The 135,704-nt window shown below is 43.6% G+C and overlaps 6 protein-coding genes across 12 annotated transcripts in view; 2 read left to right on the top strand and 4 right to left on the bottom strand.

Annotated features, from left to right (window-relative positions):
- The first annotated feature begins 15,025 nt into the window (after positions 1-15,025).
- lrrc71 (leucine rich repeat containing 71) lies at positions 15,026-36,915 on the top strand. Its single transcript, XM_055894788.1, has 17 exons — positions 15,026-15,460; positions 15,632-15,670; positions 15,948-16,082; positions 16,806-16,925; positions 17,245-17,320; positions 17,543-17,617; positions 19,398-19,466; positions 19,555-19,714; positions 19,872-19,955; positions 20,175-20,249; positions 20,619-20,723; positions 23,564-23,651; positions 23,726-23,805; positions 23,906-23,932; positions 26,310-26,421; positions 34,410-34,501; positions 34,702-36,915. The coding sequence occupies exons 1-17, from the start codon at positions 15,385-15,387 to the stop codon at positions 34,822-34,824; spliced, it is 1,536 nt and encodes a 511-aa protein (XP_055750763.1). The 5' UTR covers positions 15,026-15,384; the 3' UTR covers positions 34,825-36,915.
- A 9,239-nt stretch (positions 36,916-46,154) lies between these two features.
- On the bottom strand, positions 46,155-95,872 carry LOC129831407 (histone-lysine N-methyltransferase ASH1L-like). Of its 4 annotated transcripts, none has more exons than XM_055894784.1 (27): positions 95,703-95,872; positions 94,627-94,721; positions 89,411-90,175; positions 84,154-88,624; positions 81,760-82,438; positions 81,418-81,591; positions 81,190-81,284; positions 80,995-81,068; positions 80,695-80,740; positions 80,453-80,561; positions 80,008-80,214; positions 69,129-69,275; positions 67,534-67,642; positions 66,999-67,202; positions 66,566-66,636; positions 66,286-66,449; positions 63,789-63,941; positions 63,323-63,377; positions 62,959-63,091; positions 61,910-62,185; positions 61,344-61,430; positions 51,099-51,189; positions 50,651-50,789; positions 50,363-50,535; positions 50,094-50,260; positions 49,293-49,728; positions 46,155-49,174 (listed from the first exon to the last, which is right to left on the bottom strand). In XM_055894784.1, exons 3-27 carry the CDS (start codon positions 89,972-89,974, stop codon positions 49,083-49,085), a joined length of 8,916 nt encoding a protein of 2,971 aa, XP_055750759.1. In that variant the 5' UTR covers positions 89,975-90,175; positions 94,627-94,721; positions 95,703-95,872; the 3' UTR covers positions 46,155-49,082. The 4 variants fall into 4 exon arrangements, with proteins under 4 accessions (XP_055750759.1, XP_055750760.1, XP_055750761.1 ...); XM_055894785.1 differs by having other exon boundaries at positions 94,627-94,718; XM_055894786.1 differs by having other exon boundaries at positions 67,047-67,202; positions 94,627-95,872.
- A 903-nt stretch (positions 95,873-96,775) lies between these two features.
- On the bottom strand, positions 96,776-102,270 carry rnf115b (ring finger protein 115b). 3 transcript variants are annotated; one of them, XM_055894781.1, is made up of 10 exons: positions 101,906-102,266; positions 101,211-101,269; positions 100,884-100,944; positions 100,576-100,784; positions 99,213-99,281; positions 99,046-99,118; positions 98,847-98,940; positions 98,436-98,551; positions 97,998-98,121; positions 96,776-97,792 (listed from the first exon to the last, which is right to left on the bottom strand). In XM_055894781.1, the coding sequence occupies exons 1-9, from the start codon at positions 101,978-101,980 to the stop codon at positions 98,005-98,007; spliced, it is 873 nt and encodes a 290-aa protein (XP_055750756.1). In that variant the 5' UTR covers positions 101,981-102,266; the 3' UTR covers positions 96,776-97,792; positions 97,998-98,004. The 3 variants fall into 3 exon arrangements, with proteins under 3 accessions (XP_055750756.1, XP_055750755.1, XP_055750757.1); XM_055894780.1 differs by having other exon boundaries at positions 98,004-98,121; positions 101,906-102,265; XM_055894782.1 differs by having other exon boundaries at positions 96,776-98,121; positions 100,576-100,775; positions 101,906-102,270.
- A 740-nt stretch (positions 102,271-103,010) lies between these two features.
- Positions 103,011-111,012, bottom strand: scamp3 (secretory carrier membrane protein 3). 2 transcript variants are annotated; one of them, XM_055894778.1, is made up of 9 exons: positions 110,405-111,012; positions 109,613-109,693; positions 109,220-109,345; positions 108,827-108,950; positions 108,528-108,656; positions 107,803-107,962; positions 107,586-107,687; positions 107,269-107,386; positions 103,011-105,253 (listed from the first exon to the last, which is right to left on the bottom strand). In XM_055894778.1, the coding sequence occupies exons 1-9, from the start codon at positions 110,456-110,458 to the stop codon at positions 105,101-105,103; spliced, it is 1,047 nt and encodes a 348-aa protein (XP_055750753.1). In that variant the 5' UTR covers positions 110,459-111,012; the 3' UTR covers positions 103,011-105,100. The 2 variants fall into 2 exon arrangements, with proteins under 2 accessions (XP_055750753.1, XP_055750754.1); XM_055894779.1 differs by having other exon boundaries at positions 108,827-108,947.
- Positions 111,013-122,477: 11,465 nt separating this feature from the next.
- On the bottom strand, positions 122,478-126,469 carry crabp2b (cellular retinoic acid binding protein 2, b). The gene is made up of 4 exons (XM_055893139.1): positions 125,864-126,469; positions 124,367-124,545; positions 123,858-123,974; positions 122,478-123,711 (listed from the first exon to the last, which is right to left on the bottom strand). The coding sequence occupies exons 1-4, from the start codon at positions 125,943-125,945 to the stop codon at positions 123,661-123,663; spliced, it is 429 nt and encodes a 142-aa protein (XP_055749114.1). The 5' UTR covers positions 125,946-126,469; the 3' UTR covers positions 122,478-123,660.
- Positions 126,470-131,121: 4,652 nt separating this feature from the next.
- mrps21 (mitochondrial ribosomal protein S21) overlaps positions 131,122-135,704 on the top strand; it is a 6,068-nt gene continuing 1,485 nt past the window's right edge. The window contains exon 1 of the mRNA XM_055894777.1: positions 131,122-131,247. Coding sequence (XP_055750752.1) covers positions 131,165-131,247 — 83 coding nt within the window. The 5' untranslated portion in view covers positions 131,122-131,164. The remainder of the gene's footprint in view (positions 131,248-135,704) is intronic.

Raw genomic sequence — 135,704 nt, 5'->3', positions numbered from 1 at the left:
CCGACGCGTTCACATCACGTTCGTGACACGTACACGTAGTGTTCACGTCATGTAACATGGCACTGACACGTCACTTGTAAGTTTATTATGAACGATCTTAGCACGAACGCCTTCAAAACGAACGCCTTCAAAACGTCTACATGTGTTACGTTTAGTTTATTATTAAAGATCCACCGTGATCGCCTTACAAATGTCTATATGTTCATGATTTAAATAAATGAAAAATTCATTGCCAGAGTAATCTAATCAATTTCATTTGTAGATTTAGCTAAAATAGGGATATCACCTCAATACAAAAATGATTAGGCTAGTTGATATCGCATCCAGCCACCATTACTGTGTAGATATGCCTATTTTTCACTTCAATACAGACACAAAGGCTTCTTTGTTGGAGGCAGCCCTATTCAGAAATAAGTGGTAGCCTAGGTCTCGAGTGGCGCATTCAAAACAACTCGGAACTCTGCAATCTCTGACTTCCGTCTTCTTTCTCTGACCTGAAAATCACTGATGTCATGATTTGACCTCATTTTCCCCCCTGGGTTCCCAGGTTTAACAGACACAATCACTGTCACCATGCAATCCTTAGGCTATACATTTCTGTGGAGATGTCTTATGTTTAACAGCAGCGCTCGAAATGAGGGCGGTATGTGAGGACATAGGCCTAACCTGTGTTATAGAGAGTGGCATAAAGCACATGCTACCCCTTGTTTGCTTAGCCTTCGAAAAAACAACGGTCCAGATTTTATAAAGCGATCTAGGCTACAACAATTACATCTGCATAGCCTACTAGCCTATCGAAGGTCTTGCTCAGCCTCAACATCACAGGAAATTGTGGTTGGTTTATTAAATGCTCTGCAATTTAGAATATGCCCACCACATAATACTAAAAAGATAGAATCGGTAAGAGTCTATGCATAGACCAAACAGCTTAACAGATAAAAACGTATTTATTCAAAAGAGTCCCATCGAGTCAGGCTATTCATTTGCAGTTGCGTTCTTACGCATAACCTTAGCCTAAACGGAACTGAAAACAACCCAGCCTGTTTTGATCACAGATCATGATGAAGCCTGAACACACTGATTTAGCCCACAATCGCCTATAGATTTGATACACATGAAGACCTATATTTATTCTGGATTTGACAAACAATACCCTGACTAGGATTCTGACTTTTCCCCACATCATATTTGTTACCAATTAGGCTAAATGTAATCCTATTAATAAGCTTTTGTTTTCCTATTGATTTGCATAGGCTAGCCATTGCAATTGTTATTTTCCAACTTCTGCTTTTTATGAATAAACAGGCATCGGGTTAAAAAAATATATAATTTTGATACCCCCCCCACACATTAATGCTACTTACCTTTCAGATCACAAAGTCAGCTAATTTCCACTCATTCATATGCAAATACATTTGATTCATACACAGACTTGTCTGGCTGGCATGTTTTCATTTTAAAACAGGCCTTCCCTTATCTACACTGAGATAATATTATTTCAGTAGTCCTCTATGATAAAAAAAAAAATCATAGCTCATTAGTACACCCTTGTGGTTGAATACAACAATGAATAATGTTGAACTTAAAAATACCATCAAGGGATACGTTACAATTTACAAAAATGAACACCTTATGGCATGAAAACCAATCTGGCAATATTTTAGATTTAAATATATAAACGTTGATATTTTTTTGGTACATGTGTGTCAATTTACTTTCTGAATTTTATACACTCACATGGCAATCATAGACTGAAATACTGAATTATTTTGTGTGGAATAGAGAGGCGGGTTTTCGAGGCGACGTTGTGTGAACAGTTTGAATTTGCGGTAAAACAAACAAACCTTACTCGGTGTGGCGGCGGTTCGGCACAGCCGTGCTGTGACTGGGTTAGAGATGGTAGGAGATAGTGATGGAGAAGAAAGTGAAGCAAGTATGGAGCATAGTAGTACAAATAAAGGATGGAGAAAGAAAAAGAAAAAGAAAGTGGAGAGAAAGGGAGTAGGGGTTTGAAGGGGAGCGAGAGGTCTATGGAGGTAGAGAGGAGGCAGAAAAGGAAGTTTGAGGAGAGTGGTAAATGTGCTGCTCACAAATGACAGCAGCCACATGGACCTGTTAAATTGACAATAAGGGTGTTTAGGCATGGCATCCTTGTTTTGAGTCTGTTTCTCATTCATTCAAATTTCAATCAAATGTCAAATTCTCACATCAGCTGATGTCACAAGGTGCTGCACAGAAACCCAGCCTAAAACCCCAAACAGCAAGCAATGCAGGTGTAGAAGCACGGTAGCAAGGAAAAACTCCCTCGAAAGGCCGGAACCTAGGAAGAAACCTAGAGAGGAACCAGGCTATGAGGGGTGACTGTGCCGGATGGAGATTATAACAGAACATGGCCAAGATGTTCAAATGTTCATAGATGACCAGCAGGGTCGAATAATAATAATCACAGTGGTTGTAGAGGGTGCAACAGGTCAGCACCTCAGGAGTAAATGTCAGTTGGCTTTTCATAGTCAATCATTCAGAGTATCTCTACCGCTCCTGTTGTCTCTAGAGAGTTGAAAACAGCAGGTCTGGGACATGGAAGCACGTCTGGTGAACAGGTCAGGGTTCCATAGCCGCAGGCAGAACAGTTGAAACTGGAGAAGCAACACGAGCAGGTGGACTGGGTACAGCAAGGAGTCATCAGGCCAGGTATTCCTGAGTTATGGTCCTAGGGCTCAGGTCCTCAGAGAAAGAAAGAAATAAAGGGAGAAAGAGAGAGAGAGACAGAGAAAGAAAGAAAGAAAGAAAGAAAGAAAGAAAGAGAAAGAAAGAGAGAAAATTAGAGAGAGCATACTTAAAATTCACACAGGACACTGGCTTAGACAGGAGAAATACTCCAGTTATAACAGACTGACCCTAGCTCCCCGACACAAACTATTGCAGCATAAATACTGGAGGCTGATACAGGAGGGGTCGGGAGACACTGTGGCCCCGTCCGACGATACCCCAGGACAGGGCCAAACAGGCAGGATATAACCCCACCCACTTTGTCAAAGCACAGCCCCCAACACCACTAGAGGGATATCTTCAACCACCAACTTACTATCCTGAGACAAGGCCGAGTATAACCCACGAAGATCTCCCCCACGGCACGAACCCAAGGGGTGGCGCCAACCCGGACAGGAAGATCACGTCAGTGACTCAACCCACTCAAGTGACGCACCCCTCATAGGGACGGCATGGAAGAGCACCAGTAAGCCAGTGACTCAGCCCCTGTAATAGGGTTTGAGGCAGAGAATTCCAGTGGAGAGAGGGGAACCGGCCAGGCAGAGACAGCAAGGGTGGTTCGTTGCTCCAGTGCCCTTCCGTTCACCTTCACACTCCTGGGCCAGACTACACTCAATCATAGGACCTACTGAAGAGATGAGTCTTCAATAAAGACTTAAAGGTCGAGACCGAGTCTGCGTCTCTCACATGGATAGGCAGACCATTCCATAAAAATAGAGCTCTATAGGAGAACGCCCTGCCTCCAGTTGTTTGCTTAGAAATTCTAGGGACAGTAAGGAGGCCTGCGTTATGTGACCGTAGCATACATGTAGGTATGTATGGCAGGTTAGCACTAACTGAAGTTTATTTAGTGCTTTATCCGGGTAGCCGGAATGTAGAGCATTGCAGTAGTCTAACCTAGAAGTGACAAACCTAGAAGTCCTTTTTGGACAGAAAGTTTCAGATTTTTGCAATATTAAGTAGATGGAAAGAAGCTGTCCTTGAAACGGTCTTGATATGTTTATCAAAAGAGAGATCCGGGTCCAGAGTAACGCCAAGGTTCTTCACAATTTTATTTGAGACGACTGTGCATCAAGATGAATTGTCAGATTCAACAGAAGATCTCTTTGTTTCTTGGGACCTAGAACTAGCATCTCTGTTTTGTCTGAATTTAAAAGTAGAACATTTTCCGCCATCCACTTACTTATGTCTGAAACACAGGCTTCCAGAGGGTCAATTTTGGGGTTTCACCATGTTTCATCGAAATGTACAGCTGTGTGTCATCCGCATAGCAGTAAAAGTTAACATTATGTTTCCGAATGACATCACCAAAAGGTTAAATATATAGTGAAAACAATAGTGGTCCTAAAATGGAGCCTTGAGGAACACTGACATTTACAGTTGATTTGTCAGAGGACAAACCATCTACAGAGACAAACTGATATACACTGCTCAAAAAAATAAAGGGAACACTTAAACAACACAATGTAACTCCAAGTCAATCATACTTCTGTGAAATCAAACTGTCCACTTAGGAAGCAAAACTGATTGACAATAAATTTCACATGCTGTTGTGCAAATGGAATAGACAAAAGGTGGAAATTAGAGGCAATTAGCAAGACACCCCCAATAAAGGAATGGTTCTGCAGGTGGTGACCACAGACCACTTCTCAGTTCCTATGCTTCCTGGCTGATGTTTTGGTCACTTTTGAATGCTGGTGGTGCTTTCACTCTAGTGGTAGCATGAGATGGAGTCTACAACCCACACAAGTGGCTCAGGTAGTGCAGTTCATCCAGGATGGCACATCAATGCGAGCTGTGGCAAAAAGGTTTGCTGTGTCTGTCAGCGTAGTGTCCAGAGCACGCAGGCGCTACCAGGAGACAGGCCAGTACATCAGGAGACGTGGAGGAGGCCGTAGGAGGGCAACAACCCAGCAGCAGGACCGCTACCTCCGCCTTTGTGCAAGGAGGTGCACTGCCAGAGCCCTGCAAAATGACCTCCAGCAGGCCACAAATGTGCATGTGTCTGCTCAAACGGTCAGAAACAGACTCCATGAGGGTGGTATGAGGGCCCGACGTCCACAGGTGGGGGTTGTGCTTACAGCCCAACCGTGTAGGACGTTTGGCATTTGCCAGAGAACACCAAGATTGGCAAATTCGCCACTGGCGCCCTGTGCTCTTCACAGATGAGAGCAGGTTCACACTGAGCACATGAGCACATGTGACAGACATGACAGAGTCTGGAGACGCCGTGGAGAACGTTCTGCTGCCTGCAACATCCTCCAGCATGACCGGTTTGGCGGTGGGTCAGTCATGGTGTGGGGTGGCATTTCTTTGTGGGGACGCACAGCCCTCCATGTGCTCGCCAGAGGTAGCCTGACTGCCATTAGGTACCGAGATGAGATCCTCAGACCCCTTGTGAGACCATATGCTGACACATGCACATTTGTGGCCTGCTGGAGGTCATTTTGCAGGGCTCTGGCAGTGCACCTCCTTGCACAAAGGCGGAGGTAGCGGTCCTGCTGCTGGGTTGTTGCCCTCCTACGGCCTCCTCCACGTCTCCTGATGTACTGGCCTGTCTCCTGGTAGCGCCTCCATGCTCTGGACACTAAGCTGACAGACACAGCAAACCTTTTTGCCACAGCTCGCATTGATGTGCCATCCTGGATGAACTGCACTACCTGAGCCACTTGTGTGGGTTGTAGACTCCGTCTCATGCTACCACTAGAGTGAAAGCACCGCCAGCATTCAAAAGTGACAAAAACATCAGCCAGGAAGCATAGGAACTGAGAAGTGGTCTGTGGTCACCACCTGCAGAACCATTCCTTTATTGGGGGTGTCTTGCTAATTGCCTCTAATTTCCACCTTTTGTCTATTCCATTTGCACAACAGCATGTGAAATTTATTTTCAATCAGTGTTGCTTCCTAAGTGGACAGTTTGATTTCACAGAAGTGTGATTGACTTGGAGTTACATTGTGTTGTTTAAGTGTTCCCTTTATTTTTTTGAGCAGTGTATTTCCGACAGATAAGATCTAAACCAGGCCAGAAGTTGTCAGTGTAGACCAATTTGGGTTTCCAATCTCTCCAAAAGAATGTGGTGATCGATGGTATCAAAGCAGCACTAAGGTCTAGGAGGACAGATGCAGAGCCTCGGTCTGACGCCATTAAAAGGTCATTAACCACCTTCATAAGTGCAGTCTCAGTGCTATGATGGGGTCGAAAACCAGACTGAAGCGTTTTGTATACATTGTTTTTCTTCAGGAAGGCAGTGAGTTGTTGCGCAACAGCTTTTTCATTTTTTTGGAGAGGAATGGGAGATTCGATATAGGCCAATATTTTTTTATATTTTTGGGGTCAAGGTTTGGCTTTTTCAAGAGAGGCTTTATTATTGCCACTTTTAGTGAGTTTGGTACACATCCGGTGGATAGAGAGACGTTTATTATGTTCAACATAGGAGGCCAAGCACAGGAAGCAGCTCTTTCACTAGTTTAGTTGGAATAGGGTCCAGTATGCAGATTGAAGATTTAGAGGCAATGATTATTTTCATCAATGTGTCAAGAGATATAGTATTAAAAAACTTGAGTATATCTCACTTGATCCTAGGTCCTGGCAGTGTTGTGCAGACTAAGGACAACTGAGCTTTGGAGGATGTAGTATCTGGGATCTACATCTGTTTATATTAGTTACTATGCTGTTACTAAGCAGTGATGTATTACGACAGTGTACGTTACTACACCTAATAGGAAATGCACATGCGCACTAGTGTGCCCGGGAGAATTGTAGAGCACGAGGAGGTTTTGACTAAAGGAAAACTAACTGTACTCCCGTCTCCTGCCTTGTTATTTCTCCACAACACAAATATTACAGTGGCGACGAGGTGGTTAAACTTCTTTAACGGACATTGCTTGAAGGGAAGAATGTTGCGTGAGTAATGAAACTCAAAATAATTACGTAATTCGTCAGTTATTTTTTATTTTCTTTCGCCAGTAAAAAAAGGCTAAGCACTGCTAGCAGGTACAGTGTTCAGGAGCTGCCAAGTAGCAAGACTATTGGAGTCCAGAATAGCGACACTGCCCTCTGGTGGTAAAATAAAAAGAACTGTCATTGAACCCATTGAAATTAGGCGATCTCAGTGGAGAAATATTATCAAGAAAGAAAAAAAAAGGAAGAAGGAACGTAACACGGTGTGTACATTATTACAAATGAGTGCAGTGAACGAAGTAATTGCAGAAACTTCTGAAGTGAAGAATTAGATGAAAATTAAGGAATACAAGGAATAAGGAAACTGAACAATTAACTTTGAAAATGGCAACCATTAGTCGAGTACCGGAGTTTGAGGCTACAAAAGAGGATTTTGATTCCTATTTGGAGCGTTTTGAGCGTTGGCTGTCTACAAATGAAATCAAAGATGAAAAGAAAGCAGACGTATTTCTCAGTGTTTTGGGTCCAACTGCGTATGGATTGCTGAAAGGTCTCATTGAACCAATAAAAGCAGTGGAGTTGAACTATGCAGAACTGACTGAAACTCTTTCAAGGCATTTCAAGCCTAAGCCAATTCTCATTGCAGAACGTTTCAGATTTTACCAACGTCACCAGAGTCAAGGGGAAACCGTGTCAGACTACATCCTTGCTTTGAAAAGGCTGGCAAGTACATGTGAGTTTGCACAATTTCTTGATGATGCTCTTCGAGACAAGTTTGTATGTGGTCTCACAGGTGAAGCATATCACAGAAGGCTTCTGTCAGAGAAGGACCTGACCTTTCGGAAAGCCTGTGATATCGCACTTGGACTCGAGCTTGCCCACAGGGATACTATTGAGCTATCGGGATATGCAGAACGTCAGAAAGGTGTTCACAAGGTCAGTGATGCACGTGGTGAAAAAGGCTCACAAAAGTCACACTTTTCTCAGTCCCGTCCTCAAGGTTACACAAGAACAAAGCAGCCCACATCTCAAAGGTCTAAGCCAAGTTGCTACAGATGTGGGGGAGATAATCATCAGCACAGTGAATGTCGATTCCAAAATGTAAAGTGCCACAATTGTGGAAAGGTTGGACATTTACAGAAAGTGTGTAAAGCCTCAAAACGCACAGCAAGAGCGCACAAAGTACTGTCCACAGTGTACACAGCTCAACAACAAAAAGATGGAATCTATCTCAACATGGAGTTAGCGGGAAAACCGGTAAAAATGCAGCTGGACACCAAAGCGTATGTATCTCTGGTTCCAGAGAGACTCTACAAAGAAAAACTGAAAGAGTGCCCTCTTCAGCCAGCGTCCATCCGCCTTTCTTCATACACTGGTGACACTATTCCTGTGTTAGGGCAGATCCAGGTACCAGTCCGGTATGAGGGGAAGGAGTGGACGCTACCGCTTGTCATTGTTAAAGGAGAAAAATCAGCCTTGCTAGGCAGAAACTGGCTACAAAAGATCAAGTTGAACTGGGGAGAAATCTTCAGTCTGAGAAAGGACAAACCAGTGAGTCAAGCTACACTCACTAACATGCTGGAGAAGCACAAAGAACTTTTCAAAGATGGCTACGGCGAAATACAAGACTTCACAGCAAAAGTCAGAGTGCAAGAAGGAACCCAGCCTATCTTTCACAAACCACGTCCAGTTCCCTATGCTCTTAAGGAAGCAGTAGAGAAGGAACTGGACCGCCTACAGAAGAATAACATAATCACGAAAGTAGCGAGGAGCGACTGGGCCGCTCCGATTGTTGTAGTCCCAAAGAAAGACAAGACCGTCAGAATGTGTGGTGACTACAAGGTCACAGTAAATCGCTGCATACTACCAGAGGAATATCCACTACCAAACGCGGAAGATCTGTTTGCCACTCTAGCTGGTGGGAAGGTTTTCAGTAAGCTGGACCTGGCATTCGCTTATCAGCAACTGAAGCTGGATCCGGAGTCAGAACAGTATCTGACCATCAATACACACAAGGGGCTATTCAGATTCAATCGCTTGGCCTATGGAATCTCGACAGCTCCAGCGATATTCCAACACACAATGGATCAGATCTTGGACGGTATAGACAACGTTGTGTGCTTCATGGACGACATCCTCGTGTCAGCACCAACCATTGGAAAGCACCTTGTAGTGCTGGACAAAGTGATGTCAAGACTGGAGAAATACGGAGTGAGAATGAAACGCAGCAAGTGTGAGTTTCTCCAGGACTCAGTGGAGTATCTCGGATACAAGATTGATGCAAAAGGCCTGCACCCAACCAACAGCAAGGTGGAAGCAATTGTAAACGCACCAGCACCCACAAATATCTCAGAGCTGAGGTCATTTTTGGGGCTCCTGAACTATTACGGAAAGTTTGTGGCAAACTTGTCCACATTGTTGCATCCGCTTCACCAACTGCTGCAGGCCGATACAAAGTGGGATTGGTCCCCACAATGCAAAGAAGCATTCAAGACTTGCAAACAGCGTCTGCTAACGAGCAAGTGGCTTGCCCACTACAACACAGAGATGAAGCTGAGACTCGCGTGTGATGCATCTCCATACGGAGTAGGAGCCGTCATCTCACATGTTCTATCGTCAGGTGAAGAACACCCTATTGCATTTGCATCACGGACTCTGTCACCAAGTGAGAAAAATTATGCTCAAATTGAGAAGGAAGCCCTGAGCATAATATTCGGAGTGAAGAAGTTTCACAAATACCTGTACGGAAGGAAGTTCCAACTGCTGACAGATTACAAGCCTCTGTTGGCCATCCTTGGACCTAAATCAGCTATAACAACCCTTGCTGCACTTCGAATGCAACGTTGGGCTCTGATATTGTTAGCCTACGACTACGAGATTGAGTACAGACGATCCAGTGATCACGCAAATGCAGATGCACTATCAAGACTACCATGCAATAGTGACTCCGACAGTGAAGATGATAGAGCAGTCTTCCAGATCTCTCTCATTGACGAACTGCCCATATCTGCTTCAGACATAGCAGAGGAAACAAGGAAAGATCCAGTGCTTTCCAAAGTCTTGGACTTCAAATTAGGAGGTTGGCCAAACTTCGTAAATGACGATAAACTTCGTCCATTCATCGACAAGAAAGACCAGTTGTCCACTGATCAAGGATGTGTTCTATGGGGATCAAGGGTGGTGGTACCTCAAAAATTCCAGAGGAGACTGCTATCTGACCTGCATGAGGGACATCCAGGGATCACTCGAAGCCTTGTGAAGCTGTTCGTAACAAGCCTGCTGCTGCACCTCTTCATCCATGGTCCTGGGCTGCGACACCTTGGGAACGCATCCATGTGGATTACGCCGAGATTGACAAGCAACATTTCCTTGTTGTCGTCGATGTCCATTCCAAGTGGATGGAAGTGTTCCCTACTCAACTGACCACAGCTGAGAAGACCATCAATCTTCTCAGACACCTGTTCGCATCCTTTGGACTAGTCAAGGAGCTCGTATCGGACAATGGCCCTCCTTTCACGTCAAACGATTTTGAAATGTTTCTCAAGAACAATGGGGTAAGGCACATCCGGTCACCACCTTACCATCCGGCATCAAACGGAGCAGCGGAAAGAGCCGTGCAAACCTTTAAGAAGGCCTGGACTAGACTCGAGGTTCAGTCTGTGCCCACCCACCTAAGGCTTCCCCGGTTCCTGTTTACTTACCGTAACACACCACACACAGTAACGGAATGTACACCAGCTGAACTGTTTCTGAGACGCCAACCACGTACCCGCCTGACATTGTTGAAACCAGACTTGTCAAGCACTGTGGCAAAGCACCAGCTACAGCAGAAGAAAGCTCATGACAGACACTCAAAGACTGTCAGAGAATTCAAAGAGGGAGAGAGGGTGATGGTACGTGATTTCAGACACCCCAAGAGCCTGTGGAACTCAGGTGTGATCTTGCAACGCAAAGGACCTTTGACTTACCAAGTCCAAATTGGTCATCGCCAGGTCAACGTTCATGTGGATCATCTGCTATGGTCCAACGCCCCAGCAGAGACACGCCGAGAGAACAATAACGACCCCCAGGACTATTCTCCTGACTGTGGACGTACGGGAGAGACAGAGCCTGACCTTCCACCCGAACCTGGCCCACCACCGGAAGCCCAGGAGGAGCGGAGATATCCTATTCGACAGCGAAAGGCACCTCAAAAGCTTGACCTGTGAGTTGAGCTGTTTGAGGTAACAGACAGTAAAACAAACAAACACTTTAATATGTCCTAGATAAAAGGAAAGAAAAAGGACATTACCTGGGTTAGTTATTAGGACACAAACTCCATCTTCGGGGCAGAATAATCCCCTGGATTTGTGCTGGGCTCTGAAAAGTCTGCTTCAACCCAGTAGTTGAAAAATGTTAAGAATGCATTGTTCAGATATTGCATTAGTAGTTCCCTAACATATTTACCTTGTTCTCTGGGAGTTAAACACTATGGGGGAGGAGTGTAGTATCTGGGATCTACATCTGTTTATATTAGTTACTATGCTGTTACTAAGCAGTGATGTATTACGACAGTGTACGTTACTACACCTAATAGGAAATGCACATGCGCACTAGTGTGCCCGGGAGAATTGTAGAGCACGAGGAGGTTTTGACTAAAGGAAAACTAACTGTACTCCCGTCTCCTGCCTTGTTATTTCTCCACAACACAAATATTACAGCGGAATACCCAGATTTAAAGAGGAGTCTGTAATTTGCTTTCTAATGATCATGATCTTTTTGTCAAAGAAGTTAAGCATTTATTCCACGGGACAAAACTAGGTCCAGAGTTTGACTGTGGCAGTGAGTAGGTCCGGAGACATGTTGGACAAAATCCACTTTCCCCAGCCTAGATCGAGGCACAGACACGGAGTCCGTCACTCCTCAGCAGGCCAGGCTTGGTCCTGTTTGTGGGTGAGTCCCAGAAAGAGGGCCAATTATCTACAAATTCTATCTTTTGGAAGGGGCAGAACACTTATTTCAACCAGCGATTGAGTTGTGAGACTGCTGTAGAGCTCATCACTCCCCCTAACTGGGGGGGGCCAGAGACAATTATTCGATGCCGACATCTTTCTAGCTGATTTACACGCTGAAGCTATGTTGCGCTTGGTGATCTCTGACTGTGTCATCCTAACATCAGTGGTGGCGACGTGGATAACAATATCCCTATACTCTCTACACTCGCCAGTTTTAGCCTTAGCCAGCACCATCTTCAGATTAGCCTGAACGTTGGTAGCCCTGTCCCCGGGTAAACAGTGTATGATCGCTGGATGATTCGTTTTAAGTCTAATACTGCGCAGTCACCAATGACTAGGGTTTTCAATTTGTCAGAGCTAATGGTGGGAGGCTTCGGCGTCTGACCCCGTAACGGGAGGAGGAGAGACCAGAGAAGACTCGGCCTCTGACTCCGACCCGTTGCTTAATGGGGAGAACCGGTTGAAAGTTTCTGTTGGCTGAATGATCAACACCAGTTGAGCATTCCTACAGCATTTCCTTCCAGAAGCTATGAGAAAATTGTCCGACTGCGGGGACTGTGCGAGGAGATTCATACTACTATCTGTACTTATTGGTGGCACAGACGCTGTTTCATCCTTTCCTACACTTAAATTACCCTTGCCTAACAATTGCGTCTGACGCTGGGCTTGCAGCACAGCTATCCTCGCCATAAGGCGATTGTTCTCCTGTATATTATGAGTACAGCGACTGCAATTAGGCATCATGTTAATGTTACTACTTAGCTTCGGCTGGTGGAGTTCCTGACGAACCACGTCCAGATAAAGCGTCCGGGGTGAAAAAGTGAAATGAAAAAAGTTGAGCAAGGGGAAAAAATAAAAATATAAAACGTAATTAAAAAGTAAAAAAAAGTATTTTATATTAAACCTACATTACGCATCCAATTGTTTCTCCATTTGTAACTTACCCACCAAAATTATAAATATGCTGTTTTACATTTTGTTTTATTTGTGCTGTCTAATTCCTAAAATGGTGTAACTTGTACGCTGGGAGTCATGAAGCAAGTTCAGGGAGTGTATTTAATAAATAAATGAACATAGAACAAAACAAGAAACACAGGTAGCATACAGACATGAACAGAAACATAGTTAATAACACCTAGGGAAAGAACCAAAGGGAGTGACAGATATAGGGAAGATAATCAGGAAGGTGATGGAGTCCAGGTGAGTCTGATGAGGTGCTGGCGCGCGTAATAATGGTGACAGGTGTGTGTAATAATAAGCAGACTGGCGACCTCGAGCGCCGGAAAGGGAGCATACGTGACAAATGGTAAAGAAGAATCTGTGCGCTCTCGGATAGTAATAATAGTTCATATGGTGCTCTTCGGTGTCCCAGGTTTGTGTCATTGATGAATAAATAATGTCATATTTACTTAACGAGTCCACTGTGGGGCTCTATAGATGGGTTAGCTGACAACTTATCGAAAACGATACACGTGCTTCAAAGGGGCAGAATCATTGGCTTAGATTGTTGATAACGTGTGTGTATGTGTATATATAACTGTAATTTTGTCTCCAATGTTTATTGAAAACATAAATAAAGTTGCACAATAAGCACTTGTTGTCTCAAATACATTGTTACAGTTGTTGGTTAGCTAGCTAGAATTTTGCCATATTAGCATAGATGTGACGTCAGTCAAAACACCTCAAAACAAGTCATGGGATCAAGAACAAGATCAAACAATCTGAAACGAGACACTTATGATGGCAGTTTGTTGTCATTGTTGCTAGCTATCTGGCCATCCAGACCACTGAGGTATAGCAAGAAGGTTTTGCCCCATTGTTGAGCCTCGTGGGTCAAGAATCAAAATGCAATTGGCTAACTTATTTCCCAACTTGATTTTAATTAAAACAAACTTTAACTCCCTAGAGTCGATTGACGCAAAAAAAAATCTCCATCAAAATCCGTCAATTTAAGATATATTTTTGCATTGGATGTGTCTCAATCCACCACATTCGCCTATGTCGCACTTCTGCATTTGTGGTGAAAGTTGGAAGAGTAGTGTTTGTCTAACCATGAGACATCCCTCTCACGAAAACTTCTGTAGTGTCCGAACAGTTTGTCCTACAAAACTATTACAACCCCACGTCAGGTGACTTGTCTTAAGTCGATACAGTCCATTTTCCAACTTCTGTTTGTAGCGTCTGAACCGTTTGGGCTACATAAATACGATGGTGTTCTACGTTTTGCCCTGTGACCCACACAAGTGTCACGGGACTCGTCTGAAGGTAACCGGTACTGGTTTACATTTTTTTATGGAAGTGTTAAGGTAGTTTTGTGCCTACCCCAAAAATGGGTTAAATATTTCTTATATCTCATAAAGGACCTTATGATATGATAAATGATTATGATACATTTTTTGACTCTTTTTTTTACCATTTATAAATGTGTTATTCAATGCATTTCTCAGGACTATAGTAGTAAAGGCCAAATTCAATATTTTAACAAATTATTGTTTATTTAATATTTTTTATACCGAAAAAGGCCCTAAATTATTTTGGCAAATAGCTAAATGATCCATAGTATGACCATCTTAAAACAATTCCATATGTCAGACCCCCCCAACGGCTTAGAATGTTTCTTAATAAGATAAAAGATAGGAATGATAAGTAGGCTTGAGGTATTTAAAAAAAAACTTAGATTACCTAAAATAAAATATTAAGTGACATCACGATAACAGAATGACGCAATAAACCCAAATCAAATGAATGACTCAATGAGGCCCGAGTAACAAACAGTAACAAAACCCTCCATTTGATTTCGGCTTATTGCATCATTTTTTATTTCTGTTGGTTGATTTCTGGTATGTAGCTGGATGAACCACTGAACTAGGAGGTAACTGCCAAAATAAAGGAAACATCAACATAAAGTGTTAGCATTAATTATACAACTGGAACTCTATAAAACACCATTCTTCCAAGAGAAATTACATAATTTAGTGTTTTGTTGACGCTGGTGGAAAACGCTGTCTCAGGCGCAGCTCCACACACACACACTTTAAACCCCTTATGCTCCTTTGAGACCCCTCTTTCAAAGTCAGTGAGATCTTTTTTATTCTAGCCATGGTAGCCAAAATAATGGACAACTGGGCACTTTTATGCATGAGCCTAAGCATGATGGGATGTTAATTTCTTAATTAACTTAGGAACCACACATGTGCTTCCAATATACTTGGCATCCCTCGTTTACGCAAGTGTTTCCTGTATTTTGGCAGTTACATGTAGGTTTATCAAAGAACTATATTAACTGTGGTCCAGAGAACATAAACATGACAAGGTAAGTGCCCAAAGCCCATGCATCCATTGCAGGTAAATGCAAGTAAAAATATTTTGTCCTAGTTTCCCTGTGGAAGGCGGGGCGGTTGGCATGGTGATAACGAGTAATGACGCCAGTCTAGCTCGCTCTGGCAGTTTCAAGCAAGTGACAACAACTGAAAGTCGCGTAAATTGGACTGAAAGAAAACACACACAGCTTGCTGAAAGCATATGTCGCTAGATATCAAGCGAAATATTACTTTGACTAACGTAAATGTTAATTTGACTAACGTTAGACTGTAACAACAGTAGCTATAGTATAGTTACAGTCAACATCTGTGAATTTTAGCTTGATATCTAGCTTGCTGACGTTACCTGCCTACTGTACTGTACGTACTTACTAGCTAGCTAAGCTACATCACCTTGAGGATGAAAAAGAGGGTTGAGAAAGTCGTGAAAGAGAAGGCAGCTGGTAACTTTGAGGATGAGTTTTCAAAAACTGCTGGTAAGATGAAGGAATTCAGTCCCAGCCTTGCTTGACAAGTCCAGTCTCTAATGACAAGTGTTATTTACGTAGACCGTGGTGCAGATGCAGAAATGTGGCTTATTTTGTCATATTTCGGTTGTTAAATAGCTGAGCACTTCACTGTTCTTTGTCCTTTTCTCTGGCATTTAGGACTAAATATACAGGAGAAGTGTCCAGTTCAGAGGATAGGTAAGATTTGAACCAGTAACATTATCTGGGCAGAGGAAGAGAAGATAAATATCACGAGTAGGCATATTCATCCTCCTCTGCCCAGATATACCTCAGTTGCCCAGATACTGGTTCAGGTGAGATTTTACTATTTTGGCAAATATATATGCTGCAGATTGAACTTCCAGTTTTTAATAACCTCAGTACAGTGACATACTATTGCAAAACTTAATGGGTAGTCATAATGACAGATGGCATCACTGGATGTCATTCTGTGGTTTGATCCTCTCTCTAAAAGATGATTATCAGTGCTCTGGCAGTCTGGAGATGGACTTCCCTGAGCTGTGTTCTCTTCTGGGCATGAAGGAGATCCCTGCTGTAACCCCACGACCTCCAGCCTCTGTCACTCCTACCACAGAGAAAGGCAACATGGGTAAATGACAGTCCACCAGCCATTCACATCAACCACCAAACTGTGGAGCTAAGCCTCATGTCTTACTTGTTTCTCTATTGCTAGGCCCATGGTTTTTTCTAGATCAAAAAGGGGCTTAGGTATTGGACGTGGCAGGGGGCGTAACAATGGGCGTGGTCGACATGTTGCTTTTTTAAGCCAATTTCCTGCATTTCAAAAAAATTATCCATGAAGTTGGGAGAAATGTTTACAGTTTTAAAGCAAATTTACACATATTCTGCCATGGAGTTGAGATAATGTTTTTGCAGTTTTAAGCAAATTTCCCATCAATTCTATGCATTTTGCCATGGCTAATGCTGTGTACTTTTGCTCAAACATAAGAACAAAATCAATACTGCTAAATTAATTGTTTTTGGAATTTTTAATTATACCTGTCTAGCTTTTATTTTGGTGATTTTGTTCTCAAAGATTATATATAAAAAATATTGGCCCATTTATATTTTCTACATACTTTATATATTTTATTTACGGTATACATTTTGTGTGTGTCTGTGTGTGCACACATTTCAGTACACATTATTCCCAAGCTCTCTCCTTGTCACTCAGGTTGTGTCCCAAATAGCACCCTATTCCCTATCGTGTACTACTTTTGATCAGTGCCCATAAGTGTACTATAAAGGGAATAGGGTGCCATTTGGGACTTTTTATTATTGCTGTTTATCATTTACGTACTTGTGGCCTCAGAGGAGAGCCAGTCCCAGATGGGTGCTGGTATAGCGACTACAACGTGGTGCCCTAAACCACGCCTCCAAGTGGAGCTGGAGAGCGAGGACCCTCGCAGTATTAAGGAGGTCAGGGTGTGTGGTGAGAGCATAACTGAACTAAACATATTCCCTAACTGTCTGAACAACAGTAGAATACTCCTAAAGTAAACAATGTAGTGTAGTTGTGATAGCAAACAACATACAGAAAAAATAATTTAAAGATGTTATGAGTTGTTTTAAAACAATACTGCTTTCTCTCAAGAGACACTGACATTGACATTTTAACTGTACCACTGCTCTTACATATTCACCTCTTACACAGTGAACAATATAAATAGTACCATTTAGTGCCATTGTATGAACATCATTTGTAATGGCAAACAAGCGGTGTCTGAGCCGTTGTTTCTGTCACTTCATAGGGTGGAAGGTGGATGAGCTGATGGCTCGAGTGCTTAACAAGACACTTCCAGCCCTAAGCAACCTACAGAATCTGCAGTGAGTACTGTATTTAGATTGAGATGTAACTTCCTGTACCTCATGATATACAGTATTTGCCCAAGGCAAAGCTAAGTGCTGTTTGGCATGTTTTTCCCCCCAGCTTATGTACTTTTCCTAGGAGAAAATGAGAAAAATATCCCACATTTATTGTTACTTGGTTGTTAGTGTAATGTTTTGGGTATAGGCATTGCTCTTGCAATATTATCTTCTGTGTTGCAGTCTGTGGCGTGCTGGTCTGACGGGGCGAACTCTGACCTCCCTGAAGAATACAATATCTCTCTGCTCAAACCTAAGGTGATTGGATGATTCATCATATACAGTGCCTTCAGAAAGTGTTCATCGTACCCCTTGACTTATTCCACGTGTTACAGCCTGAATTCAAAATGTATTACATTTCTTATTTTCTCACTCGTCTACATACAATACCCCATAATGACAAAGTGAAAACATGTTTTTAGAAATAATAGCACATTTATTGAATATGAAATACAGAAATATCTCATTAACATAAGTATTCACACCCCTGAGCCAATACTTTATAGAAGCATCTTTGGCAGTGATTACAGCTGTGAGTCTTTCTGCGTAAGTCTCTAAGAGGTTTCCATACCTGGATTGTGCAACATTTGCCTATTTCGTCTTTTCAATATTCTTCAAGCTCTGTCAAATTGGTTGTTGATCATTGCTAGACAACCATTTTCAGGCCTTGCCATAGATTTTCAAGTAGATTTAAGTCAAAATTTTAACTCAGCCACTCAGGAACATTCAATGTCGTCTTGGTAAGCAACTCCAGTGTAGATTTGGCCTTGTGTTTTAGGCTATTGTCCTGCTGAAAGGTGAATTATTCTCCCAGTTCTGGTGGAAAGCAGACTGAACCAGGTTTTTTTCTAGGATTTGCCTGTGCTTAGCTCCATTCAGTTTCTTTTTTATCCTGAAAAACTCCCCAGTCCTTACCGATTACAAACGTACCCATAACATGATGCAGCCACCACTATGATTGAAAATATAGAGAGCGGTACTCAGTAATGTGTTGTATTAGATTTGCCCCAACATAATCAGGACAAAAAGTGAATTGCTCTGCCACATTTTTTCGCAGTATTTTAGTGCCTTGTTGCAAACAGGATGCATGTTTTGAAATATTTTTACTCTTTGCAGGCTTCCTTTTCCCTCTATCAATTAGGTTAGTATTGTGGAGTAACTACAATGTTGTTGATCCATCCTCAGTTTCTTTTATCACAGCCATTAAACTTTGTAACTGATTTTTAAAGTCACCATTGGCCTCATGCTGAAATGCCTGAGCAGTTTACTTCCTCTCTGGCAACTAAGTGAGGAAGGATGCTTGTATCTTTGTCGAGACTGGGTGTATTGAAATGGATATTCAATGTCTACTTTAAAATAAAATAAAAATTATCCATCTCCCGAGGCATTGGAAAACCTCTCTGGTCTTTCTGGATGAATCGGTTAGAAATTCACTGCTCAACTGAAGGACCTTACACAAAATTGTATGTGTGGGATACAGAAATGAGGTAGTCATTAAAATACACTATTATTGCACAAAGTCCATGCAACCTATTGTGGGACTTTTTAAGCAATTGTTTTACTACTGAACTTATTTAGGCTTGCCATAACAAAGGGCTTGAATACTTACTGACTCAAGACATTTCAGTTTTAAATGTTTAATTAATTTGTAAAAATTTCAATAAACATAATTCCACTTTGACATTATGCGGTATTGTGTGTAGGCCAGTGACAAAAAAAATCTTTATTTAATCCATAATAAATTCAGGCTGTAAAGTGGAGAAAGTCAAAGGGTGTGAATACTTTCTGAAGGCACTGTACCTATTCTCTACCTGTGTCATGGAGATATGCAGAGTATAATGAAAGAATATCTGGGCCCGTATGAATCAAGTGTCTCGGAGTAGTGCTGATTTAGGATCAGTTTTACCTTTTAGATTACAATGAGAAGATTACATGGACAGTAGGGACCTGATCCTCAGGCAGCGCTCCTACTTTGAGATGCTTGATACAGTCGGCCACTGAACTTCTCTCATGTTCTCTGACCTCTGTCTCCGGTTAGGACTGTGGTTTTGGAGGGAAATCCACTACCAGAGCAGAGTTATCACCTCCTTATATCTGAAGACAGTATGTGAGTCCCTGTTTTTTTTTTTTTTTTTTTTTTTTTTTCAATCATGCTTACACACACATTTCAATAATGATGTATCACTGCAATACAGGCTTACTCATGTATCACTGCGTAATAACCGGATTGGCGAGGAGGGAGCTCGCCTGATTGGCTCAGCCCTCGCTACAGCCCACGCTGCCAACAATAATCTTCTGTCACTCAATCTGGCCTTCAATTCCATTGGTGATGCGGGCGCTGCTTATATAGCACAGGTACTCTGGATGAGAGCATCTGCTAAATTAGTCAAATGTAAAAAATGTACCCCACTATTGTAGAAATGTGTTTTCCACATTTACCAGCCTTGAAGGATGATACGTGGCAGATATTTGTTGTTGTATCAACTTCTTTCTCCCCTATTTTTGCTACCAGGGTTTGCGTCTGAATCGCTCTTTGCTGTGTCTCTCTCTGGCCAATAATCATATTGGAGACACAGGAGCCTCTCGTCTGGCAGAGGTGGGTACTTAACCGCTTACAAATGATTCCACTTTAAAAATAAACTAAGCGTTTTCAAAGAGTGTATAACAAATGGCACTCCATTCCTTAAATAGTGCATTCCCTATGGGCCTGGTTTGAAGTAGTGCACTACATAGGGAATAGGGTGCCATTTGGGTTCAACATCTTTTTTTGTATCTTTACCCTCCCAGTGATCTCTCTCTTGTGTTGGTTCCTTAGGTGCTGGGTCCCTTTTCTCTGACCCATGATGAGGTTGTTGAGAGGAGGAGGCTGCTGCTCAGAAGAGACCAGTCGGTGAGAGGGGAAAGCACACCTTCACTTTTTTTAAATTTTATTATTTTTTTAATTTTTTTTAGGAGTGGGGACCTCCTAAAAACCCTCCTTTTTATATATTTTTGTTTTCGTATTTTTTTATTAGATAGAACAATAACATACTGGTAGGAGGAGAGAGTGTGCTAGAAAAGCAGTGTGCCGGATTTAAACCCACGCTCTCACTGGGATATGTATTCTGGAGGCAGCGGCTTAGACACTAGACCATCCCAAGCCACACACACACCTACACACTTCTATAGAAGAATAACACACCAATAGCTACACACTAACTCAAACTAAACAAAAGCACACTAATCTGATCCTGCTTTATCTCCCTCTCTGTCTTCCCAGCCCTCTCATGCTGACTCTAAGTGTGAACGACCTCTCTCCATCCCCAGCAGCTCCTCACTGGAGCGCAACGTCAGCAAAGGAGCCAAGGTTGCCTCCAAGAAAAAGGTACCTACCAGAACTCGGGGCTAGTTTCCCAGACACTGTCCTAGACTAAGACATGGTCTAAAAAAGGGGTTCCCAAACTTTTTGGTCTCGTGACCCTATTAGAAATCCGTCTGACAGTACTTCAATCTAAAACGATTATGGTTTGAAGTGACTGAATTGCATAAGAAAGGTATTGGGAAGATCAGATCATCAGGCAAAAATTGGATATGATCTTCTATGTAGAAAATAACGCCATCATTGTTTTGAATTTGGTACCTGGTCCTGTTCACTGTTCTAATAAGTCCTGCGTGACTTGTGAGCATTGTAGAGGGAAACAGACGATACAAAGTGTTCCTGAGAGTCTTAGGTCGGATTCCCCTGCGGCGACGATGAATCCATCAAGCAATGGTTGTGTGCCTAAGGGTCTTGCAATGACCGTATTACCGCCACACCGGCAGTCACGAGTCATGAAGGCAGTCAAATTCCACATGACCGTTTAGTCACGGTAATTAGGCTTCTCCAGACACTGATGCTGCTGCTGGTCATTAGTGACCGCCACAGCCCTATGCGTGCCACGTCATCGACTGTGCCGTTGGGCACCAGATTGCTATAACATGGCGTGGTCCACTGATACGTAAAAATAGCTGGCATGCGTCAGAACAGGGGCAGATGACCTTAGTTTTCCGGAATGGGGTCCTAATAGAGGTAACTGCAAAAATAAAGGAAATGCTTTACTAAATGAGGGATACAAAGTATTTTGAAAGCAGGTGCTTCCACATGTGTGGTTCCTGAGTTAATTAAGCAATTAACATCCCATCAACTGGGTATAAAAATACCCAGTTGCCCATTATTTTGGCTACCATGACTAGAAGAAATCTGTGAGTTTTTAAAGAGGGGTCTCAATGGAGCATAGGGCGTAAAAGTGTGTGTGTGTGTGTGTGTGTGTGTGTGTGTGTGTGTGTGTGTGTGTGTGTGTGTGTGTGTGTGTGTGTGTGTGTCAGTCACTAGATCTCAACCCAATTGGGAGATTCTGGAGTGGCGCCTGAGACTGCGTTTTCCACCAAATTATCAAATTTTTCGTAGAAGAATGGATTCGCATCCCTCCAATAGAGTTCCAGACACTTGTGGAATCTATGCCAAGGCACATTGAAACTGTTCTGGTTCATGTTGGCCCCACACATACTGAGACACTTTATGTTGGTGATTCGTTTATTTCGGCAGTCATCTGTAGCGTATAGCTTCAAAAGTTAGAGCCACATTTGAAGGAAGGAAGGAAGGAAGGAAGGAAGGAAGGAAGGAAGGAAGGAAGGAGAGAATTTAAGTGGTGTACAGTGTATTCAGACCCCATCACTTTTTCTATATTTTGTTACGTTACAGCCTTATTCTAAAATGGATTACATTATTTATTTCCCTCAATCTACACACAATACCCCATAATGACAAAGCGAAAACAGGTTTTTAGAAATGTTTGCAAATGTATAAAATATTTAAAAAATACCTTATTTACAAAAGTATTCAGACCCTTTGCTATGAGACTTGAAATTGAGCTCAGGCGCATCCTGTTTCCATTGATTATCCCTGAGCTGTTTCTATAACTTGATTGGAGTCCACCTGTGGTAAAGTCAATTGATTGGACATGTTTTGGAAAGGCATACGCCTGTCTGTCTAAAAAAAGGTCCCACAGTTCACAGTGCATGTCAGTGCAAAAACCAAACCATGAGGTCGAATTGCCCGTAGAGCTCTGAGACAGGATTGTGTCGAGGCACAGATCTGGGGAAGGGTACCAAAAAATATCTGCAGCATTGAAGGTCCATAAGAACATAATTCTTAAATGGAAGAGTCTGGAACCACCAAGACTCTTCCTAGGGCTGGCCGCCCAGCCAAACTGAGCAATCGAGGGAGAAGGACCTTGGTCAGGGAGATGACCAAGATCACAATGGTCACTCTGACAGAGCTCCAGAGTTCCTCTGTGGAGATGGGAGAACCTTCCAGAAGGACAACCATCTCTGCAGCACTCCACCAAATCAGGCCTTTATGGTAGAGTTGCCAGACGGAAGCCACTCCTCAGGATCAACGGAGTGATGAACAGAGCAAAGTACAGAGAGCTCTTGCTTAGGACCTCAGACTGGGGCGAAGGTTCACCTTCCAACAGAACAACGACCCTAAGCACACAGCCAAGACAACGCAGGAGTGGCTTCGGGACAAGTCTCCGAATGTCCTTGAGTGGCCCAGCCAGAGCCCAGACTTAAACCCGATCAAACATCTCTGGAGAGACCTGAAAATAGCTGTGCAGTCACACTCCCCATCCAACCTGACAGAGCTTGAGAGGATCTGCAGAGAAGAATGGAGAAACTCCCCAAATACAGGTGTGCAAAGCTTGTGGTGTCATACCCAAGAAGACTCGAAGGTTGTAATCGCTGCCAAAGGTGCTTCAACAAAGTAATGAGTAATTTCAAGGTTTTTCTTTTTTATACATTTGCAACGATTTCTAAAAACCAGTTTTTGCTTTGTCATTATAGGGTATTGTGTGTAGATTGATGAGCAGAAAAAAAACGATTTAATACATTTTAGAATAAGTCTGTAACGTAACAAAATGTGGAGAAAGTCCAGGGGTCTGAATACTTTCCCGAATCCACAAGGCTCATTTGTAAATGAGACCTAGGTCTCAATTTGTCTTCACTGTTAAAATAAAGGTAACATATATTTTCTTTAATCAGACGACCCAAGTTTGGGAAACGCTGTTCTAGACTAGGCTTAATCTGTCAGGGAAGCCACCCATACAGTATGATCTCTTTCATAAACACACAGAAAAAAAGGTTCCTTCATATTCAGATTAATCCCTTGATTTCTTTTTTTTTTAGGACACAGCCAAAAAGGATGAGAAGCCAGCAGCAAACCAGACAGGAGGGGTAGCAGGAAAGAAAGAGGAACCAAAGTTGGCCAGAAAAGGTAAAGCATTGTCATAAACCCTCATAATATTTCTCTCTCTTCTATACGTTAGTTTTTCTTGTTCTCTCTTTCAGCCTCTGACACCAAGTTGCCCCGGGGTAAAGGGGGAAAGTCAGGGGGTAAAGAGAAGCGCCCATCTGTGTTGGATCAAGAGGTACCAACAGAGACCCTGTTAGACTCAGGTTAAATGCATTGTATCACCTTGGAAATATGTACATTGTGGACAGCTCATGTCCCTCTGTTTCTTTCTGCAGGAGAAGGCCAATGCTACACAGAATAAGGTATGTTTGTTTGGGTGTGTGTGTGCACATTGCAGTTTGTCTCAAAGAGAAAAAGCTTAGACTGTGAAATGCACAATGTGTGGATTTGGTGGATATCCAGTGCATTGGGAAACTATTCAGACCCCTTGACTTTTTCCACATTTTGTTACGTTACAGCTTTACTCTTAAGATTTATTAAATAGTACCCCCCCCCCTCAATCTACACACAATACCCCATAATGACAAAGCAAAAACAGGTTTAAAAAAAACCTGAAATATCACAATTTACATATTTTCAGACCCTTTACTCAGTTGAAGCACCTTTTGCAGAGATTACAGCCTCGAGTCTTCTTGGGTATGACGTTATAAGCTTGGCACACCTGTATTTGGGGAGTTTCTCCCATTCTTTTCTGCAGATCCTCTCAAGCTCTGTCAGGTTGGATGGGGAGCGTCGCTGCACAACTATTTTCAGGTCTCTCCAGAGATGTTCAAGTCTGGGCTCTGGCTGGGCTGCTCAAGGACATTCAGAGACTTGTCCCGAAGCCACTCCTGTGCTGTCTTGGCTGTTTGCTTAAGGTCGTTGTCCTGTTGGAATGTGAACCTTCGCCCAGGTTTGAATTTCATGGCGCTCTGGAGCAGGTTTTCATCAAGGATCTCTCTGTACGTTGCTCCTTTCATCTTTCCCTGGATCCTGACTACTCTCCCAATCCCTGCTGCTGAAAAACATCCCCACAGCATGATGCTGCCACCACCATGCTTCGCCATAGGGATGGTGCCAGGTTTCCTCTAGACGTGACGCTTGGCATTCAGGCCAAAGAGTTAAATCTTGGTTTCATCAGAGCAGAGAATCTTGTTTCTTTACTGACTTTGTCCCCATGGGGAAATTTTGTTGCAGTGTCATGTACACAACAAAACAAATTGACAATAAAACTTTCATAAGTTTACATACCATTAAAAAGAGACTAGCCTGCTGGCCTTACTCGGTGGATAGGAACATTAGCCCGAGCTATTTAGGAGGGATATCACACCTGGCACAAATTATTGTCTAGTTCTGTTTTCCTGCTGAGGGGTGCCCTATACCTGCGCCCAAAGGGGAGTAGTTCAAAGTCCGGGTACAGGGGGTGGCTTCGGTCTAAAATTATTTTGTGAGCCTTGCGGAGGGCCCTGACCTTAAAGTTCTCATCCAGGCCTGTCTGTTGAACTCCAAGTACCTTGCTTGCTGTGGTGATAATCCTTCTCAGCATATTTCTCTGGCTGACAGTAGAATTACCAAACCGACAAACAATACAAAATGTAAAAAAACTCAATGAAAGATTTGTAAAACAGAGTCAGTATAGTTTAATTAACATTAAAAGATCCCAGCTTTTTGAGAAAGTACAGTCTCTGTTGACTCTTTTTGTAGATCAGTTTCTCATGGTCAGAGTCCTTTAGGATCCTTTTGGCAAAATCCAAGCGGGCTGTCATGTTCCTTTTACTGAGGAGTGGCTTCTGTCTGGCCACTCTACCCTAAAGGCCTGATTTGGTTGAGTGATGCAGAGATGGTTGTCCTTCTGGAAGGTTCTCCCATCTCCACAGAGGAACTCTGGAGCTCTGTCAGAGTGAACATCGGGTTCTTGGTCTCCTCCCTAGCCAAGGACCTTCTCCCCCGATTGCTCAGTGTGGCCGGGCGACCAGCTCTAGGAAGAGTTACTGAGGACCTACAATGCTGTAGAAATATATTGGATCCCTTACCCAGATCTGTGCCTCGACTCAATCCTGTCTGAGCTCTACGGACAATTCCTTTGACCTCATGGCTTGGTTTTTACTCTGACATGCACTGTGAACAATGGGACCTTATATAGACAGGTGTGTGCCTTTCCAAATCATGTCCAATCAATTGAATTTACCACAGGTGGACTCCAATCAAGTTGTAGAAACATCTCAAGGATTATCAATGGAAACAGGATGTACCTTAGCTTAATTTTGAGTCTCATAGCAAAGGGTCTGAATACTTATGTAAATAAGGTATTTCTGTTTTTAATAAATTAGCTAAAATGTCTAAACCTGTTTTCGCTTTGTCATTATGGGGTATTGTGTGTAGATTGAGTGGGGGGAATAATAAATAATATTGAATAGATTTTAGAATAAGGCTGTAACGTAACAAAATGTGGAAAAAGTGAAGAGGTCTAAATACTTTCCGAATGCACTGTATGATGTACATAAAACTAACAACTGTTAAAGCATTATTACCACTGTATGTCTAATCAAACTCCATCAATATTTTGATACTGGATTGCATCCCAAATAGCACCCTATTCCTTCATCTACTTTTACCCTGGTTAAAAGTAGCACACTATTAAAGGAATGGGGTGCAATATGGGACACAGATCAGATTTTTCATCCCGTTTCCCTCCACCAGTCAGCAGAGTTGGTTGAGACAGTGAGCCCCCTGCTGGAGCCGGGAGTGCAACACACTGGAGGCCGAGTAATTCTGCCTGGGAACACAGCCCTCACCTCCCTCAACCTATCAGGTCAGACTCCGCACCAATTCCCAGAGACACATTACTTGGACTCGAGTTTGACTTGAGACTCAACTTGATAGAAAATAAATAACTTGCGACTTGATTTGGACTTTGAATTGAGACTTGAACTGATCTGGCCAGGTTTTTGTAATGTTTTGTCACTCTGTGGCACAGTCTCCGTGGATTACTCTCCACGCAGCCAGAGACAGTAGCCGCAGCATTGCCCTTGCAAAAAAAACGTGCAACAGATTGGCTAGAGAAACGCACACTTGTCACTGATTGGACCAGCAAATTATCAACACAGGTCGGGAGAGCTAGTGAACAGATTACTGATTTGATGTACAGCAATAGGATTGGGTGCAGCACAAATGTCAAAATGTAAGAAGACCGGATTGCCATAATAAATAAATATTCAGCTCTAAAAATTGTCTATCCACTTGTTCTCTCCAAACTCCTGCCAGTGGAGAGTGCTTTGTTCTCTTGTTGAAATATTTGCTGTTGCTTTCACATGTTTAAATGCATATGTTGTAAATCTATACTGAACAAAAATATGCAACATGCAACACGCAACATGTAACAATTTTAAACATTTTAGAGTTACAGTTCATATAAGGAAATGAGTCAATTGAAATAAATTCATTAGGCCCTAATCTATGGATTTCGCATGACTGGGAATAGAGATATGGATCTGTTGGTCACAGATACCTTTAAAAAAATGTAGGGCGTGGATCAGAAAACCAGTCAGTATCCGGTGTGAGATGTCGCAGCACGACATCTCCTTCGCATAGAGTTGATTCTGGCCTGTGGAATGATGTCCCACTCTTCAATTGCTGTGAGAAGCATCCCAAACATGCTTAATGGGTGACATGTTTGGTGAGTATGCAGGCCATGGAAGAACTGGGACCTTTTCAGCTTCCAGGAATTGTGTACAGATCTTTGCGACATGGGGATGTGCATTATCATGCAGAAACATGAGGTGATGGCTGCAGATGGCACGACAATAGACTTTAGGATCTCGTCACAGTATCTTTGTGCATTCAAATTGTCATCGATAAAATGCAATTGTGTTTGTTGTCCATAGCTTATGCCTGCCCATACCATAACCCCACCATGGGGCACTCTGTTCACAACGTTGACATCAGCAAACCTCTCGTCCACACGACGCCGTACCTGCTGTCTGCCATCTTCTTGGTACAGTTGAAACCGGGATTCATCCATGAAGAGTACAGTGTGCCAGTGGCCATCGAAAGTGAGCATTTGCCCACTGAAGTCGGTTACGACGCCGAAATGCAGTCAAGTCAAGACCGTGGTGAGGATGACTAGCACGCAGATGAGCTTCCCTGAGATAATTTGACAGTTTGTGCAGAAATCCTTTGGTTGTGCAAACCCACAGTTTCATCAGCTGGATGAGTGGCTGGTCTCAGAAGCCGGTTGTGGAGGTCCTGGGCTGGCATGGTTAAGCGTGGTCTGAGGTTGTGAGGCTGGTTTGACATACTGCCAAATTCTCTAAAACGACAATTGAGGCGGCTTATGGTAGCGAAATTAACATAAATTTCTCTGACAACAGCTCTGTTGGACATACCTGCAGTCAGCATGCCAATTGCACGCTCCCTCAAAACTGGACACATTGTAGCATTGGGTTGTGTGACAACCTGCACATTTTAGGGTGGACTTTTATTGTCCCCAGCACAAGGTACACCTGTGTGATGTTCATGCTGTTTAATCAGCATCAATCAATGTTCCAAGATGGCGTAGCAGTGCAGACGTATTTTGTTCGTCCTCTCGTGTACTTTTGTATTTTTTGTCCTTTTTTGTATATATTTCAGTTTTATTTTCAATCTCTTTTCCATTTGAAATCAATTATACCTTCCGGTAACCTGCCTCACCCAATGTGATACGGAACCGCTATTATTTTTTATTTTTAGACCTTATAGCCAGAACCACCTAGCCATCAGAAGCTAACCAGCTAATTAGCTACAAGCTATTTAGTCATTGTTAGCCACTGCTAGCGGCCTTTACCTTCTGCACAGATAACAGCCCTTTTTTTATCCTGGATAATACTTGCCAGCCTACCAGTATCGGACTGTTTCTCCACTCCACTATCTGGCTTGGATGCTTTGTCGACACGGCGCCCCGCCGCACCACCACGACTGGTCTGCCGATGAATACTCCATCTGCTGTGCCTTCAACCGGCCTCCATCGGAGCAGACGCTTCTACTAGCCCCGGGCTGCTAACTTTAACCGCCGTGTCGCCGACGTGCTAGCGTAGTAGCAACTACTCCGTGGCTTCCCTGTTCCATCTATTGCTGTCCCCTGGACTCTATGATCACTTGGTGGACTGTCCATTAATCACGGTACTCCATTTGGGTTATTTTTGTTTATCTGTCGGCCCCAGCCGCGAACTCAGGCTCTGTGTGTAGTTAACCAACCCTCTCCGCCCATTCATTGCCATTTTATCTGTTGTTGTTTTAGCTGATTAGCTGTTGTTGTCTTACCCGTTGTTGTCTTAACTAGCTCTCCCAATCAACACCTGTGATTACTTTATGCCTCGCTTTATGTCTCTCTCAAATGTCAATATGCCTTGTATACTTTTGTTTAGGTTAGTTATCATTGTTTTAGTTTACAATGGAGCCCCTAGTTCCCCTCATCATACCTCACCCATTATAACCAGCATGTCCAGAGGTGCAACCTCTCTTATCATCACTCAGTGCCTGGGCTTACCTCCGCTGTACCCGCACCCCACCATACCCGTCTGCACATTATGGCCTGAATCTATTCTTCCACGCCCAGAAATCTGCTCCTTTTATTCTTTGTCCCTAACGCTCTAGACGACCAGTTTTGATAGCTTTTAGCCGTACCCTCATCCTACTCATCCTCTGTTCCTCGGGTGATGTGGAGGTAAACCCAGGCCCTGCGTGTCCCCAGGTACCCTCATGTGTGGGCTTCTGTGATCGAAAAAGCCTTGGTTTCATGCATGTTAACATCAGCCTCCTTCCTAAGTTTGTTTTACTCACTGCTTTAGCACACTTCGCCAACCCTGATGTCCTTGCCGTGTCTGAATCCTGGCTTAGGAAGGCCACCAAAAATTCTGAGATTTCCATACCAAACTACAACATTTTCCAACAAGATAGAACTGCCAAAGGGGGAGGAGTTGCAATCTACTGCAGAGAGCCTGCAGAGTTCTGTCATACTTTCCAGGTCTATACCCAAACAGTTCGAACTTCTAATTTTAAAAATTGATCACTCCAGAAATAAGTCTCTCACTGTTGCCGCCTGTTATCGACCCCCCTCCGCTCCCAGCTGTGCCCTGGACACCATATGTGAATTGATCGCCCCCCATCTAGCTTCAGAGTTTGTTCTGTTAGGTGACCTAAACTGGGATATGCTTAACACCCAGGCAGTCCTACAATCTAAGCTAGATGCCCTCAATCTGACACAAATTGTAACGGTCCTGACCTGTTTTATGTTGTTTTTTGTATGTGTTTAGGTCAGGGCATGTGTTTTGGGTGGGCAGTCTATGTTATCTGTTTCTATGTTGGTTTTGGTTGCCTGGTATGGCTCTTAATTAGAGGCAGGTGTTTTGTGTTCTCCTCTAATTAAGAGTCATATTTAGGTAGGGTGTTCTCACTGTTTGTTTGCGGGTGATTGTCTCCTGTGTCGTCAAATGTATGTACCATACGGGACTGTTTGGCTGTTCGTTTATTTTGATGTCGTCTGTTTCCTGTCCGTGAGTTTACGTTTAGTTATGTAAGTTTATGTTCAGGTTTCGTCAACGTCGTTTTCTTGTTTTGTATATTTGAAAGTGTTTTGTTTCGTGTTGCCATCGTCGTGTTAAATAAAAAGATGGCTTATTTCCCGAATGCTGCATTTTGGTCTGATGATCCTTCTCTCCTCGTCCGAGGATGAGGAGAACGACAGCCCTTACACAAATCATCATGGAACCCACCAGGTACAACCCTAAATCCGTAAACATGGGCACCATCGTAGACATTATCCTGACCAACTTGCCATCCAAATACACCTCTGCTGTTTTCAATCAGGATCTAAGCGATCAATGCCTAATTGCCTGTATCCGCTATGGGTCCGCGGTCAAACGACCACCCCTCAACACTGTCAAACGCTCCCTAAAACACTTCTGCGAGCAGGCCTTTCTAATCGACCTGGCCCGGGAATCCTGGAAGTATATTGACCTCATCCCGTCAATCGAGGATGCCTGGTCTTTCTTTAAAAGTAATTTCATCACCATCTTAGATAACCATGCCCCTTTCAAAAAATGCAGAACTAAGAACAGATATAGCCCTTGGTTCACTCCAGACCTGACTGCCCTTGACCAGCACAAAAACATCCTGTGGCGGACTGCAATAGCATCAAATAGTCCCCGCGATATGCAACTGTTCAGGGAAGTCAGGAACCAATACACGCAGTCAGTCAGGAAAGCAAAGGCTAGCTTTTTCAAGCAGAGATTTGCATCCTGTAGCTCTAACTCCAAAAAGTTTTGGGACACTGTAAAGTCCATGGAGAACAAGAGCACCTCCTCCCAGCTGCCCACTGCACTGAGGCTAGGTAACACCACCGATAAATCCATGATAATCGAACATTTCAATAAGCATTTCTCTACAGCTGGCCATGCCTTCCTCCTGGCTACTCCAGCCCCCCCAGCTTCTCCTTCACCCAAATCCAGATAGCAGAATTTCTGAAAGAGCTGCAAAACCTGGACAAATCAGCTGGGCAAGACAATCTGGACCCTCTCGTTCTAAAACTATCCGCCGCCCTTGTTACAACCCCTATTACCAGCCTGTTCAACCTCTCTTTCGTATCGTCCGAGATCCCTAAGGATTGGAAAGCTGCTGCCGTCATCCCCCTCTTCAAAGGGGGTGACACTCTAGACCCAAACTGCTATAGACCTATATCTATCCTGCCCTTCCGAGTCACGGGTGCACCTCAGCCACGCTCAAGGTACTAAACGATATCATAATCGCCATCGATAAGACACACTACTGTGCAGCCGTCTTCATCGACCTGGCCAAGGCTTTTGACTCTGTCAATCACTGTATTCTTATCGGCAGACTCAATAGCCTTGGTTTCTCTAATGACTGCCTCGCCTGGCTCACCAACTACTTTGCAGACAGAGTTCAGTGTGTCAAATCGGAGGGCTTGTTGTCCGGACCTCTGGCAGTCTCTGGGGGTACCACAGGGTTCAATTCTCGGGCCGACTCTTTTCTCTGTATATATCAATGATGTCACTCTTGCTGCGGGTGATTCCCTGATCCACCTCTACGTAGACCCCATTCTGTATACTTCTGGCCCTTCCTTGGACACTGTGCTAACTAACCTCCAAACGAGCTTCAATGCCATACAACACTCCTTCCGTGGCCTCCAACTGCTCTTTAAATGCTAGTAAAACCAAATGCATGCTTTTCAACCGTTCGCTGCCCGCACCCGCCCCTCTGACTAGCATCACCACCCTGGACGGTTCTGACCTAGAATATGTGGACAACTATAAATACCTAGGTGTCTGGCTAGACTGTAAACTCTCCTTCCAGACTCGTATTAAACATCTCCAATCCAAAATCGAATCTAGAATCAGCTTTCGATTTTGGAACAAAGCCTCCTTCACTCACGCCGCCAAACTTACCCTAGTAAAACTGACTATCCTACCGATCCTCGACTTCGGCGATGTCATCTACAAATAGCTTCCAATACTCTACTCAACAAACTGGATGCAGTCTATCAGTGCCATCCGTTTTGTGACCAAATCACCTTATACCACCCACCACTGCGGCCTGTATGTTCTAGTTGGCTGGCCCTCGCTACATATTCGTCGCCAGACCCACTGGCTCCAGGTCATCTATAAGTCTGCTAGGTAAAGCTCCGCCTTATCTCAGTTCACTGGTCACGATAACACCCACCCGTAGCACACGTTCCAGCAGGTATATCTCACTGATCATCCCCAAAGCCAACACCTCATTTGGCTGCCTTTCCTTCCAGTTCTCTGCTGCCAGTGACTGGAATGAATTATATTTCCCTCACGAACTTTAAACATCAGCTATCTGAGCAGCTAACCGCTGCACCTGTACATAGTCCATCTGTAAATAGCCCACCCAATCTACCTACCTCATCCCCATACTGTTTTTATTTACTTTTCTGCTTTTTTGCACACCAGTATCTCTACTTGCACATCATCATCATCTTCTCATTTATCACTCGTGATAATCTGCTAAATTGTAATTCTTCGCTACTATGGCCTATTGCGTTCCTACCTCATGCGTTTTACACACACTGTATCTAGACTTTCTTTTTTTCTACTGTGTCATTGGCTTGTTTATTCAATGTGTAACCCTGTGTTGTTGTCTGTGTCACACTGCTTTGCTTTATCTTGGCCAGGTCGCAGTTGTAAATGAGAACTTGTTCTCAACTAGCATACCTTGGTTAAATAAAGGTGAAATAAAAGATATATATATTTTTTTAAATCAGCTTGATATGCCACACCTGTCAGGTGGATGGATTATCTTGACAAAGGAGAAATGCTTACTGACAGTGATGTAAACACATTTGTGCACAAAATTTGCGTATGGAACATTTCGGTATCTTTTATTCAATCTCATGGAACCAAGACTTAACATGTTGCGTTTTATATTTTTGTTCAGTGTATATATTCCATCTAAGCCTAAAATAATTGCTAGCGTTTCATCATTCCATCCCTGTACTGTTTATTGTAACACTTGGACATTTCTGTTTCATGTTTGATAGATATGTTTTCATGTACCATTTCTTACCTTCCGCGTGGGCACGATGTTTATTGCGAACTTTCATGTGCACATGACTCATGAAGTAGAAGTTCTGTTAATTTAATTAAATATATGGTATCATGTGTTTGTCGGCGCTCCATGTGTTTGTGTCAACAGCAAACATTTCAACAAGAGAACAAAGTGCTCGCCAATGGTGAAAGCGCCATATCGTACAAAATATACAAGTAGATTTACCCAATATACATGGGAAATAGCCCAAAAGAAATAGCCTCTGTATCAGACATTGTGGTTGTGTGTAATAGGAGTGTGCGCACCTCAGTGTGTCGGGTAGCAGTGCGTGGGTAAAATCAGTAAGTAGAAAACACTTGTGGACTCACCCTACTTGTAGAGAAATGCCAATGCCATCCTCCTGTCTTTCATGTGGCTGAAACGGTCTGTGACTCTGTCATACAGTACATGCTTTTAGTTTTTGTTGGCCTAGGCTACCTGGCTAAAATGCTTGCTCGCTAGCCTAACTTCCTATCATGGGCAACAATTAGCCAGCAAGCTAACATTAGCCTTCTACATCTAGCTACATATTGAACTTCCATCCTCTCAGGCCAGATGAAGAATGTATGAATTCATGGTTGGATCGGAATGACCTTTATAATCATTGGCCAGTACAGAGAATTAAGTCCAAATCCATATCTCCATCCATGGCTTATTTAGGAAAGGGAACATTTTAGCTAGCTAGCCAACGGAGGACAACAACACAACTAGATGCAACAATTACTTTTTTTTTTCAAAACGTGCTGCAGACTAATGAAAACGGCTGTCTGTAGCCTCAATAAATAAAGATGTGTAATGACTGGTTCAACTAAAACGTCTAGATTTTATTTTACTTGACTCGACTTCACTTGCTCTTAGAATGCAGGACTTGGACTTGACTAGAGACTCAAACCTTGTGACTCTAATAATAGTGACTTGGTCCCACCTCAGCCCTATGGGCCCTAGTCAAAAGTAAAGCACTTTTTATAGGGAATATGATGCCATTTGGAGCATACTAACAACATCTTCAGTGAAGGCAGCTTTCATCACATGGGAATAATTGCTGTAATAATTGCTGTTGTAACATTGGAATATTTTTTGGGTTGCAATTATAATGTGATGTTGAAGTGAGGACGCTTCTTTTATATAAAAAAAAGTACAATGACATGAATTGTCTTTGTATTGGGATGTAGTAGCTATGCTGGTTTCTCCTTCCTGTAGGCAACATGCTTTCAGAGCAGTCGCTGCTCCTCTTCCTATCCTCAGTGGGGGCGCAGACTGAAGGGGGAGGTCTGCTTCGTCTCTGTCTCAATGTGAGTCTTGTCTTTTCAAGCTCTTCCGTGTGTGTGTGTGTGTGTGTGTGTGTGGTGCATTGATCTGCTCTTTGTATGTGTTTGTTGACAGGTTTAAAAGCTTGAAGATTCATATAATTAAACAACTTAATTACTCCTGTGTTAGGTGTCTTTAACACTGAATGTGACCCCAGTCCACTTCTCTTTTTGTTTTCCTAAAGAGAAACCGTTTCCCTCCAGACTGTGATTCCTTCCTCAAGATAAAAGAACTGATGTCACTCAGGGATCCTCTCAACAAAACGGCCTCTGCTCAAGTAGATGACGAACAGGGGCAGGCAGCATAAACTATAGATAGCAGAGTAAAAATCTTAATTCCCTACCCAATTTGTTATCGTGGGTACCCAAACCAATTTGTGCTATCATTCCACACCTTGCCACCCCTTGTTTGGCTTATGACACGAACTGGCATGATAGCAGGTCTGGTACCCAGGCTACCAATTTGTATCTCAATTTGAATTACAAATTAAAGTTTTTCCTGCTATTTCCCCATTGTTTATATTTCCACGTGTCACTTGTCTACTCTAGTGCAATCAATAAACAAAAACACTGACATGAAATACTACACACTTCTACACCTGTTCACTTCATAAGAGGTGAAATCTCTAACTCTGAAAATAAACATGTGTAGGAGCCAGGATGCAGTCAGGGGTCCTTGTGTGCACGTCAGATGCATTGTAGTTTATGAGTTCCATTCAAATGTCTTTGTATATCAGCAAGCTCCTGATTTAGTTAAAACATTTACGATACCAAGCCAAACAAAGCACAAAAATAGCGTTTTACATACTTTTTAGTTGTCACTTAAAGTGCCAGCACGCACCAGGATGAAAAAGCGAGTCTCTACTGGTGAATGCATTTCAAGAAAAATTTGTGAAGGCTCATTGGACAACATTTATTTCATGCCTCTGTTAGCTGCTAGTTAAACTTAAAATGAGCTGCAATGGATGGAATGGGGACATCCTTTGTACTCCTGCCAGTCTTTTACACTCTCAGCACCTGATGTGTCAACGTTCAGCTCCATCCAGCGTGACACCCAGGCAAACAATGTAAACACGTGAATTGTTGCATCATTAAATTGGGGTTATGACAGTATTGTGTTACCGTGACGTTACGTTTTTTTAAAACTGTATAAAAAGGGGTTGAATCGACTTTAAGGTCATTCAAACCCATTATCTCCCTTTTGATAACAGTACTACTCCAATTGGCTAGTCAGAGTTTATACAAAAGTTGGTAGTTGATTATTTGGCCAGCATATTGTCTGAAACCAGAGGAAGATGATCCACCTCTTCCACCTCTACCCAAGTCTGCTTGGGGGGAGAATGTTGAGTGGAGACTGGCATTTTGCTATTTTCCCCATGTGCAAAGAGGTTGCCTTTAACGTGCTTGCTTCGTGTGCGCGAGCGTTGCAAAATAAATGTACACATGTTATTCAATCATTGCACCCACACTGCTCGCACGTATCAACGAGCGTCTGCGTAGCCAGTGTGGGGTTTTGCAAAGCTTAGCGTGCTAAAATAACTATAAACTAGAAGGATTTTGCATTAATTAAAGTTTAAGCTACTGACTCATGTAGGCCTGACATTTGTCTTTGTTCTCAGGAGTAACAGTTCTCATAGCCTAACCATGAGGCCACAGCCTGAAATATGTGTGTGTATGCAACAATGTACAAGGCCTAAGATATGAACAATAATGTGTGTGTGTGTGTGTGTGTGTGTGTGTGGCAAGAAGGGCTCTGTTCTGTGTGCCCGAAACTGTGCTAATCTTAGAGAGGCACAGGAGGGGTGTAGAGGGAGGGGGGTGAATCAGGAGACTGCTGACTGTGGTGTACAATAGACAATAACAGATAAACTATACACACGAAGAACATCTGTGAGGTTCTGAGTTATGCACTATAACCCAATACTATAACACATGTGATTGAATATTAGCAACTGTTGGCCTGGGTGTCTGTGTGTGTGTGCTGGAAGTAACAGTTAGCCTCAGATAAGTGTGCTGGGAAGCTGTAGTTAGCCTTGAGCGAGAACAGTGGGCTTTGTATACAGGTGCAAATAGCTCAGACAATGTTGCAGAGCTGTCTGACCTCAGTCTCTGGGGTGAGGGAGCGTAATCTACACAGCAACAGCGACGGGACACCAGAGAGCGCTAAGGGGCTGGGACTAGCTTAAGCGCCAACACCAACGATAGGCTGGGTGAGTCTAAACCACGCCCAGTCTCTACTCTGACAGGCCGGCTCGGAAGCGGGAATTATCTCTGTCATGAGTATATTATAATATCTTTGTCAGGAACAAATCAGTTCTCTGTCTTATCCTGCATGATGACACTGAACCCGTATATACGGACATTTATTTACTTTTGAATTAAACAATTATTTTAACCAAGTTCAGGTGTGCTATTGTTTCTATCTCAGTTGAACCTTCGCAGCCTTAACACCAGTTGCAAAAATACATCTCCGTTCTATCTGCGACATTTGATTATTCAGAGAGAGGGATTGCAACGTGCTCTGCTTCACGGAAACATGGCTAACTCAAAAGACGCTAACGGAGTCGGTGCAGCCAGCTGGTTTCTTCACGCATCGCGCAGACAGAAACAAACATCTTTCTGGTAAGAAGAGGGGCGGGGGGGTATGCCTCATGATTAACGAGACGTGGCGTGATCATCATAACAACACTCAGGAACTCAAGTCATTCTGTTCACCTGATCTAGAACTCCTCACAATCAAATGTCGACCGCATTATCTACCAAGGGAATTCTCTTCGGTCATAATCACAGCCGTATATATTCCCCCCCAAGCAGACACATCGATGGCCCTGAACGAACTCTATCTGACTCTCTGTAAACTGGAAACCACACACCCTGAGGCTGCATTCATCGTAGCTGGGGATTTTAACAAGGCTAATCTAAAAACAAAACTCCCTAAATTCTATCAGCACATCGATTGTCCTACCAGGGCTGGCAAAACTCTGGATCACTGTTATACTAACTTCGGCGACGCATATAAGGCCCTCCCCCGCCCCCCTTTCGGAAAAGCTGACCACGACTCCATTTTGTTGATTCCAGCCTACAAACAGAAATTAAAACAACAAGCTCCCGCACTCAGGTCTGTTCAACGCTGGTCCGACCAATCTGATTCCACGCTTCAAGACTGCTTCGATCACGCGGATTGGAATATGTTCCGCATTGCGTCCAACAACAACATTGAAGAATATGCTGATTCGGTGAGCGAGTTCATTAGGAAGTGCATTGACGATGTCGTACCCACAGCAACGATTAAAACATTCCCAAACCAGAAACCGTGGATTGACGGCAGCATTCGCGTGAAACTGAAAACGCGAACCACTGCTTTTAACCAGGGCAAGGTGACCGGAAACATGACCGAATACACACAGTGTAGCTATTCTCTCCGCAAGGCTATCAAACAGGCAAAGTCCCAGTACAGAGACAAAATAGAATCGCAATTCAACAGCTCAGACACAAGAGGTATGTGGCAGGGTCTACAGTCTATCACGGATTACAAAAAGAAAACCAGCCTTGTCGCGGACCAGGATGTCTTGCTCCCAGACAGGCTAAATATCTTTTTTGCCCGCTTTGAGGACAATACAGTGCCACTGACACGGCCCGCTACCAAAACCTGCGGGCTCTCCTTCACTGCAGCCGAGGTGAGTAAAACATTTAAACGTGTTAACCCTCGCAAGGCTGCAGGCCCAGACGGCATTCCCAGCCGCGTCCTCAGAGCATGCGCAGACCAGCTGGCTGGTGTGTTTACGGACATATTCAATCAATCCTTATCCCAGTCTGCTGTTCCCACATGCTTCAAGAGGGCCACCATTGTTCCTGTTCCCAAGAAAGCTAAGGTAACTGAGCTAAACGACTACCGCCCCGTAGCACTCACTTCCGTCATCATGAAGTGCTTTGAGAGACTAGTCAAGGACCATATCACCTCCACCCTACCGGACACCCTAGACCCACTCCAATTTGCTTACCGACCCAATAGGTCCACAGACGACGCAATCGCAACCACACTGCACACTGCCCTAACCCATCTGGACAAGAGGAATACCTATGTGAGAATGCTGTTCATCGACTACAGCTCAGCATTTAACACCATAGTACCCTCCAAACTCGTCATCAAGCTCGAGACCCTGGGTCTCGACCCCGCCCTGTGCAACTGGGTCCTGGACTTCCTGACGGGCCGCCCCCAGGTGGTGAGGGTAGGTAACAACATCTCCACCCCGCTGATCCTCAACACTGGGGCCCCACAAGGGTGCGTTCTGAGCCCTCTCCTGTACTCCCTGTTCACCCACGACTGCGTGGCCATGCACGCCTCCAACTCAATCATCAAGTTTGCGGACGACACTACAGTGGTAGGCTTGATTACCAACAACGACGAGACGGCCTACAGGGAGGAGGTGAGGGCCCTCGGAGTGTGGTGTCAGGAAAATAACCTCACACTCAACGTCAACAAAACAAAGGAGATGATTGTGGACTTTAGGAAACAGCAGAGGGAGCACCCCCCTATCCACATCGACAGGTCAGTAGTGGAGAAGGTGGAAAGTTTTAAGTTCCTCGGTGTACACATCACGGACAAACTGAATTGGTCCACCCACACAGACAGCGTTGTGAAGAAGGCGCAGCAGCGCCTCTTCAACCTCAGGAGGCTGAAGAAATTCGGCTTGTCACCAAAAGCACTCACAAACTTCTACAGATGCACAATCGAGAGCATCCTGTCGGGCTGTATCACCGCCTGGTACGGCAACTGCTCCGCCCACAACCGTAAGGCTCTCCAGAGGGTAGTGAGGTCTGCAGAACGCATCACCCGGGGCAAACTACCTGCCCTCCAGGACACCTACACCACCCGATGTCACAGGAAGGCCATAAAGATCATCAAGGACAACAACCACCCAAGCCACTGCCTGTTCACCCCGCTATCATCCAGAAGGCGAGGTCAGTACAGGTGCATCAATGCAGGGACCGAGAGACTGAAAAACAGCTTCTATCTCAAGGCCATCAGACTGTTAAACAGCCACCACTAACATTTAGCGGCCGCTGCCAACATACTGACTCAACTCCAGCCACTTTAAAAATGGGAATTGATGGAAATTATGTAAAAACGTACCACCAGCCACTTTAAACAATGCCACCTAATATAATGTTTACATACCCTACATTACACATCTCTTATGTATATGTATATACTGTACTCTATATCATCTACTGCATCTTGCCATCTTATGTAATACATGGACCACTAGCCACTTTATACTATGCCACTTTATGTTTACATACCCTACAGTACTCATCTCATAGGTATATACCGTACTCTATACCATGTACTGCATCTTGCCTATGCCGTTCTGTACCATCACTCATTCATATATCTTTATGTACATATTCTTTATCCCTTTACACTTGCGTGTATAAGGTAGTAGTTGTGGAATTGTTAGGTTAGATTACTTGTTGTATTACTGCATTGTCGGAACTAGAAGCACAAGCATTTCGCTACACTCGCATTAACATCTGCTAACCATGTGTATGTGACTAATAAAATTTGATTTGATTTGACGTGCTGCAAGTCCCGCCTCTCCTCATTGGTTTTTAGGAGCATATACTCACGTGGGTGATTGAAAGATTGAGAGCGGACCCCTGGACCTCAGTTAATCTAAGTAACATAATAAAGAAATCCCATTCTAAATCTGTCAATTTAAGCTGGAGATGCTTTGGATGCGTCTACCGCCTACGTCGCACTTCCGCATCTGTGGTGAAAGGTGGCAGAACTAGAGTGGTGTTCGTCAGACAATGAGACATCCCAAAAATAGGTATTCTCAGGAAACCGTCTGTAGCGTCCAAACGATTGGACCTACGAACTACACTGAAGAAAAATATAAAACGCAACATGGAAAGTGTTGGTTCCATGTTTCATTAACTGAAATAAAAGATCCCAGAAATTATCCATATGCACAAAAAGCTTATTTCTCTCAAATGTTGTGCACAAATTGGTTTACATCCCTGTTAGTGAGCATTTCTCAGTTGCCAAGAGAACCCATCCACCTGATAGGTGTGGCCTATCAAGAAGATTAAACAGCATGATCAAGATGAAAAAGCATGATCATTGCACAGGTGCACCTTGTGTTGGGACAATAAAAGGCCACTCTACAATGTGCAGTTGTGTCACACAACACAATGTCACAAGTTGATGGAGCTTACAATTGGCCTACTGACTAAAATAATGTCCACCAGAGCTGTGGCCAGAGATTTGAATGTTAATTTCTCCACCCTAAGCTGCCTCAAATATAATTTTAGGGAATTTGGCAGTGCGTCCAACTGGCCTTCACATTAGTTTGTAGCCCAAACGGTTCAGACGCTACAAACAGAAGTTGGCACATCGACAGTACCAACCAGACGAGTCCCCTGACAATTGTGGGAATCGTAAAGCAAAACGGAGACCGCCATCTTGTTCACCACCCCAGGACCTCCATTATCTGGCTTCTTCACCTGCGGGATTGTCTGAGACCAACCACCCAGGAAGCTGATGAAACTGGGTTTGCACAACCAAAACATTTCTGCACAAACTGTCTCATGCGCATCTGCGTGCTCATCGTCCTTACCAGGGTCTTGACCTGACTGCAGTTTCGCGTCGTGACCGACTAGGATGGGCAAACGCTCACCTTCGATGGCTACTGGCACCCTGGAGAAGTGTGTTCTTCACAGAATTATCCTGGTTTCAACTGTATGGGGCAGATGACAGTGTGTTTGGCATTTTGTGGGCGAGCGGTTTGCTGATGTCAACGTTGTGAACAGAGTACCCCATGATGGCGGGTTATGGTATGGTTAGACGGACAACAAACACAATTGCATTTTATCGATGGCAATTTGAATACACAGAGGTACCTTGATGAGTTGAGGCCCATGGTTGTTGCCATTCATCCGCTACCATTACCTCATGCTTCAGCATATTGGACAGCCCCAAGTCGCAAGGATCTGTAGTTACTAGAAGCTGAACATGTCCCACATTGAGCATGTTTGCTCTAGACCGACATGTACGACAGCGTGTTCCAGTTCCCGCCAATATCCAGCAACTTAGCACATCCATTGAAGAGGAGTGGGACAACATTCCACAGGTCACAATCAACAGCCTGATCAATTCTATGCGAAGGGTGGGTCACATGAGGCAAATGGTGACACACCAGATACTGACTGGTTTTCTGATCCACACCCCTTCCTTTTTTTAAAGGTATCTGTATTCTCAGTCGTGAAATCCATAGATTAGGGCCTTTTAAAAATATATATATTTCACCTTTATTTAACCAGGTAGGCCAGTTAAGAACAAGTTCTCATTTACAACTACGACCTAGCCAAGATAAAGCAAATCGACAAAAACACAGAGTTACACGTGCAATCAATAACACAAAAATAGAAAAATCAATGTACAGTGTGTGCAAATGTAGAAGAATAGGGAGGTAGGCAATAAATAGGCCCTAGAGGCAAAAATAATTGCAATTTAGCATTAATACTGGAGTGATAGATGTGCAGATGATGATGTGCAAGTAGAGATACTGGGGTGTTAAAGAGCAAGAGGGTAAGTAATAATCTGGGGATGAGGTAGTCGGGTGTGCTATTTACAGATTGGCTGTGTACAGGTACAGTGATCAGTAAGCTGCTCTGACAGCTGATGCTTAAAGTTAGAGGGAGATTTAAGACTCCAGCTTCAGAGATATTTGCAATTCGCTCCAGTCATTGGCAGCAGAGAACTGGAAGGAAAGGCGGCCAAAGGAAGTGTTGGCTTTGGGGATGACCAGTGCAATATACCTGCTGGAACGCGTGCTACGGGTGGGTGTTGCTATGGTGACCAGTGAGCTGAGTTAAGGCGGGGCTTTACCTAGCAAAGACTTACAGATGACTTGGAACCAGTGGGTTTGGCAACGGATATGTGGTGAGGGCCAGCATACAGGTCACAGTGGTGGGTAGTATATGGGGCTTTGGTGATAAAACAGACGGCTCTGTGATAGACTACATCCAGTTTGCTGAGTAGAGTGTTGGGGGCTATTTTGTAAATGACATCACCGAAGTCGAGGATTGGTAGGATAGTCAGTTTTACGAGGGTATGTTTGGCGGCATTAAATGAAGGAGGCTTTGTTCCGAAATAGGAAGCCGATTCTAGATTTCATGCTTAATGTGAGTCTGGAAGGAGAGTTTACAGTCTAACCAGACACATAGGTATTTGTAGTTGTCCACATATTTTAGGTCAGAACCGTCCAGAGTAGTGATGCTAGTCGGGCGGGAGGGTGCGGGCAGAAATCGGTTGAAGAGTATGCACTTAGTTTTACTAGCATTTAAAAGCAGTTGCAGGCCACGGAAGAAGTGTTGTATGGCGTTGAAGCTCGTTTGGAGGTTTGTTAGCACAGTGTCCAAAGAAGGGCCAGATGTATACAGAATGGTGTCGTCTGCGTAGAGGTGGATCAGAGAATCACCCGCAGCAAGAGGGACGACATTGATATATACAGAGAAAAGAGTCGGCCCGAGAATTGAACCCTGTGGCACCCCCATAGAGACTGTCCAGACCTCTGACAACAGGCCCTCTGATTTGACACACTGAACTCTGAGAAGTAGTTGGTGAACCAGGCGAGGCAGTCATTTGAGAAGCCAAGGCTATTGAGTCTGCTGATAAGAATGTGGTGATTGACAGAGTCGAAAGCCTCGGCCAGGTTGACGAATACGGCTGCACAGTACTGTCTTTTATCAATGGCAGTTATGATATCGTTTTGGACCTTGAGCGTGGCTGAGGTGCACCCATGACCAGCTCGGAACCAGATGATTGCATAGTGGAGAAGGTACGGTGGGATTCGAAATGGTCAGTGATCTGTTTATTAACTTGGCTTTTGAAGATTTTAGAAAGGCAGGGAAGGATGGATATAGGTCCATAACAGTTTGAAGACGGGGATGACCGCAGCAGCTGTCCAATCTTTGGGGATCTAAGACGATACGAAAGAGGTTGAATACGCTGGTAATAGGGGTTGCAACAATTTCGGTGGATAATTTTAGAAAGAGGGTCCAGATTGTCTAGCCCAGCTGATTTGTAGGGATCCAGATTTTGCCGTTCTTTCAGAACATCAGCTGTCTGGATTTGGGTGAAGGAGAAGCGTGGGAGGGTTGGGCAAATTGCTGCAGGGGGTGCTGAGAGGTTGGCCGGGGTAGGGGTAGCCAGGTGCTAAGCGTGGCCAACCGTAGAGAAATGCTTATTGAAATTCTCGATTATCGTAGATTTATCAGTGTTGAGTGTTTCCTATCCTCAGTGCAGTGGGCAGCTGGGAGGAGGTGCTCTTATTGTCCTTGGACTTTAGTGTCCCAAAACTTATTGGAATTAGTGCTACAGGAAGCAAATTAGTGTTTGAAAAAGCTAGCCTTAGCTTTCCTAACTGACTAAGTACAGTGGGGCAAAAAAGTATTTGGTCAGCCACCAATTGTGCAAGTTCTCCCACTTAAAAAGATGAGAGAGGCCTGTAATTTTCATCATAGGTACACTTCAACTATGACAGACAAAATGAGAAAAAAAAATCAGATAATCACATTGTAGGATTTTTTATAAATTTATTAGCAAATTATGGTGGAAAATAAGTATTTGGTCAATAACAAAAGTTTCTCAATAATTTGTTATATAGCCTTTGTTGGCAATGACAGAGGTCAAACGTTTTCTGTAAGTCTTCACAAGGTTTTCACACACTGTTGCTGGTATTTTGGCCCATTCCTCAATGTAGATCTCCTCTAGAGCAGTGATGTTTTGGGGCTGTTGCTGGGCAACACAGACTTTCAACTCCCTCCAAAGATTTTCTATGGGGTTGAGATCTGGAGACTGGCTAGGCCACTCCAGGACCTTGAAATGCTTCTTACGAAGCCACTCCTTCGTTGCCCGGGCGGTGTGTTTGGGATCATTGTCATGCTGAAAGACCCAGCCACGTTTCATCTTCAATGCCCTTGCTGATGGAAGGAGGTTTTCACTCAAAATCTCACGATACATGGCCCCATTCATTCTTTCCTTTACACGGATCAGTTGTCCTGGTCCCTTTGCAGAAAAACAGCCCCAAAGCATGATGTTTCCACCCCCATGCTTCACAGTAGGTATGGTGTTCTTTGGATGCAACTCAGCATTCTTTGTCCTCCAAACACGACGAGTTGAGTTTTAACCAAAAAGTAATATTTTGGTTTCATCTGACCATATGACATTCTCCCAATCTTCTTCTGGATCATCCTCTCTAGCAAACTTCAGACGGGCCTGGACATGTACTGGCTTAAGCAGGGGGACACATCTGGCACTGCAGGATTTGAGTCCCTGGCGGCGTAGTGTGTTACTGATGGTAGGCTTTGTTACTTTGGTCCCAGCTCTCTGCAGGTCATTCACTAGGTCCCCCCGTGTGGTTCTGGGATTTTTGCTCACCGTTCTTGTGATCATTTTGACCCCACGGGGTGAGATCTTGCGTGGAGCCCCAGATCGAGGGAGATTATCAGTGGTCTTGTATGTCTTCCATTTCCTAATAATTGCTCCCACAGTTGATTTCTTCAAACCAAGCTGCTTACCTATTGCAGATTGTCTTCCAAGGCCTGGTGCAGGTCTACAATTTTGTTTCTGGTGTCCTTTGACAGCTCTTTGGTCTTGGCCATAGTGGAGTTGAGTGTGACTGAGGTGGTGGACTCTTTTATACTGATAAGTTCAAACAGGTGCCATTAATACAGGTAACGAGTGGAGGACAGAGGAGCCTCTTAAAGAAGTTACAGGTTTGTGAGAGCCAGAAATCTTGTTTGTTTGTAGGTGACCAAATACTTATTTTCCACCATAATTTGCAAATAAATTCATTAAATATACTACAATGTGATTTTCTGGATTTTTTTTTCTCATTTTGTCTGACATAGTTGAAGTGTACCTATGATGAAAATGACAGGCCTCTCATCTTTTTAAGTGGGAGAACTTGCACAATTGGTGGCTGACTAAATACTTTTTTGCCCCACTGTATATTGGTTCCTGACTACTCTATGGAAAGGGGAGACTCCCACAAACACAAGGTTGTTCTCCGATTAATATAATTCCATACAAAAGACTACAAAAAGTGCCAGTGCAATTAAGTGTTCAAAAAAATCTAACTTTTTTGATTAGTACTCTGACTGTTCGGTCACCTGGTCAGATAAAGAGCCATCCTCCAACTGGCCACACCCAAGAGGAAGACCGAGAGCCATATGATCGAACCAATTGGAGGACGACCTACACAACCTGGGACTCAAAACCACAGACTGGGACCTGGCCCTGAATAGGACAGCATGGAGATCCATGTCAAGGTGCTATGTGCAAGTGAGTAACTAACTGTACAGGGACTTTTTCTAGTCTTTCGAGTATGGATTTTAATTGAGTATATTTTTGCATCCGGACCTCTGATTTTCCTTTTTATGGTTTGTGTGTGTACCTGCTGAACTCCATAATTAAATGAGCTCTTATGCACCGGCAGCCACCTATCTAAACCTGGGAGCAGACCCTTGTACTGCTTTTCTACATCCCTGCTTAGACGGCTGAATATAACTCAATTATATTAAGGAAATCCAGAGCACAATTTAACATGATCAAAAAGGCAAGGCAAAATAAACATTTATTCACAATAATGTAGTGCTTTTTATTAAAAAACAAAAACAAATTGAATATAAAACAAAAAGTAAAAACCAACGGCATTTTCATAACTTTAGAATCATAATTACAAACTTTTAACGAGTGGAAGAAGTTGACAAACTGTACACATCACAAAATGTCTGCCAGTATGTCCATTTACAATGCTTGTATCTTATTTTGTGATTGTCTAAAAATAACTAAACAAATCACACAAAACACACAAATACAAGTACAAGCATCAAATTGAACAATTTCTCAGGGGGGGTAACATATTGGAGCTGACATCTTTAAAAATATCAACATTAAGTTGGTTTGTTTTTTTAGTGTTCAACACTTTGCAGCAAAAACAAGGAGCACATTTTCTCCTCAAAAGTAATATTACAGCGACAGATGTAATTTCAGAGTCACTGTTACGTCCCAATGAAGTTCGTTTGACATTCTTCTCACACTGAACAAAAATATAAACGCAACATGTAAAGGGTTGGTCCCATATTTCATGAGCTGAACTAAAAGATCCCAGAGATTTTCCATATGCATAAATAGCTTATTTCTCTCATTATGCACAAATATTGTTCACATCCCTGTTAGTGAGCATTTCTCCTTGACCAAGATAATTCATCCACCTGACAAGTGTGGAATATCAAGTAGCTTATTAAACAGCATGATCATTACACAGGTGCACCTTGTGCTGGGGACAATGAAAGGCCACTAAAATGTGCAGTTGTCACAACACAATGCCACAGATGTGTGAAGTTGAGAGCGTGCAATTGGCATAGTGACTGCAGGAATGTCCATCAGAACTGTTGTCAGAGAATTTAATGTTAATTTCTCTACCATAAGCCGCCTCCAACATTATTTTTGAGAATTTAGCAGTATATCCAGCCGGGCCTTACAACCGCAGACCACGTGTATGGCGTCGTGTGGGTGAGCGGTTTGCTGATGTCAACGAACACAATTGCATTTTATCTATGGTAATTTGAATGCACAAAGATGCCTTTAAAAAAATGGGCCTCAGCATTTTCACGGTATCTTTTACCAACAGTTGCATATCAGTGAAATCAATAGATTGGGGCCTAATGAATTCATTTCAATTGACCTATTTCCTTATAGGAACTGTAACTCAGTAACATCTTTGAAATTGTTGCACGTTGCATTTATATTTTTGTTCAGTATAACTTTTAGGCAACAAAAACTCTTTAAGTTCATGTCTTTCAATTAGGACAGTTGTACGTTTTACTGGACAAAAACACCTTCTCTCCCAAGCTTAAGTGTCTTGATTATAGTAATACAAATGGCAGAAATAATAATTATAATACATATGGGGCTGAGTCCTGTACAATACACGAAATCCATTATCAAGATATTGCTTTTGGAGACACTTCTCACATTATCCCAGTCTGTATATACATAACTTGGCACTGTACAACTTTCTGTCCTCTTTCCATCTCTATGCCAGTCCATCTTGATGGGACATCTCGATCTAAGTCTCATTTTAAACAGAAGCATTTGGAAAAAATAAATCTCATCAAATCTCACAAATGATTTAAAATATTCTCCATGGCAACCAGAAACACATTTGAAGAAAACATTTACAGCTAGAATCCCTTCCCAACAGATACCCCTTTTCACAGAATATAAGAAAATATGACCGTCACAATACATTTTACGTTACCTATGGTTTCCATAATTTCCCATAAAATGTTAATTGCCATCAAGCCCTTAATTTTTTCATAATTTTTTTTCTTCAAGAATTCTGGCAGATTAGACACACAAATGTGCATACACTCACGCAAGGCAGTCAGGGACCACGGCGTTCTAAGGCGTTACAGTAAGAGTCAGTGTTCCCGCCGCCTGACTTCATTAAGCTGGTGAATCAGGTACTTCAGAAAGAGGGGCGAAGCGGACTGCCTCACAAACTGAACAAGACACTTGACTGACCAAAAGCGCACATTCTCTCTCTCCAAAGACCACCAGCTATTCTTTACAAACACAATCCCGTCCTTCCTTCTCTGTTCCTAATGAATTACTACAGTATGAAAGAAAAAGAAATACTTATTATTAACTTGCTTTTCAGACTGCATCACCCAATAACATGTGAGTGTTAGTGTGTCTCGTTGATACATTAGAGAGCCAACAATATCCATGGTACCAAAGTGCAGTTGACCAACCTCGTTCCTGCAGCTTCTCCTAGTTCATCAGCAGCAGTGTGTGTTTACAAGTTGCTCATACAGTCCACTGCATAGCCTCCTATGTCACTCCTATGCCTCTTATCCTGGTACATTTAGGTTTAGTTTCATTACCACTTAGTCCCACTGGGGGCGCAGGTCTCCAGCCTCCTCATTCCCATTTGATGTCGTAAAAAAAAAAAAAAAAGTATATTTGAGTTTATGACTATGCCACAGCCATGTCCAGTACCACATGTTCCTTTCTTTTGCTCACTAAAAATAATTCTACTCAAGGTTGCACTGATGAGCCATGTGTATGGATAATGTGAAGCCTATATAATAATCTCTTCGCCCTGAGTAACCAGGGCTGTCTTTGATTAATATTTGTTCAATGCACTTTAAGTGCATGGGGTACTTTTTCCTATGTAAAAAAAAAAATGCATTTGCATCGTACTTCAATAAGTCTGGGTCCACCCTCCTGAGAAGTCCTTGCGTCCAACAAAACCGCTGCCAATGGCCACGACTGCCGAGTGCACTGCTTCAAACCGTTGGGTTGTCATTGGGTTGTCTAATCACTTGATGACAGGTTGGGGAAGAGGGGACACGCCCGGGAAGGGTACCAACCCTTGCCCTTTGTGGTCACTTCCTCTTTGCAAATGTCATCTTCCCTTACCATGTTTTCCATTTCACCCTCCCAAGTGAATGAAAGGGGATTGCGCTTGCCAGGTAAGTGGCAACATCATTTTCTACCCACAAAGTCTCCGAATCCAAGCGTTCTTCTACGTAATCGCCGCCCTGACCCCTCCTCTAGAAGATAAGTGACATCTATGGCTGTTGAAAGAAGAGAGAGAAGTTACTAAACACCAATGACACTAAGTTAACTGTCAGATATTTCCCCTTCATCAAACCACCCAGTGTCTCTATACCCGTTTACTCATTGCCTGCTCACCATTCTTATTGGGTGATCTGTGTAGCAGATCCAGCAGAATCTTGTTTAGCCGATCCCTTTGCGCCTCCCTCCTGCCAAGTCCAGAGTGATGGAGGGGTGAGGAAGACATGGAGGGGAGGAGTTCCAGCATGTCAACTCCTATCTCTGCTGCACCTTCCTCCAGCTCCCTATGCTCCTCTACCTCCTGCCCCCGTTCCTCTTCTTCTCCCTCCCCTGGCCCAACTGGTTGCGGGGGTTGGGCAGCCGCAGGGAGTGTGGTTTCTTCTTGGGCAGCATCCATGTCCCCCTCCACCCCTCTTCCGTTTTCACTCTCCGGACAGAAGTTGTCAACCTGGTCACACGGGGAAGCATCGTCCTCACAGGCTCCTTTGGGCCGCTCGCTCTTCCAGGCCGAACGCCCCCCGTTCCTCTTGTAGTTGTCGGGAACGTAGTGTGGCTAAGGCGAGGTTGGGAAGGAACAGACTTTCAGTTGACTTACAAGTTGTTCATGCACAACTTAGATTTTGGGATTATTAACAATTAGTTTTATGAACAAGCGATACGAATTGGAGCAGAATTAACTATCAAGCTGAACCCCCATCTTCTCTCTTAGGATAACTAACAGTTTGCAAAAACAGCACACAGTAAAAGAATGGTAGGCACATCAGTCATCACTAGTGCCCGATCCATCATCTTTGATAAATCAACTCCGATACACTAATCTGATTACACTAAATTCAATTCTACCTCAAACTAGCCTCACTAAAACTCCAGAAAAACACTTCAATACAACCCCCAGGCCCTACTCTTGGACCCTCTTACCGAGAAGTCTCTCTTGGGGGCCAGCCTCTTGGGGAAGTGGTTGAAGGCGTAGGGCTTAGTGCACACGGGGAAGCGGTTGCGGTGGATCTTGTAGAAGAGGTGCGCTGACTTGTCCAGGCGGTAGTCGCAGATGTACACGTCCTGCTCCTTCACTCCCTTCGGCCGTCCTGAAAGAAAACAACACCACAGGTCAGTTTAGATAATTGTGTGTGTTAGCTCATTGTGTGTTTATACATCTCCCTTACAAACTGTGTGTGAGTGTGTCTCACCCTTGCAGTAAGTGTAGAGGTCGAGGACACAGCAAGTCCCAACCACGGCCTCCAGTGGGATGATCTCGTAGAGCGGCACGCGGAACAACTCGTTGTGGTAGAAGCGGCGCGAGGGCGAGTGGTGTGTCTCGTGGGGCCTGAAGTAATGGTGGCCAAAGGCAAACCTCTCACCCCTACAGGGCACACACACAATGAGACGAGAGAGTCAGAGACAAAAATACAGCAATGAAATCGCTGATGTTGCTCAGTGCTGGCTCAAAGTAGTGTTCCCTTTGCCCCATTCCTTACTTTTCGCTCTTCCAGAGTTTCTCAATGCGGAAGATGTCCAGCTTGTCCCTGTTGACATGGGACAGGAGGCGGTAGGACTGCCTGACTGGCTGGCCCTCTGGGGTGCGTCTGCTGTCCCTCATCAGGTACACACAATCACCTGGACAGACAGGTTACATAACATTGTCATGATTTTTATTTATAAAGCATATTTAACACCCCAAGGTGCTATAGAACTTATTCAATGTGGCAAACTGTGCAACTGGCACACAAACATACTAAAACATTGACGTGGCCTTGTACAGTACATGGGGTTGCGTCTGAAATGTCATTCTATTCCCTATATAGTGGCCTACTTTTGACCAGAGCCCTATACTTCTGAGCAGAGCCCTAGTCAAAAGTAGTACACTATATAGGGAATAGGGTGCCATTTCACACACAACCATGGTTATATAGTCCCCCTCCATACCTTGGTGCAGCAGCAATTCGTCTCGCAGTAAACAGATGTGGTAGATAGAGCCAGACTGGGCGTAGCTGGGCTGGGGCAGCATTGGCACCTCCTGGAGCACCAATGAGACAGGATATCAGATGAAACAGGAAGATGAAACAGACAAAGCACTCCTTTGACATAACCAGGGCTGTGGCAGTCATGAAGTCGTGTCAGCCGGAGATTGGCAGTTATTTGCTTGACAGTCTCACTGTAATTGACCGTTAATTACAGTTTTCCCCAATTGTTTACGCTCTAAAATTGGAACTTGAAACGCAATCACCCGAAACCTGAAACTCATGTACCAAATTCCTAAACCAAGTCCGCAATTCTGCAAGCACAATTCCTGCTTTACACTCAGTTTTCAATTATATCACACTTTTTGCAAAACACTACACACAGTTCTCTACATTAGGCACAACATTCAAAATGTAAATATTTTTTGTCCCTTTGGAAAGCAACGCCAATCACAATGCCAAGCTCTACACACCAATTGGCAACACCCACTTCTCATAGGTGTAAACACTAGTTGCTGAATTGTTCACTTAGAAATCAGAGCTTTAGCACTAGAAAAGGCCACAGATGAGCTCTCCTGTTTTGGAAGTCAATGGTGAAGCAAGAGCTAGAGGTGAAGGAGTGAGAGGAAGAGGACGACGAGGAAGGACAGTCATCTCAGATGAAATCAGGGACACATTGGTTGACCATGTGCTCAACCATGGGTTGAGTATGAGGGAGGCTGGGTAGAGAGTTCAGGCCAACCTGAGCCACTACACGGTTGCATCCATCATCCGTACATTCAGAAATGACAACTGGTAAGTTACCTACCATCTACACTATGCTCTTTATGTATGTATACTGTAGTATACTGCAGTCTGACATATCAGTAGGCCTATGTTACTCAGTGATTGTTGGCCAATGTCAATTTATATTTAAAGAACATTTATTATTTTAGCTTACTGTAACCAATCATATATTTCTGGATCTTCTGCAGAACTGAGAGACGGCCAGGCCATGGTGGAAGACACCGGCTGTTCACACCAGAACAGGAGACCGCTATTGTGAACATTGTGGTGGCAAACAATAGACTACGAGAAATCCAGAACTACATAATTGCAGACAAACAATATTCAATAACATTCACAAGGTGGGCTTGTCTACATTGGATCGTGTATTACAGCGCAACCGAATCCGGATGAAACAGGTCTACAGGGTGCCATTTGAGCGTAACTCAGAGGGTTAAAGAACAGCGCTATGAATGTGTAAGTAAGTCCTATACTGTTAATTTACTATCATCGTATCAGCACTGTATAGACACATTACAGTACTGTAATCCAGTGTATTGTGCCTCACCATATTGACTGCTCTAGATCTATGTCACATAAAATGGCGCCGGAAGAAATGGCAGCTGTTTTACGGGCGCCTAACCAATTGTGCTGTGGTTTTTTCCCGCGTTATTTGTAACTTATTTTGTACATAATGTTTCTGCCATCTTATCTTACGGCAAAAAGAGCTTCTGGATATTAGGACAGCGATCACACACCTCGGATTAGACACATCTGTTTCTCCAACAAGCAGAATGCACAGGATGTACTTCAGACACCCGACAAAGCCAAAATCCCCATTATTGGCAAGAGAAAGGACACAGAGCGGGGCGCCTCGTAAAGATCCGCCGATGGGAAGTGGGGAAATCTGTCTTTGCTGTCAGTAGTACTTGACAACGTACAATCATTGGACAATAAATTAGAGGTACGATCACGAATATCCTACCAACAGGACATCAAAAAATGTAAAATTCTTATGTTACACCGAATTGTGGCTGAATGACGACATGGATATTCAGCTTGTGGGATATACGCTGCACTGGCTATATAGAACAGCACAGTAAGATGAGGGGGGGTGGTCTGTGCATATTTGTAAGGAAGTATCTAGATTATGCGCGCCTGAAGTAGAGTCTCATGATAAGCTGTAGACCACACTATTTGCCAAGAGAGTTTCCGTCTATACTTTGTGGCTGTTTTTTTACCACCACAGACGGATGCTGGAACTAAGACCACACTCAGTCAGCTGTATAAGGAAATAAGCAAACAGGAAACCGCTCACCCAAAGGCGGCGCACCAAGTGGCCGGGGACTTTAATGCAGGGAAACTTAAAACAGTTTTACCTAATTTCTATCAGCATGTTAAATGCGCAACCAGAGGGGGATATTTTTCCCGAGATCACCTGTATTCCAAACACAGAAATGCATACAAAGGTCTCCCTCACCCTCCATTTGGCAAATCTGACCATAATTCTATACTCATGATTCCAGCTTACAAGCAAAAATTAAAGCAGGAAGCACTAGACCAATTAAAAAGTGGTTATTTGAATCAGATGCTAAACTACAGGACGGGTTTGCTAGCACAGACTGGAATATGTCCTGGAATTCTTCCGATGGCATTGGAGTACACCAGATCAGTCACTAGCTTTATCAAAAAGTGCATTGAGGACGTCTACCCCACAGTGACAGTATGTACAGTTGAAGTCAGAAGTTTACTTACACTTAGGTTGGAGTCATTAAAACCTGATTTTCAACCACTCCACAAATTTCTTGTTAACAAACTATAGTTTTGGCAAATGGGTTAGGACATCTACTTTGTGCATGACAAGTAATTTTTCCAACAATTGTTTGCAGACGAAATATTTCACTTATAGCTCATTGTATCACAATTCCAGTGGGTCCGAAGTTTACATACACTAAGTTGACTGTGCCTTTAAACAGCTTGGAAAATTCAAGAAAATGATGTCATGGCTTTAGAAGCTTCTGATAGGCTAATTGACATAATTTGAGTCAATTGGAAGTGTAGGCCTACCTTCAAACTCACTGCCTCTTTGCTTGACATCATGGGGAAATCAAAAGAAATCAGCCAAGACCTCAGGGATTTTTTTTTTAGACCTCCACAAGTCTGGTTCATCCTTGGGAGCAATTTCCAAACGCCTGAAGGTACCACGTTCATCTGTACAAACAATAGTACGCAAGTATAAACACCATGGGACAACGCCGCCGTCATACCGCTCAGGAAGAAGATGCGTTCTGTCTCCTAGAGATGAACGTAAATTGGTGTGCGAAGAGTGCAAATCAATCCCAAAACGACAGCAAAGGACCCTGTGAAGATGCTGGAGGAAACAGGTACAAAAGTACCTATATCCACAGTAAAACGAATCCTATATCGACGTAACCTGAAAGGCCGCTCAGCAAGGAAGAAGCCACTGCTCCAAAACCACCATAAAAAAAGCCAGACTACGGTTTGCAACTGCACATGGGGACAAAGATCATACTTTTTGGAGAAATGTCCTCTGGTCTGATGAAACAAAAATATAACTGTTTGGAGGAAAATGGGAAGGCTTGCAAGCCGAAGAACACCATCCCAACCGTGAAGCACGGGGGTGGCAGCATCATGATGTGAGGGTGCTTTGCTGCAGAAGGGACTGGTGCACTTCACAAAATAGATGGCATCATGAGGAAAATTAGGTGGATATATTGAAGCAACATCAAGACATCAGTCAGGAAGTTAAAGCTTGGTCGCAAATGGGTCTTCCAAATGGACAATAACCCCAAGCATACTTCCAAAGTTGTGGCAAAATAGCTTAAGGACAACAAAGTCAAGGTATTGGAGTGGCCATCACAAAGCCCTGACCTCAATCCTATAGAAAATGTGTGTGCAGAACTGAAAAAGCGTGTGCGAGAAAGGAGGCCTACAAACCTGACTCAGCTACACCAGCTCTGTCAGGAGGAAGGGGCCAAAATTCACCAAACTTATTGTGGGAAGCTAGTGGAAGGCGTTCCGAACCATTTGACCCAAGTTAAACAATATAAAGGCAATGTTACCAAATACTAATTGAGTGTATGTAAACTTCTGACCCACTGGGATTGTGATGAAAGAAATAAAAGCTGAAATAAATCATTCTCTCTACTATTATTCTGACATTTCACATTCTTAAAATAAAGTGGTGATCCTAACTGACCTAAAACAGGGAATTTTTACTGGGATTAAATGTCAAGAATTGCGAAAAACTGAGTTTAAATGTATTTGGCTAAGGCGTATGTAAACGTCCAACTTCAACTGTACATACCCCAACCAGAATCCATGGATTACAGGCAACATTCGCACTGAGCTAAAGGGTTAAGCTGCCGCTTTCAAGGTGCGGAACTCTAACCCGGAAGCTTATAAGATATCCCGCTTTGTCCCCTGACGAACCATCAAACACGTCTTACGTGGTGGCAGGGCCTGCAAATTATTAGACTACAAAGGGAAGCACAGCCGCGAGCTGCTCAGTGACACGAGCCTACCAGACGAGCTAAGTCACTTCTATGCTCGCTTCGAGGCAAGCAACACTGAGGCATGGATGACAGCGTCAGCTGTTCCGGACGACTGTGTGATCATGCTCGCCGTAGCCAATGTGAGTAAGAACTTGAAACATGTCAACATTCACAAGACAGATTACCAGGACTTGCGCTCTGGGCATGTGCTGACCAACCGGCAGGTGTCTTCACTGACATTTTTAACCTCCCTGTCCGAGTCTGTAATACCAACATGTTTCACGCAGACCACCATAGTCCCTCTGCCCAAGAACACTAAGGTAACCTGCCTAAATGACCACCGACCCGTAGCACTCACGTCTGTAACCATGAAGTGCTCTGAAAGGCTGGTAATGGCTCACATTAACACAATTATCCTGGAAACACTAGACCCACTCCAATTTGCATACCACTCAAACAGATCCACAGATGATGCCATCTCTATTGCACTCCACACTGCCCTTTCCCACCTGGACAAAAGGAACACCTACGTGAGAATGCTATTCATTGACTACAGCTCAGCGTTCAACATCATAGTGCCCTCAATGCTCATCACTAAGCTAAGGATCCTTGGACTAAACACCTCCCTCTGCAACTGGATCCTGGAATTCCTGACGGGCCGCCCCCAGGTGGTGAGGGTAGTGCCATTGTGAATGTCCCTGGACAGCATGGAAGGAATATCACAATGTGCACAGCCATTAGCCAGCAAGGCACCATGCCAACCTTGGTCCCTACAACACCGCCTTTCTCATCACATTCCTGGATACACTACATGGCATCCTCATTCCAGCTGAGCAGAGGGGTGGACCAGAGCAGCCTATGTATGTTGTCATCTGGGACAACGTGCGTTTCCACCGGTCTGCTCTGGTCCGCAACTGGTTCACCGCCCACCCACAATTTATTGTTCTATACCTCCCACCATATTCACAATTATAGAGGTTTTTTTCAGCATGGTGATGGAAGGTGTATGATCGCCAACCTTTGCACGCATGCCTCTTCTCCAGGCAATGAAGGATGCATGTGGTGAAGTTGATGTGGGGGCTTTCGGCGCCTGGGTCCGTCACTCCAGAAAATTCTTTCCCTGCTCTTTAGCCAGGGAGAACATCGCTTGTGATGAAGATGAGGTGCTGTGGCCAGACCAAAATAGGAGGCAGGATGCAGCCTTTCTTCCATTTTGCATGTTTTTATCTTCAGAGTTTTGAAAGAATGAGCCACTTACATTTTTTTGGGGGGGGGGGGGTACAGAAAACCCTTTATTTTACTGAATGTTTTTCCTGGTTCTCTCCTGTTGGGTATGGAACGTTTTACATACAAAACAAGTGTTCAAAAATACTGCATTTTGGAAATGAATGACAATGTTTTTGTTACTGTATTGCATGTGGTGTGTTTATGTATATTTGAGTAGGTATACATTACTGTAATAATATTTTACAACCGGCTAAAGTGTAACACTGAAAATGCAAAAGGCATTAACCTACTGCTAGGATATTCATAGTAGTGTTTCGTGTTATTGGTTGGTAGACAGATCTATTCATATGATCTGTGTCATTTTGATGCAAAAAAAAAAAAAAAAAAAACATTTTGGACAGAGGAAACAGTTTTGAATGCAGTGTTTGCATTTTTGTGTTTAGAGTTTTGGAAAACTGTAACAAACACATTTCGCATCTCTTGGCTTCCACACATACGGATGCAGACCTTTGGAACATTACATAAAAAAGTCTAAATCCATTTAATATAGCCTACACCTTCACATTAAATCCATTATTTTAGACAGGTCTAAAGAAACATGATATGAACAAAATGTCTATTTCAGAAGAACAGAATAGCATACTCTTGAGTTGTCCTTATGTTAGGCGCTGATATGGCTATGCCATATGGCTGTGGGCTACACCAAATAATTTCAGGCAAGATTTGCTTAGAATTCCATAGCATTCATTTGTATTATTTTATAGTATGAAAATACAATTGAACATAGCTGAATAAAATAGAAAGGATATTTTCTTCAAATGATTTCCAAGGGAGTGCACACATGTGGCTAACAAACTTGCGATAAACGTTGGCCTATATGTTTTGATTTTTAATACATTCTTAAGCTGCATGATGCGTCTGATTTGAAAAACGTTCCATGAAAGACATGAGCTCTGATTTGTTTCTTGTGCAGGCTACACACACTTCATCCCTATCTCATTCACAATTTGACAAGCACTTGATAATATTCCTACTAGGCCTCGAATTTCCCAGGGACATCCCTCGTGTGGCCATAATGCCCCCTAAAAAAAGCCTAGACTTTTGCGACCAAAGTGGCTGTTGTGCCCTTGGGCTGAACATAATAGTTATAATTCCCTTTTCCCGGTTGCTGTGCTCCGGAGCACGTCTCTCTCAGATCTCAATTCTTATTAGCCAATGCCCCTCACATGATCGGGTCCTTCTCACAGGCATCTCAGTGCCGAAGTAGGCTACAAGTGAAGACACGTCGGGGATGCAACTGCATGTGTCACTCTTATCAAATTCTAAGGCCATATTGAAGAGGTAAGAACTGTCCACATTTAGCCTACTTTCGTCAGCCAACAAGATGCGTAGGCCTAACGAACAGCAAAAGCATGTCAATCTACTGTCCCCCATAGTACAAAAGTTGACCTATTCTAATGGGCAACTTGTCCTTCTGTGCGAGAAATAAATATCCCCGACGTAATATAACCACTCGCATAACATTATTTTTAGTTTTTTAAAGCCATTAGGCTGATGGAACAGATCAGAACATTTAACTTTATGTTGATAAACTATTAGGCTATTTCTTTACATTATAAGTGCAAAAACGCACACATGGCAGTAGGCTATAAGCGTGAATGTTCCAAAATGCAATCAATTCGCGGGAAAACACTTCTCAAAAATGACGGCAATTGTGATTATGCATTTAATGCTTTATTATTAAAAAGGTGCATTTTTATCTTGAAACTCATGCACCGCCTGTTAGGCTCTAGAAGAGTTGTATATCAGATTAATGTGCTTAGTTTTCATTTGTTATTTGGCCACCTTATCAAAACATATAGGCCTATGGGCTAGGCTACATGAGGTGTCCACGACTATGATTTGAAAAAGTCGCAAAAAAAGACGTGTGCCGTTTCTTGCCTTTCTGCACACATTGGACATCATTCACCAGTGATGGGCTAATCCTGCCACCCATCAGACTATTCTTGATTAAAAATTGTCTTTACATTTACTAAATAATATATGTGTGAAATTTCTTTTGATTTAGAATGGACCATTACCATGCACCTGTCAAAAATACATAATCTATGTACTTAGATAGTGAACAGAGGGCGCTTTTCCCATGGTTTATTTTCATGCCAGCCAGGTAGGCTATACTCCTGTTGTAAAGCAAACCAATGTGCTTAATATGAGCATGACCTCATGGGCTTTCATTAAGTGTTTGATTTGATATTCGATTACATTTGCATTGATGCCAGAGTGATGAGGGACAATAGCACCAACACAAACATAGGCACATACACACAATACATACACACGTACACATGGATTTTGTGTTGTAGATATTTAGTTGTGAATGTACCTGTTGTGAATGTATCGTAATGTTTTAATTTTATACAGTGCATTCAGACCCCTTGACTTTTTCCACATTACAGCCTTATTCTAGAATTGATTAAATAGTTTTCCCCCCCTCAATCTACACACAATACCCCTGTAGAATCTTTGAAAATCTATTAAAAATAAAAAAAACTTATACATCAGATTTACATAAGTATTCAGACCCTTTACTCTGCACTTTGTCAAATCACCTTTGGCAGCGATTACAAGACGTGAGTATTCTTGGGTATGACGCTAAAAGCTTGGCACCTGTATTTGGATAGTCACTCCTGTGTTGTCTTGGCTGTGTGCTTTGAGTCGTTGTCCTGTTGGAAGGTGAACCTTCGCCCTAGTCTAAGATCCTGAGCGCTCTGGAGCAGGTTTTCATCAAGGATCTCGCTGTACATTTCTACGTTCATCTTTCCCTCGATCCTGACTAGTCTCCCAGTCCCTGCCTGCTGAAAAACATCCCCACATCATTGATGCTGCCACCACCATGCTTCACTGTAGGGATGGTGCCAGGTTCCCTCCTGACATGACCCTTTGCATTCAGGCCAAAGAGTTTAATCTTGGTTCCATCAGACCAGATAATCTTTTTTTCTCATGGTCTGACAGTCCTTTATGTGCCTTTTGGAAAACTCCAAGCAGGCTGTCATGTGCCTTTTACTGAGGAGTGGCTTCCGTCTGGCCACTCTACCATAAAAGCCTGATTTGGTGGAGTGCTGCAGAGATGGTTGTCATTCTGGAGTTCTCCCATCTCCATAGAGGAACTCTGGATCTCTGTCAGAGTGACCATCGGATTCTTGGTCACCTCCCTGACCAAGGACCTTCTCCCCCGATTACTCAGTATGGCCAGGCGACCAGCTCTAGGAAGAGTCTTGGAGCATCTACGGACAATTCCTTCAACCTCATGGCTTGGTTTTTCCTCTGACAACTGTGGGACCTTACATACAGTTGTGTGTCTTTCCAAATCATGTCCAATCAATTGAATTTACAACAGGTGGACTCCAAATTAAGTTGTAGAAACATCTCAATGATGATCAATGGAAACAGGATCCACCCTTTGCTATGAGCTCAATATCGAGTCTCATAGCAAAGGTTCTGAATACGTATATAAATAAGGTCTATTTTGATTATTATGAATATATTTGCAGATAATGGGGATCCATAGTAAATACAGATACAAATACAATAGAGTGCTGAGTACTAATCATCAAGTTTGGTAGGCTACTAATGACCATCAGCAGGATCAGAGCGTGGCAGTAATACAATCACCATAGCAGCCGTAGACATCACCACCTTTAGTTTTTAATCGAACAATGTTCAATGCCTGGAACAAAAAATGTTTTTGTCCCAAATATCACTCTATTCCCTGATACATTTACAAGCAGCAATCTGCGAATGGTACATACTGTACATTTTTGGACTTGTAAATTACTGATTATATCTCCATTGATTCTTCAAGAATATAACTTAGAAATGCCTTAAGAGCTTAGTTCGACTGCCGTTCCCATCGGAGCCCAAAATATAAGCTTTTACTACTGCCTTGCAGGTAAACAATGTCATTGTTCTACTAAGCTATTCGGTGGGTTTCGTTCTCCGTTTGTACATATTTTGAAGCATGCATCGACGCAAGCTTCAACAGAAGGTATGCAGAGAAATATGACAACCACAAAAAATGCTAAAATGTCTTGAAATCAATAGCGGCCATTATTTGAGCTCAGGCGAGAGAAAAACTCCGGATTTGGAATGAAATGTTGCCCATTCACATTTCATAAGTTGCCTGACTACAATATTTTAGCTTGATATGTTAATACATACTGTATTCATTGTTGCATGTTTACCTGCCTATAATACCTACCCACTGGAGTGTGCGTAGATCACAAGCCCATAGTAAGTCAATAAGGCGAACTGGCAAGCTAGTTAGCCACAAAGAATTGGTAGCTAGCTACCCATGGAAAATTGACAGCTAGTCATCTACTTTGCATAACATTCGTTTGAATTTGTTAATGACTGTTAAACTAGATGGCTAGCTAGATTATCATGTTCAGTGAATGGGTAGGTGCAGCATGCCATAACAGTAGGGGGAGTGCGATTGCTTCTCAAATGTAATATTTTATTCACACTCGCGTCCTCACAAGAACATGCTCAGGAGAACATCCTCTGAGCATGCACTCGGAGCATGAGTGTGGAGCACAGTACTATGAGCATAGAGAAACACCCATGGTCTGATTAGAAACCCACTGAACAGGTTGGTTTAGACCACGGGGTGCAGTCGAGTTTGGGTTAAAGAGGACAACACTCACCCTGTCCACAGGTCGGGGGTCGCACTGATCACACAGGTAGTGTTCCACCTCCGCCTCAAGCCGCATGCAGTCAAAGTGCTGCCACACCTGTGACAAACAGACATCACTTTTTACACTGACTCTCACCAGGATCACAGCCAAAACGAACACTAACAATTTATATTAGAGTGCCATGCTTAGCAGTCTCTCACATAACCAACTCCTGCTTTAAAACATTGCTTCCACAGACAAGAACAAACACTCACCATTCACTCGGAATCATCAGGCAGGTACCACTACATTCAACAAGCCTTGAATCCAAACTGAATATTACTTGGTTTTACTACTAGAGTTACTGATACTCAGTTGTATCCGTATTCAGTTTGGATTCCAGGCCAACATTCAACACAAAAATGAGCCGGCAGTGTTTGTGTGTGTCCCAAATTCACCATAAAGTGCATTACTTTTCACAAGGACCAATAGGGCTATAAGAGACAAAACTAGGCCATAGGACTCTGGTCAAAAGTAGTGCACTATGTAGGGAATAGGTCACCATTTGGGACTCTATTCTCCAGATCCTCTCTCACCATGCACTTCTCACACTGGATCATCAGGCCCTCGTCTTTGTACATGCCACAGATGCAGCGGATTATGTCATCGTCCTTGTCGTGGGTGCCCGGCCAGCCCCCTCCGTGGTGGTGATGGGCGTGGTCTCGCTCCAGCGAATCCGAGCTGTCCGCTTCGCTGGCTGTCTCCCCAACGATCTCGTCGATCTGAACAGCAGCCTCGTGGCGAGCTCCGTAGTAGGCCTTCCTCAGCCGGCACACATCCCTCCCAACCGACGACTTCCGCCCGTAGTATTTCTGCCAGGATGGAAGGTGCACAGGGCAACAACGTTGAAAACTTGGGAAATAGTGTGTGTTGTAAAGTGGAGTCAAAGACCAGCTCCCATGAAAATAATAACAAAGCTACCTAAATAAGTTTGACCAGGCTTCCAATATCCCACTGGGAATTCTAAGACCTTGCACAAGGATACATTTTCCCTGGGGTTCATTGCAGACACTGAGGGCCTTTGGACGGCGGGCTAAATTACTTTCAAGGTGCAATTCAAACTTCCGCTTCATTGACGGGTTTGCTAACAATGTCATGAAAACAATGCACGCGTCGATGGGGCAGAAGTCTGTGTGTTGTTATGATTCTAGACAGTCAGATAGCTAGCAACAAGACAAGAAGCTGCCATGTGGGGAATTGTAGGTGGCTCATTTCAGCTCTTATCTTGTTATTGATACCATGTCTTGTGTTTTGACCTGGCAAAAATTTGCTAGCTAACCAACAACTTTTACAACCTATTTGAGCTGCAACAAGAGCTCATTGTGCAAATGTAAGATTTGGAGAGGAAATATAATTAACAGTGCCAACAATCCTTTGACTTTGAACCAAAAACGCCTGTTTTGCTCCTTGGTTGCGCACACATCGGTTTTGCTGCTAAACAACCCCCCTGTCTAGCAATGAGTACCCTTAATATTCCAGTGGCACTTACATCCTGCACAGTAAATCAAATATACCTCTGTGCTGTGTGTGTAAATGATCCGTGGCTGTGTATATCCCATAGGGAGGAGGATTGTGGGAGACCCACCTCTGCATTGCGGAACACTTTGAGCATGTCGGTGTCAAAGGCCTCCACAGTCTTGTAGTGCCCTGTGGTGATCTGCTTCTCAATGGTGCTCAGGTCCAGCGGGTCTGACACCTTCTCATAATACTGCGTGTTCCTGGGGTCAAACACACACACACACACACCACAATGAGTCATGGGTGAGAGCCAAAACTGAGCCTCTTGTGTCATGAATCCAAACATGATCGTAATGGTTGCAGGAAGCGATAAGAACATTGAGGGCGTTCTGACCTGGATAAGACAAAAGTGTTGCACAATACACCTACATACAGTAAACATGGGTGAAAGCACTAGCAGGCATAATGAAAACAAACACGCAAACGCTTACCGCTTTCTTGAAGGTAGGTTGACCAGCGGAGCAGCAAGGGTCTGACCAGCTGAGTCTACGGACAGAGAGAGACGTTTTATTATATTCGGCAGAGTATTTCCTTTTACTGTTATAGGGCATAAATATACTCAGGGGAAAATGTGTCTTTGCCAATTTGAATCAGATGTACATCAGTAGACGTTTGTCGAGGCAAAAGCCACACACAGGTAAGCGAGTTGTAGTGGTCAGTACAAGCACGTGGACTGAGTCCTGTTGAGATTGGGTTGCATTACAGAGAAGTGTTGACTTTATACAGTCTTGCCCATTTGCTTGAATTAAAACCCGGTGACCAGCAGTCTCTCTGAATACATCAGAGATGGCAATGAAAGTTTGCCTAGAGACTAGGGAGTTTATGTGAAGGAGTACAGTGTGTGAGTGATCGAGACACACAGTCAGTGTGTATTGCATGTGTGTTTGTATCACTGACCCTTGTAGCTGGTGATCATGTCACAGATCTCTTTGAAGATGTGTGCCAGGCGGGCGGTGCGGGTGACCTCCGTGTTCTCCTCGGCTGCCGCCAGCCTCCGCGTGCGCACCGACCGGGACGTCTGCAGCGCCGAGAACTGTGTCAGGAACACGTCTGCGACGACAACGTGACAAACAACCACACACACACACACAGAGCAATTGAGTCAACAAGCCATCAAAAACATTGACACCACATACAAAACATACCCATTATATGTAAGCAATAAGCCACAAGAGGCAGCGCTGTATCATGAATAGTCACAGGTAAATGGCGTTGTTCGGGCCAGTCAACCCATTTACCTGTGACTGTATTCATGATACAGCACTGCCTCGTGTGCCGTATTGCTTAAATATAAAGGCTATGTTTTGCTTTTAGAAAAAATACAATGAATTACAGTTCCAGTCAAAAGTTTGGACACACCTACTCACTCAAGGGTTTTTCTTTATTTTTACTATTTTCTACATTGTAGCATAACAGACTATAAAATAACAAAAGTGATAAATCTAAATATATTTTTGATTCTTTAAAGTAGCCACCCTTTGTCTTGATTACAGCTTTGCACACTCCTGGCATTCTCTCAACCAGCTTCATGAGGTAATCACCTGGAATGCATTTCAATTAAGACGTGTGCCTTGTTAAAAGTTAATTTGTGGATTCTCTTTCCTTCTTAATGCGTTTGAGCCAATCAGTTGTGTTGTGACAAGGTAGGGGTGGTATACAGAAGAGAGCCCTATTTGCTAAAAGACCAAGTCCATATTATGGCAAGAACAGCTCAAATAAGCGACAGTCCATTACTTTAAAACATGAAGGTCAGTCAATACGGAAAATTTCAAGAACTTTGAATGTTTTCAAGTGCAGTCGCAAAAACCATCAAGCGCTATGATGAAACAGGCTCTCATGAGGACTGCCACAGGAATGGAAGACCCAGAGTTACCTCTGCTACAGAGGATACGTTGAAGTTACCAGCATTCGGAATTGCAGCCCAAATACATGCTTCAGAGTTCAAGTAGTAAACATCAACGTAAACTGTTCAGAAGAGACTGTGTGAAGCAGGCCTTCATGGTCGAATTGCTACAAAGAAACCACTACTAAAGGACACCATTAAAAAGAAGAGACCTGCTTGGGCCAAGAAACACAAGCAATGGACATTAGACCGGTGGAAATCTGTCTTTGGTCTGATTTGAGATTTTTTATTCCAACCACCGGGTCTTTGTGAGACGCAGAGTAGGTGAACGGATGATCTCCGCATGTGTGGTTCCCACCGTAAAGCATGGAGGTGGTGTGATGGTGCTTTGCTGGTGACACTGTCTTATCTATTTAGAATTCAAGGCACACTTAACCAGCATGGCTACCACAGCATTCTGCAGCAATACACCATCCCATCTGGTTTGCAATTAGTGGGACTATCAACCTCAACGCAATTGAGATGGTTTGGGATGAGTTGGAACGCAGTGTGACGGAAAAGCAGCCAACAAGTGCTCAGCATATGTAGGAACTCCTTCAAGACTGTTGGAAAAAGCATTCCTCATGAAGCTGGTTGAGAGAATGCTAAGAGTGTGCAAAGCTGTCATCAAGGCAAAGGGTGGCTACTTTGAAGAATCCAAAATATTTTTACATTTGTTTAACACTTTTTTTGGTTACCTCATGATTCCATATTTGTTATTTCATAGTTTTGATATCTTCACTATTTTAAATAGTACAAATAACTACAAACCCTTGAATGAGTAGATCTGTTCAAACTTTTGACTGGTATTGTACATATTGTCTTTAAAACCTTATTTTGATAAGTAAATTCATACAATTGAATTATTTCACCAGAAGATTTAGTTCAGACAAATCTAGTTGTTAGTTATTTCGGACGTGATCCAAGTTAATCATTTTTGCATAGTTGTATCGTCTAGGCACCGTTCACAGTCTATGTATGGTACAGAGATTGAAATTCCAAAGTAAAAATTGTTCCGGGGTCGGACAGGTAGACAGCGAAGCTTATATTAACCCCCACAGTACCAAACTAAATGCTAGGCTGGAAGCAAGGATAAATAATGTGCGAGCTGAGATAAATACAAGAGATGATTTGGAACATGATACTCTTATGGGAGAGGCGCAGTGATCATTTTCAGTTAGCAGGCATAGTGTGCCTGTGACGGCAAATACAGCACGGTTTGGACCGCTGCTTAGCCAATCAGCATCCAAACAACCAGTTTTATAAATCAGGACTAAACTGCGAGTTTCACCAAAAGCTTTGTGGCACTAATATCATCACAAGTCTATTGTAAGCAACGGAGGAAAGATCATGCTAGTGTTACAAAGCTTTTTGGAAAACTTACCTCTGGTACATTCCTGCATATAGAAATAGAATTATTATTCTATTCATTCTAGTTCTGTGATTCTGCACATATGGCTATGGTCCCCTGTTTCCTCTCTCACACTCGCCTCTGACTCCTCACACACTGACCTGACTTGATGTTTCCATCGTCGCGGATGACTCCTCCCCAGCGTGTGTAGATGGACAGGCCGCCGCTGGCCTCCCTCTCGCCCTCCCTCTTCAGCAGCTCCTGCTTCTCCCTCATCTTCTCCCAGTTCCTGAGCAGGAACACCCGGTGTTTCAGCACAAAGTTTCTGAGCCACGGAGAGAGAGAGCGAGCGAGAGCGGTGAGTATGTGTGTTGTGTTGGCGTGTGCATAATGGGGAGAGTGGTTGAGTGTTTGGTACGTGCGCGCAGTGTGTGTGTGTACCTCTCTCTATTGGACATGGGTTTCATTAGAAGGTGGGGATAAAACTTGCTGCTGTCACTTGATTCCTCCTCCTTGGGAAAAGAAGGGGAGAGTTAGAGATACGAGTACTGCTGATAATATGCCTCTGTTAAGTCCACCCATCTCACTATTCATGTCCACTGTGTAATCTTTTTTATTATAGAACCTTCCACGCCACAAAAAGATCCTTTGAGACAAAGAACCACACTGTCCTACATACACACTGCCCCTTAAAATAAACTTAACCAGGTAGGAGACCGCACTCTAGGTTACAGAGCTAAAGAAATAGCAAAAATTGGACTGATTTAGAATCAGAATATGTCTGTGCATTATGCACCGTATGCTGTGTAAAAACGTCCGACAACGGTAAATATCAAGACCCATTTACGGTAGCAGTAACAAGACACCTGATAACCTTTTTTTCTCTGACATTTCTTCCAGTCTCACTCCCCCTCTCCCTTACACGCACTCGTTTTTTCAGCTGGTGCTTGGACTTGCGTTTCTCCTTGAGTCGACCCAGCCGCCGTGCCCCGCCCGTCTTCCCAGGCATCCCGTTGATTCGCTGACTCTTCCCTCCAATGATACCCCGGCAGCCCTCAGAGCCACACTTACACACTTGCTGGAGAGAGAGAGGTGGGGGGCGAGAGAGAGAGAGGAAGCAGCCGTAGGAGGGAGAAGGTAAGGGGAGAGAAGGTCAAGGTATGAGGTGACACAAAGGAATGTGTAGTGTATGCCAGGAAAAGAGAACAGTGGGGAGAATTTAGATCAAAGATCGAAACCCAGTTGAGCGCTCTCAGATGGTAATATAACCAAGAGAGAGATGGGGGTAGCCTGGTCCCAGACCTGTTTGTGCTGGCTTGCCGTGGCAAAAACAGATCTGGAATCAGGTTAAGTTGGGTCTGTAACTGGGAGGGGATTGGAGAAGATGGTCGATGTGCAGCCACACCCACCTGCTCTTCGGTGTTGAAGGAGTGGAAGTTGTAGTCGTAGGTGAGCTCCGTGCCACTGCTCATGTCCCTGAGGGCGAAGAGGCCGATCCTGTACACCCCATTCACCGACCTGCAGGAGCAACAGACAGGAGGGAAGAGAGTGAGCGGAAGGGAGAGCTCAGATTTGCCCAGGCAGGCTTTGAACTTGAGCATAGGGCACAGCCTGAGCATAGAGCTCTGGTCAAAAGTAGTGCACTATATAGGGAATAAGGTGCCAATTTGGCAGCATTCTTTCTTCATCTCCCTGCACAGTACAACCGTATAGGCTGCACTTTCCCTTTGCCGTCTAATTTTTCTTCCTGTGAGGACAAAAAGCAGTTTCGGCACATTTTCTCTGGGCACTAGTACAGCTGTGTCCAAGTCCCCAGCTACCACGCCGTATAATTCTTCTTCTGTGACTAGATGGATGACTGGCCGCGCTTCACACTAGAAATTCTCTATCCCTGTAGAATCTCTTATTCGAGGCCTGCTCCACACCACAGCAGAGAGACAGTTGTTAGATCGGTGTGCCCTAGTTTACTGACTGGATGTTCACGAACGGCAAGGAGGAAAACCGGTAACCATCTTTTATCAACAGTCGTGAACCGTTTTTACGGTCTGCGTTCAGGTCCTTTTGGGGTTAAACATTGGGGTTTTAACAATACTTTCAACAATGAAAAAGCTATTTTATTTTCAACTGTCCTTCAAGAGTTGCTGAAATTCCTCTTCACTTAAACGGTGGGATGAACATGTTGAGGTCCAATTTGCGTTTACATTCAACCCAACCAGACAAACGATAATAGTTATGTATCTTAGAGAAGGAACCAATGATTCAGAAGCCTGCTTAACCAGATCTACAACTGTCGTGCTTGATCCTGACTGAGGTGTGCAATCCTGTAATAGTCTGCAGGTTGGTCAATTGGTTTATCTCAGCGAAAGGGCTTTAAACTGTTTAGTGTGGTATACTCGGGCATAGTCCAGACGACGTGATCTTATCAGGTTATCGTGACAGAAGCAGACCATTAAGTGGAGGGGGTGAGGGGATTTAGGTGCAGATTTACAAAGCGTCTGCACCAGTATTAAGTTACCTCTCAGCAGTGAAAATCTAAGCGACAACTGTCTGTTTTACTTCCTTTCCATTCCATCTCGTAACCTTGGTTTTACCTTGTGTTCTACCTTTCATGTATTGTTCCCTGTCAAAAATAACAAGCTTGGTAGACACTAAGTAAATCATACTATTGTGTGTTAACAGACTGATTGTCTTCTGTATTAGAGAATTAGGTCCTCAACATTAGCCTAAGAGACAGTTTCCTGGAAACAGATTAAGCCTTGTCTAGGACTAAGAAGCACTTTTAAATGGGAGAATATCCATTGAACATGCTTTTCGGTAAAGTAAGTACTGTGTCCGGTAAACCGTCCCTAGCTGAACCCCAAGCACTACTAGAGTTGTCATGTGTGGCTCAGTTGGTAGAGCATGGCGCTTTCAACGCCAAGGATAGTGGGTTCTATTCCCACTCGGGCCACCCATACTAAAATATATGCACGCTAAATGGCATATTATTGTCCTACTAACTCACCACTTCTGCATCTCACAGTTGGGTTCACAGCTGTGGTTGATGAAGCGGGCCTCGTTGCCCATCCGGTAGCTGTCGATCACCATGCCGCTGTCCAGGTTCAGACAGTATTGGCCGCTGTGGGCAAAGTACTGCTCCATCATGCGACTTCTACAGGACACACAGAGGGTGGGGAAGAGCGACATTAAAAGATAAAAATACCATACAGCATTTAGGAACACAGACTGACACTACAGAACCCGTCAAAAGTGCACAAAAATAGAATCATGATTTAACAGGGAAGAACACATTACATGTGGCCGCGAATCCTTCCCAACTTACACTTAAGTCAAATTTTCTCTTAGTCATAAATTGATGTCAATGGGAGACTAAGGGCTCTATATTCGGCTGGCGCTGAGGAGGCGCAAGGGCCTATTTATAGAATTCATAATGAATATGAATTTAAAGGGCAGAAATTAAATATACTGTGTCTGTAAAATGTATAGATTCAGAACTTTTGTTTAATAGCACAGTTATAAATATCGGGCAAATAGAAATCAAACTGGACGGACATCAGAAATAGATGGGAGAGGTGCAGGTAAGAGGAAGACCAGGACTAAAAACAAACAAAATATAACAATTGTAAAATACATTATGTCTGTAAAATGTATATAGTATGTATCAGCTGGAAGTAGAAGCCTAAGTGCTGTTGTTTACTAGTTTACTCCAATTAGGGGATGTAGGGTTTGTGGGAAATATATATATACAGTGGGGAGAACAAGTATTTGATACACTGCCGATTTTGCAGGTTTTCCTACTTACAAAGCATGTACAGGTCTGTAATGTTTTATCATAGGTACACTTCAACTGTGAGAGATGGAATCTAAAACAAAAATCCAGAAAATCACATTGTATGATTTGAAAGTAATTCATTTGCATTTTATTGCATGACATGAGCACATGTGACAGAGTCTGGAGACGCCGTGGAGAACGTTCTGCTGCCTGCAACATCCTCCAGCATGACCGATTTGGCGGTGGGTCAGTCATGGTGTGGGGTGGCATTTCTTTGGGGGCCACACAGCCCTCCATGTGCTCACCAGAGGTAGCCTGACTGCCATTAGGTACCGAGATGAGATCCTCAGACCCCTTGTGAGACCATATGCTGGTGCGGTTGGCCCTGGGTTCCTCCTAATGCAAGACAATGCTAGACCTCATGTGGCTGGAGTGTGTCAGCAGTTCCTGCAAGAGGAAGGCATTGATGCTATGGACTGGCCCGCCCGTTCCCCAGACCTGAATCCAATTGAGCACATCTGGGACATCATGTCTCGCTCCATCCACCAACGCCACGTTGCACTACAGACTGTCCAGGAGTTGGCGGATGCTTTAGTCCAGGTCTGGGAGGAGATCCCTCAGGAGACCATCCGCCACCTCATCAGGAGCATGCCCAGGCGTTGTAGGGAGGTCATACAGGCACGTGGAGTCCACACACACTACTGAGCCTCATTTTGACTTGTTTTAAGGACATTACATCAAAGTTGGATCAGCCTGTAGTGTGGTTTTCCACTTTAATTTTGAGTGGGAGTCCAAATCCAGACCTCCATGGGTTGATACATTTGATTTCCATTGATCATTTGTGTGATTTTGTTGTCAGCACATTCAACTATGTAAAGAAAAAAGTATTTAATAAGAATATTTCATTCATTTAGATCTAGGATGTGTTATTTTAGTGTTCCCTTTATTTTTTTGAGCAGTGTACAATGGCAGCCTACTCCTTCCTCCCCGTTGGGGAATTGAACCCCAGTCTCCCACAGGACACAGGATTTTTTAGATAAATAGCCCAGTACAGTACTCCCGAGCGTCACGTTGTACAGCACCATATTTTCAGTTCCCAGAAACCCAGAGGGTTTTTCATTTTCTTTGGAATATAAACATCAATCAAATGAATCCCAAACTCTAAAAGTAATTAAAAAGGTATATACAAATGATTTGTCACATTGTGTTTACAATAAAGAATGTAAACAAGATGTAAACACAACGCTTTGTTTTTATTTACAGTAGTGATGGACAGCTGGTGGCATTTTGACAAACAGTTTTTCAAACATTTGTAGCCCGATTAGCAGGACAATAGACTCTTTATAGCACGGTTACTGTAGGTATGAACATCCCCTATACCTGCAATGTATTCAATGCTTAAGGACTCTGAAGTGTTTCATTACTAACTCAAGACAGCTGTACAGTATTTCTTCATCAACATCTTTATGCTTTCATTAATAAAATAATGATAAAAATACTCTTTCAAAATGCTGATTATTTAGTTATGGATCCATAACAAACTAATACGGGAATAAATATCAGTGAATTACAGAAATAAATTGTTGCTGCTTACTGGAAAATACTCTTTCAAACACACGGTCACGTTGTACAGCTCCATTATGGCTATTAGCAGGGCTATATTTTGGCCTTTATGGGCGGCGCACAATTGGCCCAGCGTTTCTCTCCCTCTAAAAACATAAATAAATGTTTGCCTTTATTCAGATTACAATATTTATTCCGTTTTTTAAAACGAAATAACCTCAAATATAGTTATATATTATCAAGTTGATGACACGGTCATATAGCCGGCACCTACATAAAGCTGAGTGACACTCATTCATTCATGGCTTTGGATCAAAATACTTCAGTACCAACATTCTTCCTAATAGTCTTAAATAAAGAAACGTTTTTGTTATCCTGACCTAGACACCACGTACAGTATTATAATAGCCCATGGTAGGCTATTAGCAGGACAATATATTTTTACCAACACCTCTCTGTATTTTGATACTTTCCGGAGTGGATGGGGGCTCCCGCAGTGCAAAATGCATTGCTGCAGATGCAGGTTCGATACCCGTGCCGGCCGCCACCAGGAGACCAATGAGGTGGCTTTTGGTTTTAATTTAAAACCCTCCATGTAATTATTGGCGGTGAGTCACATATTTTTCGATACACTGTAGGTCTACCGTAAGCGACATGTCTCACTAGTGTTGGGTAATGTGCTGTTAAAAGTGGTGTAGCATATTGAAGTTAAAAGCAATAGCCTACAACCATTTTAGCACTGTTTCGTGCTGCTCTGAGACAAGCATAGGGACTGTTCTTGATAAATCAATAAAATATTTATTTTCACCAAAACTCTGTTTGGGTATTGGTTAAATATATATTTTTTTATTCTTATTTACAAGGGCAGGCTACTTCCCCCTCTACGTTGGGTAATTGAACCCCGGTCTCCTGCGTGCCCTGCCCACACAACATTGGGATTCTTTAGCTAAATAGCCCGGTACTGTACTGCAGACCGCCACGTTGTACAGCGCCATATTTTCCATTCCATCCTAACGGACCCCCGAGGGGTTTTTGTTTTTCTTGGGATAGAAACACCATAATATTAAGCAAAGTAATTAAGTACCAATCAAAAGTTGACACCTACTCATTGCAGAATTTATTTTTACTATTTTCTACATTGTAGAATAATAGTGAAGACATCACAACTATGAAATAACACATATGGAACAAATTATTATTTACAAGGACAGCCTACACCTTCCTCCACGTCGGGGAATTAAATCCCGGTCTCCCGCGTGCCGTGACACATTGGGATTCTTTAGCTAAATAACCCAGTTCAATAGGGACAAATAGGACTGTTCTCAAAGTGCTGGGGTGCGTTCAATAGGGACAAATAGGACTGTTCTCAAAGCGTTCTCAATCAGAGAGCAATAATCTCTTTTTGATACTGCCGACCATCAAGTTGTATTTTTCCTCGCTCACTCAAGGTTAAATGAAAATGGAAATGAAATCTCCAAAATAGTGTAACTAAAAAAAAGTGATTATTATTAATTAAGAATTATATAAAAAGCCCCTTAAATATTCTCACAGATCCTAATGGAAAATGCCCCTTAAATATTAATTTAGAATCCTACAATCCTATAAAACGTAATTGGCGGAGTCACGTCATTGACAAAAATATTGGTAGATCTACTGTAGGCCTAGCATAGGCAAAATGAGTATTGGTTACACTACAATTAGGGTGTGGAAATGTTATGCCCCTTATATATTAAATTTAGAATCCGCCAATCCTCTTAGCTGTATTCTACTCCCGACTTTCACATTGTGAAGCATAATATTTTCCATTCCATTCTAACGGAAACCATGAGGGTTTCGTTTTTCTCAGAATAGAAACACCATAATATTAAATCCAATTAATCCAAATTTCTTCAAATCAATATACTACTTTGTTACAAAAAAAGTTTTAAATTCTCAATTAATACCAATATGGGAGACTATCAAATGCTTCTCAAAGTTGCCATCTGGTGGTCAAACTAGCACTAACTTGCATTAACGTAAAAAATGGCTGACAATTAAATAACGTGCCATAGAATGCTGCAGCAGCCCGCAAGGTGTTCTGCAGTATGATGCAACTTTTAAAGGAAGAATCACTGTAGGCTTCTAACCCATCACTTTCTACTGTATATAATACAATTAAATTATATCTTAACATTTTTAAAAGTCTATCAGAACTCCAGTCCTTCCAATAAATGTTGTACCCCTTGATCGTCAAGAATAGGACTTGGAAATATGTAAGTATAGATTAGCCAAATTGTCTTGCCTGAGCATAACCCCAAAACAAAGGGCTTATTAGCCAGCACTACTCTGTTGTTTATGATGTTATTGTCATGGAGAACTGATTGTGCTCATTGATTCGATTTGAAAAATAAACATTTCACTCATGGAATGGCATGCTTTGAGCACTACTGAAAAGTGCTATTACATGTGAAAAATGAATGCCATATTGCTATAGGCCTATTGTAAACCTTTTTGTTGGTGACACTTTGATATCTTGATAACATGCAGCTTTTTAAAGAGCAAATCCACAGATGAAACAATAAAATGGTCGCCCCGCCTCTCTTTTGGTAAAAAGCTGAGTGATGGGCCTGGAGAAACGTAACCCCTCTCAGATTAATAGACAGAGCTATCGATGAAAGGACTTGTTTGTTTACAAACATTGGAGAAACAAGCTTATATTTTGGGTTCTCATTAAGTGTGACAGTTGAACTAAGCTCGAGGCATTTATAAGTTATATTCTTAAGAATCAATGGATATATCATTTAAAAGTCCAAAAATTTACAAACTACAGATTTCCCCTTTAAGTCTATCAAAAGTGTGCGAGTTTGAACATGTGTCCATTAGGCCTATGGATTTTTCTTATCACCATGAATTAGATTGAGCAATAAAAGCCTCACTTTTATTCCATAGGCTGGGATCCAAACTATGCAGCTGTAGCATGAGCGCATTTTTCACTCGCTGTCCACTGGTTTAAAAAACAATGATTGACAGGCTGCTTAAACTTCTTGAATTCAACCACTGGGTTCAAACACACATTTAGACGTGTGAACAGCCATCCACAACAATAGGTAAATGAGAGAGCAGCAGTGTGATTCACATCAATGCGCTGTGTTGATAACAATAAGTGATATCCGTGCGCCGTAGATTACACCACTGCTGTCATCCTTACCTCCAAGCGTTTGTTCAAATTGGATAATCTTTGGATACCGACAGCAGTCGCACCATTGGAAGACATAGCTTGGATTATAGCCTACAAAAGCCAATTCCTGCGATCCATCAAACACATTTGGTGTGTCATCATAGTGGTCTGATTTATGGTCAGACTCGCTCAACAAAATTAAACGTATGCCTTTATCAAAGCTGATTTGAATGTCATTGAAAAAAACAGAAGTGTCAAAGAGATCTCAAACATCCTTTCTGAATTAAAACGTAAGCTAGTTAAAAAAAAAAATCCAATCAGATTACAATATTTTTCACTGGTAACGTAAGGGATTATTGTTACAGTTTTTTTGTAATCCCTTACATGTAACGGATTATATGTAATCCATTACTCCCCAAACCTGGGTATGTATGTATGTGTATATCAAAATCAAATTTTATTGGTCACATACACGTGATTAGCAGATGTTATTGCGGGTGTAGCGAAATGCTTGAGCTTCTAAACTCAGCAAAAAAAGAAACGGCCCTTTTTCAGGACCCTGTCTTTCATAGATAAATCGTAAAAATCCAAATAACTTCATTGTAAAGGGTTTAAACACTGTTTCCCATGCTTGTTCAATGAACCATAAACAATTAATGAACATGCACCTATGGAACGGTCATTAAAACACTAACAGCTTACAGACAGTAGGCAATTAAGGTCACAGTTATGAAAAGTTAGGACACTAAAGAGGCCTTTCTACTGAAAAACACCAAAAGAAAGATGCCCAGGGTCCCTGCTCATCTGCGCGAACATGCCTTAAGCATGCTGCAAGGAGGCATGAGGATTGCAGATGTGGCCAGGGCAATAAATTGCAATGTCCGTACTGTGAGACGCCTAAGACAGCGCTACAGGGAGACAGGACGGACAGCTGATCGTCCTCGCAGTGGCAGACCACGTGTAACACCTGCACAGGATTGGTACATCTGAACATCACACCTGCGGGACAGGTACAGGATGGCAACAACAACTGCCCGAGTTACACCAGGAACGCACAATCCCTCCATCAGTGCTCAGACTGTCCGCAATAGGCTGAGAGGGGCTGGACTGAGGGCTTGTAGCCCTGTTGTAAGGCAGGTCCTCACCAGACATCACCGTCAACAACGTCGCCTATGGGCACAAACCCACCGTCGCTGGACTAGACAGGACTGGCAAAAAGAGCTCTTCACTGACGAGTCGCAGTTGTGTCTCACCAGAGGTGATGGTCGGATTCGCGTTTATCGTCGAAGGAATGAGCGTTACACCGAGGCCTGTACTCGGGATCAATTTGTAGGTGGAGGGTCCGTCATGGTCTGGGGCGGTGTGTCACAGCATCATCGGACTGAGCTTGTTGACATTGCAGGCAATCTCCATGCTGTGCGTTACAGGGAAGACATTCTCCTCCCTCATGTGGTACCCTTCCTGCGGGCTCATCCTGACATGACCCTCCAGCATGACAATGCCTCCAGCCATACTGCTTGTTCTGTGTGTGATTTCCTGCAAGACAGGAATGTCAGTGTTCTGCCATGGCCAGCGAAGAGCCCGGATCTTAATCTGATTCAGCACATCTGGGACCTGTTTGATCGGAGGGTGAGGGCTAGGGCCATTCCCCCCAGAAATGTCCCAGAACTTGCAGGTGCCTTGGTGGAAGAGTGGGGTATCATCTCACAGCAAGAACTGGCAAATCTGGTGCAGTCCATGAGGAGAAGCACTGCAGTACTTAACGCAGCTGGTGGCCACACCAGATACTGACTGTTACTTTTGATTTTGACCCCCCCCTTTTGTTCAGGGACACAATATTCCATTTCTGTTAGTCACATGTCTGTGGAACTTGTTCAGTTTATGTCTCAGTTGTTGAATCTTATGTTCATACAAATATTTACACATGTTAAATTTGCTGAAAATAAACAGTTGACAGTGAGGACGTTTCTGTTTTTGCTGAGTGTATATATACACATACACACTATTGTGTGTGGTATGAAAAAAGATGTGGTAGTCATGTAAAAAAAAATAATGTTAAACACTTATTGCACATGGAGTCCATGCAATTTATGTAAGTTATTACTACTACTGTTTACTCTTGAACATATTCTGGCTTCCCATAACAAAGGAGTTGAATAATTATACACATCACATTTCAGCTTCTCATTTTTAGTTAATCAAGTTTAACATTATGGGTATTGCATGTAGGCCAGTGACACAAAACAAATCTACTTAACACATTTTAAATTCAGGCAAAAACACAAGAAAATGTGGAAGAAGTCAAGGGGTTGTTTTGAAGGCACATATACAACGCCCCTCGGAAAGTATTCAGACCCCTTGTCTTTCTCCACATTTTGTTATGTTACAGCCTTATTCTAAAACATTACATTTTTTAAATTTAAATATCCCCCTCAATCTTTACACAATACCCCATAATGACAAAGCAAACAGGTTTTTAGAAATGCTTGCTAATTTATAAACAATTCTAAACTGAAATATCACATTTACGTAAGTATTCAGACCATTTTCTCAGTACTTTGTTTTAGCACCTTTGGCAGCGATTACAGCATTGAATCTCCTTGGGTATGACACCTTGGGTATGACACCTTGGGTATGACACCTTGGGTATGACACCTTGGGTATGACACCTTGGGTATGACACCTTGGGTATGACACCTTGGGTATGACACCTCGGGTATGACACCTGAAAATAGCTGTGCAGCAACACACCCCATCATCCAAGCCGACAGCGCTTGAGAGGATCTGCAGAGAAGAATGTGAAAAACTACCCAAATACAGGTGTGCCAAGCTTGTAGTCATACCCAAGAAGACTCGAGGCTGTAATCTCCACCACAGGTGCTTCAACAAAGTAATAAGTAAAGGGTCTGAATAATTATGTAAATGTGATAGCAAATTTGATAAAATATATATATATATATATTTTTTAACTGTTCTTGCCTTGTCATTATGGGGTATTGTGTGTAGCTTGATGGGGGGGGGGGGACTATTTCTAAATTTTTTGAATAAGTCTGTAACGTAACAAAATGTGGAAAAAGTCAAGGGGTCTGAACACTTCCTGAACGCACTATATATATATGAGCCCAAGTCCCCCAAAAAACTGAAATGATTGTGCCATTATATGATACATAGCCTACCGCATATTACATATAGCAGAAAAACAAAGAAATACCTATTTAAGATATTTGGAACATAATGGTCTAGCCTAAATTAAACAAATTCAGATATTGCCTACAAATTAGTGCATTTTATTTTGACTAGCTTAGTAATTTCATAATTAATAGACAGACACATTACCTTTAGCTACAGAATTTCTCACCACCGTGAGTTTCCATCTCCTCCCCTCTCTCCTTCATTCCTTTCTTCAGCGCTCAGAGAGGGGGGCTGTCAACAGTTTAATGAAATGTTTCATTGTTAAAACATGTTACTATCGATGTTGCCAAACAGATTTCACTTGGTTTCCCAAATTAAGCACTGGGTAGCTGCAGGGACAGGGTTGGAAAGCCCATGGCATACAGAGTTTGGGCGGAACATCACCTGTCACGCAGCAAAATTACCGGAGTAGACTACCAGACATGAGTTAAAAACGTACTGGCGGGAAAGTGGCCTCCATTCACTATCCCGGAAGTCTTTTTGTCTTGCCCATTTGATAATGGGCCATTACTAATATGTAACATTTATTTCGATTTGGAAAGTCAAAATTAAATTGAGAATAGTATGATGGGTGAAAATATGATCACTTGATGAGAGAACAGCATGTGCAGCTTGAGGCAAGGAACAGAGTCCAAGCTTTTTTTGCCACTTCCTCAAATCATCAATAGCCTGTAGTCGTATCATGCAGCCCATACATTGTTTGATTTCTAAGGCATACCTAAATACACAACTTGAAGCAACCGCATATTTAGCCATGGTGCATGTTCAGATTGGTCAGTGAGGGGTCAAGCCTCGACACACCTACAACTTGTTTATTTATCAAAACCCAGCCCTTACCCGCCACCGCCAACGACTACACCCATAATTCCGGTTTTGAACATAGCGCTACCCCCAGCGCTAAGATTGACCATTGCCTTACATTTGTTAATAAAATAAAGCACAAAGTGAAAATGTGACTTGTGGAAGTTAGGATTTGCCCCTTAACGCATACACACATACACTACATGGCCAAAAGTATGTGAACATCTCATTTGAAAATCATGGGCATTAATATGGAGTTCATCACCCGTTTGCTGCTACAAGTCTCCACTCTTCTAGGCTTTCCACAAGATGTTGGAACATCGCTGTGGGGACTTGCCTCCATTCAGCCCCAAAAGCATTAGTGAGGACGGGCACTGATGTTGGGCGATTAGGCCTGGCTAGCAGTCAGCATCCAATTAATCTAAAAAGGCGTTTGATGGGGTTGAGGTCAGGGCTTAAGTTCTTCCACACCGATCTTGACAAACCATTTCTATACGGACCTCGCTTTGTGCACGGGGGCATTGTCATGCTGAAACAGGAAAAGGGCCTTCCCCAAACTGTTGCCAAAGTTGGAAGCACAGGATCATCTAGAATGTCATTGTATGCTGTAGCATTAAGATATCCCTTCACTGGAACTAAGGGGCCTAGCCCAAACCATGAAAAACAGCCCCAGACAATTATTCCTCCTCCACCAAACTTTACAGTTGGCACTATGCATTGGGGCAGGTAACGTTCTCTTGGCATCCGCCAAACCCAGATTTATCGAAGCGTAATTATTTAACTAATCACTCCAGAGAATGCTTTTCCACTGCTCCAAAAGTCCAATGGCGGTGAGCTTTACACCACTCCAGCCGATGCTTGGCATTGCGCATGAAGATCTTAGGCTTGTGTGCGGCTGCTCAGCCATGAAAACCCATTTCATAAAGCTCCCTACGAACAGTTCTTGGACTGACGTTTCTTCCAGAGGCAGTTTGGAACTTGGTATTGAGTGTTACAACCGAGGACGATTTATAAGCGCTCTGCTACTCGGCAGCCCCGTTTTATGAGCTTTTGTGGCCTACCATGTTGCGGCTGAGCCATTGCTGCTCCTAGACGTTTCCACTTCACAATAACAGCACTTAAAGTTGACTAGGGCAGCTCTAGCAGGGCAGAAATTGTACGCACTGACTTGTTGGAAAGTTGGGATCCTATAACAGGGTCACGTGGAAAGTCACTGAGCTCTTCAGTAAGGCCATTCTACTGCCAATGTTTGTCTATGGAGATTGCATGTCTGTGTGCTCGATTTTATACACATCAGCAACAGGTGTGGCTGAAATTGACGAATCTACTAATTTGAAGGGATGTCCACATACTTTTGTATATATAGTGTATCAATACATGCATTCAAATCTATCTCACCTGAACTCGTGCTCGCTGACGACCTCTCCCAGGTACTCGATGATGAACTGGCCTGAGCGGAGGGGCTCCTTGGTGCGAATGCCCCAACCCTTGCCCTCGGCACGGAAGCGCTCCAGGCACTGCACCCACTCATGCCTCTGGATGTGCTGGTTGTCACACTGCTCCCCGCAGGGACAGGTGCCGGGGGAGCACTCGGCAAAGCTCATCCTGTGGGAGTGGAAGAAAATACTTATTACTGCTAAGTGCGAGACACCAAGATTCTTTAATCATACTGAATTCAATTCACATCTTGAGATGCTATTCCAAGGTAGGTGTCTGAAAATTGATGTAAATTGAAAACCCACGCAGGTTTGAATGAGTTTTCCTTGTAGATAAACATGGCACTGCAGGGAGCACACATACCAGTGTGCGGGTCTATTTTAATCTCCAATGCCAGTGTTTATACCTGTTGAGGCATTCGTCTAGGCAGCCTCTGTCTACGGCTTCCCCGGAAGGCCTGCAGTTACAGGTGGTGGCTTCATAACCCGAAACAGGCTTCACATCCACATAGACGTCTACAGCGGAAACAGGTTACACAAGGTCAGATACACAATAGCTTGACCAGATTATGGCTGCCTTAATGCTCAGCATGAAATAGTGTTTGGTTACGTTATTATTGACTGGACCTTAGAAAGAGTGTGAACTCACTTGATCTGATCTTTTTATAAAGGGGGACGTCAGGCTTCTCGTAGAGCTAAAACGACCAAGAAATGTAGGTTATTACATCATAAGTAGCCTTGTCGGAGCCAGAACTGCCCATAGTCCAGGAGCCTATCTCCTGTTTTTGTAGAGTGAGGAAGCTTGATGTTCAAGTACACCTGCTGAACATGACGCTAGTCTGTCGCATGTCATAAAAGAGACAAACCCTTACATAGATTGAACAAATTCCTATTATATAGTTTGTCGACTCTGAAGGAAAAACACTTAGTAGTGAACATAAGCGATCACCTGGTCATGTTTCCACAGCCACAAGATGTCGTAAGGCAACTGGAAATCAATGCGCTTCTGTCTTAGGTACTTTCCTGAAAGAATGTGGGGGGGAGACAGAAAATAACAGAATGCGTGAGGGGAACGAGGGAGTTGATTTTAAGACACAGTAACATGTCATGACAAAATGTGTGTTTGCGTGCAAAGGACACTCACCGACATGGATGGGGGCAGGAAAAAGCCCGTACTCATGTTCCCCAGGTGTGTACTCCAGTTTCTCTTTCTTCAGTTGCAGGATCTGACTGCGAGGACTAAAAGAGAAACAGGGACAAAAAAAATAAGAGCGAGTGAGATGTCCATATATGCCCTAAATATTACTGGTTTGACCTTTGGTAAGCAAACGGGTTATCCAGATTTTATGTCTGGCACAATTATGGAACCCACTCCGCAGTCTTGTACACATCAGAGTAGAGCCCCGCTTTTTGGTACTTTTTCTTTGGAGGCCTGGCTGCCCTCTTCTCCCGTAGGCTGGTTATAGGCATGGGTGGAGCTTGTTCCATGGAGACGGTGCCCGGAGGTTCCGGGGAGGAGGGGCCATCTGGTTTCCCCTCCAGAGCACTGAAATAGAATCAAGACTCACTTTAAAGTAATGACTGGCTTGATAGACTCTCCTATATATACACACAGCTGCTAAGATCTAAGATTAGCACTGCCTATGAAAGTAAGCAGCAGTGCTCACTGTTGAGGCTACAATCACGTGTTAGCCTGCAGTGGTGGTGGTTTTACCTGCGAAAGCGCTGCAGCTCCTCTTGGGTGAGCCAGCCTCTTCCTCCCCCGGCTCTGGACCTCATCCCCAGGCCTCCCAGGTTCACCTCCCTGTCCAGCGCTCGTTCCTCCACCTTCTCGCCCTCCCCTACCTCCTCACCTTCCCCTTCCTCCTCTTCATCCTCATCCCTATCTCTCTCCCAGTGCTTCCTCTTCTGGCCTTTCCTGCGCTGGCCCTGGACCACCGACTCGATCGCGTCTGTCACCGTGTCCTCTTTACACGCTCCTCCCCCTGACCCTCCTCCTCGGTCCCGGTGCCTGGTCTGGGTCACTTCAGCCAGAGGGGGTGGCGATGGGGGCGGGGAGGGCAGGGGATGCTTCCTGGGGCGCCCGGGGCCCCTCTTCTTGACCACGTTGTTGCCTGTCCTCGCCTGTCTCTGGAGCTTCTTGGCGCGGAGGATCTTGTTGACGTGGTGCAGGCTGTGTTTGGAGGGCTGGGCCCGGTGGGAGTGGTGCTGCAGGGAGGCATCATTGTCCAGGCAGCAGCCCTGGGAGGGTGAGTCGTGGCCGCAGTGGGAGGGGCAGGCGGAGGAGGAAGAAAAGGAGTGGAACAGAGGGTGGTGGTTGTGGTGCTGCTGCTGCATGAGGTGGTCCTCAGGGGCAGAGTGGTCGCCTCGGGTCTGGACACCTGATGTATTGCCTGCACATAGACAAGGACAGAGAAGAGAGGGGGGGGGAGAAGTAGATGATAAACACAGGAATAAGCTGCAACGTGACACTTATGAACTTGTATTTATTCCAAGTCCAAGCTTACTTCCACTGTTAGGCCGACAACTGGCCGCCGTCTTTTAATGCTGCATAATAATTATCCAGGCTTAAATCTTAAATTGAAAGGAAATTAATAAATTTCAAATCCCTCATCAAAATGCAGTTTATTACAGATAGACATATAGGCTAGGCCCACCTAACCAAACTGAAATGCAACGTCACGTAATGAACAACGACGCCAGACTTTTTCAGCTTATTGCATTTAGTAGCACCGTTCACTAAAAGGAGACAGTTTGCCCAATCAGCACCTGGGCACTCCACCGGCTCCCCATCCCCTCTGCTGCTTCTCCCCACGTTTCTCTCCTCTGGTTCACACTCCTGTGCAAGGTACTTCCACCCTCCACCTCCCTGCCGACTAGGCTACTTCCATGGTGGTGGTGCAGTCTGACCGCTGGACGACCCTGTGTCCTGAGCTCTAATCCTGGATTACCCTGGCTGGGTTCAAACTACACCATACTGCCTGCTTACCTCACCAGGAGCCTTCCACCCAACCGTGCCTGGCCTCCTCACACGTGCACAGTAAACAGACACACACGCCCATCTCGCAGTCTAAGGCAGCTTGATGAAGCAGAATCATTACCCAAAGCACTCAGTATTACCTGTCCAGCTATATTAGCTGTGTACACAGGGATCTAAGACAGACAGAAGCAGCCTTTCCGTTTGACAGCTGTGATGGGGAAGGAAGCCTACCAAATATAGCCTGTAACAAAACATCCAGCTCAACTATCACGACAAGACTTTTCTTACTATTCTTACTGACAAAACAGCTCGCTGTACATCCTACAAGGCTACAATGACAACCACACACAAAGCAGGGCCCGTTTATGTAATTATGGGAGTTTTGCTGCCAAGCCCTTAATCACAGGTTAGGGCTATCTAATGTCAGGGCCGGTGGAGGGTAGATGTACGTACAAGGGATGGTATTGTGTCCCTCCAAGGGATTTCTAAAGGGTATATTGAGTCATTGAACGCTGTGATTCAGCAGAGATAATGGACATGTCCCAAATGGCACCCTATTCTATAGCACACTAGTTTTAACCAAGGCTCTGGTCAGAAGTAGTGCACTATAAAGGGAATAGGGTGAAATTTGGGACACACAGTGTTCAGTGCTCACTATGCCATATGGTGGTTTGCAAAGGGGTCACTGCACGGACACATAACCCTGGAATCAATACTGCCACTAATGGCTATGCATACCAGGCCAATTTCACTACGTATTGCCAAGAAATTAAGCTAAGCGACATTCAATCAAAACAGAAACCGCTGAATTCTTGAAGCACCAGCAGCGGAACTATTTTTGGAAGTGAACTTGGTGCACAATTCAATAACCTTCACAATGTCAGATTCAATTTGGGTCGAATTCCGAAGTAGTACAAAGATACATTTGGTGCAGAAATCAGAGTCGGAGCTATAAATAGCAAAGTCATTTCCATCAAAGCAAATAGCCTAAAATCTGATGAGGACTCCCTCACATTGATGTACACACTAGATTTCAGCAAGACACTGGTACTGTAGGCTCAGTCTCTAGACACTGATCCTGTAGGCTAACATCCCTCTCTAACAGAACACCTTGTTACAGTGACTCACCCAACTCTCTCCTCTCCGCTGACGTGGAGTGGTCCTTTTTCAGCATCAGCTCCATCCGGGAGAAGTTCGCACTCTCTGCTGCCACTCCCTTCCTGACTCCGACTCCCCTCAGTGATGTGCTGGTCAGGGCGGTGGCGAACAGGTTGGTGTGGTGTGGGGGGTCCTGGGAGTTGGGGTCCATCTCATCTGTGGGCGTGAGAGGCTCCTCTTCCTCCTCCTCACTGTCTGAGCAGCCCGCCGGGTCTTCTCCCTGGCCTTCTGTGAACGGACCCTGGTCGGCCCCCGCAGGGATCCGGGAAAGCTTAGCGTAGTCTGCCTCAGAGCTTCCCATCCTGAACCAGGACTCTACAGGGTGGTGGCCCCGGGGCCCGGCACTGCCCTGGGTCAGGCGAGAGGGCCCCAGGCAGGACAGGGATGTCTCCTTGCGCTTGTACCTCTCGGCTGAGGAAGAGGAGGACGAGGAAGGGGAGTTGGCCGTGGCCTGGTTGTTGGCACTGGTGGTAGTAGGGGTGGAGTCTCTTCCAAAGCGGCAGCGCTGCAGAGATTCGGCCATTCCACCGCCGCTGGCTCCGCGTTCTCCTCTTCCCGATCCCGGGCTCTCGGTCATTCCCACTCCGCCTCGGCTCCCCCCTCCTCCCTCTTCCCCATCCTCCTCGGCAGAGCGCTCTCTGTATTTGTGTCTGTGTTTGTGTTTGTGATGCCAGCCAAACGACAGCTCTGAGGACATAGTAGGGTAGAGCACGGGAGACCGGCCCCCACCCAGGAACTCCTGCCTCAGCAGCTTGTGTTTCTTTTTGTGAAATTTGGAGGGGTTGAGCAGGAGATGTGACGGGTGGTGGTGGTGCACGTAGGAAGGAGGAGGCGGCGGGTGGAAGGAGGGGGAATGATGGGCGTGGTGGGATGGGGCAGAAAGGGGGTTCTGGTGATGGGGGTACAGGGCGCTGGCTGGGGGGTATCCTCTGTAGTAGCCCAGACCAAGGGGACCAGAGGAGTAGGGAACACTGTAGGATGGGTGGTAGAACCCGCCGCTAGATAGCGGGAACCCCAGCCCATGAACAAAGGGTACGTCTGACAATGACTCCCGCAGCTTGGGAGGGCGCCCGCGTTTCTTCTTCAGGTCTGGCTTGCGGACGTAGTGCAGAGAGTCACAGGGGTAGGAGGGGTGGGGGGAGTAGTAGCCGCTGAAGTTGATCCTGAAGATTGTGGGGAGCAGGTCTCTGTGCAGGTAGTGATGCGGAGGGGGGCCACCATCGCCTCCCATGGTCCCAGCGGCCCTGCCACCCGACCCTGGTACTCTGCTCGCCCCTGCAGCTCCCGGGGGCATCCCCAGCCCACTGCTCAGTCTGTGAGCGGGGGTGCGGTGCGCTATCCGTATCTCACTCAGCCTCACCACAATCTCATCCAGCTCGGCCAAGAAGTCGGGGTCCTGGCGCCGGGAGCGCAGCTGCAGGTACTTCTTCTTGCGTTTGCGCTTCTGCCTCTTTAGCTTGTCGTAGCCCGGACAGCCGTGGCTCCGGCGCTTGCATTTGTGCTTGTGTTTCTCTTTGTGGCCCACTAGTGCGGAGGGAGGGGCTGCCGGGTGGGGCCTGCAGGGTTCGGGTGAGGACCTCACCACCAGCAGTGACGGAGAGGGGTGCTCCAGTAGCACTGAGGACGAGTGTCTTAGTCCACCGTGAGGGTTCAGCCCAACTCCTACCCCCACAGCTGAGCCCATCACCCCTGGCATTAGCAGCCCACTGGCCATCCCAGGTGGCATCCCCACGCCGCAGGCCTTCTCTCCCCGGTCAGAAGTGCTGTTGTTGTCTGTTCCTATGCCGCTGTCGCTAGGTACAGTCTCCTCGCTATGAGACTCACTGACAGGCGAGGGGGTGGCTTCCTTCAGTTCACTCAGAGGTGCAGGGGATGTGGGGTGGAGAGGCCTGGGAGGGGATAGCTTACGGTAGTGGTAGTGCTGCCTGTAATGGTGGTGGTGGTGATGGTAGCCACGGCACGACTTCTTCTGGGAGGCCACAGCAGCCGAGGAGCCCAGAGTGCGAGGGGAGGGGGCTGAGAACGTCGGGGGTGTGAAGGGGAACGAGTGGTGGACATGGTGGGAGTGGAAGTGTGGGTGTGTCAGGAAGTGCACTGCCCCTGGCTCCACAAAGCAGGCATCACTGATGGGGCTCTGGCCTCCACTGGACAGGGAGAGCGAGGGGGAGGGGAACACCTCAGCAGTGGGGAGATGGTGCTGCTGCTGCTGAGACTGGGACTGATGGTGGTGGATGGGCGATGTGGTGTTTGGGGACAGGAAAGGCCCCTCCGGGGGTGGTGTTGAAGCTGCCAATGAGGGGTTTGTTGATGCTTTAGGTTTGCGCCCTCTCCTTTTCCCCATGTATATTGTCCCCTTTTTGCTTACGTTGATCTGGGGTCCCAGTTTGCCACCGAAAGAAGCAGCCAAGGAGGATAGAGACTGGGTTGCAGCTGCTACCTGGCCCACCACCCCACTGGCAGTTCCTCTGGGGGGCTCCTGCTCTGGTCTAGACCCTGGTCCCAATAGGATCTGGCTGAGGAACCGTTTGCGTTTCACACTCTTCATCTTATTGATCTTGCCTATGATGGTTTTCATGATGAGCTGCCCGTTGCCCTTGGTCCGGAACTGTTTCCCATCCCCCCCTTCCGGTGCCAGAGTGGGGGGCTGACCCTCCTGTGGCAAGGTGGGGGGCAGGCGTTTGGGTCGCCCCCGCTTCCTCGGCATAGGTTTGGGAGGATTTAGATCCACCTCTGGGTGGAGAACAGGGGGGTCCTGCTCCTCTTTCGACTTGTGTAAAGAAAAGACCTTGGATGGGACCAGTTTGTGAGGGGGACGTCCCCGAGTGGGGGCGTCCAGCCTGGGCATTTTAGACTTGGGGCGTCCCCTTTTCCTGGCTGGCTGTGGAAAGAGTTGAGACATGGCGGAAAGCTTGACCTTATTGGGGTTAGGCGGCCGTCCTACAGGCCTGCGTATAGGTGGGGGAGTATCAAGGCCTGAGGATAAAGGCACAATGGTTTCGCGCTGGTCAAATGGGCTGCCCTGGCCCGCCCTCTGTGACCGGTTCACTATTCTGGTCCAGCGGGGCTTTCTGCCTCGCCGCTTCTTCAGGGGTTTGTTGTCCTGCCCTGGAGGCGAGCCCGGTGACTCTTCTCCAGGGGACTCGTCTCTGAGAGGAGGGGGTGAACAGTCACCGGCTGGCTCTGGCGGCGAGGCAGTCCATCTCACAGTCTCCAGAGGACTGAAGATCCCGCTGATGCGACCGTCCCTTTCCCTGTTGGGACTGCGTTTACAGGGGTTGGTACTGCGTTTACTGGAGTTGGGACTGCGTTTACTGGGGTTGGGACTGTTTTTACTGGGGCTCAAGCTCTTGCTTCTCTCCCCTCTGAGTGACTGATTAGCCCCTTTAGTCTTGGACTCCTGCTTGCCGGATGCTGAAGGAGGGGGGCATTTGGATAAGTCTCTGGGGCCGTGCCGGTCACGCTCACTGCTGTCCCTCTCACTGCTGTCCCTCTCACTGCTGTCCCTCTCACTGCTGTCCCTCTCCTCTGCCTGGGATGGACTTCCTCGGTCTCTAGAGTGGTGTCCTTGAGAGGCTTGGGAGCCCTGGCGACATGACAGGCTCCCTGTCCTCTTCTCTGATGAGGAGCAGGATGACAAACAAGAGGGTGAGGAGGAGGAAGAGGAGGAGGTAGAGTGGGGTGGTGGGCAGTGAGTGAGACGGGACTGTGGCAGCTTAGCGCCATTACTGTTGCTGTCGTTGTTGTCCTTTGAAGTTGTTGCCAGGCGGCTATTGCCGTAGGTTAGCACAGGGCTGCTGCTGCGACTGCTGTTGCTGTTGTTACTGCTGCCAGACTTGCCGGCTCCATCTGCCTCCTCTTTCCCAGGTGGGGTGGGTGACTTCTCCGAAACACAGTCTTTATTGTTCCTGGAGCCATAGGGGCGGCCAGGAGGGCGCGAGACAGGAGGGGGTGGAGCTAGGTGGACCGCTCTAGAATAGGTTGCCCTGTTGACCATAGCGCGGTCTCGCTGCTTTGGGGTGGGGGCCATAAAGTTAGAAGTGGTGTGGGTGGTGGGAGAGGGAGTTGTTTTGGGGGGTTTCACCTTGGTGGACTTTGAAGGAGGGCAGGTGGCGATGAGTTGCGCTAGTTTCTCAGTAACAGTAGGAGCACCCCAACTAGGAACGCCCCGGTCCTTCTCCTCCAGACCCTCACTGCTGTAAATGTACCCAGGAGGATTGGTAATACCTTCCACGCTGGGTTCCTGTGATGGGGGCGCAGGAGGGGAGGGCGAGGAGGTCAGACACTTGGTTTGGGGCATGGGCATCTTCTTCCCAGAGGCGTGGTAGGTTTTGCCATCTGCAGAAGGGCGGTGAAGATTCAGGGGTCTCTCCGTCGAGATGGCGGATTTCCCGTCCGACTTTGCCTCCGACTTGTCTGACTTGCAGGCCAGCTTTGGAGGACCCTGTGAAGAGGATACGATACAAATATTAAAATCTAAAAACCATTGATTGCAGAATGATAAGGCCTACCAGAAAGATAGCTCCTAGAAAGGTATGGTCGTGTTACACAAAATAATCTATTTTCTAGGATAACTATTTTGACATTTGTAATCTTCTGATACGTATCCAAACCCAGGCAATGCTTTCTGGTAATTACCTAGAGTAGAAAACCTATTAGAAGAAAATGAAGCTCTGAAAGAAGCATTTGACAACCACATAAAGCAGGCTTAAAGCACAACCCTGTCAATAAGTCAACCTAGACGGTGTAGATGGAATCCAATCAGGTTTTGTTTAGTCCTATGTAAATTGCAGTTCATTGATGGGATTGTGTGTCCAATACTGCTTCCCAGTTCTGCCTCGAGGAAAAGATCCTCTAGACTCAATAACACTTATTAGGATCAGACTGGGACAGAGGAGAGAGAGGAAGGAGTTGAGAAGCAGGGAATGATTGGAGACAAGCCAGAGTGGGACACAAAGAGAATACAGACAAAGAAACAGATGATTGTTCAAAATATGAAGTAAAAGAATCAGCTTTACAAGTATAACTTCTCAATTCAAACCAGCGAAACAATGCTAGAAGAGAAATTAGTGAACTGGCTGACAGTATTGCTTTGGCTCTTTTTGGCACAGTCCAAAGCCAGACAGGTCTTGTGGAATTCCTAACAGCCTCTTTAGTTAGGATATCTTGTTTGACAGGGATATGGTTTCTCGATCAAAGTCCTACCCTAATACATGCTTGCCATGCTCACCCATTTAGCTGGAGTACTCCCATTCACTCGACTGGGTGAAGTGGTGGAAGGCGAAGAAACAGGTGGAGGAGGAGTGGGGGCAGCAACAGCAGAGGGAGATGAAGACGGTGGGGTCGGTCGTTTATTGCCAAGACTCTGCTCTCTCTCCCTGCCATGTGTTGGGCTCTGGGTCTGGTTGACCCCGTCGCCTGCTCCGACTCCTCCGCGGCTCCCGCGGCCACCACCGCGCCCGCTGGGTCTCACAGTGGCCCTGAAAGCCGGCCGACACACGTAGTTCTCCAGGATCTTGGGTGGCTTCTTCATGCGTTTGGCCTGCAGGCCAATCTTGAGTTTGACGTTGCCCTCATGGAGGCTAGTCTCTTTGACAGAAAACTGGGGTGACTGCTGCTGGTCACCGGAGCCCTCTCCACCTGCAGCTGAAGAAGAGTCTTTCTGCGACCCCTCTTTCTCCTTCTCCTCCTCGTCTTTCTTCCCACCCCCTCGTTCCTTCTCTCGCTCCTCTTGGGGAGCAGTGATTGGGAGGGGGGGTGGAGTAGCAGGCCCGCCCTGAGTCCTCAGATCCATCAGATATTTAGGGGGTGAGGGGTGACTAACCAGGGAGGGATGTTTTGGACAGCAGGTACAGCTTCTAGGAAAAGGCAGCGGTCCAGGAAGAGACGGGATAGGGGTGAAGGGGGATGGGGATATTGGGGAAGCTAAAAAGCAATCCTTGCTCTGTCTTTTCTCCCTTCCTGGCTGCCAAGCCCTCTTTCTCCGTCCTTCAAGCTGTAGAGAGAATTACAGGTAGAGATGTGAGGGGGTAGAACAAGGTGGGGAATAGCAAAGAGAAAATACAAAGGTTTGATATTAGTCAGTCAACTGAACAAAAACACTGACTTTACTAATCACTGCGAGGCATCCTTTAGCATAGTAAATGAGCGAGGAGACGAGGTGAAATACTTGTAACATCTATTTGCTTAGCGGTTTTCCTTCTTCCCTCTGACTTTTTGTGATGTGTTCGTCCTTACGGCTTCCCTCAATCTGTGACCTATTTACACAGCTGGGTGTGTATGACAAGAGGTGTAGTTCTGATGCTCAAGGACTCAATAAGGTACAGGGTCTATACAGGGTCTATAATGTCACTATTAAGTGTCTGAGTAAGAGTACTGGTTTAGGGTCAGTTATGCCTTTTAGATCACAACGAATAAGAATACGTCAACAGTGGGAACCTGATCCTAGACCAGCACTCTGAGCTCTGACCCTCAGATATGGTTACAGAGCATTATGGCTACTGTAGTGCATCATGCTACAGACCACAGCACCCAGGTGATTTGTGATAAGCTGCTAAATGAACCAACCCCTCGTGGATCTCTCATTAGTTTCTGTGAAAATGTCTCTCAGATTGCTCTGAGCTTAGCGCTGCAGCAAGGTTCCTAATTGTGTTCTCGAAGGACGGACGTGTTCGTATGAAAGAAATGGTCCGCTCCGGCTCCCTACGCCACTGAATGATTTAATGCGGGCTCGCCCAAAGCAGGTGCTTTCTCCGGGTGAAGTCATTTGGAGGCGATTCAGAACTGTGACCTCAGCACATTGGGCCCTCTGGGGGACAGAGGATCCAGCCGCTGTTCCCAGCCACTCCGGAGCAGCCAATGAGAGAGAGAGAGGAGCATGCTGACGGTTTCTCTGTGCCTGCCCTACTGTGGCAGAAAGCACTAACAGATTCATTTAGTGGAGCCAGAGCGTGCCTAAGGAAAGTCATCCAAGTCATCCGATAAAGCATTCAGAGTGCTAAAATCAACAATGTTCGGAAGCTTGAGAGAATACTTGTTCTGGATTGTTTTTTTTGTAGCTTCTAGGGCTTGGGGGAGGCAAGCTTTTTCTGCAGAATCACAACTGTGGGACAGAACTTGGGAGTCTGGCCTGTGCTTCCCTACGCCCACTTCTCCATGTAAACTTCAATTACTCACTCCACTTCGCCTCTAACTTCCACCATGCTCCCCCCGTTACACATACCACACTCAAATCACACCTCCCTCCTTTCTGCCCCACTCTCTTCTTTCTACCTTCCCTCTCCCTTTCCATCCCTCGCCTCTCTTTTACTCACTTGGAAAGCTCTAGGAACAGAGGACAAACTAGTCATTGGTTTTCTACTAATTGAAAACACATTTCTTTCCCCCCACCCTTCTCTCTCTCTCTCCTTTCCCCATGTCCTTGCTTCACTCTGTGACAATCATTCCCCTATTTATTCTATACTCACTGCTTAAAGCGTTAGTGTGTGTGCAAATTCATTGTGTAGCTTCCGCTGATCCGAGTGCCTGATCTGAGTGCTGGTATGCCAAAAGTAATTGGCTGTAGTAGCAAGGGATGTAAATGGCTACTGACACAAGACTAGAGTTAAGCATTACATTGAGTCAAAACATCTCTCCCAGTCTAAAAAGGTGTTCTGCTTGAACAGAATGACACTATGCCAATTACCTAGTTCAATATTTCCAAACAAACTGACCAAAGATTGTACAATTTTTTCTTCCTGCATATCAGGGCTACATCTCAATATATCAAAAAAGCTGATGGAGAGCAGCTCTAAAGAGTCCTCGTCCGCCCCGACACTCATTCTCAAGTCAGTGGGACAGTTATTCTCAGGACAGTGAAATAATGCGTTAGCCTACTACTCAAGAGATACAATTAACATTCAGAGAGAATACTCCTGATGTTTCAGAAGGAAATGTCACATTATTTCTATTAGGTTACATTTCAATGAAGAGCCAATGTCATATGTACATAGAGGTTTGGTAAAATCATGTGGGGAATAATACGACTAAAAAAAAAGGAGAAGTTGGAGATCAAATAATCGTTTAAGTTTTGCACACGTTGTTCCTAACTTCTGATTTCCCAATAGAGTAGTACTTAAAGCAGCCTCAACAGCATGCTCAGGATAGGAGGACCGATCTTAAAATGTTTTCATTATGAAACCATCATAGGCCGCTGACTCAATTATTGTAAATCTTTTCAAACTGTTATTAGTCTCAGTTATAACTGACTCAGGGGCTCCCGAGGGGCGCAACAGACTAAGGCGCTGCATCTCAGTGATAGAGGCGCCAGTACAGACACTCTGGTTCAATTCCAAGCTGTTTCACAACCGGCCATGATTGGGAGTCCCAATGGGCAGCGCACGATAGGCCCAGCGTTGTACGTGTTTGGCCGGTGTAGGCAGTCATTGAAAAATAAGATTTTTTTTTAACTGACTTGTCTAGTTTAATAAAAGGTTCAATTAAAAAAATGTACATATATATATATATATAAAACGTTAAGAGACCAAAGCCTCAACCACAACCGCAGGTGATTCGATCTTTACCCATGTGTTGTAGCTAGACTGCTTACTTCCTAAACTCACAACAAACGCAACAACTACTGATTGACGTGACAATACTAAATAAGCTACAGTTTCTGATTTGTCTCAAGAACCATGATAAATCAGGTCCCAAACAGCTGTATTGTCCTAACTTATAGGGCAACAACCACTTATCAACCTCATTTCTTTATCGCCAGCACAATACCAGTGTAAACATATGTCAACGGCACATTTCTATATTTTGTAGCAAAAGATATCAAGTTAAAAACTTCTAGCCGATGACATCAAAAGTTTACACCTTTTAAAAACAGTGCAAACACAGATTTGCAGTGACATGGGGAGCAAGAAAATACAGTCCCTTGGGCTACCAACTAGTTGCAGGTTTTGAAAATCTCCACTTTTAATTCAAGCCTGTGATGTAAGAGAAGCATTTTATTTTTACCTTGTCTTTAAACACAGACAATAGATTCCCACCGTTTTCACATACACTATATATATATATATATACATACATACATACAAAAGTATGTCGACACCCCATCAAATTAGTGGATTTGGTTATTTTAGCCACAACAGTTGCGGACAGGTGTATAAAATTGAGCACAGCCATGCAATTTCCATAGTCAAACATTCGCAGTAGAATGGCCTTACTGAAGAGATCAGTGACTTTCAACGTGGCTTTCAACGTGGCATAGGATGCCACCTTTCCAACAAGTCAGTCGGTCAAATATCTGCTCTGCTAGAGCTGCCCCGGTCAACTGTAAGTGCTGTTATTGTGAAGAGGAAATGTCAAAGAGCAACAACAGCTCAGCCACGAAGTGGTAGGACACACAAGCGCATAGCGTGTAAAAAATAATCTGTCCTCGGTTTCAACACTCACTACGGAGTTCCAAACTGCCTCTGGAAGCAACATCAGCACAATAACTAAACTTCAGGAGCATCATGAAATAGGTTTTCATGGTCGAACAGCTGCACACGCCTAAAATCCCCATACGCAATGCCAAGCGTCGGCTAGAGTAGTGTAAAGCTAACTGCTATTGGACTCTGGATCAGTGGAAACGTGTTCTCTGGAGTGATGAATCACGCTTCACCATCTGGCAGTCCGATGGACGAATCTGGGTTTGGCAGATACCAGGAGAAAGCTACCTGCCCGAATGTATAGTGCCAACTGTCAAGTTTGGTGGAGGGCTAGGCCCCTTAGTTCCAGTGAAGGTGTATCTTAACGCTACAGCATACAATGACTTTAGAGGATTCTGTGCTTCCAACTGTGGCAACAGTTTGGGGGAAAGCCTTTTCCTGTTTCAGCATGACAATGCCCCCATGCACAAAGCGAGATCCATACAGAAATACTTTGTCAAGATCGGTGTGGAAGAACTTGACTGGCCTGCACAGAGCCCTGACCTCAACCCCATCGAACACCTTTGGGATGAATTGGAACACCAACTGCGAGCCAGGCCTAATCGCCCAACCATCAGTGCCCAACCTCACTAATGCTCTTGTGGCTGAATAAAATCAAGTCCCAGCAGCAATGACCCAAAATCTAGCGGAAAGCCTTCCCAGAAGAGTGAAGGCTGTTATAGCAGCAAAAATGGGAATCAACTCCATATTAACGCCCATGATTTTCAAATGAGATGTTCGACGAACAGGTGTCCATGTACTTTTGGTCATGTAGTGTATGTAGAAACTGGTTTGGCGCTGAAGAAGAACATCGCTTTACAATATCAAATCACCTCATGCGAGAACGTTTGATCGTCATGCATTGTAATGACGGGTGCAGGGCATTGTGAGCACAAGAGATATCCATCAAAGTACATAGTTCATAATAAAAGATTGACAATATCAACAACTACAATAGTACGTATATCTTTCAGATTATGCATCCACTCACCTCCGTAGGAGTCCCAAAAACTGTGTTCACATTATCTGGATCGAAATCCCCCCTTCGTGGGTATCAACATGGTCGCCACAGTATATGCCCCACTGCTGATTTGCCAAAAACCCAAAGATTAGAGAAATATCAAAATTATACATCCATTCCGATTTTGGGAGATCAATTACGAATCCTGACATGTCCCAAAAATTTACCAATTTAGAACTATTTTGCATCAACTGACTATTTGACTTGATAATAGAACTGCTGTAATAAGCAAAGTGGTCAGCTATAGCTAAACTGCTCATTCATATTCTAGTTAACGTTATAGTTTAGCAGTGACCCCAACCGACGTCCTAACACGATAATATTGCTAACGAGAGAAATATAACAAAAAATACAGAAAGTTAGACAGACGCCAAAGGGAAGTAAATTATTACATTGTTGCCAATTCTAGAATGACCATTTTTGGAACGAGGCAACAAAATATCGCCGGTGCAGTAGCGACTATTTACAATGTATTAACTCATAGGAGGACAGTGTTTATTTTGTAACAAGCTATATGGGTCGTCCAATAACAACCTATGCTACAATGTATCAATGGTGTTCGCTAGCAAGCCATCATCTGTGCTGCCTTGCTGGGATAACTTACATTTCCACAACGTGGCCGTAGTTGTGGGAAATGTATCCATCTGACAGCTTTACATAATTTGATAGTCTGCGTTTATTTGCATAATGTTCACAAATATGCTAATACAAACTAAACCAAATAACGGAATAACCTGTAATTTTTGAGTAGCGACTCGTGCTATCTTTGTAGCTAAAGCTAAACTATGACGGCTAACGATGCAATATTATTTAGCAGGCAAGCTAGCGAGTCAGCTAGTTCAGACATGCCTTAGAATACTCTTCTATCGAAGGAGTAGAGACAAAAGCAATAGCAACATTTAAGGAAGCAGATATTTAAATAAAATAGATCCAGCGTTATTTAAAAAAGACGAACTGTCAACAAAATGGCGGCTGCGTTGAATCAACAGAGCCCCGAAATGGATCTCTCTCTATTTCTTGTCCCTCGCCCTGTTTTTTTTCCTCACAGCAATTGGTATCCTTGATATCTCCAAACAAGAATGGACTCCTCTCCAAGACAACGTTAGCTGAGCCGAGACGTGTCGTAATGGGCCTCAGTCATTAATCGGGCCTCCATGTCTGCTAAGCCCGTATCGTCTCTGTCAGTTCAACACGGGCATTCTCAGTCACACGAGGGGAGGGGAGGGGGGGGGGGGGGGGGTAATCACTAGTTAAGACAGCCACGGTCATAAACTCCGCCTATAAATATAAATTTCTACAATTTATATTCTTAAAATCTGAATTTAAACATAACCTTAACCACACTTCTAAACCTAACCTTAAATGTATACCAAAAATATAATAGTTTTTTTTCGTGAATTTTTACAACACAGACCATTTTGACTTTGTGCCCATGTTATCTAGTGGGAACCCGGGGGGAGGAGGCAGATGTTGTATGGTAGGCTACTGGACACTTTCTTCAGTAGGTGTTACACAAAATGCCCTATTATTAGCTTATTGTTGTCTTTTGATACTGGAAGTGAAATGAAATACTGCTGCAACAACGGCGTAGCACTACATGAACTGGCAGAAGAGATTCAACTTTCATGCTCTCTGTGTAATAGCCTATTATTATGCATAATGGATAATGCATAATAAAATTCTGTCTGTTTAGAATTATAATACAATCGCCTTTGTTTAAAATTCAGTCAACGTTTGTAACTCCAATTGAATTCGTCAATTTAGTTATATCATGCAAACTCTTGCATATCATTGGTCATTGTCTTAAAATAGGCGAGAACGGTAGATAGCCTTATGAGTATTGGGCAAATCTAACCTGTCTATTGAATGTACAGTATGTCTTTAAATAAGAATATGAGCAGAAAGTTGGCAGAATATCAAATGGCCAAGGATGCAGGGTTTTTCCAAAATGATCTACTTGAGAGTCTGGGTGTGTGTCTCAAATGGCATCATATTCCCTATATGGATCTTGGTCAAAAGTAGTGCACTGTTGAAGGGAATAGGTTGCCATTTGGGACATACACTGCGACAAGGTGCTCAATTGGACATGTTGTCATTCAATGAAGCTGCTTTTCCCTCCTTTATGAATTTGACAATGTTTTATTATTGTATTCAATCTGATCACCTCATTGCCAAGCAGATGTATTTGTTAACAAACATTTACATGTATATACACACCTATACATATATACATACCAATACATATGTAGGCAAATCATAATATATTCAATATTAAAAACATGTTTTTTTTTGCTGTGACTTGTACTTATCATTCAAAATAAAATGATAGAAATAGGTAAAAGACTAATGCATTAGGAAAGTGCATAATATTATAACAGGAAGGAAGTGGATAGTGTGAAGAACACAGCATTAGGCTTTAATAGGGGACATAAAGAGAGGTGGACATTATTAACGAATAAGAGGAAGTGGGAGACGGGGGAGAGTTTCAATTGCATACTCCTCGCCTCCTTCTCAAAACCCATTGTAAGAGAAAGCCTAAGATCCCGCCCCTCTGATCCTCTCCTCCAATGGATTTTGAGAAGTAGAGAGGACGCAAGTATGCAATTGAGATTCTCCGTGGTTACATTCCCAATAACCTCTCCTTCCTCCCGAAGTTTGCATTCGTTCACTACTCTCCACAAATCTAAAAGCTTTGGATTGGTATAGGCATGGCCTAGGAGTTTCCATATACCAGTAATTTCCTTTCAAATCCATGAAGTAAACAAGTGCACCATTCAGGAGAAAGCAGAGATTATTGCGATGCAACCAAAGAGGTCAGAGAGAACAGAGTAGGGAAATTCTCTTACCCAGATCAACAATGCAAGAGAGTGAGTTCAGCTCACCTTTCAGGATTTTCACAAACTCTCCTAAGTTCAACACATTTGTCACGTCCCTATGGATCAATGATGTCAGTTCATTTGTTTTTAATAAAAAATGAAAGCCAATCAGAACCGGTGAATTGCCTCTACGAAGGGACAAATTGAATCCATAACAATTTGTCAGAAAACAGTTGGAACCATTTGCAGGTGAGGTTATATTGCAGGCATATTGGATCTTTCTCACCTCAATCAAAGTTCCCCAGGAAATGTATAGTGATCTGTGGGTGAAAGCATTGTGAGTGAGGTGATTTTTCGAAGCAAGTATAATTTTGACAAAGAGGCACAGTTGAATTGAAATCTGTCTCTTCAATAAATGCGTGGTCAAAGAAGGAGCGATGGATGACGAGGTATGAGGAGAGGTGAGCCTCGTTCAGGAGAAAAAAAGGGAAGAAGAGATGCCAGAGAGGTAAAAGAGAGGGAGACCTAAACCTCAAATAGCCCGTCTCTCCTCCTGAGGGTCCGTCCTGATGGAGGGGGGCTCTGGTGGGGGCTGGATGCTCTGGTCGACGCCGTCAAGACTTTTACGACACACAGGACAGGTATCGTGCTGTGGGAGATATACACAAACATGAGACTTGGAAAAACATGCTTAACAGATTAAGCCTAGTACTGGACTAACAAGTGCTTTCAATGGCAATTTTCTATTGATCTTGCATTTTAGTCCAGGATTAGGCTTAATCTGTGTCTGGGAAACCGCCCCTGTGTGTGGCACAAAGTTACATCCAGAGCAATATAACCAAATACCCTACCTCACGTCAAGATATGTGACCCCAATTAAAAGAACTAACCTACCTTCCATGGCAAACTAAATAGTGGTGTTGTAACCCCTATTGACTGCCAGCCAACACTCCCCCTGCTTACCAGTTTGAGCCATGGCACTATGCAGTCACTGTGGAAATAATGGAGGCAGGGCAGCTGTTTGACAGACTCTCCCACGGAGTACTCCTCCCTACATACTGGACACTCCAGTCTGCTGTCTGAGGAAGAAGTACGGGGGGGTTCATTCATTGTGTACATTTTAGAATAAAGTCAGAGAACATTGACTAGTAGTGCCCGCATTGGTGCCTGATCTGGGTAAAGACCACCTTTCGGAAAAAAACAAATAAGCCATTACCTATTCTTTTTCAGAATGCAACAAAATATTGTCACAAACTTGAGAATCTATTTGACAGGTGGTATACCGCACACTACTACTGAGCAAGATACCCTTCTCCCATAGATGCTGTAACTGGTAGCCTATGGGTTTGTTGTTGCGGCTTGGTTGGAACCCACCTGTCTGTTCTTGAGAGATGTTGACTGTGGGGAGGGATGAGATCATCTCCTTCTCTGCAGGAGGTGGACCTGTGCTCTCAAACTGACCTAACAACTAGAGGAGTGGAGGGAATTGAGAAATGAAGAAACAGAGATGGCTTTAATCATGCCAGCACGCTGAGTCGCAATCTAAGATTTTGTGCCTGGTGACATCACTGACCTCTGTGATAACTGCGTCTAGACCTCCCTGACCCCAGGCATAGTCCCCTGGATTTGAATGGAACATGCCAGACCTGAGAGTGAGAGCGAGAGAGAGAGATGTTTAGAATTACTTAAGAGTCCAAGTAATGAAAAAAAAAAAATGAGGTAAAGAAAATACTTATTTACAGTGCAGCTGGTGCGACGCCTGGATTTCCATTGTTGGCAAACAGACCAGCCAAAAACTGCTGCACAATACTGTAGAAAAGGGCAAAGAGATTCAATCTTTTTTGCACCTACAGTGCCTTTAGAAAGCATTCACACCTATTGACTTTTTTTCCACAATTTGTGTTACAGCCTAAACATTTAAATTTGATGAAATTGAGATTTTGTGTCACTAGCCTACACACAAAACCCCATAATGTCAAAGGGGAATGATGTTTTTTAACTGCCTTGTACAGGGGCAGAATGACAGATTTTTACCTCGTCAGCTCGGGGATTCGACTTAAAAGGGAATACCCTGCCATCTCCCTCTGAGCATTAATGCCGTGCACAAAACAATTGGGAAATCTACTACATCCGAGCATTCAAGACAATTGGGAAATGGGGGAAAAAACGAGCTCCGACGGGAAATTATTTTGAACACTCATCCAACTCGGACTTCCAACTCAGGAACTGGTCTCTTTCTAGAGCTCAGACTTTCCAACCTGAAAATCACTGACGTCATGATTTGACCTCGTATTTTTCAGAGTTTCCAGTTGTGTTAAAAGCACCATAAATCTCGTGGTACCCTTCGCGAGCTCATATCTGTGTGAAGCTGGATTCAGTGCTCTCGTCTGCATTAAAGCCAAATATCGATCCAGGTTGGATGTGACTGCAGAGATGAGGTGCACACTGTCGACATGCATCAAGCACACCCATCTAATTAGTGGTGGCGAGATAAGATACATTATGTCAGACTAATTTGCAATTGACTGTCATAGCCCCACATTAAAAAACATTGGTTGTTGAATTACATTTTGTTTTTTTCACGATTGGGGTTGTGAGAATTTTCAGATATCGAAATGGGGTTGTGGGCCAAAAAAGTTTGGGATCCCCTTATGTTATTACAGTGTAATACATTTTAGGACAAAATAGTATATTAGTGTTTGAAATACAGTATATTGCTGTTAATATGTGAAATGATAGTGTGTCATAAACTGAAAGGAAATATTTAATTTTGGACAACTTTGATTATATAACACCATTTGTGAATTGGTGTTTTGTGATGTTATTATACAACAGTACAAGGACTCAATATCACTACAGGCTCTTGAGTAGAGTGAGAACAGCTTCCTAAAAACTGCCATGGAGAGGCAGATAACTGTGCAAAAGCAGTGGTCGTTGCCACAAAGGTGGCTTTAGGTCCATCTGAAATAAAAGCCATCAGCTATACCTGCCTGGACCTTGCAGCATGGGCCAAAACCATAATAGAGAGTGAGTGGATAAAGGTAATGACGTTACACTGTAGACAGATCAAGATCAGTGATGGGCAATTGGCATCTCCACTAACCCCTCCACTGCTGGCACGCGGGACTGTCGCCTCCCCTGGCTAGGCGGGCGAGAGGTGCGTTCCGGTTCAGGCTCCAAAGGCTCTGTGCCTCCCAGTTCGTCCTCCACTGCATCACTGGCTGGGGCAGCCTGTAGTTGGCTCTGGTCAGACTCATAGGCGGAGGGGTCCGAGAGAAGAGCAGAGCGTTCCATAAACAGCAGCTGCCACAGCTCGGAGGAAGGAGAGCAGACCAGTAAATTCAAATTAAAGTTGAAGATGAGGAAAAGGATAGAAAAAGACCAAGAGAACTTGGGAAAACATATAGGTACCTCTGAAAAGAGTGTGCCTGCATCATCATTGGCCTCTGCAGTGCTGCTGTTCTCCAAGAGACTGAAGGACAAAGACAAAATAAATCTCAAACTTAAGAGTTATTTGAATTTTTGTAAATTAACACATTAAGAGAAATGCAAATACAATATTATTTTATTTAAACGTGTTATAATTGAATATTTCTAATGTATATTATATCAGATGTATCAGCAACTCCACATAATAATATACCTAAAATACTCCAGTTATGGCATTGCAATTCCAGTATAGGCCCACTATAAGCAGAACAGCATGCAAAACAAACGTAACATATTTTACAATTTTACCTGTAGTCTTCTGTCAACTCCTCAATGAAATCGGACTCACACCTGGGGCACGTGAATTCCTTGAGAGGGAAAACATTTATCTTTCAAATCATTATGACATGAAAATACAAAGGAACATACTTGTCCACTAACTTAAAGATGCGCGTTCATGTAAATGTAAAAAGAAATAAAATGTAAATCATCTGCTCGTCAAACGCTCAAGTGTTGTGCGGACAAGAGACACCCTGCCAAAGCGCCCATCCTCTTTTCATGCATATGCCGCGTTCACATACGAGTCGGAACTAGGAAACTCGGACATTTCCGACTTGCTAACTGGTTAAACCACTTACCAAGTCGTACGTTTTCCGAGTTTCCTAGTTCCCACTAGTACATGAACGTGGCAATAATGTTTCTCACATGCTTGGCGACAAAGTAGTGCCTCTAAATATGGCAAAGACGCAAACCTGAAACTTGGATCACCATATTTATTCGCAACAATGAATCTAACGGCGCGCTCTCCATGCAATACCACTTATAAAGTCTTATTCTAATAACGAAAATATTCCAGTATATCAGTCACATTCAGTTTCAGATACAAATGTTGTATTTTCTTATCATGTATTTCGGGAGGCGTTGCTAGCTAGGCCTTCTTGTGATACAGAAACGTCGGTCCAGAACCGGACGGGAAAGTAAGAAAAGCACTTGAACCAACTCACTGGGAATTTAGGGTCGATTTCACCTTTACAGCAGTGACAGAAAAAGCGGTGTTGTGCCGCCGCTGCCTCCGCCATCTTCACCGTAGCATAGTCAGTCACTGACGTCGGTATGGTAGCTCAAGCCAACTGAAGGCGTAAGGGCGCTTGTCAAAAGGGTCATGTCAGTCCCCCATAGGCTATAGGCTACTTTTTACTTAAATAAGAAAATCATATATTCAATATATTTTCCAGATTTTAAAATAATGTATCTGCTATTGAACAAATTGTTATTTCATATTGCTCTAATCATAATTCGCTGAGGTTAGAAATGCATACTACTCCAATTTCAACCAAGCGCTGCTGTTTAATTAAGATTATTGCAGCGATCTTCTAAACAATACATTGATTAGTAGACCGCTGCAATAATCTAAAATTGCAACACTTGGTTGAAATTGGAGTAATAGGGCTAGGATTCCCCGTCAAAATGTACACGATACGACTAATGTAACAAATAAATAGCTCAATAGATTTAGTGCCTTACTGTGTAAACTCAACCGATTTCAGCTATTGCAAATGACCAAAACGACTGAACCTAGAAATAAATAGTTGAGGCAAAATCTGCAATTGTAGGCTACAACAAGGTGACTATCCAAAACAACAGAATATTCTGGCAATCTAAAAAAAAATCGTTTTACCGTCACTGATTTAAGCCTAGGAGTGATGGACCAAAAAATTATTTCAATGGAGAGATTGTCCATTGAGCATTCTTTTTAGTCCAGGATTATCTTTTTAGTCCAGGATTAGGCATCGGGTAAACTGGCCCTTAAAGTATTAAACACATAAGTAACAGTAATAACAGATAATGCAAAAGTGATGACTAAAAGGATAGCAAGACTTGCATCATGGATGTAGTTTCCCCAGGAGTCTATAGGAAAGACTACAGTACATCTTAATCAGTCCAGTGAAGAGGTCATTGTCAGAAACTGTACATTGTGTACAAAGCTGAATAACACGCTCTGTCTATATTCGTTTTAGAAGTAATAGGCCTATAATATTTTAGGTTAGCTACTGACATGATGACTAATGGCACTATTGGTGAGGTGACCAAAGGGATGTTGAAAATATGGAGCATTTCAATAGATTTTATTAAAACCGAGAAAGAACAACAATGACGATCATGACAACCACATATAGCATCAACATAACATAAAAATAGCAATAATATTACAACTCAAAACAACATGTTTCTCATTTCAAGTTATAATTTTGGCAAAGATAGTTTGTGTAAGTAGGTAGGCATTCTCGTTCGGGATATCAAAACAAATGACTTATTAGAGCTCACTATAGCAAACATGATAGCATTGGCAACAGATAATTGAACCTTTCAGCTGTTAACTTAGTGTTAAATATGCAGCATCACTTCAGTGCATCCAACACAAACTCAAGTCCCACCCCTTTCCTGAACTTTCCTTTACTTTTATGTAACAATTCAACAAAACACCCAAATCGTGCATACTTATTTTGTACTGTACACTCTCTTACATACAGTTGAAGTCGGAAGTTTACATACACTTAGGTTGGGGTCATTAAAACTCGTTTTTCAACCACTCCACAAATTTCTTGTTAACAAACTATAGTTTTGGCAAGTCGGTTAGGACAACTACTTCCTGCACGACACAAGTAATTTTTCCAACAATTGTTACAGATTATTTCACTTATAATTCACTGTATCACAATTCCAGTGGGTCAGACGTTTACATACACTAAGTTGACTGTGCCTTTAAACAGCTTGGAAAATTCCAGAAAATGATGTCATGGCTTTAGAAGCTTCTGATAGGCTAAATGACGTCATTTGAGTCAATTGGAGGTGTACCTGTGAATGTATTTCAAGGCCTACCTTCAAACTCAGTGCCTCTTTGCTTAACATCATGGAAAAATCAAAAGAAATCAGCCAAGACCTCAGAAAAAAAATTGTAGACCTCCACAAGTCTGGTTCATCCTTGGGAGCAATTTCCAAACGCCTGAAGGTACAACATTCATCTGTACAAACAATAGTATGCAAGTATAACAACCATGGGACCATGCAGCCGTCATACTGCTCTCAGGAAGTTCTGTCTCCTAGAGATGAACGTACATTGGTGCGAGAAGTGCAAATCAATCCCATAACAGCAAAGGACCTTGTGAAGATGCTGGAGGAAACAGGCACTAAAGTATCTATATCCACAGTAAAACGAGTCCTCTATTGACATAACCTGAAAGGCCGCTCAGCAAGGAAGAAGCCACTGCTCCAAAACCGCCATAGAAATGCCAGACTACGGTTTGCAACTGCACATGGGAACAAATATAATACTTTTTGGAGAAATGTCCTCTGGTCTGATGAAACAAAAATAGAACTGTTTGGCCATAATGACCATTCTTATGTTTGGAGGAAAAAGGGGGAGGCTTGCAAATTGAAGAACACCATCCCAACCGTGAAGCACGGGGGTGGCAGCATCATGTTGTGGGGGTGCTTTGCTGTAGGAGGGACTGGCGCACTTCACAAAATAGATGGCATCATGAGGGGAAATGATGTGGATACATTGAAGCAACATCAAGACATCAGTCATGAAGTTAAAGCTTGGTCGCAAATGGGTCTTCCAAATGGACAATAACCCCAAGCATACTTCCAAAGTTGTGGATAAATGGCTTACGGACAACAAAGTCAAGGTATTGGAGTTGCCATCACAAAGCCCTGACCTCAATCCTATAGAAAATTTGTGGGCAGAACTGAAAAGCATGTGCGAGCAAGGAGGCCTACAAACCTGACTCAGTTACACCAGCTCTGTCAGGAGGAATGGGCCAAAATTCACCCAACTTATTGTGGGAAGCTTGTGGAAGGCTACCCGAAACATTTGACCCAAGTTAAGCAATTTAAAGGCTAACGCTACCAAATACGAATTGAGTGTATGTAAAATTCTGACCCACTTGGAATGTGATACAAGAAATAAAATCTGAAATAAATCATTCTCTACTATTATTCTGACATTTCACATTCTTAAACTAAAATGGTGATCCTAACTGATGTAAAACAGGGAATTTTTACTAGGATTAAATGTCAGGAATTGTGAAAAACTGAGTTTAAATGTATTTGGCTAAGGTGTATGTAAACTTCCGACTTCAACTGTACCTACCCCTCTCTCCCTACGAGCTCCCTTGCTCTACTTGCCTGCCTTCCCTCTATCGAGCCACCCCAGTAAAAGCCCCCTGGGCAGCAGACGCAGTGGCGTTGGCAGCTGCCTGGCGTACAGCCTGATTGGACATCACTCCAGTTGCAAACTCAGCCTGAGCCTTCACGAAGCTGGCACCGGTCTGCCTGTACAGAGAGTGGACCTGGAGGGGAGAGGAAGACAGGCTTTGATACATGATACATAAGGGCAATTCCACGGCAACAGAGTGATGCCGAGACTTAGTTTTTCACTTTAAAATGTACAGTTGTTGTCGGAAGTTTACACACACATTAGCCAAATACATTTAAACTCAGTTGAACAATTCCTGACATTTAATCCTAGTAAAAATTCCCTGTTTTACATCAGTTAGGATCACCACTTTATTTAAAGACTGTGAAAATGTCATTAGAGAAAATTATTTATTTCAGCTTTTATTTATTTCATCACATCCCCAATTGGTCAGAAGTATACATACACTGTAATACTATTTGGTAGCACTGCCTTTAAAATTGTTTAACTTGGGTCAAACGTTCCGGGTAACCTTCCACAAGCTTCCCACAATAATTTGGGTGAATTTTGGCCCATTCCTCCTGACAGAGCTGGTGTAACTGAATCAGGTATGTAGGCCTCCTTGCTCGCACACGCTTTTTCAGGTCTGCCCACAAATGTTCTATGGGATTGCGGTCAGGGCTTTGTGATGGCTACTCCAATACCTTGACTTTGTTGTCCATAAGCCATTTTGCCACAACTCTGGAAGTATGTCCCCATGTGCAGTTAAACCGTAGTCTGTGGCTTCTTCCTTGCTGAGTGGCCTTTCAGGTTATGTCGATATAGGACCCGTTTACTGTGGATATAGATACTTTAGTGCCTGTTTCCTCCAGCATCTTCACAAGGTCCTTTGCTGTTGTTATGGAATTGATTTGCACTTCTCGCACCAAAGTTCATCTCTAGGAGACAGAACTTCCTGAGAGCGGTTTGACGGCTGCGTTGTCCCATGGTGTTTATACTTGCAATACTATTGTTTGTACAGATGAACGTGGTACCTTCAGGCATTTGGAAATTGCTCCCAAGGATGAACCAGACTTGTGGAGGTCTACAATTGTTTTTCTGAAGTCTTGGCTGATTTCTTTTGATTTTCCCATGATGTCAAGCAAAGAGGCACTGCGTTTGAAGGTAGGCCTTGAAATACATCCACGGGTACACCTCCAAATGACTCAAATTATGTCAATTAGCCTATCAGAAGCGTCTAAAGCCACGACATCATTTTCTGGAATTTCCCAAGCTATTTAACACCACAGTCAACTTAGTGTATGTAAACTTCTGACCCACTGGAATTGTGATATAGTGAATGATAAGTAAAATAATCTGTCTAAAATTGTTGGGAAAATTACTTGTGTCATGCACAAAGTAGACATCCTAATCGACTTGCCAAAACTATAGTTTGTTAACAAGAAATTTGTGGAGTGGTTGAAAAACGAGTTTTAATGACTCCAACCTAAGTGTACGTAAACTACCCGACTTCAACTGTATCTCAAACCAAAAACAATGACTGCAAAGTAAAACAAACCATACAACTCTATGCACTAAGACTACTTTTTAACAATTGTCACTGAATAAAAAAACAGTGCAGATGCTAAGTTCGGTAACAGAATGATAGCACAAACCATCATAACGTTATCAAATTTAGCATCCTCACTGTTTTCTTTTTAGTGGAAATTGTTAAAAAGTAGTCCTAGTGCATAGAGTTGTGTGGTTTGTTTAACTTTGCAATCATGGTTTTTGTTTGACAATTAAAGTGAATCAACTGAGTCTCCGTATCTCTCCAACCATGGAATTGCTCATATCTCAACACCATACTCACTACCAATCTGAAAGCAATACTGTAAATAATACTCTGAAAACTCAAAGCAATGACTCTCATTCCTGTGGACGATTCTAAATAGGTTAATTGACATACTGGGTGAAGATGAAAAAGATTTGAGAAGCTGAGTGTCTATGTTGTAGCCTTTTAACCCTCATCCTATTCCTTCCTCCCCCATGTTATACTTCATAACAAGCCATTGTCTACCTACTGTAATTACGCCACACGGTCCTGATTTGCCCTAGCATACAATACACTTTAGCCTGGTTAAACCAGGTTAAGTTCCCCTCCCTACTACGCCTTCATTTCAGGTTTACCCTCTTGAGCATGACAACCCCCATGGCAGCCTGGGCAGTGAATAGGATGGCATTGAGCATCATGATCACACCAACAGGCACGCTAGTCTTCAGAGCAGCCAGACTCACTATCCAGCCGCTGAGCAGAACCGGGAGGGAAGGAGAGAGAGGGACAGTCACAAAAAGAGACATAGTGGGAGTGTGAAGAAGGATAGGTGTGTGAGGAATGTACTGTGTAGGAGATTTAACATTATAAAAAGGTCAAGTAAAACTACAATAGTAATTGTAACAGTCGTAAGATGGTCCTAGACAATGGTTAGCTTGTTTGTGGCGCGTACCTGAAACCCCATCCAGGAATGCCAATGGTCATGATGACATAGACAATCACTTGGATGAAAAAAATGAAGAAGAAGGCGAAGAAGTTGAAGGAGCTGTCACTCCTGAAAGGAAAAATGCATTTATAGGTTCACTTAACCTGATGTAAACAGAAGGAATCTAAATAGATCTGTTTTGTAATGATAAGCCCCTAAATTCAAATTGTCCAATTGTAACCACCTGAAGGCTTTGTACACAGGCCTGTACCAACAGACGAAGGAGCAGGGGGTGAAGAGGAGGACCCAGAGGATGGCGAGGCCCAGCCCAACACCACCAGAAGTGTCCACACAGAACAGACTCAGGCAGGAAACTAAGTTAAATGCCAGTGTGCAGGCAGTGACTAGGAGAGGGGGAGAGAATGAAGACAAAAGGAAGAATGTTGGATGGGTGAAGTGAGGAGGGAGAGCAAGGGAGTGAATGAGAGCATGACAAGTGAGGGGAAGAAAGGGAGTGAAGAGTAGAAAAGGGGAGAAAGGTCAAGCAAAGGGGGTAAAGAGAAAGGAGATAATGGAGGTGATAGAGATACAGACCAGAGATGGATAGGTATGTAGGCAAAATAAGAAGAGAAAGGTAAGGAGGTCAGAACTACAGTTGGGATACTAGAGCACTTTAAAGTTGCATTGGAAAGGGAAAAGGATAAAGAGATAAAGGTACACTGACTGCACACAGGTCCACTTTGTGATTATAATGTATCACTTTTAAATTGGTGTAAATTAATTTGAGAAATCTCCACTTTTTAACAGTGTCATTAACTATTAGGTAACATTCTTAACGGCTAAACATTTTCGTTAATCATTTAATCTGAGCATTACTATCATCATTCTTTCATGAAAGTGGTACTTGTTACACATGACTTCACCAGACAGGCCAAAGACAGCCAGCCAGGCACAGACGGGGAAACTCACACATCCAGTAGTAATACATGATAGAGACAGTGCGTTGGAAGCTCTGGCTGATCTCCATGTTGATGTCTTGGTAGAAGCAGGGTCCCACAGGGCAGAAAGTGGGCAGGGGAGGCCAGTTATTCTGACGAGCTGACAAAGAGATGAGGCAGTTAGGAACCAGCGCAAGGTAATCCTCCCACCTACGATCTTACCTTCATTAACACAACCACCACCCCCCTCCATCATTTCATATCAGACTTCTGGATCCACTTTTTCCTCTCAAACCAATCTCTATCATCACCACCACCTCACTCTCTTACTGGCTCCAGGGCCAAGGGCGTATGAATTCAGCTCCCTCTCCCTCCTCTCCAGCTCACGGGCTTTCTTCTCCAGCTCTTCCTGCTTCTTCAGGAGTTCTGCTGTGGTGGCGTTGACAGCTGTCTGCTAAAGAGAGAGAAAACAACCTTCAGGCTTTAATGCAGAGCTGAATATAGCTCCATATATCTTAGTAGATTAACTTGATTTAGTAGAAATTAGTCTGATAAGTTCAGGTGCTCCTTGTCAAGCTAGTAAATAAACATGGGGGAAATGAATTATCACACACAGAGATATGAGTTGCTTGTCTAGGAGTATTATTTATAGCTGTATAGGGTTTGTTCTATAACCTGCACAGGTGACTCCTGAGATATGTGTCATACATATGAAACAAGTACCTGGGGGGTGAAGGAGGTGCCATAGTTGCGGGGCTCTGTAGGCGTAGTCCTGCTGGGTGGGGTTGTTGCAGGAACAACGGGTTGGGGGGCGGATGGGGAGGTGGCTGCATAGGCTGGTGGTGGGGGCTAGAGAGTGCAAGACAATAATAACTCAACCTATATCATCACCAATAACATTTATAATGATCACAAACATAGAGTGGCTTAGAGCATATCCCAAAAAATCTGAAAGGAGTGGTGCATCCGGGCATGATACCACATCCAATTGCTTGGAATGTAGTGGCATTCCTGCTACTCTGCTGAAACTCATACCATACTGCATTACCATTAATGCATATACTTAATCTCCAAAGCATCCGTATTCTGAAAAAAACACAACTACACATCTCTTACCCCATTTTTATTGTCAAATGGGTTGTAAAGATCCAGTGTGGCATACTCAGTGTTGCTGCTGTGTTGGGTCACTGCAGGGTCCTGACATAGACAAGATAAACATCACAAACAGAACATCATAAAAGCAATCACTCTCTGGCTACGTCATAGAGATCCTATTCAATTCCTATTAATATATCATCTTATTCGAACTGCTAATTCTATGGGTCACATCCTAAATGGCACCCTATATGGTTCAGTACTTTCAAAATTTTACACTATGTATGGAATAGGGTCGCATTTGGGAAGTAGCCTTGATCACATAAGTATCAATAGGGCAGCTTTCATTCAATGAGCCCGTTGGAACATGTTTTAATGTACAGCTACTAAATAGATTCTTAGAATAGCCTGGGTTAGAGCAGGGAGAAAGCAGCATCACATGTCATCAGTAACAGCACGTCTGCTATTACGTCAGTGCAACAGGCGAAACATCAAACACCTTTTTCATCAACATTGTAGCTAAATTAATAAAATAACAGTAGCTAAATATTTGCCGTTTGCATTTCATATATATATATATATATATTTCACCTTTATTTAACCAGGTAGGCCAGTTCTGCCCCTCAACAAGGCAGTTAACCCACTGTTCCTAGGCCGTCATTGAAAATAAGAATGTGTTCTTAACTGAATTACCTAGTTAAATAAAGGTAAACTGAAAAAAAAGAACAGGTTCTCATTTACAACTGCGACCTGGCCAAGATAGAGCAAAGCAGTGCGACAAAAACAAGTTACACATTGGATAAACAATATCACCTGGAATGGGTTGTGGGCGTCGCCTGGTTCCGAAAAACTTGTGTATTTTGACATTTTTTACAGAAATGGTGTATGCCCGACCTACTCTGTTCAAATAGAAAACCTATCTACTGACACTAGGCTAACAGTTAGCCTCTGAAATAACTGGAAACAGGTTATTTTCTGCTGACTTGGTTAGCTAGCTAGTAGTAGCAAGCCACGGCCCCTCCCTAGTTTAAAACAAAAAAACAGTTCAGATGTTATGGCTGTATCAGGAGTGTCATCGTCTAACTAACCGGTTATTAATAGATTTCAATTTAAGATGTATCGCCAAATATAACACAACTGTAACCTAGCTAGAAAGTTAACAACATTGCAAGATCGCTGTCCTGGCTACCTAACGTTATCTGTTATCAACCGAAAACGTTGCCGCAATCTGTCAAGATATTGCCGAAATGTGTATCTATTGATTTAATTGACTTGGCTAGCTATATCCTTGTTTATTAGTTAAACCCGTTTCTCCTTCAATCGTATTTCTTTGGCGGATTCACTTTGTTATTGCCTGCAAAAATTGGCCGCTGTAGAAACAAACGTGATCCAGGAAGTAATATCATGTGACTGCGGCGACAGAAAAAGCACGTGCGAAGTGAGGGGGGCGTGTGCTTTTGTGAGTGGCCAAAATGATACCCGCCGCATTTTCGAACGTTTCTATTAGCTGATATACAGTGCATTCGGAGAGTATTCAGACCCCTTACAAAAAAAGAATGCCGTTTTGAAACTCTACAGTCAACTGTGGGATTTTGGACGTAGTAACTGCAAAGTAATTGCAGATACACTGCAAAATTATTGCAGTAAGAAATAGGGTGTTCTTTTAAACGCAGTTTTTGCAACATACTGCAGCTATATACTGCACTCTGACTGCAATCTTTTTTTTGTAAGGGACCCCACATTTTGTTACCTTACAGACTTATTCTAAAATGAATTAAATAAAAAATATCGTCATCAATCTACACACAATACCCCATAATGACAAAGCAAAAACTTTTTTATTTTTTATTTAGGCAAATTTATATATAATACAAAACAGAAATACCTTATTTACATAAGTATTCAGACCCTTTGCTATGAAACTCGAAAATGAGCTCAGGTGCATCCTGTTTCCATTGATCAACCTTGAGATGTTTCTATAACTTGATTGGAGTCCACCTGTGGCAAATTCAATATATTGGACACAATTTGGAAAGGCACAAACCTGTGGATGTCAGCGCAAAAACCAAGCCATAAGGTCGAAGGAATTGTCAGAAACAGGATTGTATCGAGGCACAGATCTGGGGAAGGGTAACAAAACATTTCTGCAGCATTGAAGGTCCCTAAGAACACAGTGTCCTCCATCATTCTTAAATCGAAGAAGTTTGGAACCACCAAGACTCTTCTTAAAGCTGGCCGCCTGGAGTTCCTCTATGGAGATGGGTGAACCTTCCAGAAGGACAACCATCTCTGCAGCACTCCACCAGTAAGGCCTTTATTGTAGAGTGGCCAGACGGAAGCCGCTCGTCAGTAAACGGCACATGACAGCCCGCTTGGATTTTGCCAAGATTCTCTGGTCTGTTGAAACCAAGATTGAACTCTTTGGCCTGAATGCCAAGCGTCACATCTGGAGGAAACCTGGCACCATCCCTACGGTGAAGCATGGAGGTGGCAGCATCATGCTGTGGGGATGTTTTTCAGCGGCAGGGATTGGGAGACTAGTCAGGATTGAGGGAAAGATGAACGGAGCATAGCACAGAGAGATCCTTCATGAAAACCTGCTCCAGAGAACTCAGGACCTCAGACTGGAGCGAAAGGTTCACCTTCCAACAGGACAACGACCCTAAGCATTCAGCCAAGACAATGCAGGAGTGGCTTTGTGACAAGTCTCTGAATGTCCTTGAGTGGCCCAGCCAGGGCCCGGACTTGAACCCGACCAAACATCTCTGGAATGACCTGAAAATAGCTGTGCAGCGACTCTCCCCATCCAATCTGACAGAGCTTGAGAGGATCTGCAGAGAATAATGGGAGCTATTCCCCAAATACAGGTGTGCCAAGCTTGTAGTGTCACACCCAAGAAGACTCAAGGCTATAATTGCTGCCAAAAGTGCTTCAACAAAGCACCTTTACTGAGTAAAGCGTCTGAATATTTATGTAAATGTTTTTTTTTTTTGTATTAAAAAAAAGCTGTGTACCCAGGGATTAGGAGGGAGCGCACTCAGCGCAGCCTCGGGAGAGCACATATGGGCTACCTATGATTTTGTTATCTGATCAACTTTTTTTTCTTTCACTGTGTAAATTGATTGGAGTTACATTAGAAGAGCCCATCCAAGAACGCTCAAGGTCATTGGCCACAGATAAAATGTCGACAAATCACGTTATATGTACAGTAGCTTTGATTGGACTGATCATGTCAACATCATACTTTCAAAATCCTAGCTAGCAGTCATCATCATGAATCAAGTCGACAATCTACTGGCAAATCCTTTTTAATCCTTGAAGAGAAACTATAGATAAAACGTATCCGTGGTCATCGGCCATTGGACATAAACATTACACACAAGATGGAAATTGCAAATTCAACTATCAGTGACAGTGGCTAACTGCAAGCATTCCAAAGCAATCACTAGCCTGCTATTCAGTGGAGTGGCTGTGTGGTCCCAAATGATAAACATTCAACTTTGGCCATGCTGTCATGGCTTAGAACGGCTTTGAATGGTCATCCAACTCGGAATTGTAAATCCGGCCTCTTTCTAGAGCTACGACCTGAAGATCAATGAATCATCATGATTCAACCTTGTTTTTTTCCCGAGTTCCCAGTTGTTTTGAAAGCAACATAAATCCAGAGAATGCCAGACTTTGATAACAACATTTGTCCACGAAGGACTGCCACGCCACCTTCCTGTTCAAGTGAGCACAGCACAACAAGGTGAGTCCAAAAATGTATTGTATGCTGCTGCATAAATGATGTAATATGCCAGGGAGATATGTAAACTGTAGCTAAGAAAGTAATACTAAGTGTATGTTGTGTAGTAAGATAGTAAGTAAAATGTTAGTAGCCCATGTGCCTAACCCTAATAGTTTGGTCTATTTACCCCTCTTAATTACTGTTCTGACTTGGTGGTGCACATTTAGCCTATAATCTGTTTTAGAGAAATGTCATCAAATATTGTAAGAGCTTTCATCGTCTGCTTATATGCCCCCTTTATTTATCCTACGGTTCTGACTTGGTGTACAGGGAGAACACTGTAAGAACGGCCCATGTTCTCAATTATGTCGCTGTACATTTCAAAAGTGCAAAACAAATAGTTATATTGACTACGTTCGTCCTAGCTCGCTCACTTCTGTAGCGGTATTAATTAGAGAAAGGTAAAGAAGATTGTTCGGGCGCCAGGCAGGTATTAACCATGCCGAAAGAAAAATAGTAGAACAGCGAGAGTACCACTACCAGACCCACACACATCAGCAGAAGACTGCCTAGAGTGTAGCCTGTTGATCAGATAGCCAGCGGAGAGAAAAAAGAATACACACCCTAAAGATCCCACATCACAGCACAGTCCTTCCACAATTCTTGGTAACCCCACCAAGCATACCTCATATAATAATAATGGCAGAGCAAATAAACAGCAACATCATACAATAAAGAATGAACCGTGTCATCACACAGAGGATTTGCAATAGTTTGTATTCTCTTCCAGGGGAGGAGTGCAGAGGGTATGAATGTGTGGTGTTCCTATACACACTAGTCCAGCTCCAATGAAACTTCAATGCATTTAGAAAAATAGAGTCGGTTGCAGTGTAAAGCACTGGACCATAGTGGGAAGAGAAAGAGAGAAAGGGAACAAGAGAGGGCTTAGCTGTGGTCTTGAGGGTGCAGGTGTACGGTCTGACTGTCCGATGGTGTGTTGGGTTGTAGTTGAACGCTTCGCAACAATGTTGCTACTAATCCATTTGATCCATAACCGTCGCGGTCCCACATGAGAACAACCACGTCGTCGAGCGATCACACCGAGGATTGATCCAAACACTGTACAACCACATACGCTGAAGACAAACAAAAAACCTCTGCAGCATAGCACACACAACCAAAACTGTCGCGCCACCCAAGAGCTCCTCCCCCAAAGAGCTGAACGAGCTCTTTTATTTCCTCCTTCCAACTGCTCATGCGCTCTTAAAGTGGCAGCGCACGGTGAAGGCTCCGTGCAGGATTTCGCCACACTCCTCCCCCCATGAAAAAACAAAGCCTGCAGAAACAGAGAGGATGCAGGCTTTGACAAGTTCATGTTCCTGCTATAGAAAACCAGGGAAGTCCTCATCATCAGAGTCCTCCACGAAGAGTTCCTGCAGGTGTTGCTTTTGCCTGCGATCCAGCTCTTCTGCCGTAGGATAGCAGGGCTTTAGGTCAACAACATGCACCGTCCTGACATCTTCCCCAGTGTCCTCCAAACAGACCAATTAGTTCACTGGTCCCAACTGCTGCACTACACGGTATGGGCCTTTCCATCTCGAAGCTAGCTTGGCAGTGAACTTCTTAGATGCCTTTGACAGATGATGTGAACGTACCCACGAGACACGAGACTGGGGTGGGAAACACACGTCTCGTCTATGTTTATCATAGTTTCTCAGCTGTCGTTGTTTGGCTTTGGTTTTGCTGGCCTCCACTCTGGCTAGCAAGGTGTGGTGGTGTTGTACGGCATCAAACGCTGGGCAGTCAGGTGAAACATTAGAACTTTGCAAGATTCTGTCCATCGGACCTTTTAGTGGTCTTCCCAGGTGGAGTTCAGCGGGAGTGACCCCAGAAGTCTCCTGCACGGCAGAGTTCAGTGCAAAGCGAAATTCAGGAAGATGCTGATCCCACCTTGTGTGCTGATCCCCCACGAATGAAGCAATCATCCCTTTCAGGGTACAGTTTACCCTCTCGGTCAGGTTGGTCTGAGGATGGTAGGCTGTGGTCAGCTTGGCAATTACACCCCAGTAGGTACAAAGCTCTTTGTATATTCCTGATATGAACTGCGGACCTCGGTCAGAGAGGATTTGGTCTGGAATTCCGAATCTGGTAAAGACCTCCCGTCGCAGAATTAGAGCAATGGCTGATGCAGTGGCTTTGCGGAGTGTAAACAACTCCAACCAGTGTGTGTAGTAGTCCACTACCACCAATAAAAATTCATTCCGGGTTCCCCGGCTGGGAGGAAAAGGTCCCATGAGGTCAATTCCCAACATTTCATTTGGATGGTTTACCACGGTCTGCTGCATTTTTCCAGCATTATCATTATCGTTATTGGCTTGGTGGATGGCCCAGACCTCAACTCTGACACAACACAACTAACGTTATCGCAACAGAACTAGCGTTCTAGTAAGTCTAGCTAGCTTTAGCGAACTTGAATTAAATACATATAAAATGACATTACTTAACTTGTATACTCTATACATTTACTATTTCAAATCATTTATTCTGGCAAGTTTGCCACCAGCTCGCTGCAGTAGGGAAGTAAAGCGGAAGTCGAATCCATCACTTCCGTTGTTTGGCTATGCCCATAGCAACGTTCGAAAATTAGGTGGCGATAAACCCTGGATTGTGACGCTACCTATTGGCGTTTGAGAGGCTTTGAAGCCACCGGTAGGCCATAAAATCAAAATACAATTTTGTCGGTCACATACATATGGTTAGCAGATGTTAATGCGAGTGTAACGAAATGCTTGCGCTTCTAGTTCCGACAGTGCGGTAATCTAAGAAGTAATCAAACAATTCCACAACAACTACCTAATACACAGAAATCTACTGGCACTCCCCAGTAGCATCAGTCCTCCATAGGAATTAATGGAATTCTACTGTATTTCAATTAAATGTTTGTAGGACAAAATTACATGTATTTAAGTATTTTTGTTGTTGTAGAACAGGAAAATCAGTAACCTCTAAGAATGAAACTTTAAGCTAAATGTTTTTATATATATGTTTTATGTTTTGCTCACATCATATAATTATGCATTAAGGTGTCTGTAATATAGTAATGTGGCAAAAGCGAATGTAGACATTAATAAATGCATTTCTCTAGCTTCCAAAATATGTTTTACAACGGTGGGGGAGTGCCAAGGCAGAGGCACGGTGGTTTCAAAACAGCTTCTCCTATCAGTCATCTGGTGTATATATAAATTATTGTCCAAAACCCCTCTTGACTGCTGCAGGTCAAATCTATATTTTTAGATTCTGCAATACATTTTATGATATCCATGCCACTTCATCACGAACATTTTGTTTCCCCTGCTTTTAATTATGCTCAATGTGGCAATTCCATTCAGGACAAATTAAGAAAAAGGCTGACCACCACAGGGTGTCACTGTCGCTCCTTAAATTATTAGGCCAGTTCTTGCCTTGGTCCTGGGGCAAAAGGAAACCACTGCGGATTCACACAGATTCGGTGGTTAAATTGAGCTGGTGGAGCTGGGCTCCTGCACCTTGGGTCAAAGTGGAATAGGAAAGAAAATAGGATAAAAGTACTAACGCTAATCCTAGAATTGTAATCAGTGCTTGACTTGGACTGAAATAGGTGCCCGTGTTGTGCAGAAATTCTCCCCCCTGCCAGAACCCCCCCCACCTTTAGGACAGTGGCTGAGGACACCCTGGCCTGACACCTTGATGTACCTGGCCCGACCCCACCTGGCCCCCCAACCTGCTTGTTGCTGCCCCCCCCCCCCCAACACACACACACACTCAGAAACCTGGATACCTTTACTGACCTTGATGTCTTTATGAAAGCCATCTGACCATAGGGTTTTGCAGTGTTTGTACCATCTATAGCCACACATGATGTTTGAGCCTTTTGGTCATACTGTATATGACCCTCGATTTAATACTGGATCAGAAACCGACTGTTGCTCTTTCCTTATTGAACTGGTGAATAAAAGGACGACTATGATTTGAATGTGTCAATTGTATGCAATGCAAATTACGCTAAAGAAAGCCATTGTGAATTCAGTGTTTTTTTTCTTCATTATTGTCAACAAGACATTATTGTGATGTACCCTTGTCCTGTCTCTAAACATTGTGTATTGAGGATACTTGTGGTGATAAATCTATCATCCAAGTTGGGATCAGTAAACTACTACTGCTACTACTAATACTACTATTAGGGTCAAGTTCCATTCCATTGAAAAGCAATGCAGAATAATTTAAACCCTGCCTATTGTAACCCAAGATCTAAGGCTGTATTCATTGATATTAGACTGCCACAGTAGCCCTCTTTATTCATCATGCATTTCAATAAGAAAATGGTAACTATTAGTTTCCCATTCAGTTATAAATCAAGTGCTAGTGGACCAAGCCTAGGGGACACCCCTTTTTTCCAACTGGCACCGGTGGTTTCTTTGAATAGTACAATGTGTGTCTCAACGTGTGCCTCTGTACACAATGTACAGACACAGGATAATAGTCAATGACAATAATGTGAATGTCTGCCAGGTCTGTCTTGTCAGCTAGCACTATTTATTTCAAGCACTTGTCACTAGATAATCCAAAGAAACCAGGTAAACAACACCCGCCTCGGGAAGAAAATGTTCTATTGATAATTGGGATTCCTTGTTTCTCTGGCTGCTACTCAAAGATATCTTAATTATTTGGTCATAGATACAATTCACAAATATACAGTGCATTCGAAAAGTATTCAGACCCCTTGACCTTTTCACACTTTCTTACGTTTAAGGCCGCACAAGCTCACAGAATAGGACCGCCGAGTGCTGAAGCACGTAGCGTGTGAAATCATCTGTCCTCGTTTGCAACACTCACTACCGAGTTCCAAACTGCCGCTGAAAGCAACGTCAGCACAAGAACTGTTCATTATGAGCTTCATGAAATGGGTTTCCATGGCCAAGCAGCCGCACACAAGCCTAAGATCACCATGCGCAATGCCAAGTGTTGGCTGGAGTGGTGTAAAGCTCGTTCCTATTGGACTTTGGAGCAGTGGAAACGTATTACCAGGAGTGATGAATCAAGCTTCACCATCTGGCAGTCTGACGGACGAATCTGGGTTTGGTGGATGCCAGAAGAACGTTACCTGCCCTAATGCATAGTGCGAAGTGTAAAATTTTGTGTAGGAGGAATAATGGTCTGGGGCTGTTTTTCATGATTTGGGCAAGACCCCTTAGTCCCAGAGAAGAGAAACCTTAACACTACAGCATACAATGACATTCTAGACGATTCTGTGCTTCCAACTTTGTGGCAACAGTTTGGGGAAGGCTCTTTCCTGTTTCAGAATGACAATGCTCCCGTGCACAAAGCGAGGTCAATACAGAAATGGTTTGTCGAGATCGGTGTGGAAGAACTTGACTGGCCTGCACAGAGCCTTGACCTCAACCCCATCGAACAACTATGGGATGAATTGGAATGCTGACTGAGAGCCAGGCCTAATCGCCCAACATCAGTGCCCAACCTCACTAATGCTCGTGGCTGAATGGAAGCAAGCCCCAGCAGCAATGTTCCAACATCCAGTGGAATGCCTTCCCAGAAGAGTGGGGGCTGTTACAGCCGCAAAGGGGAGACTAACACCATATTAATGCCCATTGTTTTTGGAATGAGATGTTCAACGTACTTTTTTTTCAGGTGTCCACTTACTTTTGGTCATGTAGTGTATAACATTACTATACTGCTCGTTCTGTGCGTAATTTCCTGCAAGACAGGAATGTCAGTGTTCTGCCATGGCCAGCGAAGAGCCCGGATCTCAATCCCATTGAGCACGTCTGGGACTTGTTGGATCGGCCACACCACATACTGACTGTTACTTTTGATTTCCTTTGTTCAGGGACACATTATTCAATTTCTGTTAGTCACATGTCTGTGGAACTTGTTCAGTTTATGTCTCAGTTGTTGAATATTGTTATGTTCATACAAATATTTACACGTTAAGTTTGCTGAAAATAAACGCAGTTGACAGTGAGAGGACATTTTTTTTTTTCTGAGTATAGTTTGCTTTTAGCAAACATAAAAATTGATACCAAGACACAAAACTCACAACATCTAGGGGGAGGAGTACTCGCTCCCCACTAACAGACACCTTAGTCGGAGATGAATCTTGTAGTCTTTGTGTGCTTGAAAAGTTTGTAAATTGCGTGACACGTTCTTCCTTCAGACGAGCTGAATAGCGAAGAATTTAGGAAATGAATGCGAGCCCCGGTATTATAGCGAGGAAGGCGGGGCTTCCGAGGGCGGGTTCTGCATCCATTGGCCCGTTGGGCATGATTTTAATTTTCTCCAGGCACATACACCCCATGTCCATTGAAGTTGGAGAATTTAGAATTTTTCAATCACCTGAAACAGCTTTTTCCTGCAATTTACAGCCATAATTATGTCTAATTCTAGTAAAAATCTACATATCTAAGCATACCTCTTGAGTTGTATTTGGCTTGCTACGGCAATGTCCACCAGAGCTGTTGCCAGAGAATTGAATGTTAATTTCTCTACCATAAGCCACCTCCCACGTAGTTTTAGAGAATTTGGTAGTACGTCCAACCGGCCTCACAACCGCAGACCATGTGTAACCACGCCAGCCCAGGACCTCCACATCCGGCTTTTTCATCTGTGGGATCGTCTGAAACCAGCCACCCGGACAACCAAAGAATTTCTGCAGAAACCATCTCAGGGAAGCTCATCTGCTTGCTCGTTGTCCTCACCAGGGTCTTGACCTGACTGCAGTTTGGCGTCGTAACCGACTTCAGTTGGCAAATGCTCACCTTCGATGGCCACTGGCACGCTGGAGAAGTGTGCTCTTCACAGATGAATCCCGGTTTCAACTTTACTGGACAGATGGCAGACAGCATGGAAGGCATCCTTTGGGCGAGCGGTTTGCTGATTTCAATGTTGTGAACAGAGTGCTCCATGGTGGCAGTGGGGTTATGGTATGAGCAGGCGTAAACTACAGACAATGAACACAATTGCATTTTATCGATGGCAATTTGAATGCACAGAGATACCGTGACGAGATCCTGAGGCCCATTGTCTTGCCATTCATCTGCCGCCATCACCTCATGTTTCAGCATGATAATGCACAGCCCCATGTCGCAAGGATCTGTACACAATTTCTGGAAGCTGAAAATGTCACAGTTCTTACATGCCCTGCATACTCACCAGACATGTCACCCATTGTGAATGTTTGGGATGCTTTGGATCAACCTGTACGACAGCGTGTTGTAGTTCCCACCTTCTTGCCCTTTGTGCTGTTGTCTGTGCCCAATGATGCTTGTACCATGTTTTGTGCTGTTACCATGTTGTGTTGCTACCATGTTGTTGTCATGTTGTGTTGCTACCATGCTGTGTTGTCATGTGTTGCTGCCTTGCTATGTTGTTGTCTTAGGTATCTCTTTATGTAGTGTTGTGTTGTCTCTCTTGTAGTGATGTGTGTTTTGTCCTATATTTAAAAATAAAACCATTTTAATCCCAGCCCCCGTCCCCGCAGGAGGTCTTTTGCCTTTTGGTAGGCCATCATTGTAAATAAAAATTTGTTCTTAACTGACTTGCCTAGTTAAATAAAGGATAAATAAAATAAAAAATAAAATAATAAAATATCCAGCAACTTTGCACAGCCATTGAAGAGGAGTGGGATAATATTCCCCAGGCCACAATCAACAGCCTGATCAACTCTATGCGAAGGAGATGTGTCGCGCTGAATGAGGCAAATGGTGGTCACACCAGCTTCTGACTGGTTTTCTGATCCATGCCCTACCATATTTTTTAAGGTATCCACAACCAACAGATGCATATCTGTATTCCCAGTAATGTGAAATCTATAGACTAGGGACTAATGAATTTATTTAATTGATTTCCTTAAATAAACTTTAACTCAGTAAAATCTTTGAAGTTGTTTCATGTTCCGTTTATATTTTTGTTCGGTGTAGTTATGAGGTTGTAAGATTGGGAACCTATCTGGACTAGCTAAAGCCAACTTCATAAAATTGCTAGGTGGCTAGTATTATTACAGAGAAACAATAACAGGACTAATCTGGCGGGGCCCTGTGCCCCCTATAGGCCCCCTCTAATCACATATACAGTGCATTCGGAAAGTATTCAGACACCTTGACTTTTCCCACATTTTGCTATATTACAGCCTTATTCTAAAATTGATTAAATAAAAATAGTTCCCCCTTTTTCTACACACAATACCCCATAACGACAAAGCGAAAACAGGTTTTTAGAAATTTTTGCAAAAACATTTTTGCAAAAAAAAACTGAAATACCTCATTAACATAAGTATTTGCTATGAGACTCGAAATTGAGCTCAGTTGCATCCTGTTTTCATTGATCATCCTTGAGATGTTTCTACAACATGATTGGAGTCCACCTGTGGTAAATTCAATTGATTGGACACGATTTGGAATGGCACACACCTGTCTATATAAGGTCCCACAGTTGACAGGGCGAAAACCAAGCCATGAGGTCGAAGGAATTGTCCGTAGAGCTCCGAGACAAGATTGTGTCTCAACACAGATCTGGGGAAGGGTATAAAAAAATGTTGGCAGCATTGAATGACCCCAAGAACACAGTGGCCTCTATCATTCTTAAATGGAAAAAGTTTGGAACCACCAAGACTCTTCCTAGAGTTGGCCACCCTGCCAAACTAAGCAAACTCATTTTCAGACCAGAGCGGAAGGACCGTTTAAAAAAAAATACATATACGCATGTCAGTTGCAGTATAGATTAATTAAGTTTGCATGAATGCATAAAAACTTTTGGCTGAACTGTCTGTTTGAAACAGGAGCTAGCTATGCACCTCAGGTTACATAACCCACTCTCACTTCATTCATTCATTCACTCACTCACTTACCCAGTGAGTTTATTGAGAGAACACACAGTTTGGAGAAATGAAGCTCAGGAAGCCTGATGCTGGCTCAGCACAGTGAGTAAATCTGAGGAGGACATCAGAGGGCTTGGCTGCGTTCAAAATGGGACTCTATTCCTTACATAGTGCACTACTTATGACCAGAGCCCTATATAGGCAATAGGATGCCATTTGGGACCCTTGGCACACTGTCTGCAAATCTGGAAAAACCATCACTGCCTATGGACAGAGTAAGCATTCTCTCTCCTCAGGAAGTGCACGAGAGACCCTGCACTGTTCAATCCATTATTTTCGAAGAATACATAATCCCAAGTATGTGTTAATGTAAGTGTGACTGTATTTTGTTTCGGCTGTCCAGTTCAGAGGTGTGTGGGAGAGTCGGAGAGCAGCTACAAGCGTCTCCACACAAATCAGAGGCAGTCATTTTACCCTTTGTAACTGGGTGCGGGCCGAGTCCAGGGAAGAGGGGGCAGGGAACCTTTTATTGAGCTCAGGCTGTAAGTAGGTACAGCTGGGAAAGAGAGTGGAGGGAATAGCACCGTTCTCAATATTAAATTATTTTGTTATGGTTCCTCACTCTCTCATTCTTTCCCTACCACTCCTGGTTTTCCCCCTTGTTCTTGCCAAATGTCTCCCAGACACAGTGTTGTTCATAAAATATGGATTCTCTCTTGGAGTTTAAAAACTCTAAATGAACAAAATGGTGAGGGATGAGAGCACGTAGAGAAACGGGTGTGTAAGAGAGAAAGGCAGCAGTTGTCGTTGGGGGTTAACTGCCTTGCTCAAGGGTAGAATGGCTGATTTTTCCACATTGCTGGCTCAGAGATTCGAACCAGCAACCTTTTGGTTACTAGCCCAACGCAATTAAGCGCTAGGCTACTTGCCAAAGAGGCCAAGTGGCATGGAAGTGGCAGGGAGGGGTGGAAAACAAATGAGGAATGCATACAAAGATCTTCGGCAGGGGATAGGAGAAGTTGAAAGGAGATGGTATGGAGAGAGAAAGTCAGAACAGCGGTGATGGACAAGGTCTTGGTTTGAATCAGAAAGCGAATCAAATCAGGTTTTGGAAACACATTAGCAATTTGTAATTGTTTTTAACAACATTTTGAGGATGGTTTACAGTTGCTTTGGTAAAAAATATGGATGGGTTTTCATGTGGTATGCTGAGAATAAATACAGCTTTAGTTGTGTAGGAGGAATGATACCATTACAAGCTAATACGAGAACATAAAACTGACAAAACATCAGAATAAACTGGCACAAGGCTTTCACAACAGTCAAACTCTGTCTGACAAAAAGCACACCACTGACGTCTTGTTAACCACAATCTGAATGACTGGAAGATTAAATAAGCGAACGGAACAGGTAGAAATTAAGAAATGTGAAAAAAGAGGCACAAAGTGAAAAGTTTGACAGTCTTGAAAGTTTTCATTCTCGTTGATACACTCTGGTGCACAGGACATCCCCGGCGCTCATTATCTGAAAGAAAATTACAACTAAATTAATAAAAAACTTTGATAAATCAAACACATATATTTGCCCCCAAATACAGTTAAAGCCTAACTTTAACATGTAAATACAGGAATATGATTACTGTTTGTTGGCAATAAAAATGGACTCTTTACCAAAATCAGTTCACCATCATTGGTCACTTCACGGGTCCAGGCAGTCTTAGGGCCCTCCCCTTTCTGCAAAATCTGCTCACAGCTGATCTTGCTATCTGTCTCCCAGCGAGGGGTACTCTGGAGATCATAGGAGGAAGGCCAGGCAAGGTTTGAATAGATAAATGACACTGCATGCTGTAGTGAAGTGGTTCGATAGAAAGACACAGTAGATCTGTGTGTGACCCTGAGGCTTCTCATTTGGTACTCAGTACTGTTGCGGCATGTTACTGCTTCCTCAAGTCTGTACGACGTTATGTTTGCTGCCCTCTACAAACCATATAAAAAGTAAGAATAGGAAACCATCACCAAGAACAACTATCAAGTTACACACGGATTATTTCCACATGCTTATACAGACCCCTGATTTCATACACTGAGTCCTGGCAAAATATGCACATATGGTAACAAAAATATTTCATGCAACATATGTAGAGATGACGATGATGAAGAGTGTGGACATGGAGTATTACCGTGCAGAGGCGTCCGTCCACTGTGGTCTCATTGAAGGACTGTCCCACGGTGAAGGAGACATGGGTGGTGCGTACGCTGGTGGAGGTCTGGATGGAGAGGCTCTCTCCCTGCTGGGTGATCTCTACTGCAGGCCTGGAGGCTGCAGCCATGGCTATCTTCCTGACAAACACGTTCACACCTGGTCATAGGGGACCAATAAGGTATCACAGAAGTAGATGAAGAATGGAGACATTGGGTGCGTCCTAAATGGCACCCTATTCACTACATAGTGCACTACTTTTGAACAGGGCCCTACGGGGCTTTTGAAAAGTAGTACATTATATAGGGAATATAGTGCTGTTTGGGATGCATCTATTGTGATGAAAAGCCATATCACAGCCATCATTCATAACCGTTATTTTATGGGTAGTGGGAACGACATCAGAGGGGAGGGTTTGATCTCAGACAGAGCTCTCATTCATTCAACTTTAAGGGATGATTAGCATAGACTTTCATACAATTAACAGGATGTTACTCAACTAAATGAATGAAATATCAGACTGAATTTCATTCCTCTCGCCTACTCAAATTCACATTCTTATCCCTAAACAAAAATCTGACAAACCTTCTCATTGGAAAGTTTATTTTTGCCTGGAGCGAAATTGCTCTTCGGAGCGATATAATTGCTGTTCCCCACAGAGAAACCCCCGGAGCGAGTTAGTTGAGGAGTCCCAGGGTACTGGGGGAATGTCAGTCTCAGTACCGGCTGACTGAGGGGGCCCACTTCAGGGGGCCCATTTCAGGGCATAGTCCCGTTTACACGGGCTTTAATTACTATCTCATGAGGACTTGGTTTATAACTAGGTAAAATATAACATTCCTCCACGGGTTATTTGTCTTTACATTTTAATGGATGCCGCTGACTGGCCCTCCTCTGACCTTTCTGTGTGTGTGTGTGTGTGTGTGTGTGTGTGTGTGTGTGTGTGTGTGTGTGTGTGTGTGTGTGTGTGTGTGTGTGTGTGTGTGTGTGTGTGTGTGTGTGTGTGTGTGTGTAGGTGACTGAGTGTGTATGTGGACGGGTGCCTCAAAAAGGATAACCAAAGACTTTTAAAACAATAAATCAAGCAAGATAATTATTAGAAATAATATGGCTAGCTCATAATTACCCATAAAACCAAACACATGCACAGAGGAGAAGAAACACTTGAGTGGTGTGTGCGGCCACAGACCAAGCTGGTTTAACATTTCACCCATAGCCCAGAGTGGGATGCTTGACATATCCCTGACAAAGGCTAGGGCTCCATAGATTGAAAAAAAGAAGAATGGCAATTGCATAAATAAGTGCAACAGTGGTTTGTAGAATTTATGATAATCTGAGACTATATCAAAGAGTCGATACATTTACAGACATGTCTACTACAAACATATGTATATATAGAGTGCATTAAGACATTCGAATGTTAGTTATAATAACCAAAAGGCTACGTCCATGTTCATAACAGTATGAAAATACTCACCCAATGCTTTCAGGAGCTCTTCAAAGTTTTCAGAAGTCTTCATTTTCCACGTCCCAGAGAAGTCTGCAATTGTACGGTCCATTTCAGATGTAATTGTTTGCTATAGTAGTCGATACTTACAGAAAAAAAATAGATAACGTTACTATTTAGTTCTCTGCTGACCCTGTGAAAATAAACTATTTGCAGCTACTCTGGTTTTCCTTTGCATTTCGTCTCTCAGGTTGGGTACCGTTACCTGGTTCTCTCCGTTTACTCAATCCCCCTCCCCCTCCCCCCCCTTCAGAGGTTGGTTCAATCTGTTCGGCGAACTCCCTTCTTTGTCTTATGTCTTGCTTGGTCGAAGCGTACGGAGCGCGCCCTGGGTGGTAATGAACAGCAATAATCCATCATGGAACCAAAGCGCACGGAGCGTCCAGGTGCCTGTTCCTCTTCTCGAGCATTAGTGGAAGAATCAATAATTGTTGCTGTATGTTCACGGAAAATAGCCGACTGAGATATCTAGACCCTAGATATGTCTATGACTATTACAGTATATAATATTGCGTTTTGTAAACTAGGCTAGATACATTTTCATTAGGTTACAATGGAAACGTTTATATAGTGCCAGTTCTATCGAGCGGGATTTTATTGCCAAACAAACTGCAAGAACACAACCCCTAATTAAGAAAGTATGCTTGCGCTTTGAAGTTGAATGGCGCCAGTGCGGTAAATCAGTTTGTGGAACTCAAGACAAGAATTTGGGCAAGTGAGTGAAGGGATAAGAAAGGGGTATCGTCGGTCCTATTGAAAACGTTAAAGAGGATCCCATCCTAAAGAAGATTATGATTTTGGAATGTGAAATCAGATAGGTTGGGTTAGCTCCTATAGAAAGAGGAGAGAAGGAAGTGCAGAGGGCAGTGAGGGGATGCCGATCAATGACCCATGGCAATCATCTATATGAGGATATTTCCTATCATGGGCTGGCTCTTCTCAATGAGCACATTAGAAAATTGCATATTCCATATTGACAATATATCAATAAATCAATCAAAACAATATGGGGTACAAGTCCTTCACTCCCTTTTACTTATTTAAATACAATTACATAAATATTAATATATATTTGTAATACGCCTAATTAAGTTCATCAACTGATTCAAGAATAGGCTACCTTAAAGCACATAAATTGCTCTTGTTTGACACAGAAATCTTGAAATGCTTCTCAATATGTTCTAGAACTCTCTGGAACAGAACACAGTTTCATATCTTTACATGTTTATGTGTTTACAAAACAACAGACCTCTTTTATAAGTAACTGAAGAAAGACCACTATCTCCTCATTATACAGTTGAAGTTGGAAGTTTACATACACTTTAGCCAAGTACATTTAAATTCAGTTTTTCACAATTCCTGACATTTAATCTTAGTAAAAATTCCCTGTCTTGGGTCAGTTAGGATCACCACTTTATTTTAAGAATGTGAAATGTCAGAATAATAGTACAGAGAATGATTTATTTCAGCTTTTTTTCTTTCATCACATTCCGAGTTGGTCAGAAGTTTACATACACTCAATTACTACTTGGTAGCATTGCCTTTCAATTGTTTAACTTGGGTCAAACATTTTGGGTAGTCTTCCACAAGCTTCCCACAATACATTGGGTGAATTTTGGCCCATTCCGCCTGATGGAGCTGGTGTAACTGAGTCAGGTTTGTAGGCCTCCTTGCTCGCACGCGCTTTTTCAGTTCTGCCCACAAATGTTCTATGGGATTGAGGTCAGGGCTTTGTGATAGCCACTCCAATACCTTGACTTTGTTGTCCTTAAGCCGTTTTTCCACAACTTTGGAAGTATGCTTGGGGTCATTGTCCATTTGGAAGATCCATTTTCAACCAAGCTTTAAACTTCCTGACTGATGTCTTGAGATGTTGCTTGAATATATCCACATAATTTTCCTGGCTCATGATGCCATCTATTTTGTGAAGTGCACCAGTCCCTCCTGACGCAAAGCACACCCACAACATGATGCTGCCACCCCCGTGCTTCGCGGTTGGGATGGGATTCTTCGGCTTGCAAGCCTCCCCCTTTTTCCTCCAAACATAACAATGGTCATTATGGCCAAACAGTTCTATTTTTGTTTCACCAGACCAGAGGACATATCTCCAAAAAGTATGATCTTTGTCCCCATGTGCAGTTGCAAACTGCAGTCTGGCTTTTTTATGGTGGTTTTGGAGCAGTGGCTTCTTCCTTGCTGAGCGGCCATTCGGGTTATGTCAATATTGGACTCGTTTTACTGTGGATATAGATACTTCAGTGCCTGTTTCCTCCAGCATCTTCACAAGGTCCTTTGCTGTTGTTATGGGATTGATTTGCACCTCTTGACGTTCATCTCTAGGAGACAGAACGCGTCTTCTTCCTGAGCGGTATGACGGCAGCGTTGTCCCATGGTGTTTATACTTGCGTACTATTGTTTGTACAGATGAACGTGGTACCTTCAGGCGTTTGGAAATTGCTCCCAAGGATGAACCAGACTTGTGGAGGTCTACAATTTTTTTTCTGAGGTCTTGGCTGATTTCTTTTGATTTTCCCATGATGTCAAGTAAAGAGGCACTGCATTTGAAGGTAGGCCTTGAAATACATCCACAGGTGCACCTCCAATTGACTCAAATGATGTCAATTAGCCTATCAGAAGCTTCTAAAGTTATGACATAATTTTCTGGAATTTTCCAAGCTGTTAAAAGGCACAATCAACTTAGTGTATGTAAACTTCTGACCCACTGGAAATGTGATACAGTGAATTATAAGTCAAATAATCTCTGTTAACATTTGTTGGAAAATTGACTTGTGTCATGCAGAAAGTAAATGTCCTAACCAACTTGCCAAAACTATAGTTTGTTATCAAGAAATGTGTGGAGTGGTTGAAAAACGAGTTTTAATGACTCTGTTACTGATACAAGTATTCTTTGTGTATCCTGTGTGTATTTATTTTCTCTCCTTTTCCCCTACTCACAGGTGACAATCATCATTCCTCAATCGGTCATCAATCAGTCGCTAATCAGAATACACCTGCTCCTTTTCTCCTACCCAATCACATTCCCTTTCCCTTGGTTTAAAAACCCTGTCAGTTGTTTTCAATAGAGCTCGATCTCTTTGTCTAGAGCAATCGCTCTGTACATGACATATGTTTCTAGACCTCTTGTGTGGTTTAGGATACATGTCACTTTGTCCCCACCTGTGAGTATTGTTTTGGTTATGGTGTGAGTGTTTGTTTGATGGCGGGAAGAAGGGGGTAACCAAGATAAGACGCCCATGGGCATACACTACCTGTAGGTAAACTGTTAAATACAGTAGTTAGAACTGGGCGGACCACCCACTGTATTTTTGGTTAGTTAGCTGTTGTTGAAATAGGCTAGTCTAGTTTAGGGGTGTTTTGGGATATTTGTTTCTTTCCTTGGGTCCAGCTCAGCCCCTTTTCCTGCCACCCCCATTACCGTGTGTTTGCTAATAAACCCTGAGTTTGACGGTAAATTGAAGTTGTCGTGGTTATTTCGTTCTCACCGTTACTTTGTCACTATTACACTTTGCATGAGTTATGTTACGGGTCCCATTACCACCCCCCCCCCCCGCCCCCAGACTGTTGGGCCAAAGGGATTCGTAACAGACTCCAACATAAGTGTGTGTAAACTTCTGACTTCAACTGTACCTCTCCATCCCTTTGGTTGCACTCTAGTGAAAATCCTCTCTTCCAAAATCATGACATTCAAGCAACTCACTTTTCATATTGCAATTCAAAAAATCTTGGGGATAGTGAGCAAATGGGTTTGCGACCACACAATTTGTCGGCCTTAAAGTGTTGCATATTTATTTGTCAGCCTTTAAAAGTGTTGCATAGAGATCATAGTCAAATGGACCCCAACAACAGAGGAGACAGGGAGACAGGGTGAGGGTGTAAAATTAAACAACCCTCAATTCAATTTCAAAGGGCTTTATTGGAATGGGAAACATATGCTGACATGAAATAGATAATAAACATAAGTGAAACTATAAAAAATTTACAGAAAACACTACACTCACAAGAGTTCCAAAAGTATAAAGACATTTCAAGTGTCATATTTCTTTAAACAGTGTTGTAATGATGTGCAAATAGTTAAAGTATTTGTACACCTCTCTCTCTCTCCAAATGTCGAGGTAATTACCAACCAATTCTGTCCCGCTTGTTCCGTCTCCTCCACATCCTCTTACAACTCCCCTCCCTCTCCTCTTCCTCCTGCCAAGAACATTTCAACAAGTCTAGATCAGAACTAATACCCCTGGAAACCTAATACTGTGTATTCTACCAACACAAAAAATTTAACCCAAAACATTTATCTATGTTTGCAAAATATTAAATAGTAAACGTTTCTTGCCCCCCCGCACTCACTGTTGGCTGACCTCACCCCCTGAAGAATATGGGAAAGTCCGAAATTGAACCCTATACCCTCCATGGTGCACTACTTTTTACCGAAGACCTTTAATAAGGAGTTCACAATATAGATAATAGGGTGCCACTTGGACTGAGGCTAAGAGGCCCAGCTGAGGACTGAGTTAGATAAAGGAGAGGAGAAGGTCCTCTGAAAAAATGTGAGGACATCTAGTCCCTGTTGTGATGACGACCGGTATTCTTTCAAATCTCTTGATTGTTCATGTTTCGCCTGAATGCATTCTCATTTTACAGGACATAATCACAGAGGAGCAATTGAGGGTAACAGCCATTCCCAATGTATGAATGTGTCTTTGTGTCTTCATAGGGCAAATTCCATTTCAATTCAGATGATGTGATGATTGACATTCAATTCAAGAATTGAAAAAAAAAGGCTAAAATATTATTTTCATGAATTCATGAATTTTATTTTAATTATTGGATGACCTGAACTGATGGACTTAAAACGGAGCTGAGTGTAATGAATATTGCTACATTAATTATGCACTCTATGGCCATTTTGTGTTGAGAAATGTTAGTAACTGGTGGAAACATTGAAGAAATGTAATGTAATAAAAACAAGACTAGTACCAACATATTGATATAGCTTTTATAAAACAGAGCTACCTGGTTGGTAGTAATTCCATATTTATTGACATGATTATGAAACAAATCTTATTTTGTCGAATCTAATCAAATGTATTTATATTGAGTGCACGACAAAAGTAAAGCTTAAGCACAGGATAGGATGTCGATGTAGCGCCATCTACTGTTGAATGCGATTTTCTGATTCCAATTTCATATTAGTGCGGAACATAAGATTTTGTAGTCTTTTGCTTCCACCCGGACGACTGCATCAGTCACAACATGGCGAACCACCTTCGTTTTGTTGCTCGGACGGTGATGGTCAATGAGGGCAATATCGATGCAGCTTACAAGGCTCTAAATAGGTATCGTATTTCCACATGTATTTTTAAGTTACTGAGATAGCTAACGTTAGTTATTGTAAGTCAGCTTATTATTTGAACATCGTCGTTCGAACGTAGCTAACTTGATCAATGTCATTCCGACATGACTTCCGGTGTAGACAGAATCCATACGGTAAACGTTGAATTTGGCGATTTAAACCCAGGAAGCAGACATTCAATTTGCCGTTCGCCAGTTTTTCACGCTTAAATGTCAAAATCCATTCGGTAGGCTACTTACCAAAGGACGGACGATAGTTGCTCAGCGAAACTCTATTATTATAGAGTATGTAACGTTAATTACCAAAAAGCTCTAAATAAAAAGTTTCATGCAACCGAAAAAATGCATCTGGTGAAAGTGAAAATCGCCTTCTGCACCTCCATTAAAATCACTAACTACTGCCACGCACAGGTCCGCGGATCTAACAGCAGGAAAGGTAATTGATTGTATCGCCTAGAACAGTGTATGAACGTAATATAAATTGGTTTTCACCTGCGCTCAACGGAATGCAATAATATTTAATGTAAGTAAGATAGGTAGACAATAGGCTACGTCTTTACAGTGATATTTATATATTTCTTAATTACATTGTTTTTACTTTTAGATTTGTGTGAATTGTTAGATAATACTGCACTGTTGGAATTAGGACCACAAGCATTTCGCCACACCCGCAATAACATCTGCTAAATATGTGTTCGAGACCAATACAATTGGATTTAGGTATGTGGAGATACATTGTACAATATGAGGATGAAATTATAGTCCTAAAAAAGCTTGATGCGCAACTCACTCACCGGCGATGGCCGATCCGCTCGTGCTAAAAACCTGTCTCTCTCGTTTTACTTAGTAAAAACAATGCTCTTCACTCAATAGGCCTATTTGGAAGTTGATACACTACATGGTCAAATGTATGTTATGTGGACACCCCTTCAAATTAGTGGATTCAACTATTTCAGCCACACTCGTTGATGACAGGTGTATAAAATCGAGCACACAGCCATAGACAAACATTGGCACTAGAATGGCCTGTACTGAAGTGCTCAGTCACTTTCAAAGTGGCACCATCATAGGATGACACCTTTCCAACAAGTCAGTTGTCAGAAACGTCTAGGAGCAACAATGGCTCAGCCGCGAAGTGGTAAGCTCACAGAAAGGGACCACCGTGTGCTGAAGCTTGTAGCGCATAAAAAATAATCTGTCCTTGGTTTCAACACTCACTATGGAGTCCCAAATGGCCTCTGGTAGCAACGTTAGCACAAGAACTGCTTGCCGGGAGCATCATGAAATGGGTTTTCATGGCCAAGCAGCCGCACAGAAGCCTAAGATCACCATGCGCAATGCCAAGCATCGGCTAGAGTGGTTTAAAGCTCGCCCCCATTGGACTCTGGAGCAGCGGAAACCTGTTCTCTGAATCACGCTTCACCATCTGGCAGTCCGGCAGCTGATTCTGGTTTTGGCAGATGCCAGGAGTATACCTGTGCGAATACAAAGTGCCAACTGTAAAGTTTGGTGGAAGAGGAATAATGATCTGGGGATGTTCTTCATGGTTCGGGCTAGGCCCGTTAGTTCCAGTGAAGGGAAATCTTAACGCTGCAGCATACAATGAAATTCTAGACAATTCTGTGCTTCCAACTTTGTGGCAACAGTTTGGGGAAGGCCCTTCCTGTTTCAGCATGACAAAGCGAGGTCCATACAGAAATGGTTTGTCGAGATTAGTGTGGAAGAACTTGACTGACCTGCACAGAGCCCTGACCTCAACCCCATCGAACACCTTTGGGATGAATTGGAACGCTGACTGCGAAGCCAGGCCAAATCACCCAACATCAGTGCCTGACCTCACTAATGCTTGTGGCTGAATGGAAGCAAGTGCCTGCAGCAATGTTCCAACATCTAGTGGAAAGTCTTCCCAGAAGAGTGGAGATTGTTCTAGCAGAAAAGGGGGGATCAACTCCATATTAATGAATTTGTAATGAGATGTTTGACGAGCAGGTGTCCACATACTTTTGCTTACGTAGTGTATTTGTTAGCCTACTGACAGATATTTGTCTTCACTTTTCAGCAGGAGCCATTTGCTTTCCAATCTGTGTTTCCCCGCGATTGTGTGAAACCTGAATGTGACCCCCGCCCTCCGTTTAATCTCCGAACTGCCTCTGCTAGCCCAAAAGGAACACCTATGTGAGAATGCTATTCATTGACTACAGCTCAGCATTCAACACCATAGTGCCCTTAAAGCTCATCATAAGGACCCTGGGACTAAACACCTCCTTCTGCAACTGGTGGTAAGGGTAGGTAACAACACATCCGCCACGCTGATCCTCAACACGGGGGCCCCTCGGGGGTGCGGCTCAGTCCCCTCCTGTACTCCCTGTTCACTCATGACTGCATGGCCAGGCATGACTCCAACACCATCATCAAGTTTGCCCATGACACAACAGTGGCAGGCCTGATCACCGACAACGATGAGACAGCCTATAGGGAGGAGGTCAGAGACCTGGCCGTGTGATGCCAGGACAACAACTTCTCCCTCAACAGGATCAAGACAAAGGAGATGATTGTGGACTACAGGAAAAGGAGTACCAAGCACGCCCCCATTCTCATTGACGGGGCTGTAGTGGAGCAGGTTGAGCGCTTCAAGTTCCTTGGCGTCCACATCACCAACAAACTAACATGGTCCAAGCACACCAAGACAGTCGTGTAAAGGACACGACAGCGCCTATTCCCCCTCAGGAGACTGAAAACATTTGGCATGGGTCTCAGATCCTCAAAAGGTTCTAGACCTGCAACATCAGGAGCATCCTGACTGGTTGCATCACTGCCTGGTACGGCAACTGCTCGGCCTCCGACCGCAAGGCACTACAGAGGGTAGTGCGTACGGCCCAGTACATCCCTGGGGCCAAGCTTCCTGCCATCCAGAACCTCTATACCAGGCGGTGTCAGAGGAAGGCCCTAAAAATTGTCAAAGACTCCAACCACCCTAGTCATAGACTGTTCTCTCTGCTACCGCACAGCAAGCGGTACCTGAGTGCCAAGTCTAGGTCTAAGAGGCTTATTAACAGCTTCTACCCCTAAGCCATAAGACTACTGAACAGCTAATCAAATGGCTACCCAGACCCCACTTACACTGCTGCTACTCTTTTTATTATCTGTGCATAGTCACTTTAACTCTACCTACAGGTACATATTACCTCTTGTTACCTCGACTAACCGGTGCCCCCGCACATTGGCTCTGTACCGGTACCCCCTGTATATAGCCTTGCTATTGTTATTTTACTGCTGCTGTTTAATTATTTGTTACTTGTATTTGACATTTTTTACTTGTTTTTCTTAACTTCTTAAAGCATTGTTGGTTAAGGGCTTGTAAGTAAGCATTTCACTCTAAGGTCTACATCTGTTGTATTCTCCGCGTGTTACAAATAACATTTGATTTGATGTCGTTCACTGACAGATTTGCCCGACTGTAGGCATGCTTTGTGATTGGGCTACACATAATCCACAGCTAGGCAATAATTTTTTTTAAAAAGCTCTTGATTCTGTGGCTAAATGATAAATGATAGGCCTACTCCTGCTGTAGTATTCTGAACTGTTGAATTTGTTTTTGAACAGACAGCAGTAGTCCTATGACTTTGTTAAATGTACCGTAATTTCCGGACTATAAGCCACTACTTTTTTCCCACGCTATGAACCTCGCGGTTTATACAATGACGCGGCTTTTTTCACAAGATTCACGCTGCCAAAAAACTGAGCACCGTCACATAATGTCACGTAAATCGAGCGCGCTCAAACTTCCCATCATTCTGATTACGGTAGTCATTTTGTCACCCTCATCATGGCAAAGACACGGAGAAATGCATATGATGCAGCTTTCAATTTGAAGGCGATCGATCTGGCTGTTGGAAAAGGAAATAGAGCTGCTGCACGGGAGCTTGGCCTTAATGAGTCGATGATAAGACGTTGGAAACAGCAGCGTGAGGAACTGACGCTGACAACAAAAGCTTTCAGAGAAGAAAAGCAGATGGCCCGAACTAGAAAATGAGCTTGAAGACTGGGTCAACACACAGAGAGCAGACGGCCGAGGTGTTTCAACTGTACAGATCCGACTGAAAGCCAAAACAATCGCCACCGTAATGAAGTATGACTTTCTTGGTAGGCTACTGTTTACTGCTATTTAAACATTTTTTTTGTTAAAGCCTATTTATTTTTGTTACAAGCCGTGTTTCGTTTAAAGGCTGTGTAAAGTTCATTTGTTTCAATGTACCGGTAGCCACTTGCGGCTTATAGACGTGTGCGGTTTATTTATGTACAAAATACATATATATTTTTTAATTCAATGGGTACGGCTTATATTCAGGTGCGCTTAATAGTCCAGCAATTACGGTATTTCAATTCATCAGGGGTCAATTCATCAGCACCTCCAGCACCCCGCTATGCTATAAGGACATAA

Source organism: Salvelinus fontinalis, chromosome 32 (genome assembly GCF_029448725.1).
Source record: "Salvelinus fontinalis isolate EN_2023a chromosome 32, ASM2944872v1, whole genome shotgun sequence".
Lineage (NCBI taxonomy): Eukaryota > Metazoa > Chordata > Actinopteri > Salmoniformes > Salmonidae > Salvelinus > Salvelinus fontinalis.
This window is presented reverse-complemented; position numbering and strand designations above follow the sequence as displayed.

What these genes read in the sequence shown, in the direction of transcription:
- lrrc71 (XM_055894788.1), top strand. Translation starts at nt 15,385, where the DNA reads ATGAAAAAGAGGGTTGAGAAAGTCGTGAAAGAGAAGGCAGCTGGTAAC. An exon ending in AGGTTGCCTCCAAGAAAAAG is followed by an intron (nt 20,724 to 23,563) that starts GTACCTACCAGA and finishes TTTTTTTTTTAG; the next exon opens with GACACAGCCAAAAAGGATGA. An exon ending in CATCTGTGTTGGATCAAGAG is followed by an intron (nt 23,806 to 23,905) that starts GTACCAACAGAG and finishes TTCTTTCTGCAG; the next exon opens with GAGAAGGCCAATGCTACACA.
- scamp3 (XM_055894778.1), bottom strand. Translation starts at nt 110,458, where the DNA reads ATGTCAAAATACACAAGTTTTTCGGAACCAGGCGACGCCCACAACCCA. An exon ending in ACGCCCACAACCCATTCCAG is followed by an intron (nt 109,694 to 110,404) that starts GTGATATTGTTT and finishes TGTCTATGTCAG; the next exon opens with GACCCTGCAGTGACCCAACA. An exon ending in CGCCCTTGGCCCTGGAGCCA is followed by an intron (nt 108,657 to 108,826) that starts GTAAGAGAGTGA and finishes TCTCTTTGTCAG; the next exon opens with CTCGTCAGAATAACTGGCCT.
- crabp2b (XM_055893139.1), bottom strand. Translation starts at nt 125,945, where the DNA reads ATGGACCGTACAATTGCAGACTTCTCTGGGACGTGGAAAATGAAGACT. An exon ending in AGAGCTCCTGAAAGCATTGG is followed by an intron (nt 124,546 to 125,863) that starts GTGAGTATTTTC and finishes CCCTATGACCAG; the next exon opens with GTGTGAACGTGTTTGTCAGG. An exon ending in TGGACGGACGCCTCTGCACG is followed by an intron (nt 123,975 to 124,366) that starts GTAATACTCCAT and finishes TATGATCTCCAG; the next exon opens with AGTACCCCTCGCTGGGAGAC.
- LOC129831407 (XM_055894784.1), bottom strand. Translation starts at nt 89,974, where the DNA reads ATGGATCTGAGGACTCAGGGCGGGCCTGCTACTCCACCCCCCCTCCCA. An exon ending in GAAATGTCAGAGAAAAAAAG is followed by an intron (nt 66,637 to 66,998) that starts GTTATCAGGTGT and finishes TCTTTTCCCAAG; the next exon opens with GAGGAGGAATCAAGTGACAG. An exon ending in CCTCTACACTTACTGCAAGG is followed by an intron (nt 50,261 to 50,362) that starts GTGAGACACACT and finishes GTTTTCTTTCAG; the next exon opens with GACGGCCGAAGGGAGTGAAG.
- rnf115b (XM_055894781.1), bottom strand. Translation starts at nt 101,980, where the DNA reads ATGGCGGAGGCAGCGGCGGCACAACACCGCTTTTTCTGTCACTGCTGT. An exon ending in CAGGCACACTCTTTTCAGAG is followed by an intron (nt 100,785 to 100,883) that starts GTACCTATATGT and finishes CCTTCCTCCGAG; the next exon opens with CTGTGGCAGCTGCTGTTTAT. An exon ending in TAGACGCAGTTATCACAGAG is followed by an intron (nt 98,941 to 99,045) that starts GTCAGTGATGTC and finishes CCACTCCTCTAG; the next exon opens with TTGTTAGGTCAGTTTGAGAG.